Below are 110956 nucleotides of genomic sequence, written 5' to 3'. Positions count from 1 at the left end.
ACAGAGCACAAAGCCCTTTACAGTTATTGTTCTATGATACAGTCCTGTATGTATACAGTGTCCAACTGTATGCCTGGATCCAATTCCACAATGCCCAAGGTTGATATTATGTTGACAGTGAAAAACTGAGTGTATTTCTGTCTAATTGGGAAGCATTCATTACATTCTCTCTCCCTCCTCCCCTCCCACCCCCAGCTTTTGATTGTAAATGTCACCAAAAATCTTGCCCAGCCTTGAAAATTATCTGTAATTATCACCTGGAGCCTGGGATTAAAATCTTCGGAAGGATTAATCATTATTTTCCAGTCCTAAGAGTCTGAAGAATAACAACATGTTGAGAAAAAAATCCAATTAGAAATAGCAGAGGCCATCCTGGCTGTCTTTTCTTCATCATTTTCTAATTTGAGGAAGGAACTTATGTCCCTGATGTGGCCTTAAGATACTTAAACTCTTCATTGTCACTGCAGTTGCTATCACAGTTGTAGCATTCAAAATCCAAGGAAGCTGCAACTCTCTACATAACTTTTTCCTTCTGAGATACACACTTAGATAGTGAATAAAATGCGGGAGCCCTTCACTCAGAGAGACTCTGGCCTCTAGTGAGGAGGACAGATAGAAACTATGTGCCATAAAGGGGCAGCAATCACATAAAGCTTCCTCCCAGAAGCAGGTAAACAGTCAGTGAAGGAAGAAAAGCATCACAAAATAAAAATCTCTTCCTTGCAGAAGTTGGTTTCAGTGTGTTCCTGACAACCACCTGGTCTGGGCCTCTGTTCTTTTGCTCTTTTCTAGCAATTTTGCACATTGACTGTTTTTGGTTTTCCTTTTGTTTGTAAAGACCATCTCAAAGCTTTGGAAACCATTGAGACAGATTATATTACTCAAATTATTTAATAAGGCAGAACTGAATTAATTTTCTAATAGAAGGGAAGAAAAATAAACTATTTCTTGACTTGCCCATCACTGTATCTCTGGGACAAGTTCACATCCACAAGGCTCTGGAATGAGTACCTGTATCTGCCCCTTGGAAGCTGGTCAGACCCTGACTGGGTGCCATTCTCCTTAGCAGATCAAGTGAGTTCATGCCCCATGATCTGTCATCCAGAATTATAAAGCAACAACATTTCTGATTTATTGGAATAAATAAGTCTGACCATCAAAATTTATGTCATGGAACAATTCAGCTGAGGGATGAGTGCATCAGTCATCTGATCAGCTTAGTAGGATTCTGAGCAGACTCCTTCCTTGGAAGCACACCTGGATCAACAATGTCTTGATGGCATTTGGCTACAAGGTAATAAATTGGTGGGTTATGTATCTGGTGAAAAAAACTGTTCGTTGAGTATCCCTACCTACTTTTGCTAACATTTAAGATATTCTAGTTATATCTCCATCCTGCAATGGAAGTATAATTGTAGGTGTGGAGATACTCCTAACTAGCGTAGGTAGAGTACAAATGAAGATGTAGCAGCATCAACTTCAATATTTTTCAGTAATTCTCAAATCCATTAGAATTTTGGAGTGGGTTACTGAGGCAGTTAGACTGCCTAGAAATAGATGAACTCTATCTTATCTGAGAAATCTAGACTAAACCCAGCAGATGTCCTTACACATCCTGCCATTTCACTGGGGACCAACCTATCCGTGGTCAGGAATGAGATGAGAGCAGAAGAGGGCTGTTTTCCAGAGTCTGTTGGTATTTCATCACAGGGGATTTCTGTTGCTCTGAAGAGTGCACGAGTGTTAGCTTATCTGTATCTGCAAGGTGGCTTCATGTTTCCAAGAAACCCAAGATCAAAACTGGGCCTAAAATAGAATATAGATGTTAACTGCTGCTTTTCTTTTTTATTGCACACTACAATTTGTTGTTGTCCTACCTGAGTAGCTGATAGTAAAGTAGAGTGTGGCTTGTAATTGAAACTTAACCTTGTAAATTTGTTGGCAATGCATTATCTGTGTGACTGTTTGCCAACAGGAGCATAAAATCCAATCATAAAGTCTGCAGTACTGCACCTGGGATCCTGGCAGAAGTGACTGTATCATCACTCAATAAAATGTTTACAAAGAGTAAACAGGAGTAAGACTTTCAGTGCAGACAGCAGGGTCTGATCTAGCAGAAAATAGCAGAGAAGATGCAACGATGCTGTCACATAAGTGATTTGCATCAAAGAGTCTGAGCTGGGGAAAATGCTGCATTTTTGAAACGGAAAATGATTTTCAGTTTATTTCTCACAGCACATGATGGCCACAGGTGGTCTGTGAGGAACCTTTGGTCTTTGAGATGACATTTGAATTCTATCACTGCTTTTTATTTCTGTGACAACTGTTGATCTGGGTCTCATTTGTGTCCTTTTTAGTTAGGTTAGTCCTTTTTCCATCACTTCAAGAAAACCCCATGGCTGAGGAAACATGGCTGGGGAACTTCTAAATACAGGTCTTGAAAGCAATGATGTTTTCTCTTGTATTCACAAGAGTTAATGCAGCGTGAATGGAAAGGCAGAAGAACTGCTCTTACAAACTTCCTTGAAGAAGTTTTAGTTATGATGATGTGATGTGGGAATAGCCCACGTGCTCCTGCTCAGCCCCTGCTCACTGTAATCACATCTGCCTTTCCCATCAACTTTCATCTTTCCCTCTTGAGGCCTCCTTCCCCCTCCAAAATCTTCTGTGAACTTCCTTACTCTTCCCGATGCATTGTTAATGCACCGTTTTCTGCCTGAAGAGGTTGGTTAGACTTTGGTAGGAATTGCATTGCTGGAAGGTCACCACCAGGGCCTGCACAGTTCAGACCTCTGGGAAGTCAGGAGAAGCCAAGCTTTGTCTAATCACCTTTTCTTGGGACAGCAGGAGGAGCAGTGTGCAGTCCTTACACGGCCCTAGGTAGTCCTACAAGACTGAAGCATGATTTCAGAAGGGCACTAGCACTAAGCTGCGCAACTACAGGTATGATATACCATCATTCTTAAAATCCTTGAGGGAGAGGATCAAAAAAACCTGTCTACATAGAGGACAAACACAGTGGTTTTAATCTCTGCCTGTGTTACTATAAAAGAGAGGTTAATATCTGTGCCTCAAACTAGCCCTTGGTGCTCCCAGTCAGTAGGACTAGTCAATGCTGTCTGTGAGGATCACCCAGTACCTACTCAGAAAGCTACAGTAAACTTCAGAGTGTATAGATCAGAGCTTTGAGATCATATATTGCAGTGGAAACAGCCATTTGTAACAGCATCCAGAATCCCCTGTCCACCAGTGAGGTTCTCCGACTGTTTACTGGAGGTGGTGTGGGTTTTATTATTGAGAGGATTTCGCTGGTCTGTGTGATGCATCCCTGTCGACCTGAAACCAGAGGCTTTCTTGGTGCATTACAGTGCTCCCTACAGCTCAGACACACAACAAAAACTTTGTTAACTATATGGGGCACTAAGTGGGAGAATATTTTGGAGATAGCCCATGGCATATCTTCTGCTCATTTGTAGAAGCTGAATGTGGGAAACTTGCACCCTTGCACCAATTTTGTTAGGACTGCAAAGAACTTTTGCTTCTTGTTTTTACAGTGTGTCTATTTGCCCCAGCTGAGCAATGTCCGGGGGACTGGCATGTGGCACTTGTACACCAACAGGGGAGTAGTTCTGGCTTGGAGAATGGAAAGTCCTGCTTCCACGTGCTTTCTAGTAGTAAAGCCCCAGTATAATCTGATGGATTGTCTGGAGAACGGTGTGGAGACATGAAGATATTGCACCATAAATAATGTAAGTTGATATAAAATTGCAAGAGAGAAGATAATAATATGACCAGTGTAATTCATCTGGAAGGTAAAAAGTCAATGCTTTTGCCTGAGATCAGCATGTGAGTGGGTCAATGTCTATAAAGTGCCAATGAACACAAAGCTTGTTTTTTCACCACTTAATTCAGCACAATCCTTCTACAGTGCTATGTTGAGTCGTTTTTGCAGGCCCTGTGCCAGAGCTTTATCAGATCAACCTAGATCAAAGGTTAGGCTTGATTATTATATTTGTATATCTTTCCGCTTTTTTTTTTTTCTGTCCAATTCTACTAAGCAATCCAGAGGCTTTAAGCTATGAAAAGCTTTTGTTGAAGTGGAGCAATGAAAACATTTGTTTCAGCTTGGCCTGCTCTCACCCAGTGTGCAGATGGGTGGAGAACACGGAGGTACTGTGCCAGGGCTGGGCTCACTCCCTGTACTGCACGCTCTGGTTTCTGAGGTGGTGGAGGTCCATGTGGCTGCTCAGAGAATGGTCCACAGAAACCTTTTGGCCCATGCATCATCTGCTCCAGGTATTTGGTGAATTAATATGGACCAGATGCTGTTCCCACTATGTTTTATGGACAAGATCACTCTGTTTTGAGGGAAAGAAGGACTGAAGGGCATGTGAGTATGTGGACCTGGATTATGTGCCGAGGGCAGAGGATAGCCCTGTTCTGTTTAACTCACACACAGGCATAGCCACTGCATCTGGAGGCACGAGTCAGGTCCTGTGCTGGTGCTGTGGAGCCAGAGGAGCTCAGAAAGCCCAGCACTGAGGCTGGAGACTCCTGGATTTTGTCTGGATGGAGCCGGGGTCCTGGCGGACCCGAGTGCCCAAACTGCTGAAGACAGGGTCCCAAATCCTCTTCTCAGGGACAGCAAAAGGCAGCAGCTGGGCCTCTGGCATCACCTGAGCGCTTTCACAGCTGCGGCTCCACAGTGCAGCTCTCATCTGCTGTCCTTCAGGTCCCCTGAGCCGGCATGAAATATCGTCCTTCTCCGGGCTGTAGCGATTAAAGAACAAGTATGTAAACAGTCTGCAGGGTGAAAGAGGGGGTGCTTACTTAATAAAGTGATCATTTTTCCATACGGCTCCTAGAAACTGTGGTGGTGATGGCAATGAAGACCTCAGCTTGAATGAGCAGTCAAGTGTGTGCAGACTGTGAGATACTCCAGGATGATTTCACTCCTGAAGAGTGCAAGTTTCTTGTGGTGCATCCCTACTGCAATTCCCCCACTTTGCACGCTTGCTGGACTGCAGGTTTTAGTTTGTGCATGTGGGCTGGGAGATTGGTACAAGCACATGCCACACTGGGCTGCAGTATTTACTATTTTCTTGACTTCCCCAGGACACTTTCTAAAGTCCCACCTGCTTTCAGATTTTGGAATCAGGAGCTGTAACACTTCTGCAGGTTCAAGATATCCCTGCCCAGATTCCCAGACTTCCAAATACCCTGGATTTAAAGCTTACTTTTTCAGATAGCTGAAGAAAACAGGCAGGTGATTTTATTTATTTATTTATTTTTAATAGAATGATGAATGTATAGATCTGAATAACAGTTATTCCCAGTGGACTTCATTTTCTCTATTTCCTGCCCACTCTTCTGTGCAGATCTCAGAGTCCCCTTTGCATGATTTCCCAGTCTCCCCACATTAATTTGTCTTCCAAGATCTGCTTGGCTGGGCTCTGTTTTCCGTGCCCTTGGCTTTCCTGCCATCACTTTGCTTAGAGTGGCTGATGAGATGCTTTTCTCCAATAATTCCAGAGATCTGTTGTTCTCTTCATTGATGACTTCCTTTCTGAAGGTCAGACTTTTTTTACCATGGTTGGCATCCGCCTTGCTGATCAAGGATGCTGTGTTTCAGGTGGAAAACCATCGAAGCCTGTGAGAATCCCATCACCATCCTCGTGCTCGTCTCCTCCTCCACCAGAGTGGGAGAGCCTGGGAGCATCTCCTGCACCAGAAGTCCCCAAATCTGCACAGGGAGTCTCCTCCTCAAACTGTCCTCATGGGGTTTCTGGAAGAAGGATGACTCACTGAACCAGAACCTGAGAAGGGAAATAATTACTGATATTTCACAACAGCAGCAAGGCATGCGTGGGCACACAGTGGCACCAGGTGCCTGGCAAAACAGGACTTTCTCTGGTTGGCCCTGACTGCCGATGGCCTCAGATCCGCATCTCTGATGGGAGAAGCAAACGCCTGAGTATTGCGCAGCAGGACAAAGCAAGAAATCAAGGTTTCTAATAGGATATCTGGGAATACTCGCTTAACAAGTGTCATCCTCTGTCTGTCATCTGTCATACAAATTCTGCTTCTGGTCATGTTACACTCGCAGGTCCCTCGGGGCAAACCTTTCCTGTAACGCTTTCTCAAGCCTTCCTTGCAAATAAACCCAGGGCACATTCCTGCTACCTTATTAAAAGTTCTATGACATTGTTATCTAAAATCTTGTTCACATTAAAAAAATATTAGGTTTTTAAAAGGTGATGGCTTAATTTTCAGTATGTGTCCCTCTCCAGAATCTTTTAATGGCTGGTTAATATCAGGCTGGCAGCCTAAACTTCTGAGTCATAAATTTGAAACTTCTAAATTTTTTCCTTATGACAGAGGTATTTGGGGTAGAAAATCTGAATGACACGAAAGAGAAATTTGCCAGGGAGCTCTATGGGGGGAAATAGAGCTGAACAATCTTTTTCTAATTATCCTAATAGAGTGCCATTATCAGGAATTCTCTGTGTTCCATTGGGAAAGAAAGTTATGTTAATAGAAAACAAAGATATTTGATCCTTCATAGATCAAAGCACTTTTATGATGCTGCTCTCATTATGAAAGGCTCTTGGTGTAAGAATGGAGCTTTCTGGACAATGGCTCTATTGTTTGTCACTTATTTACCTTTTAAGAAAATCAGACCTAGGGTATCATTTATGAGGTCCCAGATTTGATGAGAAATTCTTCACTCTACCATAAAGTAACAGTTTTTAAGGCTGTGCTGTTGTTTACTGCCTACAAATGTGAGAGGTTCCACTGTGCAAAAAAAAATAATAAAAAAAAAATAAAATATATATACATATTTGGTGTGGAAATAAAAACTTGCTGAAATGCACTGAAGTGCAGAAGGTCCCAGCAAAGCCTCTGCATTCCACACTAGAAAAGCCTGTGGGCTTTCTTACACATTTTTTTCTTTCTATTTGTGTTTGCTTATGTTTAGAGTTTAGCCCTGTGATCTTCCAAGCAGCATTTTTTCTTCTGTATTTATACAGCACTTAGAGCAGTGGGATGCTGGTCCATGACCAAAACTCCTGAGTGCTCTCCTAACACAGATAATAATAAAAGTAGAGAGAGATCAATACTGACAACAGTTCACTTATGGCTCACAAAATGGATTTCTTACAGCTGTAAATCCCTCCAAGCAGGGGACAAGTGTTTAAAGACTTGGAAAACCCTACACACACCAGCAGTGTTGTGTCAAGCATAATGTCAAGAGTATGGGGAAAGGAGAGAGAGAATGCTATTCCAAAAAAAAAAAAGAAAAAAGAAAGAAAAGCCTGTCAATTCTTGTAGGTGCAAAAGAAGGACTCAGGTACAGAACTCAATACTTAATATTGGTAATTTACTGATTCCTATTTTCCTATTTAAGTGAATAGAAGAAAAAAAGTGAATTTTGAATAGCTTGTCAGTTCACTCAACACCTGATGAACTCAATAAAACACGAGGATTTATTGTTTTGTTTGTTTGCTATTGTCACTTATATAAAGGTTTTTTTTTCAGGTGTTTCTCATTTCAGGTATTTCTGCATGAATATCTTTATCTTTTTTTCTTGGACTGATGCTCCACAAAGATCTGTAGATGCATTTAAGTCTCTGTTTAAGGATGGAGACCTTTCGTCCCCCTTTGCAATCCAAACAAATAGCACTGTCTAGTCCTTCCTTGCATGTGCAGTCTGCCCACTACTACTTCAGTTTCCCTTTGCTGCTTTTTGGATTGAGGCCCTTTGTGACTCTGAGATTTTGTAAGAGTTTTTGCTTCGGCTCCTTCAAAAGTTTCTTTTCACGTGCTTCTTCCAAGAGTCGAATGCCACCTTAGAGATGGGCCAGTTTCCATTAAGTGCTCGTGGTACTTTTAAGCCCAGAGCAAGGAGTGTTTGGGACCTTCAGTAGCAAATCTGCTTGTTCAGGAGGCTGTGGAGGCTGCACCCTGTCCAGGAGGTGGCATTTCCTGGGGCAGATGTTTTGGCACCGCTCACTGCATGGACAAATCCTCCAACACTAGATTTGGGGCTGGAGAGCAGGGGCACGTTCTCTGAAGAAGCCTACTCCAAAGTAATATTTCTCTGACCCACAGCCTCCATTTTCCTAAGGTAACTGTATGACCCTTCTGTCCCTTGGTGACATTATGGAGTTTCCAGTCTGTTCTGACTTTGCCTCCTTGCCAGCTATTACAGTGAAATGTTATTTTTCACTTGCAGAGCATATTGCCTCTTTGTCTTCGTGATAACGAACACATGCCAGCTCTGTTGCAGGTGTTCCTAGATATGATTCCACCCTGTGTACTTTATTGCCTTACATCAGCTCAGCAAGAATGTCATTGTCCCTCAGATACGAGGAAATCCCTCCCAGTGTCTCAGGGCTTGGTGTCTTTAGTTCCCAATGTCCTCCAGCATAGGATATGTCCCTCTGGATGGAGAAGCCCACTTGGGCAGCCAGGCCGAGTGGGGATGGGGGTCCAAGGGAGCAGAAGCTTCATGACTGTTCAAAATAAAAGGCTGACAAATCTCACAGAGAAAGCTTATGTGTCCAAGTGATGGTAAGCGGCTCAATTGCCACACATTATATCAAAGAAGAGGCATACAGAGCAGGTTGCTCCTTCCTTTTGGGAGATGGTGGAGTTGAAGGACTGATGCCTAGGAAGCGAGGCTGTGTATTGCATCACTTGGGTCTGCCAAATTTCGAGTGGATAAACTACACACTTCTTGTATCGTACCCGAGACCTACTGCCACGTTCTCACAAGACAGCGGGATCAGTTCTGGGAGTAGGATTCATTTCATGCAGAACTCTTTGCTTTCCTCCTCAGCAGGAAGCAACCACCATTGAGGTGTCTGCTGTGGGGGCTCGAGGTGGTGGTGGGCTTGTTCTGAGGTGGGCAGGGACCTCAGAGAAGTGCTCCACCTCCACCAGTGAAACAAAAGGGCCCTTCTGGGATGATTCAGTGCAGGACCCTACATCAGGGACTCCTCTCTAGAAGGGCTTTTTAGTCCTTATAGACTGTGGAGGGACCCCAAAGGGGACGGTGGACACTGCCCCTGTCACCACCGCTCCCTGCTGCAGGAAGGCCGAGTATAGGCCTCCAGGCACATGCTGAGGCTGCGTCGTGGCCTGCAATATTTAAGCTTTTGTAATGCATGCCTTCTTGTGCAAATGGCACTGTTTGCACATAAAATGCAAACAATTTGAAAACACATGCCACACCAGAAAATCCCCTCTGCTAGTTTGAACATGTTCCTCACTTCTTTCCCTCGAGGTCAGTGCGCCCAGGCGTAATGCTGCAGAAAAGCCAGGCTGTCGCTCGGCCCCAGCCCCTTGCTGGCTCCCCACATCACACAGCTGGGCACAGGGCTGTGACCTGTCCCTTCGGGACCCTGGATGGGTCTCATGTTCCAAAGCCCATTCCTGATCTTCAGCCTGGGGCTGTGGTTTGGCTTCTTGGTGGGTTACCTGCATGCCCCCCTCCTGCCACGCATCACCTTCCCTAGCTCTTTGCATTCCTGAGATACAGACCCTCCCAGTCACCATCTCATGGATTTAGTCGCTGTTCTCTGAGCTCATCCACACTGCCAACACCTTTCAGCTGAGGGAAGGTCCCTTCCCTCAATGAGCATGACATTGCAGAGGCTATTCCTCACGGGCCGTGCAGCGGCAGGCAAAGCTCTTGGGCAACTGGCCAGCTCCAGCCTCAGACGTTTCTGCACGTGTGAACCACAATTACTTCAGTCTTCACCTGCTGCTGCTTTTTGAAGGTAACACCTCTGTACTTCTACTTTTTTAATGCTAATCAAGGGATTTTTTTGTTCTAAGTGTATTTAATGTTTGTGGTTTTTACAGTACCAGTTACCTTCACACAGTGTTTGTGTGCTCAGAAAGAACAAATGATCTGTGATGATGTTTCATCCATGCCTGACTGTATTTTGTAATGAACAGAAATCCAATTCCTTAAAGGTGGACCAAGGCATGTATTCCATCCATTAGAGTACCTCAAGGGGGTACTTCAGGAGCAGTTCTTACACACTCCCTTTTCCAGTCTGGTGATCATGATAAAGCCCATGCTACCAGCTTCATTGCCTGCTATTGTCTATTACACTTAATCAAAGACATTTACATTTTTAAAATATGTTTTTCATAATTGAATTCATTTTCTTTCTCTTTCTTTCTTTCTCTTTCTTTCTTTCTCTTTCTTTCTTTTTCTTTCTTTCTTTCTTTCTTTCTTTCTTTCTTTCTTTCTTTCTTTCTTTCTTTCTTTCTTTCTTTCTTTCTTTCTTTCTTTTTTTTTTTCTTCCTTTCTTCTCCTGAGTTCCTCAGTGAGTTCTTCTGAGTCCTTCAGTGGGAGATGACACCTCAACTGAACTGGTGATTTTTTTTGCCTGGGAAGCTTCCTTTCATCCATTCTCTCTCCATGCCATTTTTTCTCCCAATACCAAAGCCAACAGGCTTTCAGCTGTTTTGGCTGGTGCTGGTGGCTCATGTGGTTTCACATGGAAGCTCGGGGCCAGCATCTTTGTGTGGGGGTGACTGAGCTGCCTGCTCACAGTGCGGGTGGTGGGACTCACGGCCCCTTTTGAGAAGGAGCAGGAGGCAGAGTCATGGTATAAACCTGTTCAACAGAGTCACCTAAAGAGGAGCTCTTGGCCCCCATGCTCCAGAGAACAGTTACATACTATGCATAAAACAATCGGTCATTTGAATGCATAAACAACTCTATTTTTCAAAGAATAGACAACAAAAAGTTGAGCATTTAATCAAGCCAAAGAACAGTCTTCTCACTTCATGAATTAAGATGCCAATGGCTGGCTCTTCCACCTGCTTGGGGTGTCATGGGTTAGAAATGTTCTTATTACTCTCTTTTGTGTATCTCCCTGGAACAATGATCTTGGCTCCTTTTTTCTTTGCTGACTGAATGAGTACCTTCATCGAGAGTACGTACTCAGGGAGCAAGTGCTTAGGTGCTTGCTGATGCTGCAGACTTCAGACCGATTTTATATCCTAGAATTCATTCCCTGACCACGCAAAACTTTCTGGAGTCCTGTTGAAGGCTAACCAGAACAAGAGGCCTGGAGAATTTCACAGAAGACTGTGGCACTTCTAAAAGAGATGAAACCTGTTTCTAGTAAAACAATCTCCCAAATTACTTCTTTTCTTAAAAAGCTGGGAGAGCTCCTTCCTCAATGATAAAGTCAGTTCATTAACTGTAAATGCTGACAATAACTGCAGTGAAATATATAGACGGTCTTGAGAAGCTCTTGTTATGCATGGAACAAAATTAATAACTGCAGACACCTGTCAAAACAATGATTACATATCAAGAATGACTCCAGATGAAAAAGGAGATGTTTGAAACTTCCTTCAAGTATTAGTTTTGGAGTCCTGAGACTTTTAAAGCCAGTTGGAGAAGACTCTTGGTATGTGCATGCACTATACTTAGTGGAAGTCTTGAGATTCACAGATGGAGTTTTTTCCCTTATTAATGAAGGCATATTTTTTGCTTGACAAGTGGAAAATGTTGCCACCTGTGAAAAGATTAAATAGGGATTTTGAGTGGACTCTTTGTCTGTGACTGAGTTTTTTAGAAATCCTGGCTGTGGGCCAGCTCTCAAGAGGAATATTTGTAATGTTTGTTTTTTCCTATGGCTGAGATTGGATCCTCAGATAATTTTGTCAATGACACAACAAACTGTTTTATGGAGGGAATATACTCATATTTCCTATGTCTCCAGAGTCACTGAAGCAGAAGTCTGTGATTCTCGTTATGTGAACAAGATGTTCTTAATGTTGATACTGCCTTTTCTTTCCAGCACACTTGTGTTAGGTATAAACACATGGAATTCTTTCTACTTCATTTATTAGCATCGGTAAATTTGCATTCTTCTTTTAAATTCCTAATTTCATATAGATGGGACTCTCTTGTAGCAAAGACAGATAAGAGTTGAATCAATTTCCTGAGCTTAGTTTAGATAACATACAATAACACCCAATTACTTTTAATAATAACATTGTTGGAGAGTGATAAGTTTGTGCCTTACAGAATTATCATTGCCATGCTAGTGAAAGAGAACGGGAGACAAATGTTATGGTTGGTGGAGATGCTGGTCCATCCTTTGCTGGTGGAAGGAGCACAGCTCTGCTGGAGGCTGAGTGCTGTGCCCTCTTGCTGCACCTGAGCTTCTGCACAGTTATTACACCTCACAGACCCGGAAAGGATTTTCTAACAATGTTGTTCTTGCTGCTGTGATCCTAGTTCTGTTCTTTTGTTGTTAGCTTTCCTGTGTTCATGTTCTTACTCCTTTATCTCCACTTTCTTGACTTCCAGTGCTTTCCTGGAGGAAGACCATTAATTTCGCTACACACATTTTAACAATTTAAGCTTTTCCTTAAGTGGTTGAATAATAAGGTTTTTCAGCAAGACCTTAACTTTCATACAGTGACCTAAACTGACGGTAGAGAAATGTCTGATTATGAGATTATTGTTCCAGTCTTTTATTCAACAGTCAGAGGAAATATGCTGTATAGCTGAAATTCCTATTACAGAGGACAGAGATAGGAGATACTTTGGCTGGCTCTTATATGCGGGCCACTAAGCCAGAACGCAAACATGGAGCAGCAGCAGCAAGGACTGTGCAAATGGTTGGTCTCAATTTGAGATTAAGTACGACCACCAGGTTACCCAGGGATGTTCTCCCCCACCAAGGGAAGGAGGTCTGAAGCCACATGCCCAGCTGAAGCAGCTTATCCTGCAGTGTCATTCCCGGTGCTTCTCCACTGGTGTCTGCTAAAGCTTGGCCTTTATGCATTTCTGTTTTTCTTACAGGTCATCCCATCTTCTTCATGGCATTCACTTGTTTCTCTGGCTAGCTTTTTGCCTTGGCCAAACTTGTATCTGCAGCTTCCCTGAGGATTTTCTGAGTTCCCAACTAAAACCTGGTATTGTATCTAGCGTGCCAGAGCAGTGAGCTGGTGGCATGCTCTGTCTGCTCTACCAAAATAACCCATCAGGAGAGGATGTGCTAAACTCTCCTTCGGCTGTTACTGGTGGTAACACTGCACTTCTGTGGCATGAGTGCTTTAAGGCAAAAGTCACCCACCTGTGCTTGTGTGTCCTTTGAGATCGCCAGAATACTGAAGTTGACCACAGTACCTACTGCTCACTATTTGGCAAATAAGTTGATGAAAATTTTTCTTCCATGTATCAGGGCATAAAACCTTGATGGCTCTTTTTCTCTTCTGCTTTGAGGCTTCTGCTAACCAACCCGTTCTTCCTTTGTAGCTACTCTGTCGCTCTTCTGTGGTCAAGCCATAGTATTTCCTTACTCAAAAAAATGCAACTTCCTTCTTCTTCCACAGGCCCCCAGCTCTTTACTTGTCTGGAGCAAGTAACTGCATGTGGAAGCCTCCTCATTGCCTGCTTTCTTACCATTTCAGTCTCCTCAGCCATTGCACTTCCATCTTTTTATATCGAACCCGAGCTCTTCATCCATCACAAAACTCCAACGCTATTCTTAACATCCCATAAAATTCTGCTATTTGCTTCCTGTCTCTTGAAACCCTCTCTCCTCCTTGAGTTGCGCACTCCCCTGTGCCTTGCCATGCATCTTTTTTTCTTCTGCAGATATTTAATGCCCTTCTCATCCCCATTCACTGCTGATCCTGTCCCACCTTAACAAGACTGTCCCCAAACTCACCCATCGACAGTACTTCTTTTTCACTGGCCTTCCAGCTGCACTGACCCCACCCACTCTGCCTTTCTCATTTGTGCTGAGAACCTGCACACCCCCTGCTAAAACCTATTTTCATCTGTGATCGTTTTAATTCTTTTTTTTTTTTTTTTTATCTTTGTAGCTTGTTACTTCCCATGTGGATTGAATTCCTGCCTAAACGATTGTTTGCTTTCTCAGCATTTGTCCTTCATTGGTGTTTCACCTCTTTCAGGTTCTTCACAGAAGGGACCCAGGCTCATGATCTCTGAAAAGCCAAGCACATATAACTAACTGCTCTGTGCTGTGGTCCCTCCCAACAAGAATGCATCCACTGCCTTGCCCTTCCTCGACACCTAGATGTACCTAGACCTTGACTGTTTAGCTGCTGCCTGTCTTTAATTCAACTGAGCCGCAAGCTCTGGTGCAGCCTGAGCTACCCGACTCTTGCCAGTCCCATGCTTGTGCTGCACCCTACACTTACCCTCGGCACCTGCGTGCCATGCGTTTTGTATGTGATGCTGCCACTGCCTCTCTGCTGTGTATCATCTGAACTTTGCCAGCTGTTTGGTAATCCCCCGACCAGCTCTGTCTGCCACATACAGCGTTGGAGAGAAAATGAAAAGGCACATGGGAGAATTCGTTGTCTGGCATATACTGCCAGCAGCAGCCTTGTGCAGCAGACCTTCATCTCTCCTGTGGTCCACTGTGACCTGAAATCTGCTGGGTAACTCATAGAGTCATTGAGGTTGGAAAAGCCCTCCAGGATCATCTGGTCCAACCATCCCGCTACCACCAATGTCACCCACTAAACCATGTCCCTGAGCACCACGTCCAACCTTTCCTTGAACACCCCTGGGGATGGTGACTCCACCACCTCCCTGGGCAATCCGTCCCAATGCCTGACTGCACTTTCTGAGTACTCGTGCACATCCATTGTGTCACACGGGTCTGAGGTGAGAGTCTCTTGTGCGGCAGTTGTGAGAAATTGTCACTGAAAACTAGGACGTGCAGGGAGCAGAATCTGTTCGTAAGGGTCTACGAGTAATGTTTTTTGTAAAAGACAGTCTATGTTGAAATGAAACACTATTCGTCTTTTTTTTTTTTGCTCCCCAGGGCACCTAATGAGAACCCACGACCTGTAATTTATACTTCACCAAGAATTCTGGACATTTGGGGCGGTTAGTGTAAGTATTAGAATAACTTGGGAAGGACTAATTGAGGATGCACACCATTTTGTGAGGTGTTAGGCCCTGATTAAATGCTCTTTACTGGTAGTCACATTTTATTACAACTTACATATGTTTGGAACACTGATAGAAAAGAAAGCATGTCATCTATTTACAATCACTACACATTTACATTATATTATTTACAGATAATGAATTTAGTAATATATATGAGCAGAAAATATAGCAAATATCAATATGAAACTGTACAGGGCTTAATCTCATGTCCTTTACTGTGGTTGCATTTCACTGTAATAATAAATACAGTTCTATATTTACAAATTTTACTTTAAAAATCTATTAAATGAATTTTAACAATTTCAAGTTTAAAATATTTGATCAAAATATTTCAAACATGCTTACAAAAATAAGACACAAAGCCTTTAGGACTTTCTGCAAGCTAAAAAAGTTCTGATAAAAGAAGCTTTCTTTAACTAGTCTTTAGAATTATAACATTATCTTGCTTCTCAAATCACTTTACAAACTTCTTAAATATAGCGAGCTGAAAGGAATTTCACTGACATTAAGCAGTGCAGCACAGATGGACCCAAGTTAAATTAAAGCTAAGTAAACATGGTAATAGGTATTGTGCAATGGTTGACTGATCCTCTGTTTAATCCAAAGTGGTTTCAGGCATCGTTCTCCAGCTGTATGCTGCACTGCTTCAAAACCCACAAGAGATAAAGGATTAAGATAAGTACTCAGCTGACTTTATCGTACATAATTTCGGCATTGGTTCATTTTTTTTCCTGAAAGATGAACATGTCAGCCAAAGTCAACTGATGGCATCTGTAACTGCAAAACTAAAAATACGCCAATGTGAATGGACAAGAAAATCAGGGCATATCCATTGTTGGCAACAGATTCTTCACTGTGAAAATCCATTCTTGGAGTCCCAGGAAGTTACATATGCAGTAACAGATGAACAACCGTGATCATCTGTAACTGATTACCTCAATTACTGGGCTAGGCTAACCTTGGTAATGTTCAGAAATTAGTCTCATTCACCCAGAAGCTGAGTGGCCATTAACCGAGAAGTGATTACTGGGCTATTAAATGTTACTCCTCAGGGAGCTATTTTTAACAACAAAAAAAATCAAAAACTTCACTTCCGTGTCTTAAACGATCAGCTCACTTGAGCAAAAGGTTCCAGCTCTAAAAAAGGATGACTGGAATGTCCTCTGATGGCTTGACTAAGGTCAAAGACTGATCTTGGGGGAAGTGAAGGGAGCTCTGTCATCTGAGATATTTTGGCAGTAGACTTGGCAAAGACTTGAAGTTTCTTCTCATCTAATTGCATGATGTCTAAATGTAAATGCCTTGATTCAGCAAAGTATTAATAGATTTAAATCCAGAGAGTAACTCTGTGTTAATCTAATCTAACCTACTCGTAAACTAATGCCATCAGGCATCCCTGAATACCAATAGCTGCTCCAATAACTTTTTGACAATAGATCCAATTTGAATTTATACATATGTGATGACAGATAGTTCACCCCAAGCCATGCTAAGTTGCTTGGCTTGCTAATGACCATCACTGTCAACAATTGGTACCTTTATTTCTGTGTTGTATATCCCTAACATCAACTTCCAGGGGTCCATACTGGATCCTTCTCCTCTTGACTTAGTCCTCTGCTCTCAAACTTCTTTTCCCAGAAGCTGCTACTTATAAACTGTGATCAAGTCACTTCTTTGATAAGTTGTTTTGTAAATTTATGATTTTCAAATCCTTTTCAATTTCCCAGTCTTCTTTACAGTGTGTGAATACAAGAACTGTCTGAAATATTCCAGTAGTGCCTGTACCAGCGCTAAGAACACAAATCATACTACCTCTTCACTCCTACTTAATATTCCCTCATCTATCCTTAGCCAAAAGGATGCAGTGGCCTCTGAATCTTCATCTCACTAAGGACCATGAGCTAGAGGCTTTCTAGAAGCACTGTTTCACAGGACAGAAATTGTGCTATGAGCAGGACTACTGTTTTTGTTCCTAGACAAATGACCTTAAATCATTGTTTCTATGTGAGTGCCTTTGGTGTCATTTATTTGTACTCAGCACACCAGTCTTCCTGTATTCATGACTTGCTATGTAGTATTTCCCACTCTCAAATTCTGAGTCCCTCACCTACCAATTTTATCAGCAGTAATTCTGGAAGTAATTCTGCTGGCATGCTAGCAATTCATGACCAGGCTCTGCAGAACCTCACTAGAAAAATATCCATGTGACAACGGCTTGCCATTTATGATTACATTTTAAGTGCTCAGCAGGATTTTAATTAATTTCCTTCCTACCATATTATTTTTGTGGTTTTGACTGACAATTAAAAATGTCAAGTCATCTGACATCTAAAAAAATCCAAGATCCAATCCAATCCTAAGAGCAGGTAAACTGTTAAATGAATTCTATCAGCTGAACATGGAGCTTCATCAAAGTCTATTCTGCAGAAACCTTTAGGACTTCCAACAGGAATACTTTTCCACTTAGATACCCTGCTGAATGAGGGCCACACACGGATGCTTATAAAAACAATCTTGACACTGAATATCTATTATTAAGTTCGACTTATAATAAACAGGAAAACAGAAACAAAAACCTAACCCCTGAAACAAACTGTGCCAGGTGAAGAAAAAGCTTACCAATTTAACATGGTATTTTTGCTCTTGACCAACTGCCTTTTCTGAGTGGTGCTACTTTAAAAGAGAGCAGCCAACACAACTGCACAAACCGCAACAGCTTTCAGTTTCTCTCTTCATTCCAGCATTTCGGAGACAGGCCGTGAAGGCTCAAGTATTGGATTTTCAGCCTGCTGCAACTTTTGTCATCATCTGTTTTGTGATGCATGTAAAAATAATTCAGAGGCATTCTCTAGGTTGTAGACGCACACCCATACTTATTTTTGGGATTAAATAATTTGTAAACATTGATATTTTCTGCATTGCCACTGAAACTAGCGACATGGAACAAATGCTACTGATGAAAGATTGCAGCTTTCTGTCATTTGATAAGATGATGGCATTAGTGAATTGCTGGTAGGCATGTCATATGATATGCTAGCACTTGTGAAGGTTACCAATGCTTGTGTTGAGTCACAAGATTGTTTTTCTATGTCTTCTGAATTCACAGAGATCAGACTAGCATGTTTTGATCTCCTCCATAACAATGTTTGCTTTCGCAAACTTCCCAAGTCCTCCTTGAAGTGTGGATTGAAAAGTATATAAAGGAGTGGGTTTAGACACGCAGGCAGTGGGACAATCACTAGCAGTATTGACTTTATCACTTCTGGGCTGATAAAAGTGAGGTTTAGTAAGGAGGAAAAAGATAAGAAGGCCACAGGGCAATAAAGAATGCAATTAGTAAAAAGTAGCAAGGCTATATGTTTGACCATAGAGCAATCCCAAATGTTGTCTAGTTCTCCCTTTTCTAAACTGCAGTAGAGCTTTGTGTAAGCAACAGTCATTACCAGAAAACAAAGTGAGTTCAGCAACACCAGTGCTACCATGTAGCCCATAGCAGTGGGTTCTCCAAATGGTAATGGCAAACAAAGCGGAGAAACCCCATACTCGCTCCCAGTGAGGAGTGGTATTACTGCAATGATAAGTGCCAACATAAAACAAAAGAAAATGGCAATTTTGACACTAACAATAGAGGATTTTGTTTCAAACTTTGTAGCATGCTTTACAGAGAATGCACGTTCCAGTGCGGCTAAGGTAAGGAGGAAAATGGAAGCTTCTGAAGCAAAAATGGAGAGAAGACCAGTCATTTGGCAACCAATTCCACTTTCCCACCGTGCTCCATACTGAGCAAAGCTACCAAAAGTTGATGCATCCACACTAGCCAGTACTCCACTGGCAAGGCCCATGAAGGCATTTACTATAGCTATTAGACCAATCAGAAGCTTTATGGAGGACATATACAACGGAGATCTGAAAACTGTAGCAGTCACCAGTGCGTTGCAAATGAAGGTCAAACCCACTATGGTCCACACTCCAATTCTGATGAGCCAGCTCCCAAACAGATGGTCACATGGTTTGAAGGGACCTGAAAAGACAAAAACAAACAAACAAAAGGGCAAGGGAAACCCATGTAAACTAAAAATTAATTTTGTACTTTGTAAGACTTCAACTTTCATGCCTCTTGCAAAAGTTCTCAGCACAATCAAGCACTGAATTTTATTGTAAAAGGGGATCTGAAAATTTTCTTTCTTTGTAGTAGAGATCTCAATAATGTGCTGCTCATATGCATGTTACACGAGTCTTTGTTCCTCAACCCAAATATTATATACATACATAAATATATATATACACACATACATATATATATTTGCCTAGTCGTACACGTGCAGTATGAATACCATGGGTAATTTCTCAGGAAAGAAAAGGGTGGCTGTGCTAATGAGTCCTGGTGAAGTGTGATGTAATGGATATGGACAGATGCACTTTGGCTACCTAATAACATGTCATTACATGGTCCAAGTCTCCCTTGCAGTGTCTTTTCAGAAGACTGCTTTGCTCTTCATTTTCTCTATTTCATCCACAATGATTCCAGGATATGACTTAAATGGCTTTGACCTTTGCAAGTGTAAGGCCAGGCCTATTTTTTGATATCCTATGTGTGAGGAAGAAAGCACTTTAACGCATATAGCATTGAAAAGAATAAGAGAACGTGGGTTTTTAAACAAATCCATTCCAAATAAATTCATGATGCATTTTGTAATGTTTTCTGTCAGGAATTTGGAATGGATCCTTAGAGGCAAGTTGCACAGACAGAGAAATCTGGGTGTCATCATTAAGTCTGCCATCATCTCCACCACTCTCACTGAAGTAATGGCTACTAAATATCCCATCTTCATAGACAAATGCAGGATGGACCATAGTGCTACAAGTTTGAATAGGGATCCAATATGATCTGAGATGATTCAGTTTAGACTCCGAGGAGAAATCTAACCTTTTAGAGGAGATCAGGGTTCTTGAAGAATTTTAATAATGATAGAAGACTTGACATGTTTTAGTTTGGCTACAAACAGACCTTTTGGGACTAACCTATTTGAGAAAATATCCCTATAGTGGAATATTTAAATCTTTCATTTAAGATTCAAATAAATTTTTCTGTTTAAGTTGACTATTAAGCGACACTGCAGGCAAGGAACGAGCACTGCAGAAAGTGAAACGTATTGTTTCATAGACTGTTTGATACAGCAGTTCCAGAATGACACATCCGTGAGATATGAAGATAAATGGGGAAGGTAGTTTGAAGATAGGCACCAAATAAAATTGGATTGTCAGTTTTGTATTCTCTTGAGGTCAAATATGTGAGCTAGGTTGTAAGAGGAGAAGGCTTATGTGGCTCATTGATTTCATCATCTTAGCAGCCTGCAACAAACAGTTTGTGACCCAAAGTGTTCCGAATCATAGAAAATTGAAGCTGTATTTGTATGTGTAAGGGCTGCCTTTTTGGAGGTGTTTCCAATGATCTGTGGCTGAAGTCAGGTCCGTATGACTGAAGCCTGCTGTCCTCTCATAGATTTGAGGTGTATATGCTGTGTGATTGAAGCTGAATACTCTGCTGTCTGAGAAACGTTATTTATCTTAATACTAGTCAGCTGTGCTTCCTCAAAGCACGTCCTCCACAGTGGTCTCTGATTGTCTATGCAGACACAACCCGATCAGCTGAGATGTATTCCATATGACTACAGTTGTTGCCATCCAGTAGGCAGAAGCACCCATTGTGTCAGTTTGTAAGTTTTTCTAAGATACCATTTGAAAGAACAGCATGGAAGCTAGATTTTCTCTTAGGTCTGGTGATAACTTACCTTGAAGATGAGGACATTTCTGTGAACTCGATAGTTCCAAAGGAGGCCATAGGAGAATACAGGATGGTCAAATGCTTCTAAATTCTTTCTTTGGCCTCCTACCTTTTCTATTTCTCTTGACATAACATCTTTTCATTTATTATTTGCTGTTATAAACAAGAATCTTGGCTTGGGGTGAGTCTTGAAGTACCAGCTGTCACTTGCATTTTTTTGTTCATGTGTTACAATTTAAGAATGGCTAGGGAAACCGCTTGCTGAGTCAGGATGCTAAAACTAGAAGCAACATTCTAAGTTATTTCCTTGCCTTAAAGGAAACTTTCCGTGGAATTGGTTTCCAATTTAATCACTTTACAAAAAACCACGTTACTCCACAGGGATACACTATTCTACAAAAAAATGACAGTGCTGGGAGTCCCTTGTGTGTATGTTAATATAGTACTGTACGGTACATCCTAGACATTGAACTAAACTGTGTGCTGTTCGAGAAGCTCAAATGTAAAATAACTCAATGAAGTTGAGAAGAATTACTTCAGCTTTGCAAAGGAATGAGTGAGCAAAGATTCTGTTCTATTATCTGTTTCTTGGCAGAAGAGAACCTTTGCTTTTCCACTCCCTCGATAAGGTGGATCAATTCCTGTGGTAAGAGGCTTGGAGTGAGGATCTGCCAGAGGACTCCGAAACTTCTGGTACATTCATAGATGAATTCAGTACCTGAATATTTTTCTGAACCTCAATGCAGAATTTTGTATTTTTGTACAATGTATCCAGTCTCATCAAATTATTGCAGAACATAGTGTTACTATCCTTGTTTCAGATTCAGAGTTTGTTCTGCATTTCAAATATCTGGTAGTATTATGCTTAGATTCCTAGGTACTTGGCAGTTTCATACCTGGAGAAGGTGAGCATTGCACTGAATGATGAGCTTTCAAATCTTCTTCAAAGTCAAGTAGAAAATCTTCAAAGTCACGCTCATCTGTGGGGGAGGAAATACCCAGATTTGATACTGCAATTTTCAGGAAAATTTCTTTTAGTACAAACTCCAAAAACATCTTCGGTATTTAAGGCCTGTTCTCATCTCTTTGCCTGCCAAACTGTAAGCAGAAGCAGATGTATGCTTACTTGGTTTAGAATCACTTTACTCAAGATTATTTAAAAAGTTGGCACCATTACTTCTCTGAAAATAATCACTTTTAGAAAGGTACATTCTCCATTACCTAATTTGTAGTGTGATGACTGCCTAGGAAGGGGTTTAAAATACAAATTCCACTGTTGTGCCAAGATACTAAGAATTAACCCAGGTTCTTTTATGTTTCTTGTGTCATCACTTTATGTATTCTTGGCTCTGTTCTTGCTGGGACTAGCCCTGAACTCTGAGACACACTGGTTTGCAGGAGTGGAAATAGCAAAGAAAGCAGCAGGATGATATAAAATGCATGTATACACTTACATAACAGGTCAAATAACAGACCTTGTGCTGAAGGGAAAGAAAAATACAGTGAACTTCTGTTCTTGAGGGCAGATGCGCTCTTTGGTACCCAGGAAGTGCTGAGAAAAAAACCCAGCAGCTATGCCTAAGTAGCCACACTAGCTCTGTGACAGATCCTGAAACATGTACACAGCACAATAGCCAAGGTGTTGCTACTTCCAAAGCTGGCAAGAATTGAATCTTTGCTGCCCTATTATTGTATGGGGTTACATACCAGCACCACTTCCCTGTCTCTCAAGTAAACGGAAGATTTCACTTCCCACGTTATTATTTGGAGAGAAGGAAGAGTGAGTGAGATTTTTGAAAGATAGACCTGACAAAATGAATTTGCTAAGCTTGGGAACACTGACATATTACCAGGCAAGAGAGAGGAAGGTACTGCCTTGGTGACTGCGAAAGAGTATTGGATTTAACATCACGGACTGCTTACTAGAAAAATCACAGCCTTCAGGTAGATTTAAAAGCAAAAGGTGACAATTACCTTGAATTTGTAACAACCCAACATCCCTCCTGTGAAAATCATCAATGCTGCTATTCTCATCTTTGTTCCATTGGCTGGAGATTTTGTAGTGGCTCTCACAAGCTCCAAAGGCACAGCACTGATAAGCATAAGGCATTTCCATGACCCTGTAGAAGAACAAGGAAGCATGCCATGATACTGGTTTAGAGCACCAGAGTTACTCGATTGTACTGCTCACAGTTTCAATTGTTAGCACAAATTAATTTGATTAAGTAGCCATGATTGAAAGTCAAAATATTTAAGGGTAAAAATCAATCATGATGATACAAATCGAGGATTCACAAATAGAATTCCACATCAGACATGCAGATGATTTCTAGGGTAATTTTAGTAAAGGCACAGTGAAGCTTTCTTATGCATTTTCATGGGAGATATGAATGTAGAACATGAATTGCAGTTTATTGAATGTTACCCTTAAGAGTTCTGTTTCTTTTTTATGTCTTAATAATTTTACAGTGTAACTCCACAGTTTCTCCACATTACTTTCTTAATGGCTTCTTTTAAAAAAGGGCAACATCACAACTGCGCCTACCTGCTTAACAGGCAGAACCAAAACTTCACTTCCCAATGATAATTTTTCCAGTTTGGGGAAAATGAGATCTAATTTTGGATTCAAACTTCATCTCTCTCTTTTCACATCAAATTTTATCACAGTAAAATGGCAAAAAGGAGATTGTCTTTTGTGCACAGACCAAGGAAGCAGTATTCTACACTGAAAGGGGAATGAATCACAAATGCAGCATATGTGAAAACAGATGTCACTGAAAAAAGGCTTTACTTTATTAATTCTCACAGGAGTGAGCACAGTCATTGCAGGACACTGCGTGTTCATTCCTAACTCCTTTAATATCATTGGTATTCCTAACACAAAACTGAGAATGAGTGAGCGAGTTTCAAAGATTTTGAGGTTTTCTATTGCCAGAAAATTGCTGATTTCCTGTATGTTTTGAATTCCATTCATTCGGGGATGTCCAAATTCTGGGGTAGTACGTAAGAACTACAGATGTTCAACTTCTACAGACTACTTCTATTCCTTGGATACACTTTGTACTTTGGAAGTGGAGATATTTAATATGCAGTTCCCCAATAGTACATAGTAAAACCTAAAAAATTATCTTAATTTCAAAAGTTCAATAAACCAAAAGCTTCAGAGATAAATAGGTAACTAGGTTATTCTGTCTTAAAAAGAATAAAATAGAACTGTATCCTACTTTCAGGTTACCTTCAACAGGTTGATCATGTAAATTAACATAATGAATGTTCCAAGCAACCTTTAATGTCCTGGAAAATCCAGCAGGGAGTCTGTCTGAAGCAGGCCCAATACCAATAGGACTTGTGCACTAGCCAAAAGCTCGGTACAAAGTGGAACAAAGTGAACCCTAAGCTCTGAAGTGATTTTTAAGTTAGTGCATTTGGGGGCATTTAGATTCTATATACTTATATTTCTGTAGGGAATTAGCAACAACAATCTGTACTCTTGTACCCAATACAAGAAGTTATATAAGCTGTTTTTAAAGTACTCCGATAAAAGTTCAAGGTGACCAAGATCTAGCTATCATGCAACTTCAGGCCAGCAGATTTAAATATGTAATTTCTAATTCATTTCTGTGCATGTCATCTTTTAAAATATGGAGATTATCCTGATTAAACATTTTGATAAACATTTCCTAGAAGCCCTTAAATAAACTATCACTAAACCCTTAGCTTACTAGACTAACCCATACCTAGTCACTTGGGTTGAAAAGCAATCCACATCCCCAACAGAAATGCCCCTTTTTTGACAAACAAACACACAAACAAAAACCAACAAAAACAAACCACAAAACACCTTATAAAAAGAAATGCTGAAAGTTCTGCAAGGTGATGACTGCAACTTGCAGTGTCAGACTTCTTTGAACACATTGATATAGCTGTGGAAATGAATAGCTAGTGGATATTTTAGGCTCAAGGAAAGAGAGCAAATGTGTTCTTGAACAGGATAGTTGAGTTGGAAGGAACCACCAGAGATCATCCATTCCAACTGTCTGACCACTTCAGGGCTAGCCATAAGTTAAGGCACCTTACTGAGGGCACTGTCCAAACGCCCCTCGAACACTGGCAGGCACGGGGCATCAACCACCTCCTAGGAAGCCTGGTCCAGTGTTTGGCCACCCTCATAAAGAGATTTTCCTCGTGCCCAGCCTGAAGCCCCCCTGGCGCAGCTCTGTGCCGTCCCCACGTGTCCCGGGGAACAGAGGCCGGCACCTCCCTCGCTGCTTGCCCTCCTCGGGAAGCTGCCGAGAGCCAGGAGGTCGCCTCTCAGCCTCCTTGTCTCCAGCCCAGGCAGCCCAAAGGCCTCAGCCTGCCCTCACGGGACACGCCTGCCAGCCCCAATACCAGCTTTGTCATCCTCCTCTGGAGGTTTTCAAGCACCTCAACATCCTTTTTGTATTGTGATTCCCATTTCTTATCCTCCCTGTAGGACTTTCTAGCATCTTTTGTTAAACCTGAACAGTTCCCCTCCACACTCCTACCCGCCCTGGGTTACTAGGCTATACATATAGATCCCAAATTGGCAAATACTTCTGAATTTGTGTGTAAAGCACACATGCACAGACTGAGTGGGATCCAGAACACACTGGACAACATATACTTTGCAATGCAGAGAAACTAGTATCAGCTCTTCCTGGTGACCGAGGAGTTCCTTTCAGCTACTTTTAACATTAAAATACAAAGGCAACTCTCAGCCATACAGTGCCAGAAGCATTCCTTTCTATGGCTAGTGTTTATTTGATGTGGGTGATTAGATTTGGACTTTGTCAAATTAAAGTCTTGTAGAAACACTGTCTAAATTTATTTTTATATACTACTTATCTTACTGATGGTATCTGTACACCTGATTTTTTTTTTTCCTGCAGCAAGGAATGCCTCTATTTCTGTTTTTGGATTAAGCAGCAGAGAATACAAGGTTGTTTTCCACCTCACAAAGGTGAATGGGAATGCAGAATTACAATGGACGGAGCTAGTCACTGAATTCTTTACAGCACTGAATCAAAGCATCAGATAAAGAAGGAAGGAGTGGTTGGCAGCCTGACTTTATTTCCTCGTAGCTTGCTATAGCAAGCTGGGCTCGGCTCTGTGAGCATTCTTGTGCCATTGCTGGAGGTGGGGCAGAGGATGCTCAGCTCTTTGATGTGTTTGTGTATTGAACAGCAGTGACCTATTTAGATGAGCAGGCAGCTTTTGTACAGGAATTTGTCTTTAATGTTGTAACCAATGTCTAGTTCCAACAATTACAAAGGGTGAAATTACATTTTGTTTTAGATCTCTGTTCAAGTTTGGTGCTTCATGCACTGTTTGTGCAGTGATCCTGTGTGAAGTCCTGGCCTCATTAAAATGTAGAAGTCCTACAGACTACAGGTTAGGATTTTACCCCACTTTCTCCTGATTGGATATCATGTGCTCTTACAGATGTTAATCAGCTCTAGATATATCAATCATACTTTTAATAACTTTTTAAAAAAAACTTAAGCTATTGTCTGACATCCTTTTTAATTACTTGTGCAGAATAACTACACTGTAGTTGCATTTTAGCAATGTACATAATTTGGTGGAAAAATCATACAAAACATAAATGTTGAGGAAAAAAAATAAAAAATCTGACTTGTACCCAATTCAGTTGAATAATGGATTATTCTAGGACCACTGCAGGATTTCTTATGCCAGTAGGTTGTGGTATAAATATTACTATATATTTGCTAGTCTGGAATGATTGATTTTTTTTGGTCTTTACACTCTTTTTAAGAAATTAAGGCATTTTAGAATTGACATGTGCCTCAACATGAGGGCAGTCAGTGAGAGAAGAAAAACTGGCAGAAGCTCAGCCTCAGACATGCACAACTTTTTATGATACTTGCTTCTTGACCTCTGAGACTCATCTGAAGACTTATGTAAGGCCTCTAGTGCTTTGAACATTTGTGTTACGAAGTAGTTTCATATGCTGTGATCAAGTCACTGCCCAATCTCCTCTGCGACAAACTACAAACATTGGGTTTATTAAGTCTTTTAAGGCACTGTTTCCTAACCCTTGAACCATTTTTGCAGCTCTTCTCTCTGTTTATATTAACATAACATCACAGAAGTACTCTAGCGTGGATCCTTCCAGTGCTGTATGCAAACATTAAATCATCTCCCTACTTCAACTTATGACTGCCTTATTCATATCTTCAAACACTCCAGTCCTTTTCATCAGTAACGTCTCCTTGAGTTGTTTGCCTATTATGACTTATGGAACTTCTCCAGTGCAAAAGCCAAATCAAGTGAGGATATGAGGATGGAGTCTCCTTCCTTGGAGACCTTCAAAGGCTGTCTGGACGTGGTCCTGGGCAACTGTCTTCAGGTGGCCCTGCTTGAGCAGGAGGTTGGACAAGATGACCTCCAGAGATCCTGTCCAACCTCAACCATTCTGTGATTCTCTATGTTCACACTGTTTAATTGTTTCAAAATTTACAATATCTTTTACATTAAAATGAGGAAAAAATATATTTTGCAGTTGGCATCCTCCAACTAAAACAGAAATTCAGAGGGACTTAGGAGATACTCCCTAATATCCTGAAGTCAGAGGCGAAATTCTGTACTGTGACTTCTCTATGGTCATCCAGTGACTGGCAGAGCTTCAAATAATCTCTAGAGATCATTTCCTTTGTCTATCATACAGCATCCATCAGCAAATTATTAGCATCAAACTATTTAAGTAGTAACAGTAAAGTATTATCTTAATCAAATATTACAGGAAAGAAATAATGTTCATTTCTACTTGAAACAAAAATGGCAAATTATTTTGGAACTTCAGAAGTATATTCTTGATATTTACTGAATTCTCACTAAATATAAGGGAGGTTCTGTGACCACAGTCCAGTAGAAGGAGATATCACTAAGCTGCTAGCAATATTGTTTTAACAGCTTTTGAAACATATCACCAGGAAGCAGATGTGGCTCATATTAAGCAAGTACTGGGGTTAATATTTCAAAACACTTCATAGTTCTTCAGTTAAAAGTGAGCATAATAAAATAACTCTATCATTTTTATCATATTTGCTTTAGTTTTAATACCACAGATCAAAGACTGACAATACGAAGCAACATGCCTTACACACTGACACACCTTCCACTGCACATGAACACAAATGTGGCTTATTAGTTTTAATGATATACTCACTTGAGTTCTGGAAAATTTTCAGATGATATCAAACTTTGTAGGGCATGATTTCCTGTTAATTTTAAATGAGTTAAACCATGTAGCCCCGTCACAGGAAAAGAGGACAAAAGGTTGGATGACACATCCCTGCATAACAGCAAATAAAAATCAGCTTACAGGTTCTCATTTTTTTCTTCAGTGCTAGAAGAGTCATGTTGGAAAAACAGACTATACTATTCTAAATTGATAAAAAATGAATGCATTAGAGAGGCCCCAGTCAGCAAAGCAAAGCTGCAGCAACACTCAGGAGTATACACATATGTCTCTAGCACAAAGCTAGTAGTATATACCTAGCACTCATTAAGAATAATCTCTGTTGTCAAATTTTAACTCTAAGCATTCAAATACAAGTTTAGAGACCAGCAAATGAGTTTAAAAATAATTAAATGGACTGTTGAATCAAAGGGAGCCAATACCAGAACAATTTCCCCCACCCTAAAAAAATCAGTGGGATACGAGAGGGCATGGCTGCGCTGAAATCTACACAAGGAGGAGCTCAGGTGTATGGTGAAGAAGTGCACTTCAGAGTAGGACAGGTTTGGGCTGGAGAGAGTGAAGGTGATATTTCTATGCTAAGGTTTGTCTGAGGAGCTGAGAAAATGCAGATGAATACAGAGACATAACTTGGCAAAGTAAAACAGGTGAATGGAAAAGTGACTGTGATCAAGGAGAAATGGTAAAGTAATCAAAGAGGGGGAAGCTCAGATGTATTCTCTTCTGTATTGCTCTCCATCCCTTCCATTTACCGTATAAGCCTTTTCAGTCCTCTTCCTACTAATCTACACTGCAATACGTAAGATGGTTAATGCTCAAGAAGGAGAAAGAAGGGGAGTCCGACGCAAGGGTGGATTGAAAAGTTCCTGTCTCTAGGACTATCTAAATCTAAAGGGCTAGTCATAAAATAAGAGATATGTTGATGGACTGGTCTTCTACTTTTTCTGGTATAGTGCACTTGTGTTTGTGCATGTGTGTGTCCTACTGCTCACAACACAGTTAAATACCAAAAGTGAAATTCTGGTCCTGCTGAAAAGGCTAAATCTACCACTGACTTCAGTCAGACCAGGGCAACAGACTAGCATTTCAGGTAACACTCGGTCCACTGGTTTACTCTGTGTGTTCGAAGGCTTTTTTTCTTTACTTTTGTGTGACTGTTTGGTGCTATTGAACAAATGCAGAATTTATTGCTGGCAGCATGATGTTCCCTCACCCCTTCTTCTGTACGAAAGCACTGAGGAGGAACCCAAAAAGGAATGCCATAGGCAATATTGGGGATTTTGCACCATTCAGAGGGGAGGCTTCCTCCATTAACAAAAAATAATACCCCTTTCCAAATGCGTGTTTCCCATGACTCTGAAATCCAACTACTGGATTATCTGTATGTCTTTGTGAACAACTTTGGAGTAGGATGACTCCAGAGGAATTTTCTTTCATGTCTTCCCCATGCATCCACTGCCTCAGGGGGTACCTTAACGAGGTATTGCAATGACAGTAGGAAGCAGGAAAAATTTTTAAAGACAGATGCTTGTGAATAAGGCATACGCAATTTGGATTCTGATGGTTTGACCACTAACTTCTCTGGCTGAAGTTACTAAAGAAGAAAAACTATTCCATCAAAGAAGAATCAGTGAAATAAAGATGCTTACTGGAAAATGTTTCTAATTTAATTTTGAATCCAGTTCCCTAGTCCTCATACACAACTAGTAAGGTATCTGCATTGCTGATAATAGAGACTGAACTACTAACAAATTCAAAGAAGCAAGACAGGTAGAATGACATATTTCTTGGAGCCCAATCACTGTGATTACACTCTGGTATATGAAGCTTCTCCACAATACCTATGGGAGTTAGTGAAGTACAAGAAAAAAGACATTTAGAAATGGATTCAACACATCAGAAGATTAGAATAGAGAGAGAAAGCCTCGATTTCTGCTGAGTGGGGCACCAAGTTACAAAATTTTTGCATGTTCTTGCAAGAAAAATGTGAAAATTTAAATGTAAAAGATATATAAATACTTACAGTTTGATCAGAGATGGTAAAGAAGAGAAGGCATTGGGGTGAATAATTTTAATTTTGTTCCAAGCTAAATCCCTACAAGAAAAGTGAGTAGAAAATTACATACCCACTGAGTGAATATGGAAGTTTTCATACACTTGATTAGGGTGCCTAAATATAAAAAAGGTATTAATTACATGCAAATATTTTCAATAAACTTCTACATATCTCAAACTGCAAAAACTTTTTACATTTTTTTCAAATTATGTTAGGCAGTTAGTGGTGTTAGTTACTAAGGTGACAACATTCTCTAAAACTTAATGACTTTTACAGTCTAACTCTGTTGTTTTCAGCCTGCTTCACAGTTAAGGCAGCAGAAAGAGGAGTGGGGTAATGGACTACTTCTAAGAGGCCCTCATGACATGACTAGGAACAGCAAATCCATTGTCAATAGGCTTATTTTCTTAATAACAATCTTCACCACCCCTGAAAAAAAAAATAATAAAAAACACCTGCAAGCAACTAAATTAAAAAAAAAAGAAAAAGATGGGCTTGATTCTTCAAAAACTTAAAAAAGTAAAAACTTACAAAAGTAATTTCCCAACAAAATTATTCTACTGTGTCTATGTGAATACTAGAAACACATACAAGTTTGAAATCTACTTCTTACTGTTCTTCTTTATAGAGAACAGTGTTCTCTATAAAGATTTCATGCTCCCTGGAGATGATTCTTACGTGAACCTCCCATCAGATGCTAGTTTTGGCTCAGTATCTCTCTCCACCTCTGTCAGAAATGTTCACAAGTAACAGCTTTTATAGCTGGAAGTTTACATCTTTGAATTCATTGCTGCAGATGCTAAGCTTCACAGTGTTTATTCTGCTTTCACAGTTATGACTTAACGGATGAAAGATCAAAGCAAGGAGAAATAGAAACAAGGATGTTTTGGGGCAAACAGTGGACAGACAATGAATAGATGGTAAATATGCCCCATGCTTTTGAGAACTCAAGTGAACCACTGCTAGGGCCGTACTCACAGAGAACGAAGAGCAGCCAGCTGCCGAAAGGTGTCTGCTTTGATTTCATCAATTTCGTTATGATGCAAGTCACTGAAATAGCAATAAGAATCTCCTCAGTTTCAAAGGCACCTGGAGGACGCTCCACGGTAATTCAGACTATTTATGATCCACTCTGGTGCATTGTAAGGGTATGTATTTGGGATATGTCAAATTGGTCAGCAGTAACCAAATTAATGATGCTCAAGCAAATTTGTATACAGATGACTCTTGTTAGACATTTTAGAATAGTTTGAAGCTTACATTTTTTGAAGTTTTTTACATGCAGTAAAACAGGGTAAATCTTCCAGCAGATTATAAGACAGATCCCTGTAATACACAAGAGAAGAAAAGATTAATATTCAAAGTAACATCAAAAGAAAAAGATTGCCTTTCCTTGTGTCTCTTCATGCTCAATTTAAAATAGCTTGTTTTTACAGGAGAATAGAAATGAGTGGACTCAATTATCACCTGTCATCTGTCAGATTTTTATTTCTAACTGAGAAGGAGATATGAGGGGAAAAGGTAGGATGTATGAACTCCATATCCTACTTTTGCAAATGCCTTGCATTGTCTGACAATTTCCTGCCTGAAGCATAGACTTCTGAGTGTTTTACAGTAACAATATCAGCAGTCTGCTTCAAGGGAGTACTGGCTTTGCATCACAGACTTCATGTTCATCATGTTTAACTTGACAAATATTTAAACCTTTTTAAATGATCTATTAAATACACATATACATATATATACTAGATACTCACATTTTGTCAGAGAATATCCTATATTTTTCTGGCAATAATCACAATGAACTGTAATCAGCTTTCTGTTCTACACTTTTAATTAAGCAGTACTGCCTCTGATCCTGAGAACTGTTATGTCTTATAACTGAGTGATGTGGTTAAAGATATTGGAACTAACTTTGAAATCAATCACTACATGGGAGAAAAAAACTCTTAAAATGACTTGAGCCAAAACTCAACAAATTACAGAATAACTGAAACATCTGGACTGATTTATAGTATAATCTAACTAATCAAAAACAAGCCCAGGCAATTTGCAGAAATTGGAGGGGAAAAAAAAAAGGAAAAGAACCATACACCCCTCCCCTTCTCACTCTCAATTGTTTCATCGTATATATACATCTTGTTTGGGGAAAACTGAATTGGAATTTTGCTGGTGGAAAGAATATAGAGTAAAACCTTATACCTATAATTACAAAAAATGTCCTTTTTCACAATTATTTAATATTATCAACAAATATTATCAAAAAAAAATTATCAACAAAAAAACTCTTATCATTCCTGCTTCAAATCCTTTAAAATTGGATCACATCTACCCATTTACTTTCTGGAAAAAAAAATTATTTTCACAATTACTATTCTGATAGGAGCATTTTGTAGATTCTATATTTGACTTGTGAAAGTGGTGCAAGTAACAACAGCGCCTGATTTTAATGAGTTCCACTCTGCTTTTACTATGCAGAAAGGCTACCATTAATATATACACATTTTTGTAACAGCAGGGTTATTGCCCCTAATTTTGTGCTCTTCACAGGTACTCTGTGGTCCAGATCAGACATGCCAGAGAGTTCAAGTGAGCTGGAAGCTTCTAAGCCAAGGTAAAAGATGGGTGGGGATTTTTTGTCTCTTTGTTAATAAATGATGCTCTTGGCAGCAGCAGAGGGCCAGGGGTTATGGCTCTTCTGTTGAAGCGTGTATCCAACTGTGCTGAGAGGAGTCCACCTTCTCAGATATACCTTTACTACAGGTGCACCTGGGAAGTCTCTGTGTTTGTTCATCCACGTTTGGAAGCACTGGTGGCTAGGTAGGATAAACAAATTGGCTTTCCAAGCAGTGTTTGTGCTTGTAGGATTTGTGTCTCAGAGAGGGGTGTTCTGCAGTAACTGAGCCAGGAGGCTGCTTCAAGGTCACTGTCTCCAAGTAACTGGTTGGGTTCAGCACACCCTTATACTTCATGGTGCAGGCAAAACTCATCTGTAAGCTTAAATGTGAACTTGTGTACACATTGTAAAATGTGGCATGTTTGTTCCAGTCTGATGGGAATGGGGAAAAAGCAACTCTGTGTACATGACATGGCTGCCAAACTGGTTCCCTGCCCTTTTAAATGTCAGCTTCAATAATATTGGGTGATACCTGAAAATATGGGATGTGAATTTTCAGTGGAGGCTTCTGCTCTTCCATGAACTGTACAATTTATTAATTGCTACTGTATTTATTTGCCTTCACTTTAGAGATTATTTATTGTTTTTGAATAGTACAGGGCATATTCAAAAGAAAGTCTGTGTGCAGACTTCCTTCTGGCAACAGACTGTTTCTGTCTTTTATCATTCTGGAAATGATTATATTGATCAACTAAAACTTAATTTTTCTGGAAATGTTCATGACATCCAAGCTGGTATTCAAATAATGTGTTATAATTAGTGTTATTTTAATGTTGGCCAGAGAAGCAATATCAAATGCATTCCTAGTGATGTAATACATAGAGGAAAGTGCTGTTGGCTGAATCTCAAAGAAGCGGACACAATGATTACTTTCGTTAGTGATTAAGCAAACTCCAAGGACATTTTCAAGCTAAAACAATATTGGATATTTGGTATAAGAAGTATGCCCCAACTATGCCAAATAATAGTCTATTAAAATTTCAGTCAACTACTTGTGTGTGTTTGGAAAAGAAACTAAAAGAGAAGCATAAAAAGTACTCAAAGCTAAACTCCTTACTCAGTTATATTTTCCATTCACTTCACTGAGTTATCTGCCTCAGAAAGAAAAGAAAACACTATAGGAGACATAGAATGAATGAAAATAAGGCCATGTAGCTCTGCAGTTTTTAAAAGAAAATCGAGAACCATTTTAAGCCGTCCCAAAAATATGAAAATTAATTATCTTTTCCAACAATGTATGGGAAATCCTGACTGGTACGTGGATTGTGAACTTTTGGAGGCTGGTATTTTTCAGTAACATGAGGAATTGCTCCCTGCTCTGAATTCCTAGGCAGTTAATGTGATACACAGAAATAGCAGCAATTGGGTAATTTCAAAATCATATTGATTTTGTTTGTTCATTAATCTTTTGCATTACTGTAATGTTATTAATCTTACTGAAACGTACAACACTTGGAGATTAGGTAACTGGTCACAAGCTGATTTGGGGAGAGAGGTGATCTGTGCTCCTGTGAGGGTCCTGTTGAGAGCATTTATAAAAAAAAATTACTTTTTAGAGATTGTAAAACATTTTTTTTACAACATTCTTTAGAAAAAATAGTATCCAAAAATATAAAACAAAGCAAAAATATTGCTTTAGCACTTACAAACTCTCCAGACTTGTAGTCCCAGTCAGATCAGGAAACTCTGTTATCTGTGAAGCACCATTTAAAGTCCTAGAATTTAAAACATCATTTCAATATAATTGTGTTGAGGGATGTGTGGGACAGCTCTAACGTTGCAACATATAAAGACAATTAAAACAAAATTAAACACATACAGAGTTCTGAGTTCTGGTAAGTGTTGAAAAGCAGATTTTCCAACAAGCTGGATGGGGTTATCATAAAAATGTCTGTAAAAAGAAAGCGAAAAAGGCATTTTATAAAAAATATTTTAAAATATTCAGAACACATTACATAATTGTATTATATGCAAGTGAGTATACTCTGTATTCTCAGCCACAGACTTGGTGCACCTCTGGGCTTTTTCTCATCCACTAGCCTAAGTCCATCAACCATATTTTGAATACTGAAGTAGTCAGTCTCCTTGAATTTAAAACCAGAAGCTTGCCAAAAAAAAAACCATCTCCTCTTTCTCCCAGGTTTGCATACATTGAAATCCAAAGACGAAGAACTTTGTTATGACATGAGACAAAGTTAGCAGGTGAAGAAGTCAGAACTTCACACACTTGGAGGAGGTTGACCATCCATCGCATTTGAGTTCCACTGTGTTTTTGAAGCCATGCTGCTTTTACTCATAAAATAACACTGCTCAAGATGAGTCACTATTTTTAATAAATTTGTTTTACAATCTCTTAATCTGAGGTTTGACAATTCTCAAGTATTCTCATGTAAAACCATGGGAATTGAGACTGGAATCCATCAGGAGTAATTTTTGCTATCTTCTACATTGCCAGTAAAACGAAGAGACCTATAAGGAATAGTTCAACTGAAAGGTCAAGGCTAAGGCAGCAGTACTCACTCCCTTTAAATAGGGTATGCAAACTGCCACTCTTTCCATGAGGTTGGAAAGATATAAGCTTGTTCGCTTGCATTACTGTATGTTACACTCACAAAAAGATCTATCAGATAAATAGCCACAAATATGGTGTTTAGTTCCACATGCTCTACCAGGAAGAGTCACTGAATAAACTGTTATCACTTACATTGTAATAAGTGATGGATTACCCACAAATGCACGCTCAGGTATTGATTTGATGTTATTGCTATGAAATCCCCTACAAAAGAAAAAATGGTTTACACAGTAAAGAAAAAAATTGTGAAGGCATAATCTGTATTCACAATGCACATTGTTTTTTGTTTGTAATAAGGAAAGTGTTTGCGTGTAAGGGTATATCCTTGTTTTCTGGGGAAGATAGAACTGAAAAAAAAAAGCAAAAGAAAAAGTAAAGCAAATAGTTAGACTTCTGCACTGTTCTAAATGAGAGTGCCGTTCAGATAAAGTAAACTGCAAAATGGCATTTTAAACTTCAGACGCTCACAGTAGGCAACAGTGCTTCATAGCTGTATGTCATGTATGTATGAATATATGTGTATGTATATGTAATGTAAATATAGACACATGAAATAATAAAATTAACAGTTAAATATTAAAATTAAATAACAATAAAACAGCATATATATATATTCCCCGTGCTTGTTAAACTGCAACTATTTTTTTTTTGCTGAGATAATAATGAATTACACAAATTTGTCAAGTAAATGATTTTATACGTTATATTAAGTCTCCCACAACCAACTTTATGTTGAAATATTTTAGATGTGGACACGAACAAACTATCCAACGTAGTTGTGACTGCTGGATAGAGGACCAACTCTTTGTCTCATCATTAGTCACTGGATTTTATTCATACGAGTAATTCTCCATTGTGAAAAACAAAAGAAACAACTAAGGTTTCAAAAGAACAATGATGATTTGTGTGGGAAACTCCCATTAGTTCAGTCGGGTATGAAAAAGGCTTCCCAGATTAAATTTATACATTTAGAAAGCCTCAAATTGTTTACTGATGCAAGCACACTTGGTCATTACTTGGACAGCATTACTGGTTTCACTTGTTTAGTCATCATGCTACTGCTGATGAGACGCTGCAAGGCTCTGAATCCCTTGTTCTTCTGCATGCAATAAAAGCTGCATCCATGCAGATGCAAAATCCAAGCAATATGAGGATCCCATTTCACCTAGAACCAGCAAAGAGACTGGTTTTGTGGCTGTATTGACTGGGATTCCCTGCATGGCAGAAAAGCTAAGCAAACGGCATGACTGCTTCCCAGGGCACTGTCTGGCCCCTCATCACCACTCTGACTTCAGCCAGGAGTAGATTTTGGTGCATTTCTGCAAAATAGAGTCTAGAGAGCTTCTGAACTGGTTGGAAGAGAGCCTCTGCCCTGTGGCGCTGCTCACCAGTGATACACCCTGCCCAAACCAAAGCTAGGTTATAGCCTGCCAGTTCATGTGCATGAGGAAAATTGCTTAGAGCTAATTGAACCTCCAGGTAAGAAGACTAGTAAGGCCACAGTGGGAAAAATTGTCCTACAGGTATTTTCAAAACTCAATCTGGCAAACGTTATGTAGGCATTAACTTTGGGTAACAGTTATACCCACTTAGTTTGCAGAGAACCACCCCTACAGCTGAGATTGCAAAATGCAGAGCCTCTGGGACAAACTGATTTGGCTCTGACTCGCTGGCCAGCCCTCCAGCTCTGAGAGGCTGCCTTGGTGTCTCCAAGCCACAAACAAAATGCCACATTCTGTCTTTTCAGCCCAGGCACCAACTCTGAGAGAGAAACAAGGCTTGGCCCAGAAACCCCCTTGGTAAGGTACGCCTGCAATGAGCTGAACCTCCCTCTGCTCCCTCCTCCAGAGCCACACTCCTGACTAGCACGGGAGGTACCGAGCTGGAGTCAACGCTGCCTGGGGATTCCCTGCTTTGGAAAAAAATCCCAGGTCCCTATTTAAAGTGGCTTTATCATCAGCTTGTGATGCAACAGTGCTACAACTGCATCCAATTGCTATGTTACCTAGTTTTTGTAAATCTCGATGCTGATGGTACCGGTAATGTGGTAAATACTTCACATGGAAAGAATTCTGAACATGCACACCGTTGTGTACATTGTGTGTACAACGTGTGAATATTTCATTCATTCTTTTAGAATTCAGCTGTTTCTTACAATAAACTTGGCTGGTTTCTTTTCATTGTTGACATTATTTTACAGAAACTATGTCTGTCCATCCAGAAGTGTTTTGTTTACAACGTTACAAAGGAGCATTTACAGTGAAAAGAAATTGTTTTAATTTAATGGTGCGGGAGGGATGGAAGATAGCATCTAAACCTGATTGGCCAGTAAGAATGCCATGTTTTTTTTTCTTAGACTAGCAGATTGTGGGGTTTTTTTGGATTGCTTGAAAAAAACAACTGTTGTGTTTGGGACTCAAAATGAATTACTGTGTTTATTATTCACTGTATTCCAAGGATGAAGTTCCTGAAAAAAATTTACTGCACAATGCAGTATAGAAGTTTTCAGAACTTGTATGCTCTAAACTGTACGTTGAAAATTATCTTTTATCCATGTTGGCATGTTTATTAGTTCTTTCTAGAATATGAGTTTTTAAGGATTACTGATAAAATCACCAGCATTAAAAAAGAATCTGTCACACACTAGACAAAACATCCTCCTTCCGAATGTAAGTGCTGTACTTCTGTACTTACAATTCTTTTAGGTTTGTTAGTGTCCTGATAGCAGTGGGGAACTCGTCCAGACTGTTGTAATTTAGATCTCTGTGTGAAAACAGATTGTATTATTGGGGTTATGTGCTGCATTAAGGACAACATAGACTTGTTAGCATTTGTAACAAAATACCGTCTTCCATTCATTGAATAAGTACATACAGGCAAAAGCCAATAAATCATCAGAAGTATATGGATGTTTTCTAACAGACTCTATTTAGGGCACATTTTCATTCCTATTTTTCTATCAGCATCCTATTTTCAGTTGTATCCTAGCTATTTAGCAATGAAGAAGCCAAAAGTGGATTCAGATACTACTAATGGATCTGCTCTTTTGTAAATCGCTTGCTATAACTTGGAAATTATCAACAGAAAAAATAAAAACCAAACCAAACCAAACCAAACCAAAACAAACACCTCTTGCCCAGAATATTCAAAAACTTTGTACCGTGAGCTGAATTTTACACGGTTAATACATCTCTTTATTAAGGTTTCATTTGCCTCTGACTCACTCAGTCTTTCAAGACTTAGATTTAATTCTTGAGTCTTTCTTTCATCTAATGTACTTTTCATGGTCTGTGAGACCAAGAAATTGGAGATACTGGAGTTAATGGAGTTTGGAAGGTAAAAGTGATTGGGAGAAATCTTCCTCTGGCTAAAACAAGTGGGAAAACATACAGTAAGTTCAACTTTATCATTAACTATATAGTTAATTTTAAGCTTTGTCAGGATTCATATGGAGAATGTTTCTAACCACACACATTGTAGGAACAGTAGTTTAGCTAGGGTAGTAACCTCTGCTTTAAGAGCTGCTCATGCTGCTGTGGTAATTAGACTTCATTCTGTTAAACTGAAAGGGCTGTTAGTACACTTCTGCCCTGAGCATGATATGTGCATCCTTTAGCATTCAGGAGACACCTGAAACTAAAATCGAGATGTGCCTGTTTAGTGCAATGCTCCCTGAGCACTGCTTTGTGAGGAATACAGTCCGAAAAACTTGAGTAAAAGCCTTTTTTGAATGGGCAAAACACAAATCACAGTTTACAATAGATTGAAATTGAAATAGTATCAGGCTGAAGTAATGCAGGCAGGAAACTGCTGTCTGAACTCAACAAGGCTTTCCTTCCTGCTTGTAAATCTCTCTCTCCTGCTTATTGACAAAAAGAGATTACAGGCGCGTACGGTTTGGTTTTGCCCTCCAGTGATATGTGATTTCCAGACCTATGCGTTGATGCAAACAAATGATTTTAAAGCTGGCGTCCATCGTTTACACTGAGATCTCTTTAGATTAGCTTGAAACTATCTGGAAACTGGTCTATACAGTACACAATTACTGCACTTGGGGCAAGTGCTGCATTCTCCTATCGCAGCAAAATGGCTGCACCTACACTTATTCCCAGGTTCATGATTGTCCTCTGTGTTTTCGCCTCTTTCATGCCAGGTGGCTGGGACTGGGTTTGCAATTACTTATTCCATTGTTCTTTTTTTCCCCATTTTTGACCAAGTGCCATGTGAATCTCACTTGTGAAAACAAAACAAACTATTACATTTTCCTTCTTCCTTTCCTGTCCCCCTTTCCGGTGCTACACTAAGGGACTTCCTTTCAACTCACAGCAGGCTAAAAATCAAAATTGTAAAACTGCAATTGTAAAACTAAGGGATCGATGCAACTGAAACTAGTGATTAAAAAAAGGCCAAAACTTCTTGCTTTCTGATCTTACAAAAATACATGAACGAGCAGTACATAATTCTGTGGATGAGAAAGAAAATAGTTACCTTTAGACCAGCATTATTCAGTTTTGATACTTTGCTCCTCAAACCAGGCCTTTTATGTTCTGCCCTGGTTGGTTGAAACCTCTGAAATCTCTGGAAAGGATTCAGCTGAGTGCAGAAGGTGGCAGATAGAAAGATATGCACAGGTCTATTGTCCCTGTAGCATTTTTGGGTTCTGTTGTCTACTCTATAAGACAACGTGTTCACTCATCTATGGCAAAAACTTGAGGCAATTTGAATCTTTACAAGCGCTACTCTTTATCAGAGCTCTTTAAAGACAAAAATGGATACAATTGAAATGTTCCTTGCTTCCCTTGCAAAACATATATAATTTGGCTATTTGGCACTTTTTCCAGGGATAGAAAAATAAAATCATTTTATAACCCCCCTCTAGGGTGAGACAGTTTCTTAATGGTAAACATTTTCATTGTGACAGTTTCCCAATCTAGCTATTAGCTTTATTGATTAAACAAGACAAATAAATAGTACTAAACTAGGCAAACATAACTGTTCATGAATAGGCACTTCTTTTTGAATGCCCAGTATAGTTCTCAAATGTCCTTTCAACAATTTATCAACAACGATTATTAAAAAGGCAAACTAATTTAATAGTAGAAAAATAGGATTTGCTGTATAGAGTCATTGTAAACCATCACTTAGATCCTGTAGCGATTAGGCAAGCCAAAAACCACGTTTAGCTTTTAGGCTATTTTTTATTCTTTCAGAATATTAATGAAAACACTGAAAAAAAAAAGGAAACAAATAAGAGGTCAACTCACAAAGTCTCTAGGCTGTGGAGCCCATCAAAGCATTTCTTTCCCAGGGAGTAGATTCTATTGTTATGGAGATGTCTGCAGGGGAACATTAAGCACACAGTCAGGAAAGCACACTACACACAGTGGACTTAAGCAAAACATTTTGATGCTTCAATCAAAAGAAACTTATTTTCAGGCATGCACCAAGTATATGCAAGTCATGCTTTTGCAAGAGCATGTAGAGGAGGCACCTTCGCCAACCCTTCCCCCTTTCTCCTGACATCTCCCTACCCATGAGGGCTTCAATTTGATTTCGTACATGGGATTTCTTTTACAACCACCTAGATGGTCTAAGAAGGGTATATCCTGGAGGTCTAGGTTGAGGTTTGCATATTAAATACCATGCAATTGTATACATATTCTCTCCAGTTGTTAATTAACATGTTGCCTTAAGAACAGTGGGGAGTGTTAGCTGTATATATGGAAGACGTATATTCAGAGGGTGTTAGAGGGGATGGCACAAAGCAGGAGCAGGTGAGGAGAAGGATAATCAGGCAGAAATAGTCATTAGCCTTGTAGAATGAAAGAAGATACAAAGCCACAGGACAACAAGTCACAGCTTCACTGAGATGAGTAAGCTAATCAATCTTCAAAGTGCTTTAACTTACCTTCCTTTGAAACTATAAAAAACAACAGCTACTTTCTCATATTTTCAGCAACTGAAAGAAACAGTTGCATGTCACATTTCAATCAAAACCTCCCATGTGAAGGCTGGTAATGCTGCCTATTTCTATGGTTTTTAGACTGACATAGAAAAAAAAATATTCCGTGTGAAGCTCATTAATGTGAGTAGGTAGAACTTAGTGATACTTCAGATTGATTTCTAAAGAGGATGCTTTTTTTCCCAGCAGAGCTTTATTTTATTCTGTCACTCTGCTCTCATAGTGGAGGGAAACTATGAGAGTAGCACTTAAAAGAAAAGAAGGTCTGTGAATGAGGAACTGCCAAGCACATACCCTTCAATGCTTCACTCTGCCCCGAAAATAATTTTAAAGACCACAGAGCCTACAGAAGTTGAATCTCCCTGTCCATGAAAAACAAGGTTTCTAATGGCAAAATACAGATGTTTCGTGGGTTTTTCTTTTCCTGTGAAAAACCTAATCACTTTTTAAAATGACTACACTGAGCTGTAATGCTTTAGTTAGCACGAAGAGTGTCTACAAATTCCAATTACATTTGGATTGCTAGTGATCGAGCTTCAAACCTACGCAAAATGAGCATGCATATTTGCAAAGAGTGGAAAATTTGCCAGACTGAATAGAGTAGGAAACAAATGAAAACAGAACCACACGGAAAGATTTTGACAGGCCAAAAATATCAGTTATCGTAGATCATGAGGGTTGATTTAATTATTAATCAATACGAAAATCAGAAGACTAGAAATAAGCAGGGCAGATCTAAAATAAGGGAACCTAAGTGAGCAGAAGGAATCAGGGAATCAAAAGAGGTCATTTTCTCCTGGATTTCTTAACTGTCCTCATATCACTGTATTTCTGGTATGGATGTAGAGAATGGCATTGAAGACATTCTCTATCTTAAGCATTGCTGAGATGTTTAGCTCGGTAAATGACTCCTTGAAAAACTTGAACTTGAATGAGACTGTTACTTGATGTAAATAGAGGGCAAAGATTGTGTGCCACAAGGTAGCTATTATCCCCCTATTATTGGTGCTCTATATGTTGACATGAATATATTAGGCACTAGGCAGAGATGGTGATTATAAAGCTCAATAAAGAACCCTGAAGAATGCCAGGTTCTATGATCACACTGGGGTTAGAACATGCTAAAATATGCTAAGTGTCTTACAGACTATGATTTCAGACAGCTTGTAAATCTTGAATATACTATTCTCTCTTTAATAATACTAAGATTTTCCAAACTATCCTGAAATAACTTCTCCCCCTCAGTTTCTCCAGCCAGTCTAGAATTTTTTCCATTTGGTGCATTCCCAGAAGATAAAAAACTGAAACCATGTTCCAGAGTATTCCTTCCAGATTTTGGTGTGGGTTTTGCATCTGTTTCATTTAGTTGTATTGGTATGCAAACATATCTAAATACAAAACTACATATACTTTCTACGAAGGGAAATATGTAGTTTCTACTGGACAGCATTCTTTCCAAGTCACCCAGAAAGCTTTCTGTTCATTTCCTTTTTCTAATCTTCTCTCATTCAGTCCATGCTGCCTTGGAGTCTTAGAAGGCAAACAGTTCATCTGTTTCTGTTTGTTTTGCTGACCAGATATGGTGATTTTTTTAAAAAAATCCCTTACATAGCTCTTTACTGGAGACGGAAACTTTTAAGCTAGATCAAAACAAGCGATTTAGCAAATGTGAGTTTAACTGTAAGAAGATGTAAAAGATATGCTTCTCTATTTTTTTTCTTTCAAATTTTGTTTTATAGTACATATGCAAGCCAGAAAACTTAATTTGTATTCCAAAAAGAACATTTTCTGTAAGAAACAGTATTGACCTTATGGTAAAGGAGTATTGTCATTAAGACTGATGCAAAAGTAGAAGGGAACTGCAGCTTTATGGCCCCAAGATACATCAGTTTAATACTAACATTGAAAGACAAAACTGAGGTTTAGTTGACCCGTGTATATAGCTATTTACCTATTGTTTGCCAACTAGGGAGAGACTAGAGGAATGTTAATTATTAAAGGTTTTCTCAAGCAATGCTTAAATTAAACATTGCATCTTCAAGCAATTTATCACAAGGAGGTCAAAGCTCTGCAAAGAAGCAGAGATTGTGGCTAAAAAGCAATCGATAAAACTTACAGAACTACCAAACTAGAGAGGTTTCCAAAAGCATAGTCTGGTATGTAATGAATTTTATTCAGTGCCAGTGTCATTGCCTGAAGTGCTGGTAAACTTCTAAAAGCTTGGACGGGTATTTCTGTCAAAGAATTATCATCTAGCCACAGGTGTCTAAGGGAGACCAAGCCATTGAAGCAGTTGGGGGGCACATAGTTGATGTGGTTGGCATCCAGGCGTCTAGGAGAAAAAGAAATAAAGAAAATTGACTCCGAGAAAAGAACAGTGGATTTACACAAGAAATTATCACCAAGAACACAAGGATAGGTAGGGGTTGCCACATCCATCTTTCATTTCCTGGAGATTCTACATTTCCATCTTGCTTGCAGCCTTATCTGAGACCTCATGTGGTGTTCCTAAGTCTCCTAGTCAGCTGGCTTGCTGCAGACAGCTCTCCTTTGGAGCTGTCAGTTCACTGAGAGCACAGACTAATCACTTCTGAACAGATCCTCTCTGTGGATCAGGCATGAATTTGTTTCCTTTCCAAATTATTTGAAAGTAAGGAACAAAAAAGTATAAGAAACTCAGCAGGACATTCTCTTTCAGAATCTATAAATCACTGAATCATGGTGCCAAAAGCTGACTTTGGTTTCCATATGCTACCCACCATTTTAAAAGCCAAAAATAAAAAGAATTTCTGAGTTTCTGCTCATGTTTTACACTTTCTTAAATCCCGTGTATTCCAATGATTCTAATGAGCAATGAAGTTAACATTTTTTAATAGTGGAGCAAAGTGTTTTTAAACAGAGGTCAGTGCTGCTAATGCAATTTATTTACTTTGAAAAGTAAAGTACTTAATACACTTCAGTTGCTGCAGAGCCAACAGAGGGAGCTCAGTTGCACATCGTACCTTTTCAGAGTCTGCAGGTGATATCTTGCTTTCACACTTCTGCAAATAAGGATTAAATCTACTGAAATCTTTGCAGATATGGCACTAGAAATACTATGTCATATATTCACTGGCTTTTACTTTCTGCAACTTCATGAAACATCCAGATGGTGACCTGTACTCAATACACTTTTTCTGCTTTTAATATCTTGTTTGTAACATAAAAGACACTCTCTAAAACTTTTCTTGAAGACATCTGTACAGAGAAGTAATTAAGTGAATGATGAAATAAAAACAAATTTAAATAGAAGTCTGAAAACACTGCAGAACAAACAGACACACCCAGGGTACAAAGAAGTAATTCTGTACAGCCTAAATTCGGTCTGTTTGAGAGAAATGTAATACTCTTTGTGGCAGACATGGTAATCTCTTTATTTAAAGCTGCTTCCTCATTTGCAGTCATGTAAAATGTCAGGTCCATTCTATCTCCTTCTCCATGCTTCTTCTACCTACTGCATGAGAACAAATAATGAACGCTAAGGCTCTGTGCCAGGCTGGCAAATAACTGAGACAAGGTCAGTTGGAACAAATTTATAAAGTTCAGTGTCAAAGCCCTTGTACAATTAAATTTTCAATATAATAACTGACATGGCAGGCAGCAGAGACAGAGCTTCCAAAATAACTCAAGGGTTGGTCAACAAATGGGTGAGGCTGGAAATGTTTAGAAATAGTCATGCTGTACCTCCCCCATTCCCCAGGCAATAAGCATGCTATGCCTGTGTTTTCAAATAAGGTATAATTTGAATGAGTAGATGAGGTTTCTTTGTGTTTTGGTCAGAAGTAAATTTCTTCCCTGTGTGATGCTGGTATGTAAACTAAGAAGTTACAGTTGCATTAGTTTGACAGTTACACTGATTAAAGAATGGAGGCTTTATTCAACCTAAATGTGTTACTGCATTACAGTCAGCATCTTGTTCAATACCAAGGCTGAGTGTGCAGCTCTGGCTTCCCCGTTGGCTCCAGAGGAGTTACTCACAGAGCCCCTGGTCACATGTTGAAGCCAAAAGTCAGTTGTTTCTATGTGATCCTGTGGCTGAAATGGCAATATTTCTGTTGTCCTCAGAGAGGTCAGGATTTCCATCTCACCGATATTCAGCAGCAAATCAAGGAAACAACTTTTTTTATAACTGAAGTTTCCAAACATAAACCCACCATTAGCTACGTAAGCAAAATACACGAAATAATACTGCTGTAACATAAGTGAGATTCTAGGTAGTTGGATTACTCTTTGAATAAACTTTGTAAGAAAATGAGAAGCTACAATGATCTGAGTTGCAAGCCCTATTACTGGACTACATATCCTACCAGTGCTCATAAGAAGTACTGCCTCAAATGCATTTTGTTATCTAATCTTTTTAAAATTTCCAAGTACCATTTTCCCTCTTGCAGATAATAAAACATTTCAGTAGTGGTTATGTTTCCTGTCATACTGTAGGTAATGCACACTGATGTATAAAGCATTGATCAAAATCGCTGTTTTCAGCCAATTGTTTTACATGTGCTGATCAAAGTTTTGGCACTTTCAGAACTAAACCCATTAACTCACAAACATGACCCTATTTATAATTGAAAATATATAGATAACATGTGGTGAGTTTGAAAGCTGCTATTATATTCCAGAGAGAACCAATTTAAGGAAACAGAAAAGCTTGATCTCTTCTGATAGGCTGCATGTAAATAAAGCAGCCAGTATGAAATTCACCATGAGCTCACTTAAAATGTCCAAACCTTTCAAAGAAAATGCTTGAGCTATGTGGACTGTATCCCACTGGTGTTTCCTGTGACATACCGTGAATGCTATGACCATATGCATTATAAATGATGAAAAGATATTATTCATATAGAATTGTAAACACGACTAATTTACTGGTACTCTGAAAAGGGTGAAAGTAGATCTTTGAATAAGTTTTGATGCAGATATTTTGATCAGTTCAATATGAATGGACACCTAGTTTTACGCCACTGGTAGGTTTCTAAGGCAATATATATATTTTTCCCTTTCTCTGAGTCTTCTCTCGGAGTGAGCCCAGCTACCACCTAGCTATATATACCTGCTAAAGACATTCCTTAATGGCTTGTCGGTGTGTCTTTCTCATTCATTCGAGATTAAGTCAAATGCTAGGTATGGGATCAGGAAGGAAATTTCTCCTAAGTCATTCTCCCCTCTGAAATAAGTATCTATTACATGAATTGCCTCTTCTTGCAGTGATGAGGGACTGAATACAATGAAGAGACTGGGCAAGAGGAAAGCTACAAAGACAGACAAAGAAGTCAAGAATACCATGCTTCTTCTGACATTCATTTTAAAATAAGACATGCAAACCCAAATGATAAGGACCTATACAGCACAGGCAGGGGAGGCAGGGGGGTGAGAGCACACGAGGGCTGATTTCAGGCACGGCAGACTAACGAAGGGCACGATCCTCCCTCTCCTACCGTCTTCCTCCCCGCCTGACCGCCTGACCAGGATCCGTTATGTGGGGAGCAGCACACAGGCCTTGCTGCAAGGTGTGGGGCAGTGATGGGGAAGTATTGGGGACAGGGCCTGTCTAGGACGGGTGTAACAGGCAGGATGGGGTCACCTGCAGCCCCACCATCCTTACAAGCCTGTGGTGACATGGACCCCCTCAAGGGTTTGTTGATAGGAGTTGGGCTAAAGCCCTGTGTAAGGAATGGCAAGAGTGACATCAAAACTGGCTCTGAACAGTGGTTGTAATGAAAACAGAGCTGGCCATTGTGAGCTTGGTTTTTCAAACGTGGCTCTTTAAGCAGGATATCCCCTTCAGTCCACAGGGGAAAATGCTAGGACTATTGTGAAAGGTTAATTACAACACATCAGCGCAGCGGTTCCCACAGCTCACTTTCAGCTCTGCCCTTGTATGGGCTCGTACAGGACCGATACAAAGAACCCTGAGCAGCAAAAGCAAGACTGAAAGAGAGAAGTCACAAGCCATAATTTAGGAGCATTTGTTTCTGTCCACTGCTTGGTGTAAACTCCACGTGCATGCAAAGCAGGAGGAGGTCTCAACAACTCTGAGAGTTTCAATCCTTAGCATTTCTCTCCATATCCAGATATTCTGCTCAGGTGTTGTGGTAAACCTGCATTTAAGATGGTGTGCCAGGATGCTAGCACGACGTACACAGCACAAACATCCAGTTACAAAGCTATTTTCAAACTAAGACTGGCCCCGAAACCCCAGAAGTTGAAAAAAGTGGGGCCAGCAGGAGTTTTTGGGTCATCCTAGGAATCTGGCTGAACACCCAGATCTGAAGTCCATGGCCAGACATTTTGTGTGACCGCTCCTGGCCTCCCAAGCAGGTGGCTGCATGCAGAGCACTGATGGGATGGTCCCAGGGGTGTACGAATTGCCAAGTGACGCCACAGGACAGCTCAGCCAAATGTTAGCTGGCGCTGGTCGAAAGTGTGGCAAGGACCCCGTTAACAGCACAGCTTGGTAGATGGTCATGGCCGGAGCCTGGGAGCACTCCTAAGCACTGTTTGCTTTGCTAGGCTGGCTCTAGCAACAGTATGTCACTGTGTGGTGCCTAGGAGGACCTCCTTGGAAATCTAGTATGAGCCTCACATTGCTAACCTTTTCAACACCTGCTACTTGTCCTCCTCCCACAGATGGAGGTGAGGTTCAGCCACACAGGAAGATTCTTCATCAGCAGTTCTCAGGTTGAGAAATTTCTCTCTTTACAGATATGATTAAAAAAAGTGCTTATGAGATTGCTCAGCAGACTTAAAAGAGTCAGATGTCCAGTAGCTTCTACTGGATGAAAGAAAACATCCCTCAGCAGCCTGGAACTGCTGATCTAGTTCAGACTATTTGCACCCTGCTTTGAAAGCCATCTGACCCTACAGCTGGTTGTGCTAGGGACTGGACCCAAATAAAGGGGTAGCATACACAGTTAGGGGATCCTTGCACCTCTGCCTTCCTCCCAGCTGCTTATCAAGCTAGAAGAGTGTCTGTGCTCTGATACTGGGCTAGTGCTCAATGTTTCAGTCCCTCTTCTGTTACCTAGTGTGCCCTAGGGCTCTAGTAGCTCACATGGATAAAACATGCAGCAAATGCAATGGTGAGTTTTGAGACATCTTCACGTATGTGTACAGATGCATACATGGGTACACACAACCTTGATTAAAACTGTGGGAAATTCCTCCTTAGGGAGTTTTTGGGTAACTGTTGAGGTACTGGGTTTCCTAAGAAGGATAAAGCCTTCTATAGGCTTTATTATCATGGGCTGTGACATGGAAAACCACAACTAAAGCTCCCGTCTTTTCATGAAAACAATTATCTTCGGAGAATGTGATTTCATCAAAGTTGGTTTGTCTTTTAACTAAAAATCAGGATTATTACCACAAACATACTGGAAAAAATGTTTAAAGTTAACGCTTCTGAAAAAAATGCTTTTTAATTTCAAGACTGAAGTGGATGCATTTCAGAACTCTGTGCCATCGAAGTCTTCAACTCCTTGCTCAGATTAAGAATTTCCTTTGCAATGTCACATATTTGGAGGAGTAGGGAGAAGGAGCTGAAAAATCAGTTTTCTGACTGGTTCCAGCCAGGCAGATTATTTAGAAAATCAGAGATGATTTCTAGATAACATTTTATGTAAAACTGCATCACCACCATATGCACCAAACTTACAAACATATCTGAAAAATAAAATTGAAGTGATTTATAAATTCTGTCAGAAAGTTCAAACAAATTTAATTGATATTATTTTGTTATCCTGTATCTGTAAAGTCAAATTATTTTAATTGATATTATTTTGTTATCCTGTATCTGTAAAGTCAAATTAATTTGCTACACTAAATTCCAACTTCGCAGGTTTTTGATGGGGAAAGGATAGTTTATTTTTTCCTCTACCAGCGTTTCCAGCACTTTGGAAGAGGGACTGTCTTGCATTCTGCCCTGTTTCCTGCTATTAAAGTAAAAGTCCTCTTAAATTTTACAGGAATGAAAGCAGGTGATGTGTGTTACTGTAAATAATGCTTGTTTTTAAATAGCCTTGATGACTGGTTTGGCATGGGCAGTGACATGGTACTTGATCTGTTCTTGATTTTGACCATTCCTGTCTGACAACACAATAGGAAAAGCTGCTCATTAATAATGATGCCTAAACAAGAAAATAAAGTGAGAATTGTTTCATCTGTAGTATTCACTGCAAAGTATTGTATTACAATAGTCTCAATAAAAGAATAGCAGAAGCTTCACTTCCTTATCAGTGATACCAATTAGACTTTCCTCCTTTATTTAGTAACATTTGCAAATAAAGATCTCCAACTTATCAGTTGCTAATAACCTAAAATTTGTGTTAACATGCTCAGAAAACAAACTTAAAAAAACCAAACAAACATATTCGTACGTTATTTCCTGCTTTATCAATCCCTTCTTCAAAAAAAATACTTATAATTCTGGTACCTAACTGTCACTAGAAAAGACAAGATGATTATACCACAGAAAAAAAAAAAAAAAAAAAAAAGAAACCTATTTAAGCAAATACTTAAATTCAATGAAAAGAGTTGGCCAGACAGCAAGTTGTTAATTAATAACTATATTTGAAAAATAAATCAATATACCTATGTAAAAGGCTTTTGGACTACACAGATATATTTAAAATTATTAAAAGCCTTCTTGACTTAAAAGCAGAACAGAGATATTGGAGCTCTGGGAAACATAAAATCCAGACACCATTTGCTTACAGTCAATTCCAAAGAAAAGTGAGTAACAGGAGAGAGAGCATTTAAGTGGCACTTCAAACCCTGCTGTCAAGATCTAAGTTGTGACACCAGTGATTGTGTGTTGGTCGTTTTCAGTCATGGTATTTGAGCTGTTTCCCTCTTTTTGGTTTAACAGAAACGACTGCCATTTGAATTGTTAGGGCCAGTAATCCAGATAATTTTTATTCATGATACAAAAAGAAAATTATAGCCCATATAATAAACTGAAGATATCCTTCTGCTGAACTTGGAGATAACCACATCTCAAAATTCATATGTTCTGGTTACTTCCTTAAATCCTTACGCCATAAAGGGAATCGGAGTCCAAAACAATCATCACCCAAGCACCAGTAGCTGAACTTATTTATTAATCAAAGTAGCACATCACGGTTGTTGATTATTGAACTACGAAGACTTCTAAAATTGGAGAAGATTTTAATATTGTTAAATCTAAATTTTCTGCTTAAGAAAAACAATATGGTTGTTTGTTTTCAGGCAACAGTATTACAGTTCTCTCAGATGTTTTGCTGTTGAAGATGAAACACAATTTTTTTTTTTGGTGTGTGGTCGTTTCTCATTTCATAGTATATAGTGAATACTGCCTGCTGCCTGAAGGCGACTGATGTATGCTGAAGGTAGTTCAAGCCTCAGAAAATTTATGAGTATTTATCACTCAATCTTGTCATGCTATTCAGCATGCCAACAATATAACAACATGGACAAGAAAGTGGAAAGAACTGGTGTTCATCCCTGCAATACAGCAGATTTTCTTGCTTTCTGTACCGCATGCCATTTAACATCAACTAATCTGGTTATCAATACCAATACCTGTAATGTCATTTTTTGAGCCTGGAACTAGACAATAAGGAGGGAATATCATCCAGAAATATCTTTTTGTGCAAAAATTTGTGATGAATTTGTATAGTAAGTGAACACGGAAAACTTGTGTTTGTATACATATATATCGTGTGCGCACACACGATTATATATATACTTATATAAAAATGATTTTAACATTATCCTCTTCACGTTCACTAAGGTAGAAAGGTGATTAGTATGGTTTGCCTCTCTACATGGTTGCCCTTCCTGGGTGAAAACTTAAAAGGCAGATTTTAAGTCCTGTCACCAGTTTTCAGGTTTTTGCAACTATACTAACCTAAAGAAAAGGGTTAACGAGGCTTCCAGAAACCATGCCACCTGTTTAGTTAAACATAATAAACACAAGAAGTTATCTTACAGAACTTGCCTTTGTGTAGGCTTTTAACCTCTTAATTACACCCTTGAAAAGACTCCTGCTATTCTGAAGGTTTTGAGAAATAACTCCTATTGTAAATCAGAAACCAATGCAAGAACCACCTTGTGAACAGAAAATTCCTAGACTGTATGAAAGAAGAAATTGAATCTCTGCACACCTTTATCTGACAGGCACAACCCAGTTTAAGCAAACAAAAGAATAATAGTCTTCTTTTCCTCAAAGAGGTCTCTTTCGCCAGTGATCGTCTTTCAGCTGATAGTAGCTTTTCTGTACAAACCCGTATCGTTCCATCTTGGGTCTGCTACACAGCTGTCTAAAGGTTTCTCCTGACCACTCCTATTCTCCCTCTGTTTCAATTCTGTCACGAAACACCACTTCTTTACATAGAATACACAGTGTAACTATGTTTGGTTTACTTCTTCAGCTTCTTCACCTATGGAAAAGAGTATTTGCAAAAAAGAGTGGGTGAGACCGTCATTTTGTTTAGAAACTGTGCAGCAAATTCAACAGTCTCTTTCAGAGCAACAAAGGAACTCTTGTTTGCTTGGCTTATCGTGTTTTGGTCCAGAGTGTGTATAGCATGATGTGATCTCAGCAAGATTTTTTTTTGTTTGTTTAGCAGAAAGAAAATCTAATATAGTCACTAGACCAGCATTTTCTCATGACTTTTTAAAAGATCAAAGGAAAGAACTGTAACCTCAAAAGTATATGGCTAAGATATTTCAGTCTGTGTCTGGTCAATAAAGAAAAAAGGCACTGACCAAATAACAATTATAAGGTAATTAATTCTTAAGGCTGTTTCACCTTGACAAACCTTAACGAATACTTTGTATATTAAGGAGGTAAATATTGTTCAAGACAGACATAAGCACCTGGGAGCTAAAACAGAATAATGTGAGCCTGTGTAGTGGTAAGTTACACACAGATGACAAAATTTTGCTAGAAATCAATTCATTTCATTAATTCTGTTCTTCAGATTTTGGCTGAATTGAATGTATGCAAAAGATGTTAACTTTCCGGTAGAACTTCTTTACACACAAAAAAAGAAGACAGCATGTTTAGCACAGTGCCCTTCCCAATCAAAGTATCTCAACTGTAACCAGACTAGATAGCTTGGTATATGTGCTACCCTTGTCATTCTTAGATCAATGATGTGGTAATCACTGCACACTGTAGCAACATTTTTTGCAATAGTTACTTGAACTTCTCTAATGACCTCTGATGACCTCTACAGGAAAATAATCTTATTTCAAAGTAGTTCTGTGAAAATATATGGTGATCAACTAAAGCACACAGTCAGCTGACCAGCTGATGCTTTTCGTATGTCCAAAGAAGAACGTGCCTGGCTATCTTAAATCATCTAGATACTTCATCCTGTAGAAGGTTGGTAGATACTTTAGAAAATTTAGACACTTTTTTTTTTTTTTTTTTACTGTGTGAAAATGAAATTCTGTGGGTAATTCAGAAATGGAATCTACTCTGCATCCTGCATTGAGACAACAAGAATGTCTTTGTAGTTGGAAAATGTGAACTGCAATTGCAGTACAAGGCACTAATGATAATCAATTGACTGAACAACAAAATGGCAGGGGGATTTCAGTAGAGGTAGATGTAAAGTCACATCTCTGGGGAAAAAGCAATTCCCACTTGACATGACAAACTTCTGAGTAGCCATAAACATGCTGTGAATTAGTCTTGAAGTTGTAGTAAGTGTGAAAATCATAGTTTAGTGTTTACTAAGGGTTAAAAATTTAAACAAGACAAATTTTGGGTGGTTAGCCGGAAAGTGAATAAAAACCATCCATAACTCCTCTCTATAAGTCCGGGATGTGTGAACACTTTCAGTATTCTGTGCAGGTCTGATTCCTCCCTGACTTGTCTCAAATCCATTGTCAAAGAACTGGAAAGAAGTTCAGTACAGAGTGACAAGGATGACCAGATGCAGGGAATAGCTCCCACATAAGAAACAATTTAACATTAATGACTAATGGAGATATGATAGAAGTCTATAAAATCTGGGGTACAACTGTTTACACCTTAGTCCTACATCTATCAGCATCTATTACCATCAAGAGTGATTGTAAGTTCCAAGTACATTAGAGGAGGTAGTTCACCACGCTATGCAGAGTTAGCTGATCAGCAGATATTCTGCTGTAGCAAATAATGGGTGTTACATTGGCTCAGAAAGCAATTGTACAAACTCACAAAGAAACTCACAAACTCACAAAGAAAATCCTTTAAGAGCTATTGACTTCAAAGAAGCTGTTCAGTGAGTCCCTGAGTCCCAAGTTTTGGCAGATGGGACAGTTTACCAAGGGAGTATTATTATATTCTTCTCTTGACCTTTTAGTTTTCCTTTGGCATCTGCTGTTGAAGGCTGGATACTGGGCTAGGTCAGCTTTTAGCATGATGCGGTACAACCGTCCTTATGTTATGGGGCAGAAGCACATCAAAATAATTTCATTCATACCATGAAGCAGCCAATCCTCACTCCTGGTCTAGGAAATTTGGCAGGAGTTCTGTTAAAACTGAAGCTTGTGGACTGAGTCAGAACGGCACAGTCAAGAACAATAAATATGGAGACCAGCCTGAAGCACAGAATATAATTAAGCATCCTCTAGTACACTTTGTTTCATAAGTTAATAGTATTTTCCATATTGCTTAAAAAGAAAAAAATTACAGCAAACGAAAAAAAAAAAAAACAACACGAGTTTCGTTTGGGATTCTTTCTTTTCACCTGTAAAGAATCTTAACTAGAAACCATGGGAAAGACCAGTGCTCAAGGGACCATATTCCTGACACAGAAAGTATTGCAGGGCAAGGAGTGTCTTCTCAGATGGTGAACCAGTTTATAACACTGAGAAGAAGCCACCAGTGTCATGAAATTACTGGAATGAAATCAGTCACTTTTGATGTCTAATTGAGAGTACAATTCTCTTGAAAAGGAACTCAAAGAGAGCTAAAAGGAAAAGTTGGTTCAGCATGTTACTGAGTGACATTAACAGGTAATTAATAGGTAATCTTATATACTATTGTTAATGTAGGCTTACAAGTTGATTTATCAAGTATACTCACAGAGACTGCAGGCTGCGTAAGTTCTGGAGTGCTTCAGTAGGAACCTGGCGTAGTTGGTTATTCTGCAGCATCCTACATTTTGAGTAGCACAAAAAAAAACAGAATCAACACAGTAAAGTTATTCTTTTTCTATTGCAAATTTTCTTCTAAGCTTACCTCCTTTGTACTGGTTTTACCTGAAGATTAAAAGCAAGGAACAATTTACACAAATGCTCCATTCGCCTGGCCTTTTCAAAATTCTAGTTCTCTTCAAACCAAATACCTGTAGCATAATAGCCTTGTTAAGAGCTACTCATCAGCTTTAAGTGGGATTTTCAGAGCAGGTGAGGAAGTTAATAGATCAAATCTAATTGCTTTTGATAGAGTTTTTTAGGTTTGAGCTCCTAATCGCCTCCAGTGATTCTGGAATTGTCATCCTCATTGGGGGTTGGACCCGATGATCTCTTGATGTCCCTTCCAACCCCTACAATTCTGTGATTCTGTGATCCTCATGTATTGATTTCTTTTTTCTTGTGCAATACTTCAGTGTTTTATTCTGATAAAGCTCTGAAGGACTGAGTCTTGAAATTCTGACTCGGGAAGATGCTACTATGGCCATCAGGATTTTTAAATGTATGAGGAGTTTATGATTTGGTCTGAAAAAATTTAACTCTGTAAAAACTGATAAACCTTTCCCAATGAAATTAATTTTCTCAAAAGAAAGGTTGCTTGCAATGACCTGACAAACCTCTTTTCTGAAGCTGTCATCTTCTAGCATGCAAAGACAAAAATAATTTTTCAGTCCAGTAGAAACTTTTCTTCACTTTGAGCGTGGTTCCATTCACACTGCCTAATAACCTTGTTTGGACCAACTCCCATATACGTAAAAGGACTGTATTTGGGTGACACTGATGTAGTACATGTCTTCAAAATGAGGCATATTGGGACATTGTATATGAAATCATTTTTGGCAGGCTTAAAGCTCCTTGGGCCAACAAGGGCTACAGCTGGCCAACTTTACAGTAGATGGAGTGGGAAGCCCTTCGTACTTCTTTCCCACTTATGTATCTTTGCAGTAGAGCTCTGTATATTTTTATAGCAGCATCTGGCTTCGCTTGACACTGCCTAGGAGGTTGGCATTCTTGCTAATAAAACAATTTCTATGAACTTTAAGCAAAGATCACCTCTAGTAGCTATATAGTGAGATTTGGTCTGCTAATAATTTTTTATCAACTGTATGTATTGTCTTATTACTCCAAGTAATACAGGGTCTAGTCATTTTTAATAGTTATCTTAGAGTAATTAGATCGCAAAGAACAAGATACAAAATAAGAACTGGATTTTAAATTGCATTGTGTTCTACAATAATGACTTCCCCCACCCCAGCTCTCAAGAAAAGGAAAAGGCAATTTACCCCTACTTTTGTGTGATCGTGAAAAGTCCAAAGGTATTTAGACCTGAACCCAGAAATTTTGAGACAATTAAAGAAACTATTAACTGAACCAATTTTTACCTTTGATATTGTACAGAGACATCTACTTGATGAGCAAGTTGTTTTTAGAATGCCATTAATGTTTTCCAACCTTTGTGTTTAGGATATTTTCTATATGAAAAAACACAGATTTAATGATGTTCATATGTATCTTCACTTCAGCTGAATTGTTCAAAATGAGCTGATCAAAATATGTAATTTACTTGATCAAAACTTCACTGGTTAATTAGTTCCCTGGAGCATTTAGGAAATCAGAAATATATCAAACAACACACAGTTTACTTACAGCACTTTAAGACTGAAAAGGCCAGCAAATGCTCCCTTAGGAATGTATGTCAAGCCATTTCCTGCAAGACGTCTGCAAAGTTTGAAAAAGGAAAAGAAAAAAAGAGTGAATACTTCTACTCTTCATGTGGAATTAATTTGGTTGTTAAAAAGTGCAACACAGCTATGTTTGAACGACTGATGCCAGAGGCAGTAGTTTAAGAGCCTTGTTTTGTCATTAATACACTTTTAAAAGCAAAAAATCAAGAGGAGTCCTTAACCGTACAGTTGATTTACTGACAGCTGGACTGCAGAAACAAAATGCAAGTTCATTATAAATCAAGCTTATGGTTTAAAATGCATATCTAACTCTTCGTAGTGTTCTTTTTAAGCATTAGAGCCTCAGTAACAAAAATACAGGTACGCTGACAGCAATAGTATCATTAGACTTGCAGGCATGCACTCTTGGAATTGTGCATGTACAGTATTTGTGCACATCTAACCCAGCTGTGCATTTAACAGATGTACACATAATATCAAAATATATTCATGTACTAGTGATTACAGTTCATTTTACAATAACAACACCTAAAACTTCTGTACTGGTGCAATCACAGTATTCCCTGTGAACAGACTTGTGATAGTTTTTCTTAAAGTGTATTTGCTTAAACTTGTAGGGCTTTTTCCCCTATTTCTTTTGCATCCTCCATCTCAGAATGTCAGAAAATACTTTACAGACCAAGGTAAGTACAACAAATACCTCTGTAAAGCACATTACCCTGACAAAAAAAAAAAGGCAAAAAAAAAAAGCAAAAAAAACCCCAATGTGTAAGATTTGTGCCTATGGAAGAGATTCTGTATTCCGTATTTGATGTGAAACAATGCCATTGGTATGTTACCCATCAGTGGAACTCCAGAGCATCTTGTATTTAGCCTCCTGACATTCCAGTCCAGCAGGAATGTGCTATGATACCTGTTCCACAGCTGGAAAACTGACTGGCTGAGGTCAGATTCCCAGTCAAGTTCCCCCAAGTGTGTGTCAGTAGAGCCATACTGTCTGCTCTTAGGTGGCCACAATTGTGGGTTGGTATGATCTGACCCTCATATTTGCACACCAAGTTAAACCAAGTGGAATTAGTTAAAATTTCACATCAGCTATATTGCACATCAAAATTGCAGACAGTTACTGCAGGCCAGCTGATGTGATGGCTGAGCTGACGTGATTTTGCATCTGGCCCTTTAGGAAAGACCAGACAAAATGCCTTAGGTATTGAGCTGCCAGAGAGGAATCTACAGCATCAAAATTGGCATCAGAGTTGCTAATCCTGTTTGTGGAAAAAGCCAGGTGCTTACAACTGCAATCCCAAAGATGGAGCACCAACTGGTTCCTAAAATTTGTCTTCCTTTGGAGCTTATTTGGCCCAAGTTAACTAAAGGGTCCTGGGCACACCTCCTTAGACATCTTATCATATAAAAAAAAAAATTGTCCACAGAGAAAAAAAACGTGATTCCAGATGCTAACTCCAAACACTTTTCAGGCATCTTCGATTTGTGAAAAAGGACCTTCCCTGTACACACACACACCTGTTGGGTGATAGGACCTGTGGCTCTTCCTCTGTGTGCTAGGCTAGGCATGCCAGATCAGTTCCCTGAAAATAAACGCCATTTGCAGATAACAGACTAGCAGAGGCTAGGGACCTCTCTAATGCTGATCTTAGTTATGATACGGAGTTTTGGAAAGACTATAGACTACTTAAGCCCCTCAACAACCTTCTGTGCTGTTATTTTACTGATAGGACTGGGTATGAGTCTGGACATGAATCAGAAAGTGCGGAGCTTGCAAAACTTTACTGGAAAAAAAAAAAAGAAGCAGGTACTGGTACTGAGGTTTCCACTGACAGATAAACGTGCCTGCTTTGTGTGTCATACGGAAAACTCGATAAAGAGCAGAGAATTAAACCCATATCTCCAAAGATTCAAGCTGGTGCTCTGTCAGGCCACCATCCTTTCCTAAGAATGGCCATGTTGCAGTGAATTTCATAGTTGTTGCGATGCGAACTGCCACACACACATGTTCACACTGCCACTTGGAACTGGACTGTTCTTTATTAAAAGAGCTAGCTAAGAAAATCAGACCCTTTAAGTGCTCCTAGAGAAGGACGCTGGTATGGTAAGCATGCTCCTTCCTGCTCCAAATGCAGGACTGTGGCAATGCAATTGGGACACTGCCCAACTTTAAAGTTTTATTTCAGTGTGTACTACTTCTCCCAGCTTAAGAGCATCATTGTGTCTTTCTGTGGTAAGCCTTAATATTTGGCATTTATTTATTTTTTTTGAAAATGGACTGTTGTAATTTTTAAAATGGTTTTATGGTACCTGTGATGCATATCTCATATAGTCAGAAAGAAATACGTATGCACAGAGACATACGTATACACGCAAATGCTACATGTCTCACTGACATTCAGCATGGTTTCAATGAGACTGTACTGCACCGGGTTGCATTTAAGCTAGTCTCTGATGGCCAGAATTTTTTCATTTAACTTTTTTTTCCTGTTTCCTTTTGTGGTCAGGTTTTGTATCAAAAAAAACCCTGTCCTTGGGAGAAGATTTGCCAAAGTAAACTGTTGTCATTCTGATTGTAAGGTCCGTTTGGATTATCTGGCCACCCACAACGTACCACCCGAAGAGCACGACTTCTGCATGGCCCCATTTCCAACACCTTTCGGAGGAATATATGAAGCTGACAGAGAGGTATATGCGAGGGATGCTGAACCATGTTCCTGAGATGTTTTGAACGATAGTTTCCTGCATTGTTAAATTGAGATGTAATTTTTCCTTCCTTCCTTCCTTCCTTTTTTTTTTTTTGTGTGCCTTTTTTTTTTCAGATTTCTAACCTTGTTTCGTATTCTGCTTCTTTTCCTTTTAGATCACAACTTCTCGACTATTAAATGTCTCGTACAGACACTTCAGACAGAGGAAACCACATGGTTTTGTATTCAGAGCTGCTGCATTTACTCCTGAGTTTTTCAAACCTCAGGTCATTCTTGTAGTTCTGCTTTGATTATTTTTCAGTTTGAAAAGAGCTCTCACTGATTTTGTAGACAGTGATTACTATAATTTATATGATACTTCTCTGCTTATGCAGCAGAGGATCATGTTCATCATGTATAGGCCATCCCCTTTCAGTAGAGGACTAAATCAAATGTATCGCAAAGGACAAAATACATGTATGTTTGTGCCGTTCTCTTACCAGGCAAACTGACAGTGTCAGGAAAGGTAGACTTCTGGCAACATTTATTGTATACATAATGATGTTGTCTGACCTGCAGTTACCGAAGTAAATTCTTTCTCACAACACCCTTTACATGACTTTCCATGGAATCAAAGTCAGGCAAACCACCTATCCACTCCCAGGATGCTCCATGAGACCACTTCTGAACACTGGCACAACAGCAGTATCTTCCTTTCCCAGTTCGTTGGAATTCCCCAGCATTGTGTGATTTGGAAAAAATAAGCAGTAATGATTCATTGGGCTCATTATCTAATTCTTTCAATATTCTTGGATGAAAGTTAGCACACCAGATCTTTAAGACATACTGCAAAGCTCATTCAGTCTGGCTTATTTGTTCCCAACGTTTTTAATGCCTTCCTTGTGGCTTTTTTCTTGCTATTACTATGTTTATTTTCTCAGTCTTGGCATAGGGGAAAATGAATCCCCTTGTTGACACTACAGGTATCTATCAAGCATCTGTCAGAGTTTACTCTTCTCCGTTTCAGGGATTTTGTTTTCCATTACACTAAACTATTTGAGAGAAGCTGCCCAGTACTTTTACTGAACTTTGGATGGACTTTGGGTACTGATTTCAGTCTGGATGGATATTGCTTTCCCTGAACAGATGAGGATGGACATCCTGTCTGTCTCTACAGTTCAGCATTTAGTTATGATTTCTGAGAGCAGGAACGAGCTAGCTTGTTCGTAGCACTTACATAACCAAATGGCTGGCTTCCGCCATTTGAAGAACTTTGAATTTCAATTTAAAAAAATAATCACTTATTTCCAGCATTTCTGAGATTTATTACTTTGGAAGTATCACATTAAATAAATTCAGGCTCAAAGGCATCACATCTCTTTAATGAAAAGGTAATCAATAGTACACAGTATTACTGGCTTTGGATCACATTTTTAAAGCTGCAATAGTTTAGAACTAGATTTTACTTATGCTGCTTCATTTCTCTTGTGAATTAATGGAGGCTAGAAAACTTAAGGGCATGTGTCACCATATGCTTCCCTTGGTACCTGCTACTTGACACTCTTGAAGACAAGATACTGGGCTACTTTTGGCTTAAGCACAGTGTAAGTGTTTATGCTACTGCATATTTCTTTCTGAAAGATGTAAAATAAATGAGCTGATAGAAAAGCATGTTGCCTCTATCCTTTCAAATGGCAGCAACTTACAAAACATGTTTCAATGCTGTTCAGCCCAGCTGGCAATCTCCGCTCAATGTTGGAATGGTTGCAGTGCTACAGGTCAGGTTCGTGTCCTGTTCTCAGATCTAAGAAAAGGCAGGTCTGGTGTTTCCTCTGAGTATTCCTCATCTGTTTATCCCTTTTATTTTGTATTCTGACTTCTCCTGCAGTACCACAATTCGTAGAAATGGTGGTCCCCACATCAGGAGAACATTCCTAAAGACAACACAACTAATGAGGCACCCACGGAAAGTTCTGAAAATGATCTGAACCTTTTTGTTTTCCATCTATTGGTGCTCACGTCTGAAAAGAACAGCTTCGTTCCTCAGAAAGAAGCAAATAAACAGTTGTGACTGAACGCAGTCAACTATTTCCATTTCTAGTACAAGATTTTTTTTCACCAACTCAAAACTGCTTTTTGTGTGTATGTTTTCTGCATCAAAACAAGTGCTGCCTGGTGTCAAGCCTCTTCTCATTACCTGCTGGGATGTAACATGAACTTCAAACACTAAAAAGTCTTCTCTCTACAGTTAATGAACTGTGGCACTTAACAAAAAAGCACCTTTTCCCTACCTACTAGAAACTGTTGCAAACCTAACTTAGCTACTCCTCACTGTCTACAGCAGATAGTGACAGTAGGATATGGGTAGCGGCTGCTTTTCTTCTTTTTTTAAGATCTAGTCCAAAAAATGCTGAACAAACATATAAAGTGTATTTCAAAATCTGGTAGTATCAAAATCATAGGAAAGATATGAGAGGAAGATAATCATCTCCTTTTGAAACAGCATTCATTTATATTAATTAACACCCATGCTGTGTTCTAACAAGACTAGCACAACGGAATTTTCTTGAAGAAGTGACTGATCAAACCCTGCAAGGTGTAGAAATGTAGGAGAAGAGATGGTACTCTGCATCTTGGTATGGCTCAACGTATGGCAGGGATAAGCATTACAAGAAGAGTTAAGCTGCACTGTTAAGACATGAGAATCCAGTGAATTCTGTTTTAATTCTCCTTCTGAACAGACACAGTTAAGTAGGACCTCATTACAATCAAACTTAAAATAAATATATTGGACTCATTATGATGCTGGTAATCTACAGTAGCAATACCAGATTATGGTCCTAGGCTGGTGCCAATGCATGCCCTTTAATAAAGATTGGATTACATATCATAGACTAAAGACCCTTAATCACTACTGCTGCATTATATTTAATCACTCCTCATGCCATTTGCTCATATGTATTTCAATATTCTATACATAATGTAACTATGAGTGCAACTCAAAATCATCGGTCACTGTGCAAAGATATTGAGGGATATCAACAAAAATAATTCCCCGCTATCTGGCATTTATCTCCCTCTGACTATGCATTTTACTTCTGATCATTACTTTGTTGATTGTATTTGAGGAATGAGAACAAAGACTGCATGTACCAAGACAATGACATTATGAATTTGGTCATATAAAAATACATATATGTAAAAGTAAGTTTAAAGATGGGTAGGTTACCATCAATAATATTACAACTCAGTTTTGCATTTACCTGTTTACTCTGAAAACATGTTCCATTCCTTATTTGCTACATTATATTCTGCAGCTAACAGAAAATTGAAAGGAATTATAGAGACAAACCTAGAGAAGAAAAAAAATAGGTGAAAAAAATCTTTGTTCTTATGAATAGAAATTGGAAGTATAGAAAGCCTGAGACAGTGAAAAATTCCTACAGCTGGGTCACTTCTGCTGCTCTGTGGTACTAATGTTGCTGAATTTGGTGCTAAAATGTTAGTATTGCACATAGAGAATTCCCTTAACATTTATGAAATGATTATACATTGAAATAGCTCTGATAATATGGACACATATCCAGAAGTCAACTAAAAATTGAGATTAGAGTTCAATTTATATTTATTAATGATTATTCTTGGGCAATAGAAATGTATGAATTGATGGGTGATTAATTACTGTGTTAATTATTAATTAATTAATGTATGATATCAGTGTATATCTTTCAAAATGTTTTTGAAGAATTAGTTTGTTAGATGAGGAATTTAGATGTTACTCTATGTTTTAATTATCTTTTTATATTTCAATCTGTCATGTTAATTAAAACTGTAATCATTACAGTAATATAAAAAGAAACGTGGGTCAAATGATATATTAAAAAATCTGATGCTCAGAGAGATCAAAGAAAAAATATATAAAGATACTCTCCTTTCTTTAAAAAAGGGGAGGGGAGTGTGCAAGTCATAATTGTGCTGTACATTATGCTTATTGCTACTTACAGTTTAGTAGGAAATTCAAATATAACGCAGTTTGCTCTTGCTTTAGGGCCTAATTGCCTTTTAAAATGCATGTGCCAAATTCTCAGAGGGTGTAAACTGGAGCAACTCCAACTGACCTCAAGCAGTTGGAATGAAATCAGTGTGTATTTGATCTTGAACTGGCTTTGATAAAAGAGATCTTAGATTTCTGTCAGTTAAGGATGTGGTCTAAAACGTACTATTTTTTTCTCCACTTATAAAAGGGAGAGCCTCTTTCTGCACCTGGCATGATCCAACAATGTGTTCCAACAACTGCTAAGGACAACTGATCTCTCCTTTCATGAAGGTGTCCAAGGCCAGCGCTGAGAACAAACCGCTTTGCTCTCAGTGCAGCAGCAGCCAGCTCCCTTCCAGAGGGCTCTAAGAGCGAGTGGCCTTTCACTACACAGGCGGCTGGGTACCTGCCCTCTGACTTACAGCATGGCAAGTTGTTAGAAGATACTCCACCATCAGCCAGGAAATCCCATGTTGATTCCCAGGAGTGGATTCCAAAGATACCAGCAATAAAAGAGAGAACTTTACCGCCACATTTGAAGAATGCTGTCACCAAATCACTAGTCCCAGAATAATCTTCAATTTGTTATAATACTTTAAGTGTTACAGCAAGATGGAGCAACAAATGGTAGGTCAGATACATTACATTTCCTAGTTTGGGTCTTTCAAGCAATTAAGTAATACCAAAGAACTACTGGAGAAATTACTGCTAGCCCTGTTTGGAAATTAAAAACAAAACAAAACAAAACCAAACCTATCAGCAACTTAGAGATAAGAACTGCGCTTGTTAACTTATTAGACAGAGATTAATATAGGCTGAATTCAATATCTGTAATCCTAAGCAAGTGAAAAAATGAACAGTATAGGTATCAGCACCAATCACTGCTCTGAAATCAAGCAGTCTACAAACAGGTTGAATTTCCACTGACAAAAGATTATTTCTGCATACTTGCTACTGCAGTACATGCACAACATGTAAGACTTAAATTAAAATCCTGCCTCAGGATCTACAGATACATAGCACATTTAATAAAGCATAGTTTCACTTCAGTTAATTAAGTATAATTTCACTATCTGTATCGATCGTGAAACACGAAAAGCTCTTCCTGTGACTTTATTTGATAGTGTAAACTAGTTCCTAATGAATATTGCTGGATAATAAATCACAAGTTCCAGAAAGCACTTACAAGTTACAAGCTGAAAATATACTTAATGTGCATTCAGTAAGAGCAATGCAGCATTATTGACAAGGCTTCTTGAATACTGACATAGAGCATGCATTGTTCTTACTTGCATGTGTATCCTACTATTTTCACTTTTCTTTTACCTTGTTCTCCTCATCCTCTCCCCTTCTGCCCCTTTACACTCCAGATGCAGAGCAGTGTCAAGGTTGCTCCCTGCAACTCGCATTAACATTGCAAGAGTAATTGTTTGTCAGCACACTGTTCTACAAGCAGTGCAAGCTGCTCTCATTTAGTAAGGCATTTGCCACATTGTTTGTCTTCTTTTTGTTACTCATCTTGTCATTACAGATAACACAGAAATAGGGCAGCTTGGAGAGGGGACACAGCCACACGGGAAAGCTCTTTGTTGTTCCTCAGCTTGGTGGCATCAAAGGCATCAAAGGGACCGCGACAGAGGCGGTGGCAGCTCCGGAACCATCGGGGCCCTTTTTGGTGAATGCAAAGGTTCCGAGCTGTCATCTTGTGCAGCATGAATCTTCCCTGCTTGGCTTTGTTCTTTTCTAGCAAATCAAACTAACTGTGTATGTAAAAACCAGGGGAGAAAATTACTGTAGTTGCTTCCAATTGATTAATTGGATAAATACCTTCTTGCTGTTTTTACAGGTGTATGGTTAATTTCAAAAGGACTGGTGCACTTCCCTCTGTCAGGGCTTTCAGTGCCTCCCTGTCTGTCTCAAAGCAAAGCTGTGGAGCCCGGGCCCTGAGTTATCACCGAAGTCTGTCCTACAGCAGAGGAATTTACGATGTGCCCCTGGCTGCTTGCCTGGCTGGTGACAGATATGGCTCACCGATAAACACTGAGTATTGAACACAGCGGCGTATTCTGAACAGATCACCTCAACATGTGATACGTGGGTATGAAGGGAAGAAATCAAATTCACAACTTATGTGCCAGCTATCGCGTAGCACCCGAATTACCTCGGGGATTGTAAGTCTTTTAGCAGCGACAGTTCTGGAGACATTCACTGATGGAGATGGCACAAGCCGATTTCCACCAGGAACAGCTCCCGTAAAAACTTCTGTGCAAAACCCAAAACACTGATATTTAAGTGACATCAGAAGGACACGTGTGGGGACAGTTTGAGGCACTAGGTGATACCCTATTTTTACTTCTGCTGTGCATGTCCATTGCAGGTATTTTTACATTTTTGCCTTGGAGGTTTCTAAGTCTACGCAGATTATTGTTTGGGAAAGACTTTGGTATCTAAGCATCCTGTCCAAAGTATGTTCAAGTAAATTAACATTCCCCCACTTTCTCCAAAAAGTTTTGGACTATGGCTGCAGCACTCTTATATTTACTACCAAGTTCCATAATTGTAAGAAGAGAAGAACAATTTTTCAGTGCTAGCCATAATGAGCCTGTATCAGCACAAAAATAAAGATGGTACATGACCCCAGAAGCTAATGGTCTCAGTTTTCAAAGACACAAATGACTAGAGAGCCCAATCCCACCACTCCAAGTCCATGGGGAAAAGAACACCTAATTCCCACTAGCAGCTTTGAAAACCTTTTTGTAGGAAGAGAGAGCAAACAGACAGAAGCAAAAGGAAAATAATAAATAAGAACAGTTTTTAATGAACTATGCCTGGTTATTTAGGACATCATTTCATATATGCAGTGGCTGCTTGACCACAATGTGGAGGACTTCCACACAAATGATGGTGAGGTTCGCAAAATATGTATGTTTTGCGTTGTATCTGTAATTCTGCACTACAGTATGGCAATAAAATCCACTTTTAAAGGCACTTCTGCTTGATTAACTGATGTAATAATATTGTGGGCAATGTGAAAAACTGTGGATATGTATGTAATTCCCTCCAAGTGTTGTTTTTTTTTTTAGAGAAGTAACGTGTTTAGGTAAACTTTACTGTATCTATATGTAGGTTACAATTAACTTAAGGTGATTTTCTCACTTGATTTTGTTAAACAGTCTTACTCTGTAGGTAAAATAAACATAATAACAATCCTATTTTTTGTTCCTTTTTTGCTAAAACATTTAATTTGTTTGAAAAACAGCAATGACCTAAGAATCACTTGGAGTTTTGCTCATCTGTGGAGTGTTCCTCTGTTTAAAAGTGAAATAAAAGCCTCGTATATGTGAGTGCATGTGCATATATTTATATTATTATATAGGAATACATGTATTTTATATATGTGAAGATAATTCTAGTTGGAGATATTTGTAGTTAAGTCTGATTCAAATAGTTTTAAATGATTATTGGCTTTCTTCCTCATTCTTCACAGAGATATTAATTTATAAAATAAAACAGTTTCAGGCACTGCTTTGAAGTGTTAGTAATCCCAAAATGATATGTCTACATTCAGAGGGAGTTGCCTGTTAAACTCTTAAGAGACCTAGCCTAGGTAATTCTTTACACTTTCTAAAAAGCTTTTTTTTTTAATGCAGTACTCTAACTTACTGCTCTATTAATACAGGCATACTAAACACATTGTAGAATGACATATATCTAGAAAAACACACAGGATCAAGTCTTGGGCTCCGTCATACTGATAAATATCTGCTGTTATTTTGAATTTATAATGAAGAATTTTACTTAATGGTGTTGTACAAGTCCATGCAAAGCAACTTGCTGATAATCAAGAAGCTGAAGCATATTTTTATTTCTTGGTGGGAGTTCTATCATATGCATTTTAAGAAAAAATGATGGTCCTGAAAGGCCTGAAAGGTCTATCATTTTCACAAACAGAAGATCTTGCTCAAAACTAAACTTTTTAGGGGCTGGAACACTTCAGTTTTCAAAGTAACACAACATTTGCCAAGATTTTAGGAGGAAGAGGCACCTCAAAAATACAGCATAGTTTCAATATGTATGTGATCAATAAATACCAGGCATGATCATCAAGATTGCAAGAATGCTGCTTGTAGAGGTGTCTAACTTTGCCTGGAAGAGTGGATTGGAGTCAGCCTAGACGGTCAGAATTAGCTCAACAGACCTGGCTTATACACCCTGCTTTGGAGTCAAAACAATTACTTTGACCCTCTTAATAAAATCTCAGCTCTTTTTGGTTAATGATCTGTAAGTATTGCCAAACCTCACATCCAGAACGTAACATCTACGCTAAATCTCAGTGGATCGATTGTTAGCCTTTATCAGATTTTTGAACTAGGCTTATAATAAAGGGATTACTAACACATTTTTCAACATTAAAAAGCCCTAGAAAATGCGTTTTTAAGCTCCTGCTATTTTTGTATTTCAAAGAGTGGGTGGCTATTTCTGAGATGCATTTTAACCTCACGGAGACATCGCTTTGGTCTAAAGATCTTGTAAAATCTTATTTTACAATGTCTATATTACAGGCCAAGTTAGGTTTTACAATTGACCCATTTATTTAGCTGAGTAACATTAACAAGACAGAATTTCCAGGTAAGCTGGGAATAGAAATCATGTAGTAATGCCTGGACGAGCAAAATAATTTTAATACATACAGCCACTGCTCAAAAACGAGTATTAAAGGAGCATGGGAACTACAGCGGCTGTTACTCCCTACTTCAAAACTGAATATCCAATTCCCTTCCTATTGTCTATACTTTTTTCTGAGTAATACTAGACTGAATTGTATTATGTGGCTCTGAACACCACAAACGTTCTCAGCACATTGGGTTTGAATTTGCCTTAAGAACCGGTAATCAGTTACCTCACATCTTCAAAGGCTTCACCTTTCTATGTTTATTTGGAAAGTGAATATGAACAGGAAGGCTGTCACAAAACAGCATCAGAATGATTAGCTCGTGCGAAACAAATGGAGGTGCTGACAGTCGGCATGTACGGCAAAACATAGCAATGAAATTCCCGGTACTATCAGTGGTGAAAAAATGAAAATACAGAATTTGGAAGAGAGGGTTGTAGGGATAGTGGTTTAATATTTAAGGTGGAAAATGTAGACCCAGCACAATTCCAGAGTTATTGACCAGAAAGATGAAATAGACTGCTGAACAGTCTCTCAAACAGTGATTTAAGTCTTGCTATTTGGATCATCATCAGGAAATACACAAAGGACAAGACAGAATTAAAAGAAATAATGCTTTGTAAATGCGAATGCTGCCATTAATAAATATAAGACATTCAAAAATATGAAAGGTGAAAAAGGAAAAGAAAACAGAAAAGAAAAACCTGCTTGCAAATAAGGTGTTGTTCAAACTCGGTATCACCAAAATGGTTTTAATTTTTTTTTTTCTCACAGATGCTGGTTGGAAAGACCAGGTGGAAAAATTCAAATGACTGTTAGCAAGGACACCAAAAGTCATCAGTGCAATAGCCACCTAAAGGACATTTAAATTGCAGAGGACCATGCACATTTCATAACTTAAAACAGACTCTGTCTTTACAAGAATGGCAGAATCATGACTTTGCATATCTTATGTGGGGTTATGGTGTGCTAGCAGCTAAACTTGCTAGAGAAAAGAAGGCTTTCACTTTTAAAAGCTTATAAAGCATGTTTCATAATAGGCTAGATGCTTACACATTTCCTTTAATCAGCTGTAGAGGTACTCATGCAAATGCAGGTGCTAGTTTTTTTCCCACAAGAGCTGTGGTGCATCATTTACAGAGTCTCAACCACTCCTCAGGAACCTAAATTTTCTTTTAAGCTTGGGTCATTGTAACTAGGGTCACTGCTAAATCCAGGTCTCATGAAAGCACAATACTTTTCACTTTTGGTTAGTCACCATCACTTCAAAACAGCATTCCTCTTTTGATGTTGTGCTTGATCAGCTAGTTTTTGCAGCAGTTTTTCCCCTCAGTGAATGTAGTAGATAGCGTAACTAAGCTTTTTGAAGGATTCTGCATTTTACAGTCAGCCTTCAGGGATGCTAAATTTAAGAGTAAGGAAACAGTAATTAAAAGCGATTAGGACAAGAAGCATTGATACTATGAAATATGGACTCAATTGTCCTTGACACAGGCAGAATGAGGCAGCAGGTTTTGGTTTTGATTATTGCTTTACTTGCGATTTTAATAAACATGAGCCAGTATTCAAACTTTTAATATCCTGCTGCTTAGCTATTTCCAAAAAGCAATCCAGCTCTTTTAAGCAGTCCTTGTTTAAAAATTTTAATTTGTTTGGCTCTGTCCTGCCTAGAGAAGTTGTAGCCTCTCGGTAACTCTTTTATAAGTTCATTTCCAGAATCACAAGCAATCATTTTTTTCAACTAAGTGTTTCCGCATGTGCCAAAGTGTCAGGCTGACAGCTTTCCTGCACCGTTTTATCTGGTTCCCACAGTAAGTATGAGAGACAAACACAGGAATGTGTCTAGTGCTGACTATGCCCATCAAGGATACAATGATACTTACAGCTCTTCCAGGAAGCGGAGATTGTGCACGGGGTTTGAGGGCAGCTTAGTAATGTTGTTCATACTGAGATCACTGTAGGGGAAAACAGACAGAGACTTAGTATGGCATGCCACAACTGTGGTATCCAGCTGTTCATTCCACACATTTTTAAGTACTACGTTAACAAAATTAGTTCCTCTGCCAGGATTGATGAATCATTATCTAGTTAGCACTTTAAACATTCTACTTTCCTATGAAAATAGCTTTGTCAAACCAACACAGGCCATAGCATGTTTCTTGTTTCCAAAGACTTTGGAATGTTTTATCATGCTCTATAAATCAAGCTGGAATATTAAACAGCCTTGTTAGCCTACATAATTTTAATAAACCGCTGTACTGTACTAAAATTTATTTGGAGCAGTAAAGGAAAACTACTACGGTTTTCGTTGTTGTTATAGCATTGTAGCACACTGTTGGTATACTAAAGTAGACAAGCAAAAGTGTACAGATACAAACTACATGCATAATTTTTACATTTAATGAATATGGAAAAATTTTGCTTTTGCTGTACAACCTACTGGTTCTATTGGTTTTCCTTGTGTTACTTTAGGTACCTTAGGTGTCCCCAAAACCCAACTCACTTGAGCTAAAGAAAGGACATATTTTCAAATAATAAACATCCCCTTTCTAGAGTGCTCTTTTTTTGCAGGTTCTCAAATTGCATTAAATAAGTGAAATGAACCATAAAACAAGGGTGTAATGTGATCCTGCTCTGTAGCACACTTCCTGGTGGGGTTCCACAGTAGTTCCTGGCACAGGAAACAACCAGCCATAGCAGCTCTGTCAGAGCTCATTCAGGCTATGTCTTAGACTAAATTTCATATAATACCTTTTTATTCCTAAGGTGTTTCTTCATTGTTTTCCATTGTCTTCCCCAAGCCCCATACTATCATTACAATTGACTTGCATTAAGAATAAAAACTGTAAACAGGCTGCATAACAAAATTCTACCTGGAAGATACGACTTACACAACTATGTCAAAATTATTGTAGACACTGTTAAAAATATTAGAGAACTTCATGTTTTATGCAAATGTTATGTGATCATTTAAAACAATCTATTCAAATATGTATTTGTAGCAGCACTTATAGATTCTAGCTACTTTGGGTAGGAGTTGGATAACTTTATTTTTTCCAGCTGTTGAGAGCTCACAAGGTAAAGAAGTTATCTATACTTTGGTGGGTAGGGGTCCTATTCGTATTCCATCCAGTTCTTATTACTCACAGTCTGTTTCATATTACAGAATATATGTTTTTAGTCAGCATTGTTAATTTTGATGTTTGATCTTTTGCTGGATTTTAAAACGTGCAATTTAAAAACATACTTCACGTAGAGATTTTGAAATAAAGGAAATGTGTTAATACTTCACGACAATTATCAAATCACTATTGGGTGAAGATCTTTGCATCCACTTCAAAATCAAGGTATAATTTCAGAACTGTGAACTTATTAAATTCATTCTTTACTGTAATACTTTATCACCTAATTCTTTCATACAGCTTAGCAGGTTATTACCCTTTCACTTTGATAAAGGCTCAAAGGATTTATTCTGGCAAAGGAACAAATACATGGATTTACTTGGCAAGAGAAAAAACTCACCCAGGTAGTGAATCATATACTACTGAATATGAAGATAAAAATGATATTTTAACATCGTTTGATTGTGAAATTTTCAACATATATCTTAATGGGTTTTTGTAAACACATTAAATCACATTTTAGGCTTAAAAAGCCATAGTTGGTTGAAGGTGGGAGTGATTCTTCTTCAGATAGACACGGATTTAGGGCACTCTATAAAAACAGCATTAATCAGTGCTCTGGCTGACCAGGGAGAAACTGAAGCCTATTTTATACTATATTAGTTTCCAGTAGTAGTAGACAGGACTTGTTTGTTATCCAGGAACTCCATGTCTCCCAGCTCCTGACCCATATCCGATGATACCTGTCATAAGCGATCTACAGACCAGGCTCTCTCTATTATCTTAAGATGATCAGAAAGAAGAGAAGGCCACTTTGATTACATGCTTTGATGCACAATGAGAAAATCAACATTAAATGTTTTTCTTAAAAACATCTTTAGAACTCAGAGGCAGATTTACCAACAGTGAATTCCAGTGTCCTAGTCTCCTTTTCAGATTCCACTTACATGGTGAAGTATGTGTTCTTCATCATATGATGGAGGACAACCTTTTCTTTTTCCCAGTCTACACTGCCAGTAGTTGCTAGCTCTTTTAAAACCTACTAGTTAAATAATCCCATTTTGCTAAATAGGTTCCTTTTTTTTTTCCATATTATTATTTTCTTGAAACATAAAATACAAAGATATTCTTGTGGAACAGGATAACTATATGTTACCTATACATACTGTTTTTATTTTTAACAACTTTCTCATAAACAGAACTTATTTCCCGATTTGTTCAGTAACATCTTTCCAAGCTAGTTTTTAACACAGTGGTAACTAATATACTGACTATTGTAGTCTATGTTGGCAATGTGTTGTTGTGGTTTAAGAATCTAAGGAAGACTGCTGTAGGGAGAAGTAATATCTTTTAATTAGGCTAACAGATACATCTGGAAAACTGAGAAACTTTCAGACACAAAAATCAAAAAGCTCTCCTTTTCCCAGCTGTACCAGTTGGCTGATTAGATAACTCTTTCTTCCTAAAAACCTTACATTGCTTGCACTGGCAAAGCAGTTCGTCTGCACTTATAGTTCTTAGTTTCAGAGTACTCTTGTGGGTCAGAATCACCATGGATGCATTTCATCCAATTTTTGTTCACGGAAGGAACTGAGGGACTTAGGAGAGAAGTCTCATGACCCAGAGCTACTTCTGGAGTGATGTACAGAGAAGCAAGACAAACAAAAAGAGTTGATGCAATGCAGTCAGTCAGTGGATCTCATGTGAGCAATGCTGCCAAAGTTGGGCTGCTGAGCAGAAATTCTTCATAGTTCTCCAGAGACAAATAAAGGAGGCTCTCAGCAAACTTGGCAGCCTTTTTACCATATTGCCAAGAAGACATAGCTAGGACGAGATTTATGTCCATTAGCTAGATCAAGCACAGCTAACAGCCAGAAAGAGCAAGCTGGTAATTGTAGGCTTACATATTATTACTACGAAAAACTGTAACAATTGTGATTGATATGTCTTACGTCCTGCACCTGCAATGGTGTATTTCCAAAAAGTGCATCAAACAGGTCTTCTGATTTCTCCTTTCAGTGCTAGCCTGTCAAAATCAGTCATTTGCTTGCACTAAAAAAGAGAAGGGGATGAAAGGTGGCTTGCACATCAGGATTTGTAGCGTAATGTTGAAAAAATATTAAAATCAAGGTCTTCAACTATCCCCAGAGGAACTACTCGGTTTTTATATCAGATCCATTCTCCAGTTTTCCTTGTGTGCGTGTACATGTGTACTCAGCAAAATCAAAACCGCTGAAACTGCAATTGTTTCTGTCCAACTCGGTGGAGTCTTACAGGCTACAGTGATGAAAAGCTTACAATTATTAGAATACTGAAAAATCTTTAATAAGTTGATGTAACACAACTTTCCTATATTCCACCGCTAAAGCACCCGCAAGTCCCATTATGTCAGTAGGACCTGCATCATAAGAGTACATTCTGAGTTCTAAATGCCCCTATTGTAAACAGCAATAACATCAGATCCTCACCTATGAAAATTAACCTCCCACGAGCTAAGAACTGTGCTGGAAAGGTGATAGGTTATTTTGAACAGTCAAATGAACACATCATCTCTTCTCCAAGCAGCACTCCTGCAGCCTATTTCCAACTGCTGATCATAAATCAACATACCAGCAAATGATACTTTTATCTTGTCAGAAGATAAAAAGATTTGCTTCAAGTGACTGCTTTGGCAACATGGCTCACTATAATGGTATCTTAATTATACTCTGTGCCAATCAATCACCAAGCTGTGTCTCTGATGACTTGAGAAAGGATCCTACCTGTGATGAAATTGTAAAGTACTTCTTGGCAAATTATCTTTTGAAGGAAGGAGAATATTGCAAACTGCACCATACAACTATTCATTTTTTTTTTCTTGGTGACTATACAGAAAAATTCTGAGCATTTGCAAAACAGAATCCAGAAAGGTAAATACAACAGGTCTTCCTCTCCCACTTCCACTTTTGTTATCCGTGCATACACATGCTGAAAAAAATATCCAGTTACCATCTTAAAGGTAAGTAGTTCACCATAAGTTCCCAAAAGCCAGTAAAATAAGTTAAATGAACGAGTTCTTACATATAATGGACGAGTCTGGAGGCCAAGTTACTAACCTGTTATTAGCTGTTATACAAGAGATGTTTCAGTGACTATTCATCTTGGAATCTGTTTTCCACATTGTTCTTATGTCCGTTAAAGGAGAACAAAAATCTGTCTTGGCAAATATACAAGGCTTCTACAGTTCATCTATTACTAGGTTATACTTCTATTATACTAAATATTACAAACGTTTTCTACCATCACAGAGCTAATACAATAATCCAGTATTAATTAACAGTTGGAACCTAATTTTAGAAACTGATCGTGCCTCACTATAGGATCGTTAGTTATGCTTTCTCTAGGCCTGCCTTGGTCCCAACAAGAATGTATTAATAATTATTTTTATGGCAGCCTTTTGAAAGACAAAGCACTAACATGAAAACACTGGCAACAGACTGAATGCACGATGTTCTTACAAGCTGGGAACAGCTCCTACACTAAGGCCATTTCCTTAATCCATTTACAACAAAACTGGACATTATCTTACATGTAGTAATACATATAATGAAAGGGGTGAGAATTGCTACTTGCTGTTCCCTTGCTATCTTCTAACACAGCACTCTCACTCTTACTGTTGGCAGGACACTTGACTAGCTCCCCTGGTTGATGGAGGAATGTGCTAGCTATTAAGCGCCTGCCGTCTACTACCGCAATTGCTTCACTATGGATATTAAAAATAACTTCATCTGCTACAGCGACTTAAAGGAGATAAATCTATTTGCCAACACTGTAGTAGTTGTTCCTATTTCTTACAAATAAATTCCTGTAGCACATCTTCATTCAAGGGTCTCCATAAATAATAGAAGAATAATTACCATTGTTTTACAGAAGGGGAAACCAAGACACCTAATGGTGAAGAGACATGCTCACAGTCCATCAGCAGGTTATATATATGCCATGCAGGAACACTGATGGCTTGTCCAGTGCCCTTTCCATTAGATCACAGTCTGTCCTGCAGCATTCACACTGCTGTCTTCCCAACAGTGGTGCATAAGCTGTCAACAGCTTCACAAAACAGCTACACCCAACTAGGAGCATATTTTCATTCCAACAGTCCTCGATTATATTATCTTTCAAAACCGATATACAAATTGGTAGGCACATGCTTCCATGTTTTAATCAGCCATGCAGAGATGCACAGGGCAGAGCAAGAAGCATTGGAAGCACTTCCTGGACAATTAAACTCACAGCACTCTCACAGCTAGCTGCGAGCTGCATCTGTGGTTCTTGAAGGACTCCATGGTAAAACTATGATTAAGATGTGAATTTGCACTAAGTGATTCGCATTTCAAGCAGTAAATTTTTTTATTTGGAAAAATCTTCCGGAAAAAGAAGTGGTAGATATGCTGGAAGAAGCAGTAAAGAGGGAGAGCTTATTACAGGCATCCATGTAGCAGGCAACCGCCCCATCAATGTATTCACAGTCGACAACAAATGACAATAATGTGCGTATTTTGTATGCACATTAATCATGACCAATGCTAAGTTAAATATTTTAAAATGTCATTATCCCACGAAGTATGACTCATAATTGCAAACTTATCAGCAACTGATCCCATCTATACATTAATATGGAGATGATGCAAGCTAAAACAAGGTTGCTTGCTACTCAGTTTTTACAGAAAATTTTGTTACTTCACTTTGAAGTTTGCTCTTTCCAGAGACCCAACACTTTTGTATTAAAAACACACCCTGGAAAAAGCAAATGAGGTTGTGGGTCACATAAGAAGAGGACCCTGTAGTGTAAGTATGTGTGTCAGCCCCTCTCCAAGAGCTTTATGCTAGCTTGGCGCTAGTAGCCCTACTCCCGCCCCGTACTTCCCTTCCCTTCCTTCCACACACCAGTGGTGAGACTTGCAGCACTGCATTTGGCTTACAGAAGATATAAGCTCTGCAACTGTAAATAGCTATCTACTGGAAGGATCTGCTGCCTCAAACTTAAGTGATCAGCCAGGTCAGGAGGGCTCCATCTACACTTCTCTGCTGTTGCCTATTGGCATGGAAACCTGTTGGGTGAGCACTAAATAATGGATCCAGGCAAACCACGGCTGCTAGGCCATGGCTGGATTCATCACAATCTAACAAAATGCTGTGGTCAAAATTGAACTTCCTCATACCTGTCACTGGGTTGCTCGAATGTCTCGGACAGCAAATCTGGTTTATTATGGAAGTAGCTCTGTATCACAGTCATTTTAAACAACACGCATTATTCCTGAACATGGTAGGCAATTTTGTCATATAAACAGCCATCAAAGGCTTGCTTAGATCTAGACTGCAGAACATTTGTAAAGCAAACAGTACGTGCATGATTAATCTTTTCAGGAAACAATTTTGCCATTCAGTTTATCCAAGACTCCAGCAGAGGGAGCAGGGCAGAGCAACCAATTAGGGTCAAAAAAGAAAGTAAAGATCAAAGATCAGATGAAACACACACAGTGCTGAATAATCTGACAAGTACCTGACAATTTTATTTTAGGTACAAAGATTCCTGTGCTCTGCTTCTCTTGTATAATCAAATTCACAGTGCTCCCTGGATGGAATTATCCATTACTTTCAAAGCTGATTCATGGCTGTTCACTTGGCATTGAAGACTCAGTTGGGTAAGGTAATAATTACCAGGAGTAAGTTACAAGAACATTCCAACGTGTCAATCATTTACTGTACTTAACTCACATAATTTACAGCTTAAATATCTAAAGGAATATTTTATAACATGGGAGCTAGCAGGAGCAATTAAAAGGGCACTGAATGGAATTCCTCCTTCTCATGCCCACAGATTGCCTTAGCGTGTTTTTGCTTTATGAGTTATTACTTGTGTCTGCTGTGCTAATTCAAATAGATTATATGAGAACTGCAGACACTATTTATCTGTTCAAATACTGAAGACAACACACAACAGGAAAACCTATCAGCTTTATTGCAATTTATGAAGAAGACTACTAGAATGTTTGTTCTGTTCTTTATCATTACCTGTTTGTTATCAGGTACTGTTTATCTCACTTTGGATGTAGGACAGTGAGGTTAACTTCAGAAAAGTTATTGTGTTAGAAGGTGACAAAGTTAGGAAAAAAACATCTCGATGTCTCCAAGTTTCAGAATATTTCCTGCAACTCCAGGTTTTCTTTATTTTACTACGATTTGATATAAAAATGACAAAAATTTAGGAAAACCTTTTATTTTTTTGATGAAGTGGCACATTCATCCATTTTAGAAAATGTAGGCCCAGTCTCCTTTTACTTCTAGGTTTATAATTTCATCACTCAATACAATGAAGCTGTTCTATAAAGCACAGACAAAGACTCAAAATATAGGTCCAAAGCCATCAAGGAAAACTTTCCTAGATTATTGCGGGCCACACAGCCAACTGGACTCACTACCCAAATGGAGGGTATGCACGGCATAGACTATATAATACACAAATCAGTTTTAATACTCATTTTTGCCAAAATATCCAGTATTACTTCGGTGAGGCTGCTGAGGGTGGAAATGAATCACAATTAAGCCTGTATGTCCATAATTGCCTCAGCTCAATTCCATAGCACAGATTTGAAGACTTCAAAAGTAAACAGCTTTGACAGCATCTACTGCAAGCCCATTCCGACTGTGATGATGTAAGTCTGCGCATCCGGCAATCTGTGCACCTGCATTTAGAGCAGGAAACAAATGCTACGTTGCACAGTGCGGAGAGCCCCTTGGTGCAGATGAGTGAGCTAGGTCCAGACCTGGGAGCTACGTTACCACGCTAGGTGCTCTCAGAATGGCTAATTATCCCTGCTAGAGCAGCATGCTGCTACAACTGTACTAATTTCACAATGCAGGGTCTCTGCTGCGTGGTGAGCAGCTGTCTTAGATATAAAGCTGGTATTTCTAAACTGGTTCATTGCAATGTGTAGACATGCACTAGATTGGGTGAAATTCTGGCTTGGTAAAAGAAATGGCAAAAACTTCACTTAGCAAAGCCAAGAGTCCACCTCTTTGGTCATAACTAGCTTCTCATCTCAGAGTTTTCAGTAAAACTCTGGTTAGCTTCTTCACTATTCCTATTCTGTATGGTTCCCATTTTCTTATGCACTGGTGGTACATGATTGGGTTTGTTTTAACACAGCACTGTCACTTCTGCTTTTATTCTACTTTACCTGTACCTTGTCTTGTTGAAGAGTAATCTGAGTTTCACCAGAGAAAATGATGCTGTGCTGTATAACAACTACTAGAGCTCTACTCTGAATTATTTCACTGTATTTGTGTTGTTGCATAGCTGAAATAATTTTTTACAGAATCTTATCTTTATTGCACAGACAATGCAATGCAGCACACATGGTTTCAGCCAACTTTGCCACTGAACGAATTGCTCCTGATCCCTCCCACCCCAGCACCATCCATTCCTTTTAAGGATGCTGTTGGACCAAGGTTGGCAACTGATCTGGATTAAAACAATTCCAGCAGGAAAATAAAAACTGGATTTAATCCAAATCACTTTCGTGAGCTGGTTGATTGCATCGCTGTTTATGCCACCACAAGCAAAAGAGTAGAGGAGAAATGAATAAGGAAAGTGAAGCAGAACTATTTTTTTTGTTCTTGTTTTTGTTTCATTTGGCCATGTTTGTTTAGAGCAGTTCAGGGTGATCTTACCTAGGATGCAAATATTCTCATTCTTCTTCAGATATACAAAGTTGTGGATTTTTTTTTTACACACATATTTGCCCTTTATGTCTAACAAACCTAGTTTGCTGAAATACAATAGGGCCTCCGCATCTGCCAGCTTCTGGCTGGCTGACAGCCTCTTACAACACCTCCTGTGGAGCTCAGTGGAATGACAGAGCTGTCAGATTTTTCTCTGACAGACTGAATACCAAAACTTCTGCAATAGTAAGTGCCAGCAACTATTTATAGCTTGATTCTTACAAAGATAATGCACTTAAAAACAGTGCATTTCTCCAGCAAGTCACATTTTCTTTGCCTGAGGTGTTCAAAATTCACTCATCATGGGCTAGTATAAAATAGTCTGAATTTACAGAGACATCAAATCCTTAATCCTATACTGACATTATGTGTACCTGCTCCACTCACATTTTGTTTGCTTGTAACCGAACAGCTGCCCTTCAAATCAGCAGAGCACTGAAATACGTGGGCTAGCTGTAAGGAACTCAGGGCAAGGAGCAGGGCTGAGCACGCACTAACGTACAATGCCAAGGAGAAATCTCCAGTAGAGACTTCACATGTGTTGGATAGGGCTGCCATGTGTTTTTCACGTGGCTATACCAGCACAAGCTTCAGGGAAAACGGCTGTACTCCTTCTTGTATGAAAGTGCCTTCTCTTTGGACAATTTATTTCCGTTTCCAATAAATTCCTGGAATCAGAGCTGTAGAATTAACACATGCAGGCAAAATACATCAGGACTATTTCCACTGAGATCAGCTGGGCTAACACTTGGTATGAGTAGAACTAGCAGACTCCAATCTAGACTAAATGATCACAGCTTCCTTCCTTTTATTTGCAGTGTTTACATAATCTGCTGTTTCGCCATCTCATTTTGAGGCCAGTGACCCACCACATCTTGTCATTGCTACAATGATCAACTGAAAATCTCTTCAGGGCAAGTCATCAATTGGTACTGTTCAGGCACATCTGCTGCTATGTCTTAGTTTCAGGTTTGAAATACCAGTTCTGGGTCTTCTTGGAGATAAAAACAGAGCAATACTGTAAAACACCAGTAGCCAACCCAAAACTTTAACAAATGTAAACTAGCAACGGTTTACTAGCAACAGTTGGCAATAGAGCCAACCCTATTGCACCTGTGTGCATACATGCAATGTGTGTTCCCTTCACTGCACCTGTCTCTTCTGCTTTTTTTTTTTTTGCACATGAAATTAACTTTCCAAGATTCTTTTCTTTAGCTTTTCCAAATGCCATAAAAATGCTGGAAAGAATCGGTCATCCTATTATTTACATGTCTTACAACTTTTAACACAGCAAGTCAATGTCAGCACTGGAGCAGCGCCTGAGGGTGAACACCTGGCTCCACTGAGGTTGGCAGCAAAACTCCCAGTGACTCCCACGGGAGCAGGACATGTCCCACGCCCGCGGTGCCTAATGCCAGCTTCTACCCAATAGGCAGTATTTCACAGTCGTGAAATCATGCAACAACAAATCACTTTGCCTGGAGCAGTGAATGTAATACCTACCGCTGGCTTCACCAGGAGGATTTCTACCTATTTTTTTCCAGCTCTTATTTTATTGTTTCTGAAATCTGTTGAGTTAAAGACAGAATGGCTGTTGGTTTGGGTCACTAAGGAGAGGAAGGTGGCATATTTGCTATAGACAGAATCATGATTATACTTTTTTTTTTTTTCAAGTGAGGAGGTTCAAAAATAAGGATGTGGTTTATCTCAGTTTATTTTACTTGCCTATTCTTCACTGTTAAAGCCTTTATTTCTTTTCTGTTTTGTTGTAATGTTCTGTTTTTGTTGTAATGGCTGCCTCAGTTGTTTGGGTACATGTTTTTAATTCCTGGTGTTCTCTTTCCAAAGCAATTTGCTCATTCTGCTTGTTTTTCCCTTCCTCCTCCTCACAAGCCTTCGCTCAATTTTTGCCTCACATAAGGTTCAGCTTTCCCGTCGGCTCCATCAGGAAAACAGAAGGTCTACTCACAATCATCTATATTGCTATAGGTCTTTCTGGGTGAAGATGAACCAGTATTTTGGAACGATTTGGATCACAGCACTTTCACGTACTTGCAGCAGGTTGAAGAAGATGGCACTGCATGGCTCCACACGCATTAATATTGCTGCAATTAAAAGGACCGCGGGCTCTGGTGGGTTCTGCCAGTTTTTTACTTGTGAAGCTTTACCAAGATCTTCACAATTTTCACCTTGATTCCTACAGATCCGGCACAGCACGTGAAAAAAATGAGGACTTCAAGCCATCCTGATCCTAAGTTAAAACCACTTTAACAAAAACACGATAGTCTAAGGTCTCTTTTTTTCTAACGTAATCCCATAATGGACATCTTTAATAAAGGCATGTGGTTTGAAAATGAGCTTTTAAATAACCAGTGAAAAGAAAGGACAGAGAAACAGGTTTTAAAATGTCTGTGGAAAAAAAAAAGACAGGACATTATTTTAAATAATTAAACTGAACACTCAGGTGATTTGTCTTGTCACATGTATAATGTATGAGGTTACTTTTATTTAAAAGCCAGTGCTAAAGAAGGAAATGGTCGCATCATTAGCAAATGCTATAGGGCAGAGAGTCTTTTCTGGGCAATTTTTCAATTCAATAAAATTTTCAAACTTGTATTTCGCGATTTCCAGCTCACATATTAAAAATCTATTAGCAGAAAGCCTATTGAAAAGCTGACCATGAGCACAAGAGACTTTTTCTGGAAACACTTCTATTCAGTTCTCATGGCTGAACAAAAGCAGATTGGCACATTCGGTTATATATAAACGCCCTTGAAAGGGACCTCCCCCCCCTTTCCCATAGCCACGCGTTTCAGGGCTCTATATGCTGAAGGAAGCCAGTGAAAGGTTTGAAGGGGTGGGGAGACCAAGGGCTTCCACCGAGATCCTTCAAAGTCCTCGTCTTCTATAGTGGGAGGATTTCCCTCTAAATCCCTTTCAATAGCATATTGATGGCTTTGAAAGCTTAAATGGCATTTGTCAACCATCAGTAAATCTTGAAAACTGTTTCTGCAAATAGCCCAACTCCGAGTCTCAGCTTTTCCCATTAATCTGTACGTAAGGCCACTGAAGACTTTTTCAGAGCCTAGATAATGCCTGGATTAAAAGGTCCATTCAGAAGGGAAAACTTTAGCATTCACCTTGTGTACATAGCCATTTCACCAGTGGTATTCATGGGTTGTTATTTCAACTCTGCATTTGTCCTGCAAACAAGACATTTTGCCACAAAGACTTGGTAGAGACATTCTTTAGTGAATTACTGAAACCTAGCCCCTCTATTTGTCATGGCTTGTTATTTTTCAAGTGTAATCAGTTCAAATAGGAACCCCAGACTGACAACTTCACAATTACATTACTATTTTAAGAGTGGACGGTATGTTTCTTCCAATTCAACAATGAAACTGATTAAAGCACAACCTGATTGCTTCATCTAATGAAACAGTATAAAATTTCCCTTAATCAGATGTCAGGAGACTTTTTGTTTGTTTTATATTAAAAGTAAAGATAAGAACTTCATAATAATCATAGTTCAACATTTTTACTTCATAGTATTTTATAAAAATCATACATTTATGAGGTTTAATAATTTATGTTACACACCGCCTCATGTTCATATTTTATAGTAATACCATATTGATTTAGCTTTCTCTAAACAAACCAAACAGACTTTAAGCTCTCACATTCTATGCTCCTCTCACACACACATACACACGCACTTTTATTTAAGCTGTTCTTATGTCCTGTTAAGGTCTATGTTACCTCCTGTCTGACATTTTGCATTTTGCATCCAATAAGTAACACCATTTTGAAGGGTACAAAGCATTGTTATCATCATTACTATTATTATTATTAAAATAGCCAGGTCAAAATGTTTTTGCATCATAGAAAAGAAGAAAAACAGAATGAGATCATGCACTGGAGAGTCCAGGCAAAATTTGAAGAGGTGCCAGTGATGCAATGCTAGGCAAAAAGGAAAACAGATCCCTGTCAATTTTTCCCTGATCCAGATAGATCTCAGTGTTTGAACAGATAGACCTTTTCACCATAGTGGATGATTTACTATGAATGACAAGAACACCCAAACTGGGGATCAGTGAAATTCATTGGACATCCCTCACAAGGATACACACAGATAACCCGTTCCTACAGGAACTGTCGAAAGGGAAAATCTTAGTCAAGTATTTATATGTGTAAAATTACATCAACTATGCATGAAGGCCACACCTTGCACCTGCTTCTTTTGTCTACCTTACAATCAACTCTTGTGGACATGTGCCTCTCCATTTTTTGCTATCAACTGAAAAGACTTTGTACTTTAATCAGAGGAACCATGCCACTGATTAAATGTAAACTAGGCCCGATTTTTTATCTCTGGGTCACATCTTGAGATGCATTAGGGTATCCCCTGTCTTCCAAGCAACTCTCCCCACAGTAGGGGGTGCCTCCTGTAAAGGCCATCTCATATTTATCCCAGGGGGACATGTGAGATAGCCTATAGTACCTTAAATGGCATGAGAAAGGTATGTGAGAACATCTAAATGAAGCTCCTGCTTCCTGCTGCATTAAAGAACAGAAACTCAATTTAGTTGGCTAAGCATAGGCATCTAGAGTCATCTGAAATATCCTTGGTTACCTGAGACATCTACACGAGCCTGGCACATTATCATCTATGACAAGACCCTCTCTTCTGAAGAGACATCTGAAGCCCAGGCAGGATACACAAAGGCAATTCAAGTGCAATAGCTACCTATGCTTAGGCAATTGTGTTGAGCTCTGAGACTGGCATTCAGCTCTAACAACCCTAAGTTAGCTGTCCACATGTGAAACGGCTTCTGAGCTCTTAGCATAGTCAGCTAAATCTAGAGAGATTGATCTCATCTTCAGGTAAGTGACTTTGATCAGTGCTCTCCAAAGCTCTCCAGTGCTCCTCCGCTCACCACTGGGACAGTGGAGACACTTTGCTTACTCTGGACATCTGCATTTAGATCCACATGTCAATCTGGAGCTGAATACCAGCTCAGTCAACTTCAGGAACACCTGAATTACAAGATAAAATGTGTACATAGAATTCAGAGTAGTGGTGGTGTAAAGGAATTAGATGATTCCTTCTCTGCACTGATATAACAGATTTATGATCTCTGAAGCACGCTGTCATGGCCTGGGTAGTTTTACTCAGCCTTCCTTTTAATTAAAAAAAAAAAAAAAGTTTCTTTTATGCAGGAAAGTGAAAATTTATCTTTTTTGTCAGTATATTTTAAAACTTGTGATTTGATTGTTGGTCTTTGTTTTATAAAAATATAAACAGGCAAGGTCTACTACAAATAAAAAACACTTTTAAAGGATGATTTAATAAAAATTAGTAAAACCCTACCAGAAGTGAGTGGAAGTTAGTCTGTAACAACACTTCATGACTTTTGAAATCTTTCTTCTCTGTAACTCAGGGTATGTTCCATGAGAGTAGAGCTTAGGGAGCCTAGCTTCATGCAGGTTTCTGTCTTGCAGTTGCATTCCCTTAGGTTCAATGAGATGGAGCAGGTTTGTCTCCCATGCAGATTCTTAGGTGTCTTTAGATAAAATGCATCCTTTTGGTATGGCTAGTACTCAGGTAAGGTTAGACACGGCGTTTTGCTGATGCTTTCCAGATGGTTAGGAACACAGGCAGAGCTCACACATTTTTCTAAAAAATTCTGTGTAGATGTTACTTCAAATGAATGTTGAATCTTTTGGGACTGGAAATGCGTGATATCACAGGAGAGCGAAGTATTCCTTGTAAAACTTTTTCTGCACCATTATGAGAGTTAGATTTCCAGATTACCACAAGAAAGTTATTTTTTAAAAAAAGTTAGCCTTGTAATGAACAGAACATTATGGAAGAAGGACAACTTTTAGAATTAGGGTCAGTGTTTTCCTCCCATAGGAGTCACAAATCCTCTTATCTCCTCACAATTTTGATTCTGAAAAACCCTAAGGATTTAAGAAACTAAATTCTGTGTAGCTCAGAAAGGGGGACAAAAGCAACCTCATCCTTCCCCAGGTTTGTGAATAAAGCAGGGATCTGCACTCTAGCTCACATCCTACAGAAAATGTGATGTAATTGAAAGGTCTCAGACACAATTGCTATCTTTTCCTCCTGGGAGTGTCAGGGGAGCAACTTTTGCCCACAGATAACCAAGAATGATGTGTACTGGCAAGGGCTGGAGGGGCAGTGGGGTTGAGAAAGAATTTTCAGAGCATGAGCATCTTATCTGGCCAAAAGTAATTACATGCTTGCCAGGTCTTCCTTCCTACACTTTTTTTTGGTACAATAATATTCAATTACGCAGTACTTTTCAGAGAGCTCCTAAAGAAAGAGTTAGCTACTATTTAGAAGTTGAGGAAATTCTAGAAAGGGAGATGAACTAATTTTGTTGTGGCACTAAGCAACACCATTGTGAACCTGGGAAGAAAATACACGTCTCCTGGACGTCAGATCAGTGCTTTACCTATGAGGTGGTGCTGCCTCCTTAAGCATAAACTATAAATGTTCCCAGGCTAACTGTAACTCTCAGCAGTACTTCAATGAATGCTTCTACTTTTCTTTGTAACTCTTCCATCAATTTTTATTTTTGTGACCATGTTCTCACATCCATGCTAACATAGCTTTTGCAGCTGACATCACATGGGTTGGAATACAAATACTGCAGATGTTCACAATGCCAACGTATTTTAGGAGATAAAAAGTCAACCGAAAAATCTGTTATCTACTTCAGTCTAAGAGTGATATCATACAGAAACATACTTTTTGTCCCCGCAAATACTATTCAATGCATCTTGCTGGCAGGGGAAATTAATTTTCCAAACTCGGTCTTTAAAGGATATTATTTTTTTAATAGGAGCGTCCTTGAGATAGAACATATGCCCCTGTTTCTCTATCCACACCATAAAATGTTTTTCCCATTCATCACAAATAGCTGCCTTTTTTTTTTTTTTTCCCTACGAAAGCTTTTATAGAGCCTACCTCTGTGTTTTAACTGTTCCTGACACAGTGGATCCACAATCCTGATTATGGCTGTGGGCTGCAATACAACCAAGACACAAATGATGAATAGAATCCTTATGCTTATCTGACTTTTTAAATATAACTTTCACAATATGAAGAGGTAGGTGGACAGAATTATTAAGCAGACTGGCTGTAGCTGCCTGCCACTACTCAATTCATAGCAAAATGGGGAAACCTGAGGGAAGACGTAATCCTTAACCTTCATTTAGTACAGCCTAAGGTTACGTGATTCTCCTCTGCATTATTATTGCACAGCACAAAAGTATGTGCAAATGTGAGGCCCTAATACTTTAGGTTTGTCTGCCCCCTGCAAGGAATGGGCGTTCTAGACCCCAATGTCCTCCCCAAAACACCTTCTATGCCCTTGTAGGACAAGTTTGTGAGAGTGAGATAGCTGAATGCTGAACAAAGGAGTTCAGTAATTTCTTCCAAGCTATGTGTGATGGACAATTTAGAGATCTGTTTATGATAACAGGCACGTTACTGACAGAACCTCAGACTGTTGACTGGCAGCAAACATCAAAAAATACAGGAACACGTGTTCTTTAAAAACTTCTTAGTTTAAGACTACTTAGACTTGTTACTATGTGTTTCCAGAGCATTCTTCATTTTTAAGATGGGTATTAAAAGTGGGGGATTCTGTGCCCCATGGACTTCAGCAAGATTACCTGAACTGTTTGCCTGGGTAAAGACTGCAGGACCATGTCCTGGCACTTCACACTGTCTGCATGTTCATGGTTTTAGACTGAAACTTAATCTCTTCCTGGGCATCTTGATTTATACTTAAACAGAATGGTTGAAGCCAAGGAGAAGAGGAGTAACAGCTCCCAAAAAACTTAGCTGAGGTATACTATACCACAGCGTGTGTTAGGCTGACAGCCACAGCTCAGGCCTGCAGAGCTGCACAGCTGCTCCGTAACACAATCAGGAGGCAGGGTATCCAGCGATTTGGCTTAGGCTACGGCTAGGGCTTTTTTTGCTTTCACAGTGTCTACTTAGAAACCCTCATCTTTAAGTCTTATGGCAGCAGCAGATCCAGACTGTAGTTAACCATTGAGTTATTCCACCACGACTGTGGAGAAGTATCAAAATACCTTGGGAAATCAAACAGCATCCTCAGTGACCGGCAGATGTACTGTTTATCTGGGATATCCCCTTTCCACAAAAGAGTGGAGAGAATCTAAAGAGAGAATCTAAATATACTAAAATTCATGTTAAACTGATCTTCAGAAACTTTTAGCTGCTAGCTGCATAGCATTACAGATCGTGGTGTACAATGACACCCCGGCCCATAAAACCACCTTAATCAGGGCCTCTCTCTTATGGCACCATCCTATTTTCAACTAACAATGCTTTCAGATGAGCCGAAAAGATGTACTTTGCTCCCACCATTACAATTTCTGCTCTTCTTTTCTTTACCCCTTTCAAAAACATGAAAGCATTGGATTGCTAATTACTTTCATCCAGCCTATAGGAAAATTAGTTTATCTTCCTGATCAAAGCAAATTAGGCAGATCATGGCTGATTAGAATGCAACAGTAAAATCTCCATACTTTCTGTTCCACCCCCTTTTCTCTCAGAAACGGGGCCTGTGTCAAATATGTAGGTATTTCCCACGGCCAGTCTGGACTCTGTTTCCAACAGGCTCTGGGGCTGGGACAATGGTTCTTACACAGACACTGAAGTTCTTTAGTTCAGTCATTGTGCAAGGAAAGAACTGGTAACCCCTCAGCTAGCATTTGATGAAACATCTAGATTTACATATTTCCCTAATTGCATTTTTTGAATGTGAGCGAGATTTATCTGACCAGAGTTAAACGCCTCCTTTATTCTGCCACCCAAAACACAAACCTATGCACTGCCGGCAGAATTGCATTTGGTTCTGATCCCAGATTAAAATTTTTGTTTTCACTATGGGGGACAAAGCGATGCCTACCTTTGCTTCTCAAAGCACAATCTAAAGAGTGGCTCGGCTAGCTGCTGCCAAGGTGGCTGCTACACCGCACAACCAAATACTGCTGCTCCTTCGAAGTAACCCCTTCAAGCAGCATTTTCTATCGCTCTAGCATCTTACTGTTCACTTTTTACCCTTCATAACTCATTTCCCTTCGATTTGGGTTCTGTGGCTTTAATAGATGAAAGCCAAGCTATACTGCTACTTTATTTATAACCAATTACTATAAATTAACAGTAAATCTCACATTTAGCTCCATTTAAACATCACTATGCAGCTGCCCATTTGAAAATAAAATGGTTGCCTTCTTTCACTTCAGTGGGCACAATACAAAACATCCATTGAGCTTTTCCTTTATTGCAGCTGCCAATGCCCAGCCGACTTTTAACAAATCAACCAAGCGGAATAACAATGCAGCTGCAACATTTTATGGTATTTCTGTTAGTCCTCTTTTGAGACTGAAGGTGTTAATTAGGAATCAAAGAATACAACCCTGCCAGCTTTCTTTCACAAACTATGCACTGGCCACTGCAGTTTTCAGAAGAAAAATAAATCTAATAAAGGGACAAAAATGTTGTTTGTCACACCAGTAACGTGTATTTAAGACCCTTTGATCATGAGCTTTTTATGTAGTCTTGTCAGACAGGCTGAAAATATTTTTTCCTCTCTTTTCTCCTTTCCTTAGGCTTTTCTGAATACTGATTCTAGGGTTGTCTGGAAAGGTGAAAAACCTGATAGTAACTGGAATGCTTTACAGGTTAAAATGGCTTTGCTGAGCAAGCCAGCTTTAAATCAAATCAAATCAAGTCAAATCATAATTGTTCACTTTTTTGATTCAAGTGTAAGTTGTTTTGAAATATAAATGATTTGTTCCTGTTATACACTTTACTAGTTCTATCATTTAGTATTTCAAGCATTTAGATATATGCAGGTGTTTAATATTAATGTATCAATTCTTTTGTGAAATCTCATTTTAAATCCTCAAAAACGACAGTTTGCTGGATGTTGCCAAATATCCATTACAGACATTTTTTCACATGTGTACTATACAATCTATATTCAATATTTTATGAACACTTACTAACCATAATCGTGGTAGAGTATCATATATTCAAAGGTAGCAGCATGAAGTCATTACCTTTAATCTTTAGTCAAAGGTAAAACCTTAAAATAGGTTTATGAACTTAGCACAACTGAGAGTTAGTCAAGCTTGCTAGCTTACACAGCAAGAGCTTTCACTTTTAGATGCACAAATCATGCCAAAACCCATTAATCTTGCCAGAGAATGGCAGAAAGAAGCTCTGCTCGTTGATTTAATGATAATGAAATGAACATGCTCTTAAAGCTACCTTAAAGCAGGGTTTTCTAAACTGTAAAACAAATAAAGCCAATTTTAAGAAACACTTATTACAGAATAATACATATAGCAGTTTTCTTTGCCTTAAACACATGGAGGAGAAGCAAGGTTTCAAAATACAGCTCTATTTATCTTGTTATGCTTTTAACGCAATTCCTTATCACGTTATATATACCGAATGTAATTACGAAAGATATTTTGGGGAGTTATTACTTAATATTAAGAAACACAGAACTGGCTTGAAAATGTTAAAATACAAAACTTAATAACAAAAAATAGTTCTGTCAAGATTGTCATATAGTAAAATTCATGTAAAGCGCAGGCCCAGGACTACTGTACCAGACACAAAATGAGATGATTCATTATTATAAAGATATACTTTCTTTAATGCCCCAAGTGTACCATTTCTTATATTTCTGAATTAAAAAAAAAAAAAGAAAATTGGAGAATGGCTTACCTTTTTAGAAATACAAATGTGTCTACATCTTGCTTTTTTTTTTTTTTTTTTTTTTTTTTAGGTGATATCACAGGGTAACAGAATGGCTCAGGTTGGAAGGACCCTTAAAGATCATCTAGTTCCACCCCCCCGGCCGTGGGCAAGGATGTTACCCACTAGACCAGGTTGGCCAAGTCCCCTTCGAACCTGGCCATGAACAGCTCCAAGGATGGGGCATCCACAGCTTCTCCGGGCAACCAGAGATATTTAAGATGATAGCCTACTAAAAGTGCCTGCCTTATTTTTAGATGTTTTACTTGTTGAACATTGGTCGGGAATGCATACAAAAGGCAGAATTTGGCTTGATTTTCAAAACAAGCAATGGCAGCTGGGAGATGCAAGAGAATATTCCTTTTCTGTATAGAGAATAAGGTAAAAACAGCAAATATATTTGAAATTGGCTGCTGCAGTCACTTATTAAAATGCTTTTTTCCTGTTATTGCATCATAACAGTGCCACAGTGTCAAAAGGAATGAAATTATGCTTGTAAAAAGATGTCAAGTATATAGACACAAGCCATACTGCTCTCCATAGGGTTATAATAATCATTAGAGTCCTGTTGCTAATAATTTATTGGAGCTCTATTCTGGATGATGTATTTCATAGCAATTTCAGAGTAAGGTGATATTTTCAACTGTACCTTCATATTTGATGAGCTTTCTTTCTTTCATGGGCTTGTGTGGTCTGTGGGCCAATGATATATGTATCTTGGGTGGAGTTTGCCATTAAGTGGACAAAATGTTTTACCTGCAGGAACATCTTTATGGAGGGGAAGGGATGTCTTTCCAGTTATTATTTAGAAATTATTTGGTGTATAAACTTTGTATTTATTTGACTCACAAATTCAAGACCTGCTCTGTGATTGTTTTAATAGAGCTATGTCTGGGTGAAAAGTTCTCTCTCTACTCATGTAAACCAACCCATGTGCTCTGTGTATGTTTAACTCTGTTCTGCAGGTTTTGCTTAATTCTAGACTCATTTGGAATAATCTGCAGAATTTATATTGTGCCTATTATAAGCACCTACAATGATTTTTTTTTTTTTTTATGAAAAGCTGTTTATCAACTACACACAGCTAATAAAAGCAAAAGAGTTTGGATAATGTACATATAAATTTAAGATGAGAAAAATCCACCCTCATGGTTTTCTGTATCTTCAGTTCTGCACTGGAAACTGCAATGGTACAAGAGTACTTGAAGAGTTTTCTACTCCCCTTTGGCAGCTGACCATTCTCCCCTTGGTTGTCCCTGTCCCTTCAGCTCCACTGGTTTGGCCATTTCTGCAGTTACATTCTAAAACTGATCAGTGAAATGAGAGATGTATTTTTCAAAGACCAAAAATGTGTTTCTTTTTAGACCAGATTTTTTCACAGATCTGCTTGGGAGCACTGCCCAACAAAGAGCTAAGTCAGCACAGCCAAAGGAGATGAAGCCTAGAGCAGGAGGGTGGGAACAACTGGCTTTGCATAAAGGAAAGCAACACGAACATCTTAAACTGTCTCTCTTGCTGAGAGACTCTTAATATGAAATCACATTTTTTCTGAGTTTTCTATTCCAAATCCAATCTTCCAGAAAATTCTGAGCTCTGTCTTTTTCCAACTCTGTGAATTCAGAAGCTCAACCAGCAAAGGCAAGTGGCTCCTACTCAAGGCATTCAGCTGCAGAAAGCCAGTGCTTTTCCCAGTGCTCTGCCCTGCAAACTGAAATTAGCAGTTGTGCTTGAGCTGTGAGTGTTGGGAGTCATCACACATGCTAGCACCTTGGAAGTACACTTTTGGTGGAACACCTCTCCTTCTAAAATGTTTTTCCTCAGATCTAGCAAGTCCTAAATCTGTTACCCTTCACAGCTTGCAATAAAAAAGTCCATTTTAATTTCTTATGCTTTTGTATGAGGAGATTCTATCCTGATGAAACCAGAAGAGAAAAAACATACCAGAAAATAAAGCATATAAATCAAGCTTCTCCTACACTCTCCCATCCTGTTCACTAAACCATCACTGCTATAGCATTTGATGAGTTATCCCTCAAGTACAATCTTTGGGCCAAACCCAGTATGTCCACTCAGTCCTTATCCTGTTACCTTTTCAGGTACAGCAATTATTTCAAAGTCCAAAACTGGCTCTCAGTCACACCTCTGCAACTGAGCTGATTTTGGATTACTGTATTTTTTTTATTCATTTTGGTAAGCAAAGAATTGGAAAAAAAATCAGTATCCATTGATTATCCACTATTTTCGAGAACACTTGCTTGAAAGAATTTAAAAAAAAAACAACTTACTATAGGAGGATAAAGAAAAAAAAAAAAGATTGACTGTTTCATTTAGAAAGAAGATGAAAAGGATTGTTAAACTATACCTGTATATACACTCTTCAAAATGAGAAACAATCCTCTTAATAACAGGTTCCTGTGATAATAAAGCTATCAATATTTAACCATGAAAAAAAATAATCTTTAAAAAACACCATATTTGTAGCTGTAAAAAACTATTGTCTTGGGGCAGCTGAGATTAATATTTTGACAGCAATTAGGATGGATCAGTATGTTCTCAGGAATAAGAATATTCACAAGCATATTAAAATACCATGGGACACAGGGATTTGTTCTTACTTAAAAGGTAGCAGTAGTTAAATACCTTCCAAAACAGCTAGGTGTGGCCACTATTAGAATGAGATACAGATTTAATCATCTTGGTCTGATCCCTTTAAAAATACAGCTTGCCTAATAATTCAGCGCTGATTTTCTCCATTTAATTGCTTTATAATTTGTAGACTTTAATAATTTGACTCTCTGTTACCAGAGCTTACACAGTTCACTGTGATAACAAGACCATTCAGTTTTCACATTTATTTGAAAGTATCTACTTCCATGTGAGGACAGACCTAGGAATATGACAGAAAACTAATCAGTGATCTGAGGATCAAATTTAGACAGCTGTCTTATTCTCCACTGCCTTTACACGTACAGTCATGCTCTTGCCTTTAAGCAATGTAGGTGTAGAAGTTTGCAGATCTCCAAGCGACTGTCAGGCACCTTTAAATGAGATAGAATATAAAAACTAATGTAAAAATAAATATTTGCCAGAACCTCTTTCCCAGCCTGCATACAAGCACACAAATATATTTATGTGTTCTACCAACTGCAACTTGCAAAGGAAATAATCTTCTGATATCCAATCTTCATCTTATCAGCTAATGTCTTAAAAAGTAAGAAACACACTTCAGACTCAATAGCTAGAAAAATCTCTTATAATAGCTTATAAAAATCTCTTGCTAGACCTAGGATAGTAAGCTGAGAAGTTTGAATGTGCTATTAGCTTTCCGTTGTAAGGCATCTCTTTCTTACTTTAATAGCTTAAATATGGTAAGGATAGAGGTCTTAAAAGCAGTATAGGCACTTACAGATGCAGAGAGTGAACACAGGCTTACTAGGAATGGATCGGGCATTGAGCAGATAATATGGAAGTAATAGTCCCCGCATTTGGATTACCTATGTCACACCAATTACATCATGATCTCTTTTTCCTTCCAAACACAAAATAGCTAGGTCTGCACTTCTATCCGAAAGTATGTAACTGCCTAACTCCCGTGAATATAAGATACCTTGGTATCTAAGGGAAAATTTAATCTATAAAAAGTATTTCTACTTTGACAGAATGAAAGATTCAGATACTGAGAAAAATTACACTGACTTCTATATCTTTGTGCATTTTACACTTTATATTGAGGATAAGAATTTATGAGCTGCTGTGTGGAGCTTCTGCACCATCCAGAAGCATTGCAGCCAAAGCAATTAACCTGAAGATGCAAGCATTTGCATTATCCTGCATTTGTGCGTCTCCAGAAACTAGACAACACTACGTATAATGAATCCAGTCATTCTACTGGAGACATTTATCTGGAACTAGCAAAGCTTGTAGTTATATTGTCAGGTCATCTACATATTGAAGGTTTAAGAGCACAGATGCAAGTCTTTTAAGATGCAGGGAAAGGCAATGATTTCAACTACAGAACTAAATCAATAGACCAGGCAGATCCTGACCATTTGTAACAGAACTCGGGAACTGCTTCACTGACTTCTCCCAGCTGGGGATCAGTGTGGATGCAGATCACGTGCCTCCAAGGAACTATCCCTCTCAGGGGCAGGCTGACAGCAGTATACGGCAAGCCTCCTCAGAAGCCGATGGAAGTCCCTCATGTTCCTGCCTGACAGCTCCAAAGAGCGGAGTAGCTCCCGGGGTAGCTGTGAGCTGACTGCTTTTCTGAAAAACTGCCTTAGGCATTTCCTACTTTCTTGGTAAAATGTGTTGCTGTCCTAAGTAACCTACAGTGGAAAATATTTTAAAATGGCAAAAGGAACCTCTAGCTGTCCTTGCCAAACCTGGCTTTTAGAAGCAGCTTAAATTCTGCTCCAATATCCCTTATGAAACTGGTCCTAATCAGCGTCTTTCAAAGTGAACTGCATCATGCGCTCTGTGAAATACTGCAACAGCAGCAAGAGGTACAGAATTGGTATTACAATCAATCTTGCATTCATTTCAGAACATCATGTACTCACTTCAGAATATCACTCAGCCTCATGTATATGCTTACATGCTGACATCTCAAATTTGTTTCCCTACAGTGTGAAGGTTAAGTGTTGTTTATTTATTTATTTTAAGGAAACTGCAGGGCTATTCAATGTTACATGTTTAAAGACATTATTCCATGGCCTAATTGTACTTTTCTTTGTCTAGTTTGAATTTTTATCCATCAATATTGTGTCTTATGTTAATACTCAATGTACTATGTTAATGCAATTTGTGCTCTCAGTGCTTTTGTAACAATTTCTAGTGTATGATCCCGTACCAGCAGAAAACAGCAATAAAACCTAACCATCACCTTGCCTATCCGAACATATAATTACACAATTTTACCAAATCTGATGGTCGGAGACAATCCTGTCAACAAGATTATGAATACTAAATAAATGAAAATTATTAATAACAAATAAAACTTCTGATTTTAATTGAGATGCATTATCTATTCAGATAGGTTATGATGTGTAAGGAAAGACTGAGTTTGAATACCTGTATGTTGTTGGGGCTTCTTTCTCCACAGTTAGATCCCCATGCACCGAGATCAGTCCCTGTGCACAGATAAATTATTTCTTTGTATCTGACATGGCTTATGACAAACTATTCAAAGCTATTTTAACTAGAAGAGAAAAACATATATAAATTCCATCATTAAAATACTCAAGAATGATATGCGCTGAAACATCCCTGTAGAATCATCTTAGTATGCAACTTCAAAGCCTCTTTCTTACTGTAACTCCTGCGAAATTCCACCTCACATTTCAGCTCCATCAATAATGCTGCCATGGTGCATAAAGAAAAATGCTGAGATCCCTTTGTTGTGTGTCATCCTCCCCACCTGGCGCAGCCCTGGGCTGCTCCTTTCGGGTCAGCTTACACAGGCCCGCACCACGTGTTCCCCAAGTGCACCCGAGGCCGCGGCAGTAGCAACAGGCCTGCGGTAATTGCACCCAAGCGGACCGATGCAGCAGCTTGCCTGTCACACTTTGAACACCTCGCTTTGCCTAAGAAGCCAGGAGCTGCTCCACGAGTCAAACAGCAAGCAAATGCACCAGTCGCTTTGTCAGACAGCCATCTTCTGAGGAGCCACGATGGGGAATGCAGGTCCGAGGCATTTCCTTGTGATGGACTTGATAGCAGAGAGGGACACAGATTGTTGTCTAATCTTGGTAACAAATGATAGATTACCAAATGTTTTCACTGCTGGAATCACTTCTGATAAACCACACTATGTTATAGTCAGGGAACAAATAGGAGGCTTATTCCATGTCTGATTTTGTTACGTGTCTTTTATTTACCTTTAATGTTAGTAATGATATTACTGGCCCAAAGAATAGAGACATCAGGCTTTGCTGCCAAGGAGTTTTTTTATTATTTTTTTAAAAATGTTTTTCTGTTATTCGTCTGTGGCTAGGACATCCAGACATTTACCAGATTCATATTGTTCCATGATGACACACAGAGTGCTTATTTTCTTATGGTCTAACCTCAATCAGTACATAGTTTTGAGCAGCCACCTCACTGCTGCCTTAGGAAAGCTGCGAACACTTTTAACGGAAGCCCTCTGCGCTGAGATAAACAAAACCACTAATGAATATAATTTACCATTAATTACTCTCATTGTGTTCTCAGGCAATTATTCATTTGCCAAATATGAAAAACAAATCTGTTTGTGTACTCAACATACGGTGATACTTGGATAAAGATTGAATAATTTGCTTTAGATTAGGCTCACCGCGACCCAACAGAACCCTCTATAATAAAACTAACTGGGACATGCCAGGAGCTCGATCCATATGATCCTGAGAAGTTGGAGTTTTAGCTTCAATGGGAACGGAACTGGTTCATAATTAAGTTTTCACAAACCCTTATCAGCATAGATTAAACTAACAGCATGTTGAAAGCATGCAGCATTTCCCTGTATACTTCCCACCCAGAGACGTAACACTGTAAATAACACCATGCAGTCAATCTGGATATTGCAAATTCCTTGTGAAATCTGATGCTCGCACAGCAGTGCCCTATGGTCAGGCAGGCAGGAACATAGAGCTACATGCCTGCAAGACGCTATAGCCATGATTGATGATAAATGTAGAAAACAGGCCACATCTGGCTTCAGGTTTACAGGATTCTTCACAGATTGACCCGAGACAGCCACTGAAGGGAGAACAGCTGAGGCATTAATACGAGGACAAACGTGATTTTGATAACTCTATTTGGTGGGATAGTATCTGTCTATGATAAATGTGATGAATATATCACAATGCTGTGTAAGCATCCTCAAAAAAATCTGCTGCGTTTTTCACAACAAGAAATAGACTGGAAAATAAAAGAAAATCCCACCTTCCTCCAACTGCTGGAAAGTCTGTGCAGTTGACCACAACTCTGATACAATACAACTCTCCTGCTAGAGTCCACATCCTGACACAAATGACACAGCAATGATCACTTGGCTGCACGATTAAAATATTTTTTCTTTTCTTAAAAACAACTTTGACTTTTATTTGTTTCTGAAAGACAGACACCCTGCACAGTAATAACACATTAAAAGTGTTTTCCTTCATGAGCTGGCAAATTAAAACTGAAATTAATGCTTCATTTTAATTACATTAACCAATGCTTTTCTAAAGACTTTGAATTTTTCAGACTGAATTTATTTTAGCAGTACCGATTCCACAGAATCAAGCTAGTTCTGTTAGTATATGCAGAGCAAAAAACTACCTGAAGTCTTTCCTGGCATAAGTATTGACTTGCACACATGGAGGGACATGCAGAGATGAACCTGGCACTGTGCCTTTTTTCTCCACCCCCTCTAATGATTTATTATAAATATTCCATCCAAATAACCCAAGAAATACTTCCACGATAATATTCTTCCACAAGTATCTGCTTCTACACAATGGCTTTTTCTATTCCAGATTAAAGTTTTTCCTCTTATCAGTATTCAGTAAACATTTGTTTTACTCTAAAGACATCTGCTTCAAGATTTCAGTAATCTGTTCAGCTACGGGCCATGCTGTCTCTGGCCTTCAGACAGACAGGATGTTCCAAGATGCTTGTCCTGCCCTTTCATTTCACATCTCCTACCTTAGCCAGAAGGAAGCAATGCTGTGGCACTCAGCAGTTCACACTACTCTACGTATGTACAGGCAACAGGTCAGATGTGTAGTCTCCACATGCTGAGAAATTTAAAGCCTTTCCAGATGCTGTTCCCAGGATCATGAGCTTTCACATTGTCCTTTGTCAGTGCTGGCCTAAATAACACCATGTGAGCACCTTATTTTGCTCCCAATTACACTTTCACTGTGCTCCACACTCAATTAAAAAACAAAACAAACAAAAAAACAACACGGTATCAGTACTGCAAACCTATGCTCTTCACCCCATCACAATTATCCTTAGGCGTTATCTCCACCAGGGCCAGTTAGTCACACTCTTTTCTGGTAATAACTATGCCAAGGTAACTGTACCCTACGAAGTCCTATTGCAGACTCCTGGCACAAATGCAAACTGTGATTTCGATTACTGCCACCTCTCCTGAGGGTTTGAAATTGGTTGAGGTGCCTGTTGAGAGTCACATTTCAGTACTCTATGGCACTGATACAGACGGATTCCCAGGCTACCTGCTCTCCTCGCAACGCAGTTTGAACTCCTCTGTTAATCCTTCTGAAATTGTGTATGCCTGTTGCAGGTTAAGGTCAATACATTGAAGTTTTACGTGGGGGACACCACAGGGCGTGGGTTGACTTCCTGAGACCCTTATCAGGCCACAGGGTTGAACCTGCACTTCTTTTGGCCCTCTTCCAAATTGTTGTCTTTGTACGACTTCAGCATGAGCGCAGGCAATGCTTCCACACTGCACCAAACATATGGATCCTGTACGTTTTTGTCAGCAGGTCAAATATTGCTTTCAGATGCCTGTGTGGATTTTACCTGTTCCAGTAAGAATCTTACATACCCCCAGGTTCAGCCTATGTAGGCAGCCATGATCCAAACTGAAAGGCAGACGTACATCCATATGAAGAGAAGAAAAAAAAAAACAAAAACAAAAAAACAACTTTGGTTTTTCACCTTATTTTACCATGCCATACTTGTAATTAGCACCTCATTAAGTGTTTTTAATCTACAGATCTCTAGCATTTATCAGTCACTACCAAATTAGTTAAACTCAGATGTAGGTGGTTGTCTCAGCCATTCCATAAACTAAGACTACACAACAGCTGCACGACTCGCTTCAAGTTGTAAATTGCTTCATTACTGTATCCAGGAGCAGAACCAAAGGTTCTGTTTATTTATTTACCTTTTATTATTATTATTCAATCGCTACCTGGATCCTGCCTATCCCTATCCGATCACTCTCCCCGTTCTCAGAAGCAGTTCTTGCCCTTCCCTCATGCTTCCAAAATGGCAACCTCTGTGCAGCAGGGCATTGCAGAAGCTTTGGTTTTGACACCTCCGTGAGGATGAATCTCATTTCTGGACACTGGACAACCTCACCTGCCCCCCATCACATGCATAATTGTAACCTTGTCATGTGCAAGACCACCAGGAGAAAGATTTAATTTCCGAGGCAGCCTCCACGCCAAACTGATCAGGGATAAAAGACCCAAAGGCAAGTTACTCATCAAGGTGGCTTAGAACAGGTAACGCTCAGAGATGGGTGAGGGAGAGCTCTGCCTTATCTTGTTTCCTTTGCCAGTTATGACCTACTTCTCCCCTCAGGGCACACAGAGACTCATTTACAAACGCAGTGAATGCCAAATCAGTGCAGTTACACTTCTCTTAATGCTGACATCATCTCACATCTGTTCTCTCATTCACTTAGACTAGCGTTTATATTATCACAGGATCCAGAAGGCATGGTACAACTGGCATCCTAAGATGCCTACTGCTGCAGAAACAAGAGCTAGGGAAATTTTATTTCTGCCTAACTCTGGTGCTGTAACTGTTTCATCCTCAGGCAAAGTAGCCTGAAGTGTTTGGAAAATGAACTGACAGCAAAAAAACATGAAGAAAATGGAGCAGTACTAGTATTAAACAACTAGTGCTAAACACGATCTTCACTTTTCTACCCTCCACATCCCATTCATGAACAGCATGAACAAATTATTGTATGTTTTTTATGGGAAAAGTTATATATACAAAAGCACACACACAAAATTAAGACTAAAGGGTTAAGTCTATACACAATCATTATACAAATTAAGTTCCAATCCACCAAACACTTCTGTGGTACTTAAGCAGGTAATACTTAGGTAACATTAATAAACACGGTTACTGTCAATAAAAAAGAAAGTGTTTATTCAAGTGTCTGCAAGAGATTTTCCCTGGTGGGAGCAGCACTTTTCTGTACTGCAACCCACTGATAGATTTTGGGCATGTTGTTAAAAGGTGTCTACCTACCTACCTACCTTCCCAGTACCCACACCAGTATGGTATCTCCTGCCAGAAACCCTCCTGCCTTTCTTGAAACACTACAATGCAAAACGTTTCAGCAATTTTTATCAAAAACACATCCCTAAAATTACTTGCAATTACATAACAATGTTGAAAGACAGTGCTTTCTAGATTAAACTAAATACACATTTTACATAAGACTTCAAAAAAAAAAATGAAATAAAGGCTTTCAAACAATTTATGGTATACATAATGCATCGGGCTGTGTAAAGACACTGTGTAGCAGAACATCATACTGGAACTATTCCGCACAAATGAGTTCGTATTTGGGGAAGGGGACAATTATTTTAAAATTACACAAGGCCTTGCTCCTGCAAACATTTGCACATGTGATTTCAGTGGAACCACTCCTGACACTAAAGTTAAGTATCTGGATAAGTATTTGCAGGATGGGAGCCAAATCATACAATTGGGCCCAAACTAAGAGCCCATTTGTTACCAATAAAATCTTAATTTGGGAGGGGCTGATTATTATAATTATCACTATTGGAGAACACTACACTTCAAAATAACTATTTTTGCAACAGTGTCTAGCCAGGAAAATACAGCTTCTCTTTTCCAAGATGGAAGTTAGCGCTGCAGCCAATGCCCCCCAAAACCAAAGCTCACAGCTAAAACAATGTAATAAACCACGGCCAAATCATAAAACTGGAAGGTGTCTCAGCAAAGGCCTTATCAAGCTGGGGACATCCTATACAGTTCCTGGGGATCTGCACTGCTATCCCATTTCTTTCCTGCTTGGAGTTCCAGGTGTTGCTTGCACCTAGTTTAATGTTCTCCCGGCCAGAGTGCTTGCTTCCCTCCGAGCAGCAGCTGATGGGTTTCTCTCATCCAAACAGCAAAGGCACTCCAGGATGCTATGTCTGAGTGGGTCCTGCTGCTTTAATACTCATTTCAATGTCTCTAATTAAAAAATCAGAAATTCAAGCTGTTGCCCACAGGCTTTTAGGAAAAAAATAAAATATAAAAAACATGCTTCTTGGGTCTAAAACCAGGGGTACCATGTGTTACTGTCATATATAGTACAAGACATTCATCGTCTTAGTTCTGCAGAGTTTTCACTTAAACTTCCATTCCATGAGAATGAAGAGGGTAGCACTCCTTCAGCAGGCAACAGTAACATTGTCTCAGGCCTTCCCCCACTACCTTTCTTTCTTTTATAGCTCTCCAGGTATTAACCTTCTCACATCTGATCAGTAAAACTGCACAGACGTTGCTCAGGTCTTCCCAGTAAACGGCGCAGAGCGTGCAGCACAAGGATTTGCCACATGAATTGCTAAGTCTCTGAGGAGCTAGCATGCTTTGATCACATCTCGTTCTTTTTTAAAGACATTAGGGTATTTTCTTCTAGCTCCAGTCTAAAGCTGTTTTCATATGTCAAAAACACCACATCGTGTTCTGCCGTCTGCCGGTTTACTCAGAGCCAAAGGAACCACACCCTATTTACCATGATTTTACTGGGAAAAGAATCAGATCTGCTGGACAGTTCAAGGAAGTAAGTGAGGGAAAATACTACAAATTGCATTAATCGAGACCATTCAAGTGACCGGTCAAGAATTACGAAAGCAGCCCATGCAGATGAAATATTATCTTTGGCCAACAAACACAGAATAAAAGCAAGCAATCGGGACGGCAAAACTGGTAGCAATTTTCAATGTTTGAAAGACAAATGACGTCGGAGAGAAGACTGGGTTAACAAGGGAGCACTTGAGGAAAGCCTAATCTCCGCTGGCATGCTGGCTGGGAAGGTCAGCCCAGTGCACGCGTTCCCAGCTGGAGTCGGGCTCCCTCTGCCCAGCCAATTGTCCTCTGCACTTCAGATACCAAACGAAATGGAAGGTGCCTTCACCCTGCCAGCTCCTTGTATTCTTCCAGCTCAAAGACAGCTCCCTTTTGCCCAGCAATTTATGCAGCGTTTCCACGCAGCAAATGCTCTCAGGAGAGAGGTAGCGTGAGTCCTTTTTCCCCCTCCTGAGCAGCACAGGGCTCTTTAGAAGGCAGTGAAAAGTTATTTTTGGCACTCTAGTCTCAAGTGGGAAGAGTGACATTCTCTTCTAAAGGGCAGTTTAAATCTAATTTTTTCACAAATAAATTGACTTTGAGTTGATGTATTATGATTTGAAATGTAAAGCAAACCCTTTGAAATCTGGTGAACATCAACTTTACAGTCTGTTACTTCTTCAGTTTTTATGCACCTCTAATTTATCTATGTGTACCATTTACCTCTGTATACCTATTATTGCCATGAGCAGAGAGGAAATGCCCCGTGGTCTTCTCAAAGAGGGGATGTAACACTGAATTCTAAACCCAGAATCTGGATTCACCTTCATCCACAACTGGGATGAGACTCAGGTTATTAACTGAAACCACATGGCAAACGTTTAATTTATTTCAACTAGAAAAGAAAAAAAAATGGTTTATAAGGTTTGTAGCTATGTGAAGAAGTACTTTTTAAGAAAAGGCAAACATTTTACTAGCTACCTAACACCTAAACCTTGTCAAGGGATCTGGAAGTGGTAAGAGACTTTGTAAAGTTTGCTTCTGCATAAGGAGATACCCTGCGAAAAGATCTCTTCAAGACACTGCAGTCATTCTCACAGTATTTTAGATGAAGAGGCAGACAAAACTTGAGCCTGCACTGTGAAATGAGAATGACTAAAATAGTACAAATTTACCCCCAAAGAGTTAGTCTTCAGGTTTTCGGGTATTTCTGGCACAGAAACAACTAATGTCTCATTTCGGAAGTGCAGATAATTTACGGCAACGTACTTTTTAACCTTCAAGAACTAAGTATTGTTTTTCCAAAATTCTCTGACATTTTTTTCTGCTAAGTGCCCTTAAACACTTGCAGACACCCTCAGAAGTTTACAGGAACAATTATTATCAAAAAAGGTATTATGGAAATGAATGAAGCAGAAGGTCAAAATTTATTTGAGGACTATGTTATAAAACTTCCAATATGCAGTGATTTCCTCTTCATAGACTTCACTGTAATACTATCAATGTTACCATAGTTTTGAAAAGGAATCTTTTTAACAAGCTATTCCTATGAAGAATTACAAATTATAGGAATCATATTTTTCAAAATGCTACTACACATATTTACAATGTACTCAAAACTTTTAAAATGTAACTAACACTTATCCCAGAATAGCTCATTAAGTAAACCGTAATGGAAAAGGCAACATACCGTAGCCTGCAATAATTATACATGTATGCACACATATCTGTGTCAATCCAAGATGGTAACATTATGAAAATATTCCTCTTAAGGGTTTCATGTTAGTCTCCTCATTTAAAGGTTTTGATCACAAAGAACATTGCATCTGAGCTGTTAGATGGCACTGGCATTTATGATACATTTTCGTTTCTGTGCTATCCAGGCACATAACGAAGATCCTCAAAATCTTTAAGAGCTATCATCTGTATTGTCACCACATGACATATGAAAAGATTTTTTTATGCTTGTCATACTAAATATTCTTGAGCAGGAGTTGGCAGATTTTACACTATTTTTAATGAGCATATATTTAGAAGAAGTAGGTTGAGCCTGTGGTGAAAGAATGGAGTTGGGATAAGGCATTCTGGCTTTAATTACTGGCTTTGCCATAAACGTTACCCATAACTTTGAGCAAGCCCTTCTTTGCCTCCGTTTTCCACATCACAGTAACTGGTAACAATACTTCACTATCTCACAGGCTTAGTGTGAGAATTAATGAGGATCCCATGTACCAAAGACTTGTAGATCCTGGCTTCTTCCTTTCACTGTGTACTGAGAGGAAAGTGACAAGTTCTTAATTTGAAACAGAGACTCGGTGCTGCCCTTCAGCACACGGAATTCACATTAATGCCACCAGGAATTGCATTACAAACACTGAGTACACTATTTAGCCTAAAAGTAAATGAAGAAGAAGAAACAGAAAGAAACCACTGGATTCTCCTTGCCTGTTTTTAAAAAGTCTAACAGTTCGTGGCAGTAGATACATAACCGTTAAAAAAAAAAAAAAAAGATTTTTGATGGGAAGGCAAGAATTGCAACTTTAAATAACAGTGCAGAAGCATGTAACAGGTCCAGCTGTAGACTACATTTAGCTCTGCTGCAAGAGCACCTTCATACGAAACACATGGAATTTAGCCACTATGATATATCATGATCTGTGCACATTTGTCCCAACATCAAACAAACTTTGATGGCCTCGGCATTTCAAATTTTCACACAATTTCCAGTGGACACCAAGTTATCATTTCTTTTTGTTTTCTATGCAGGTGCCTCAGATAAGAATGACAGAAATTAAGAAAAAAAGCTATATTAAAAAAATAAACTAACTTAACACAAGGTAAAACCACAGACAGTTTTTGGCCAGATGTATATACTGTACAAGAAGGGAATCTACTAGAGAGGATGTTCTTTGCTGGAAAGAGAGTCCATGTGTTTAAAACGGTTTTAATCTCCCACTTTGTTCTAAAGCAGAAATAGTCACTGCGCAAAAAGACATTTCTGTTTTGCTGGGAAAAAAAAACAAACCCAAAGCCAAAAAAAAAAAAGAGTTAGTTGGCTACTACCAACCTCAAGGAGGGAAACATCTCTGTAACAAGCAGGCATATTTTAAGATTTGCCATTGCTTAGCCATCTACAGAAAATGAGACTTGACAGCTCTTTACAGAAGGCGGGCAGGAGCTACAGCTCTGCATAATTAGGCAATAATTAATCAATCCAAGAATAACAGCCTGGTAAATTTGGATGCACCAGTCTTTTGGTCATTTAAAAGTCTGCCTGTCCTGCAGCGGAGTTTTTACACTTCAGGGTGTTCGTTATGGAACGGCACAGAATTCTTGACTGGAGAAAGTCATTCCCCTGCTGAAGGACAAGAGGATTCAAAAAAAAAAACGTGGACCAGATTAGAGTCCTGCTTAGAAGCAGGTTGCTGGTGGTATATAGCTTTTGAACAGCAGAAGTCCACACCAGTGGTATTTTGACATCATTGTGCATATTTACGTTCTCTTTTTATTCATAGAACAGTCAAGCAGTAGACCCTCAGAAGTTTTTACCAGTTTTAGCATTCCTCCAAGCAATAATGAAATTTGGGCATCTACTTGACATGGGACGTGTACAGGTTAAGTATGCCTTTATATGTTCAGTACCTATCTGTCTGGTTACAACTTTCCAAAGCACCAGAAAGTGCTGTCTTGTACATACCCCAAATCCTCATCTGATACGTTAGAAATCAGTGGTGAATTCTGTATGTATCTTAAAGACTGTATTTTTATTGTGTATAGCCAAAGCTCTGCTCTTCTATAAGTGGTATTTAAATAACATGGTGTGTTAACATTATTAATGGCTTTCACTTTGAAACGCTCAGCATAAACTAAGCTAAAATTGATCTTATTAAGATAAATTTCAGATGGCATTTATGTGTACACTATTTAAAAAAGCCTTTCAGCTCTCTAAACCACTGCTATTTCCCCTGAACTACGCTCTCCCCTAACATATACTTACTACTTACATTTTATCAGTGGCATTTTATTTCTACCTCGCCGATGCTGTCATGTTTGCCCTTCTCTTAGGAAGGCCATTCCCAGTTTACTTTCATCTGCTCCCTCAGATGCGCCGTGTTTTATGTCCTCTGAAGAATTAGCAGCATTAACGGAGAAGTGAGCGAGAATTATCACCGAAGTACCGCAGGCACACAGTGCCATGAAACCATCCTTACAGTAACCATAGTAGCGAGGATGTCAACAGCCAGCCAAACCCGACGGACAGACGGACGGACACTTTCCGACCCGCAGCGTGCGGGACGGGGAGGAGAAGCCTTCCACTACAGGACCCCTGGACACGCAACCGCAAGGACCTGCGCGAAACCAGCGCGGAGACCACCAGAATATCTCACATCAGCACTTCCAACACACACAAACCAAGAGAGCCTGAAGGCCGACCCTTCTCAAAAATAAGAACATATGTATATATTTTAGTATTAACGGAGCTGCCGAGCGCGGCGGGCGGGCTGGTGGCGATGCCCTCACGGCGGGAGCTTGGCGGCTGAGCTCGGGCTGCGGCTCCGGCTCCAGCTCGGGCTGCGGCTCCGGTTTAGGCTCCGGTTTATGCGGCTCCGGTTTAGGCTCCGGTTGCGGCGGGGCCCGGCCACCTGCCCGCCTCCCGGCAGCCCGAGGGGAGATGCGTTAACGATTAAATCGGCAGCAGCCGCAGTTCAAAGCCGCGTCCCGGGAAGCCAAGGTGCAGATAACGTCCCCGCGGACCTGATCGCCCTTCTCTTGCAACCGCCTCCCATCGCCCTCCGGACGGCACATCGCACGGGGACCCTCCAGGCACCGGAGCCGCTTTAGGAGCCCCCGGATAATTAAAAAGCGATTACGAACTTATTGCGAGCCGGGCGCTCGCCCTCCTGTCACCGCCGGGGCCGGGCCCCCCCGCCCCCGTCCTGCCGCCACTTACAGGTAGGAGGTGAAGGCGCTGAGGTCTGCGGGCACGGCCGTGAGCCCCATGTCGGAGCAGTCGGCTCGGAGCAGCATGCCCTCCTGTTCGCAGCGGCACGGCGCCGGGCAGCCCCGCGGCCGCTGCCCGCTGCCCCTCGCCCCCCGCTGCGGGCACAAGGCGAGGAAGAGGAGGACGAGGAGGAGGAGGAGGAAGATGGCGCTGGATGCCGCCATGGGGAGCGCCGGGAGCCGCGGGGCGCCCGCTCGGCTCGGGGGAGCTGCTGCGGCCGCCGCCGCCGCGCCGCTGTCTGTGGTAGCATCGCGGCTTACGCGCTGCTTTAAAGCCCTGCAGCCGGCACCGCGCTCCCGCTGACGCCGCCCCAGCCTTGCCCGCCGAACAGCGACGGGCCCTGCCCGCCTCGCCGTGCGAGCGGGGGCGGCCGCGGGCCCGGCGGGCGGGCGGGCGGGGAGGCGGGAGGCGGGGGGGGCCCCCCCCGCCTCCCCGCCCGCCCGCCCGCCCGCCCGCCGGGCCCGCGGCAGCCGCCGTCGCCGTGGCCCGGGGCTCGCCTCAGGGCGGGGATCTCGCCGTGGCGGTCGACGTTTCTGGAAGGTGGGGGGAATGTCGGCTGGCCCCCGCCTGCCGCGGTGTGGCACTTTGCTGTGTTCTCCCCCCCCACGGCCGCCGACCCGTCCGTTCATTGCCCCCTCCCCGGTTAAAATGTTGGGGATGGGGCTGAGGTGGCTCGGGTGCTCGTTTGGGGTGGAAAGGAGGTGTAGCCCCCCATTACACCAGCTTCTCACAAGACAACTTGGCCACCCATGAGCTGTGGAGAGGTTGGGATCCACCAGCTGCCCACTCCCGCTCACTTAAATCGCAGGCTTGCGATCATTTCTCTGAGGAGACCTGCTTCCAGTCCTTTTCCCAAGCAGATCTGCTGCCAAGGGAAACTACCTTGTGAGGCTGCTGCCAAAAGCTCTTGGGCTGTCCTGCACCCACCTTCTTGCCAGAGCTTCCCCTGGCCTTGCCTTCACGACCTCCTCTGTAACTTCACCACCTCCTCTGTGCAGAAAGAGGCCTTCAGCAAGCTCCTCTCTAACTGGGGATAGCAAAGCCACTGGTGACCGCCAAATTTTAAACCTTTTTCTTCCTCCACACCATTTTTTAAAAACATTTTTCTCTCCAAATCGGGCCACAAGCTCCAGATTTGAGACTAGCTACCAGATTAATAACCAAGTGCCAGCCCAGTTCTTGTTGAAACCGGTGACTAAATGGTTGGTCAGGCTACTTGGTATGCACTGGAGAGCGTTAGTTGAAGGTTTTTGTCTATACTGTCTCTGAATCTACAATTAAGTCTGAAATGAGACCCTAATGAAAAGGACAGCAAAATACATACTTTTATATACAACCCAGTTGTAATTGCTCTTCCCACTGCTGGACCATCATTTGGTGTAATCCGAGCAGCAGAAGGACCTTGAGCTGGATCTCAAGTGCTTTAGTTAAATTACTAAAGAAGGAATCTGCTGTCTTGCTAGTTAGGCCAGAATGGTTTGTAGATTTAGGCCTACGGGGCTGCTGGGAAGCTTTTCCCCAAGCATCACCGTATCCTAAACTAATAAGAACAGCGGTTGAAAGCACAAATTTACAGGAAGAAATGGCCAAGGAGAAAAGTTCTGCAGGAATCAATTTTCATTATGTATTATGATCTCTGTCCAGGAGACCCATTCCCCCTCAGTTCTCAGACTTCCTTATCCCTGTCTAATATCACTGCAAAGCAGCAATAGTTTTGTTTCTGAATCGCATGGTCTTTAAGAGATTTCATGCTGTGCAGAATAGATACATGCTAATGGCTTGATAAATTGTGAATATTTTACTTTCTTCTGGGGTGAAACAGTTCTTTTAGGCATCTGTACTGCATGACATTAGAGTCATTAATGTGCTCTGCCAAAAGACATATGAATAGTTTTAGTTAACAAATAAGCAAATCTTTTTCATAACTGTAGGGAAGTAGTATATATATAACCTGAGGCCATTACACGCATATTTTGTTCTAGAAAGCAAAGAGTAGGCTGCTTGTTCATTTTCTGTAGAAGATTTAATCACCTTGCACAAGATACCTGAGGATGGACAGGTGGATTAATTAATAGTGGGGTTTAACTGTAAATATCTTCCTTTGAGAGGTTATTTTTCATGCATACATTTGTCTTGCTAGTGACTTTCTTTGAAATATTAAAGGTGCTATTATTTAATTTAAATATTTTTTTGGAAAAAGAGCATCTTGAAGATTAACAGAAGGATGTGATAGGAATGGATATGGATAGTTCTTAGCTCCATACGTTTAAATTAGGCTTTACAGTTATTTTCTTTTCATGTTTCTTATAGGTCTCAGGTTCTCCACAAAGAGAAAAGGAAAATCATCGGTCAGTTTGGTAATGTTTTAGGGAATTGCTATTCTGTTACTGTTCCAAAATGCCTTTGGGACCATCGGATTTCCCACAGGTTCTGGCACTCAGCATAATGTCCGGGTCACTTGGAGTGACATCTGTAGTGCAGCCATCAGTGGTCTTTGGCTTTTACCAAAGTAGTAAAAAAAACCCTGAGGGGTTTCAGCAAAGCACTGTCTTGAATCTCTTCCTATCTTCCTGATACTAAAGCAAACTGTCCTCTCATTGTGATAATGTGATGACCCTCCAGCTTCAGGTTTATCGATACAAAATATGTGCCATGTACTCATAAACAAAACAGTGTGTTATGGATTGTTAGCATAACAAAGAGCATACCGATTTGTAGGTCAAGAATACACAGCAGATATATATTTAACATGTATCTTTTGGGCAGATCATTAATTGCAGCATGACAGACTTTAGATTTTACGTGAAAGCTGGCTTTAAAATACAGGACTGTAAAAAGAAACTTTCACTCCTATTTCTGTTTTGTAAGCTTAGACTGGATGAACTGATTAAAAAAAAAAAAAGAAAGAGTGTGGCTAAAGCATTTAACAACGGAAATTTATGCTTAATCCTGAAATCATCGGATGTCCCAGCCAAAATGGAGCTTAAAGCAGAAATGTTAAGAGATTCTGCACTAGCAAAGGTAGCAGCTAGTGCTTTAATATTAAGGCGAGTCCAACAGAACGCCAAAGTAAAAAAGTACAGCAGGGAAGGACAAGGTAGTTTACAGCTGAATATATCATGTTTCTTCCTTTCCTGTCTATGGATGATGAGTAAGTACCTAGAAGGCAGTGCAGCCGTGTGGTTAGGCTGTGGAAAAAATAAAGCTATTGTGCAGGGTGGAATTTCTTTTTCTGCCCATTGGGGGAACAAATTCTTCATTGGATGTGTTGGAAGTCCTTACATTGAAGGGGTTCATTAAGCAAGTGTGAAGCTCCATTAGCCCTTAGGCTGTGCTATTGTAGAGCAGTGCTGCTCTGCCCAGTGATCTCTGCAGAAAGATCTTTTTCCCTTTGCAGGACACCTGACTTGTCCTTTTATTCTGGCCGGCCCTGAAGAATTATGTATGCCTTTTAACATCTATCACTATGAAGGGTTTTTATTTGTACAGGAGAAGGCTGTGTACTGTGTCCAATTTCATATTTACCTGTCAGTATACATTCACATTTGCATCATGTACTTAGCTTGTTTCAGTGAGGATCTTAGGCTAACACATGTATTTACATCACTTTATTAAGCCATACAATGTTATTTAGACCAAGGCAGACAGTACCATTTCTGTTTTACATAGTAATAAATGACAGTACCTGAAATGGACAATGGTTAGGAAAGAGTCACTCCTAGAACCATAAAAAATACTGAAGTTTAAGTACCATGGAACAATTCACCACATGGCCATAACCTGTCGATTGTGATGGTATTATGGATTATGTGTCATTAACTTGTTTTTGTTCAGGTTTTCATGCTATTTAGGGCCTACTCAGTTATCGATCTTTAGAAATTGTCATTTTTGGTTGATTCTTTTGTTTGGCACACTGCCACCTAGCTGCACTCTTTCATCAACAGTTGTGTAGTTAAGCTAGAAGCAAGATCAAACATTTGACAGGTGAGGTTTACTTGGATTCACCTGAAATATTCTTCAGTAATGAAATTGTTGATGGGAAGAAGGGACAAAACTAGAAGAACCATATTACTATTGTTACAATTCATACAGTGAGAGTTGACTCAGTGTAATTTTGAAGCAAGTTGTGATGTGCTGATGTTAACATTATTTTCTCTCTGAAAGATTTTGATAATAAAGAATGCAACAAGCTTAGCCAGGCACATTGCAATAGGTAGGCATTTGGGAAAAGAAATGAGGCAAAAATATAAATACAGAGGATGCAAATTTACTGAATTTTTGTTTGGAGGGAATGAAAGCTGACCGTTACAGTAATTCTCTGTATAGGAAATAAAATCCATGTGTTAGAGCGAAGATGTGGAAATAAGCTATATAAAGAAAACCTATTACTGTGAGTTGAGGTGGATGTGACATCATTTAGGGAATTACAGCCAGTCTGCAAAAGCACTAAGTGGATATTTCACCAACGTAGGAACTATGTGCTTTAAATAATACTTGAAATGATGCTTTTTAACTCTAAAGTTAACTGCTCGGTTACCTTATCTTTATGTCTGTATCTCACATAAAGCCAAAAGAAGAAAGAGAACATGTAAGCTGTGTGCAAAGGTCCATGAAGAATTGTGAGGCAGTAGAGGAGCTGTAATACCTTTTATTAGTGCAACTAAGATTTGAAAACAGACAGCATCTCTCTTTTTGGCCCATCAGTCTTTTTTTCTCAAACTGTATCTGTCGATACAAATCTTGTCTTTCTCTAGCCCTAGAGAGTCATGCACGGCTATGATACAGTTTCTTAAGAACCGTGAGGCATAGCAGTATGGCAGCAAGACAGGTCAAATTGCCTTTATTCTTCCTCTAGCCAGGTATTTATATGGTGTTCTTAACTGTGCTTTCTGATAGTAAGTCATTGCAGCAGGTCTCTGAATGAGATGATCTGTCATGTTTTTACATGTGTTTGTCAGTTTTTACATGCACAGAAGAAGTAATAGGTTTGAACCCAAATGGCAAGTGGGCTCAAATCTTGCTCAGAAAAGACTGAAAAAAGCTTCTGACTTTTGGAAGGATGTGTTATGATGGATGAATCACTTTGTTTCCCGAACTGCACGATTTTTGGACTCTACTCTCTCATCCTG

The 110956-nt window shown here is 39.4% G+C and overlaps 1 protein-coding gene across 2 annotated transcripts; it reads right to left on the bottom strand.

Moving 5' to 3' along the window:
* Positions 1-15003: 15003 nt before the first annotated feature.
* LGR5 (leucine rich repeat containing G protein-coupled receptor 5) lies at positions 15004-106201 on the bottom strand. Of its 2 annotated transcripts, none has more exons than XM_040553328.1 (18): positions 105777-106201; positions 69451-69522; positions 56129-56200; positions 54372-54443; positions 43389-43604; positions 40575-40646; positions 38005-38073; positions 35443-35514; positions 34558-34629; positions 34385-34453; positions 34186-34257; positions 31322-31387; positions 31040-31111; positions 30029-30100; positions 27973-28098; positions 22737-22882; positions 21659-21742; positions 15004-18998 (listed from the first exon to the last, which is right to left on the bottom strand). In XM_040553328.1, exons 1-18 carry the CDS (start codon positions 105989-105991, stop codon positions 17908-17910), a joined length of 2730 nt encoding a protein of 909 aa, XP_040409262.1. In that variant the 5' UTR covers positions 105992-106201; the 3' UTR covers positions 15004-17907. The 2 variants fall into 2 exon arrangements, with proteins under 2 accessions (XP_040409262.1, XP_040409271.1); XM_040553337.1 differs by lacking the exon at positions 105777-106201 and adding an exon at positions 73785-73831.
* Between the last annotated feature and the right edge of the window lie 4755 nt (positions 106202-110956).

This window comes from Cygnus olor, chromosome 1 (assembly GCF_009769625.2).
Source record: "Cygnus olor isolate bCygOlo1 chromosome 1, bCygOlo1.pri.v2, whole genome shotgun sequence".
NCBI lineage: Eukaryota > Metazoa > Chordata > Aves > Anseriformes > Anatidae > Cygnus > Cygnus olor.
This window is presented reverse-complemented; position numbering and strand designations above follow the sequence as displayed.

Bases quoted from the DNA above. Each gene is read 5' to 3' on its own strand.
- LGR5 (XM_040553328.1), bottom strand. From the start codon at position 105,991: ATGGCGGCATCCAGCGCCATCTTCCTCCTCCTCCTCCTCGTCCTCCTC. The intron at 31,388-34,185 runs GTACGTTTCAGT...TGTGTATTACAG, and splicing joins TTACCTAATCTCCAAGTGTT to GGATCTGTCTTATAATCTGC. The intron at 28,099-30,028 runs GTAAGTATTTAT...GCTGTTATGCAG, and splicing joins TTACCATCTCTGATCAAACT to GGATGTGTCATCCAACCTTT.